This window comes from Triturus cristatus, chromosome 9 (genome assembly GCF_964204655.1).
Source record: "Triturus cristatus chromosome 9, aTriCri1.1, whole genome shotgun sequence".
Taxonomy (NCBI): Eukaryota; Metazoa; Chordata; class Amphibia; order Caudata; family Salamandridae; genus Triturus; species Triturus cristatus.
The window spans coordinates 36,413,098-36,557,276 of NC_140592.1; positions in this window are offsets into that span (position 1 = coordinate 36,413,098).

Below are 144,179 nucleotides of genomic sequence, written 5' to 3' on the forward strand. Positions count from 1 at the left end.
CACCCACACACCACCCATAGAACGCCTCCCTGGGGAAGAGTAACGTAAAACAGCGATTTGCGCTGCATTGCGTTACTCTGGATTTGTCAACCCACTCAGGGCCATGCATAGTGGCCGTGCGTGGCTTGATAAACCACACTTAGGGGTTGCATCGCGCGTGCACCCCGTTGCATGGTGCAAAAGTGACACAACCCTTTGACAAATATGGTCCGAAGTGTTTTGTCCAGCGCTTATTGGTCGCTTTAAAAAGACCATTTCTGCTAATCTTAGACACACAACGGGACCCAGGAGCACGATTCAGTTCATGTCTATATTAAGGGTGACATCTTACAACACATCTTGGTAAACAATATGGAAAAACTTGCTACTATCTGCAGTCAGAGGATGGATTCCATGTGAGAACACCCCCCTCAGAAGGTGCTGTGTACATATACATACCTATAAACAGGGCCACTCGAATTATGCGGCAGGAGAGGGCCAAATTATGTGGCAGGGGTGAGCAAATTATGCAGCAAAAAAGACAAATTATGGCGCGGAATGCCGCACATTTTGTGACAGCATTGCTTCATTATTTTGTCCTTTTTACGCTTGTTAATACTGTCTCGGAATTGGTTGCAGCTCATTAGTACCAGTTTCACACTTAAATATAGCAATTAGCAACTGAAAGATGACAAGTCAAGCTTTGCGAAGGGCCTTCCACTGCATGGCAACACATGTCATTTAGGGGCAGATTTACAAGAACTGACGCATCTCTGCATTCTAGCAGAGATGCGTCAGTTTAATTGTGCCACCATGGGTGCGTCGGATTGACAATGCGGCGCACCATGGCGCAAGGATTGACAGATGCGTCACGCATCCGTTGGTGTAAAGGTAACGCATTGCTGGAGTCGTGTCTCAAGCGCAACGTAACTCCAGCAATGCTCAGGAATATCCATCCCTAATGTGCTGCGTCAGGTTTTGACACAGTGGCGTCATAGAAGTGACGCAGTGAAATCTTGTAGATTTCACTGCGTCACTTTTACGAGGCTTTCTTGCGTCGGAACGCCCACCCTGCATACATTACACCTGACACAGCTATAATGTGACGCAGGGCTTTACAACGTAACACATCTCCCTAGATCCGTCACGTTGTAAATGTGTTGCAACATGGTGCATTGTTTACGCCGCTGCTGCGTCATAAAAGTGACGCAACGGTGACGTGAAAGTGTCGCAAGGGGCTTGTAAATCTGCCCCAGTGTCTTTAGCAACTTTTCCACCGTTTGAGCTCCCAACAACATTTGTTTTTGTTAAAATCTGCACATTGTGCTGCAGATGATGGATTAGGTGGAAAATGTGGCACATCTATAATTATGCAAAAAAAAAACACTGCACTGCACTATCACATAATTCCTTAGGCCCTGCCTATAATGTGTATTATGGCCCAATGATGCCTTTCTGGGGCTCTGACAATCTGATGATAAAGGTCTGCTAATGTCCCCTGAATCCCGAGATGCCACGGGTAACCCCCTATACCTGCTTTACATTCACTGCACTTGTATCAGCAGCAGAGCTTGGCGGCGCTCATTGGCTCCTTCCAAGCCTCCCTCCATTGTTATTCCAGGCCAGGCCCTGCTGCCATGAACACGCCCCCACCTCGGAGGCCTGTGATTGGTTTCCCCGCCTCATTGCCCTTCTCTTGTTAATCACGGCTTCCAGCATTAGTCAATGGCTGTATTAGCAGGATTTAAATGGCTTTGTGCTCCCAGGTGTGTGTGAAGGAGGCGGGGTGGGGGGATGATTGCACGTGTTTGTGCACAGAGATGCCTGGGGCAGGCTGGGAAGGAAATGGTGCTGCACACGCTGCTGTTAAAGGACAGGGGACGGCTGGAGACCGCAGCACAGATTATCCTAGAATTCATGCAACGCACGGCAGCAAGTACCGGTGCTGTGCTGCGTTGCCTGAACAGGAGAGAGCAGCGCAGCAACATATCTACTAACATGTGTCGCTTCCTGCTTTCTCCTAGGGTTTGCCCACTTTGGACTGTCATGCCCAACGCAGACACCCTTACGCAAAAGGGATCCTTTCCTTTCCTGTACAAAAACTATGCTTTAAGGCATTTCCCACTTTGTATGTGTGCGTCAGTAAGTCTGGGCCCGAGCACGTAGCAACAGAGGGGACACTGGAAGGGCCAATAGTCATGGCAAACCACGAGCCTCCTCCTCTAGGATGTGTCTCCTCTGCAAACAGATTTCTAGCACCTTCCGAGCCACCAGAGAGTTGGGGTGACCCTTGTCTGTTGGGACACAGGGTGTTGTTCCAGACTCTTGGTGCCCATATCTAAAACGTTTTCTGCGTAATTGGAAACATTTCACAGCAACTAAGGGCCAGATGTATCAAGCAAAATTGCGATCGCAAATGGTGAAATTTGCAGAATTTCACCGTTTGCGATCGCAGTGCGCAATGTAGGGAAGAAAAAACCCACTTGCAGAATATGGAATCGCAAAGCGATTCCCTATTTTGCACATTCATTTAGAGAATCACAATTTGCGATTCCCTATATAATATTCTAGTAGCCATCGCAAATTGCAATATTGCTTTAAGGAATCGCAAATTACCACCAACTTCAAGTTGGTGGTAATTTACGATTTCCTAGCAAAAAGGCACTTTTTTGTATTTTTCATAGTGCCATGTGGCTCACATACATGCAGACATGCACATTTCAGGGGTGTCCCTTTGGAACCCTTGCATCCTTGAAATTGCATGTGCAATTTGCGAGTACCTATTGGGTACTCGCAAATTGCGCATGGAATTCCCATTCATTCCTATGGGCCTCTTGGCCCGTAGAAATGAATAGGAAGCCATTCCTTATTTGCGACTCGCAAATAAGGAATGCGCAGGAATCGGAAAAAAATAGCAGATTACTACATACATTGCATTTTGCGAGTCTATAATAGCGAATCGGTAAAATTTGCTATTATAGACTCGCAAAATGTAACGTTGATACATCTGGCCCTAAGACCACAACCCACTCAGCTATTTACAAACTGGGAGATTTCCTGATCTGCTGCTGCCTCTGTAAAAAGCAGTGGAGCTGGGGCAGAGTCATTCAACTCTGTCTCTATAGGAAGGACTCAAGGTGCTATAATGTTTCTCCCTCTTCCATCCGATCTGTAGACTACAACAAGCATTGGCGATGGCAATCATGTACTCTTTTGTCATAAGGAAGTTTGCAGGCCTGAGTAATACACAGAGGAGGTAGCCCATGAGTAGCGGTGACAGATTCTTGCCACGTGTCTTACGCAGGAGCCTTGCACTGTTCACGCACATGTATGTGTTCTGTAACTGTTCTTTGTGTTAGGGAAGCATGCACCGCAGCTTCTGATGCTGCACCTATGTTAAATGTTGGCGAGGTATGGACAAAGCCTTTTGGTAAAAGCCAGAACTGGAGCCATCAGATGATGGGGAGTGCAGGGCTCACGTGGGAGCAAAGGGTGTAAAAAGTGTGAACGCGATCATGGGGAGTGCAGAGGACAGGAAAGGTGGGCACAGGGTGCAAGTATAAAGAAGGCAAGGTGCAAAGTAGAGGTGAAGGCTGCAAACTGAGAGCAGGCTTTAAAGGAGAATCACAGGGTACAAAGGGGAGCACCAGACCCAAGGGCGGAGTACCCAGGGCAATCCTTCCTTCCTGACGCAGAACAGGTGCAGCGGCTCGTGCTGCCACTATACACCCACACACTCTCGAGCAAAGAGAGAGAAGAGGGATACATGGCCAGCAGACATGCAGGGTTCACCCACATACACCAAACTACGGCAGTGCATGCACACAGAGAGAAGCGTTACCACATGGACTTCAGATGTGCAAGCTTCCTTCACACACACAGAACAGGTAGCACATGCCCCTGAGCAGTTCAGGTTTCTACTGCACATACAGAATGGGTACCACGTGGGCATCAGCAGTGCAAGTTCCCCTCATACACCAAAGTATAGTCAGAAGTATCAGAGGGAATCCATATGCTCTAACCAGATAATAAAACAATTTTAATTCATTTTTTATCTTCTCTAAAGTGCAAATGTGATAGATATGGCATGATCTATTCCAAGTAGTACCCTGCAATCTTATAAAGTTGAATTACAGCCTTTCCGTCACAATTGTGGTTTTATATATCTCAGATAAACAACCAGTGCATATAAAATCAACAAAAAACCTAAATTGATCCTAATACTACTAAAAATCTTTTTGGGTGTTGATTATAATGAGCCCTTATTTACGGGGTAAAATGTCTGACGTAGTAATGAACAGCATTTCGGTTTTAGCTGAATTGATTTTATAACCCCCCCCCCCCCCCCAACTTGGTATATCTACGAATCACTTCCAGGGCAGTCCCGATATTCTCTCTATCCGGGCATAAATGAAGAGCAATATCAGGAAACACCGTTTACAACGTGGTTCCTTTACAAAGCGGTCGTTATAACGACTGCTTTGTTACCACGTGTACCATTACATCGCAAGTTGTTTCAATGACTTGCTGTAGGAGGCACCCATCACCTTCCCTGCTGTTGCACAAACTAGAGTAGGAATAGTAAATAATACTATTCCTAGGTCCAGCGCGCCCCCTACAGCAAGTTGTTGAAACGACTTGCGATGTAATGGTTTGCGTTGAAACAACGTGTTCGTTGTAACGACCGTGTTGTAATGGAATGCGTGAAAAGTGCATTCATTGTAAAGAGTCCTATTCAGGAATATCATCCGCATATAGGTTTCTCTTGGCGGCAGCTGCCACAGATGGGCCTATTCCCATATGCGAGCAAGTGTATTGGGCTAAGGGACGCTATAAATTGCGCAAATAGTATGGGTGACAGTGGGCAGTCTTGACGAGTGCCTCTGCTAGGAAATATAGCACCCACACACTGGGGGGCCAATTCACAGAACTAACTTAAGACAAAATCCTAAACTTACTACTTTTGGTATTCACAGAAGTTAGGATTTTGTCTTAAGTTTGTCTTAAGACAAACTTAAGACAGACTTAAGACAGACTTAAGACAAACTTAAGACAAACTTAAGACAAACTTAAGACAAACTTAGGACAGACTTAAGACAGACTTAAGACAGACTTAAGACAGACTTAAGACAAACTTAAGACAAAATCATAACTTAAGTCTGTCTTAAGTCTGTCTTAAGTTTGTTTTAAGACAAACTTAAGACAAAATCCTAACTTCTGTGAATACCAAAAGTAGTAAGTTTAGGATTTTGTCTTAAGTTAGTTCTGTGAATCGGGCCCTGACTGTTTATGATAACCTGGGCCGATGTAATTTTATATAATCTGCCAACAGACCTCGAGATCAGCATTGGAAATTTGAATTTCCGTAATATCTTAAATAGGGAATTGCAGCTTACAAGGTCGAATGCTTTCTCAGCGTCTAGCTGTACAGCGGCAGCAGGAATGTGTTCCGCTGTTACAAGGTCGATAAATTAGGCCAAAAAATATGTGTTAGCCTGAAAACTTCATCCTTTAATAAAACCATTTTGGTCAAAATGTATCAGGTTGTTCATAGTAGATCTAAAAGTATTGGGTAATACTTTTGTAAACATCTTGCAATCCATGTTTAAAAGCATTATAGGCCTAGAAAAAGATGGCCCAAACTCATCCCTGCCTTTAAAAAAAAAAGAAAGTTCGAATACTCCTGTTTTTTAAAGTGTGGAAAACTGCCGATTGGTGCCTTCTTATAGATAACCACCGCAGTGCCTCTATGCGCAGCTCTCAGTGATGAAAACAAACTTTGTTTAACCCAGGGGTACTTCAATTTAGTTCACTCACTACCCCTGATAAAAAGCGTCTCTTGCAAAAGAATAATTGATGGATCATATTGTTGCATGCTTAGAAGGACAGCGTCCCTTTCACGTTTATTAATCAAGTCATTTACATTATTTCTTACTATAACTAATTCCATATGAGTTCGCCCGTACTTCCCCTTTTTTTCCTAAATAAGGCACAGCAAAGCACTTTCGGAGTGGTAAGCAAAGCCTTTTGCTTCTCTCTAATTAAAAATTGCTGTATTCTTTGGGCAGCACCCAACCAAGTTTTCACCCATGCAGAGACCCACCCTACCCCAACTCCCCCTTCGCCAACCTCCCTCAACCTTAACGTGCCACCATCCACCTCCCCCCACCTCCCTAACTCCTAACCCGTGGAGGTAAAGAGCAGCAAAGTCTATTTCATGTAGTGCATTCTCCTGGCAAAAGCGGTGACCTGGAGTTATCATTTTCCACCATTAGGGCTTCCCCCCCAGCTGAGACAGTAAACCCTAAACATCAGCTGGATTGGTAAACATATAGAAGCTCCCCCCACACAAAACCGTCTGCTTGGCAGGATGAAACAGATGTGCTTGGACAGTCTTAGCTCTTAAAGTATCTGAAAAATGTTTCAACCCCCATTGTTTCCTTGAGGTTTCATATGCCATGCCCGGAAAAAACTTAAAGGAGAAATCACCTCCTGTTTTTACAGATTTCAGCTGCATAGCTTTTTGAAGAATCTCCTCTCCAATTCTGAAATTTTGGAAACAGACCAGGATAGTTCGAGATTTTACTCCATTCTTTGAGGCCATCGAGGGAACCCTGTGTGCCTTTGCGAATAAGAGATCCGAGCTGGAGTCGGCCAAATATATTTAGATAATAGTTTAGTGACTTATTCAGTTAAGTCCTTGTTTTGGCTGAAAGTTTCTGGGATTCCCACGAGTCTTAGATTAGATCACCTGGATCTATTTTCTAGGTCCTCTACTTTATCCTTCACTTGCTGCATATCCTTAAGAAGTCGAGATACGGTTGCTGAATGGGACTTCTGCGCATCGTCCAAGTTGGATATCCTTTATTTGGCATCTGTACGTCTGATGCTTAGGTTTTGCAAACCTTTATCTGTTGCTTACAGTTTTATCTCTATTTTTTCTACCATTTCCTTGTGCGCCACTTTCATCCCTTGAATCTCCACCAACAGCTGTTTAAGAAGGGCACAAAGAGAAATATTGGATTCTCCTGAGGTTTGCTCTTTCGCACCTTCACTGCTTCTATCTCAATAGGACTCACATGTGGCGGTTCGGAGTTTGCCTCCTTAGCCTGATTCTGAGCTGGTTGCCGACCAGTAGTAAGGACGGCAGATTATGAAGACCGTTCACATTCTTGCTCAATTGGATTGCGGGGATTACTTGTCCAGGTGGCGTCTGTTCGCTATTATCTGCCGCTAAAGCAATCTTCTCAGAAGGGTGAGCAGATCATGTATTCTCATCTTGTAAATCTTGAGGCTGGTGCCTGGTGAAGATTGGATGTTGTGGCAGACATCATACAGCATGTAGAGCTATGATCTGAGAGGACAGCCATCACAGCTGGGTTCCTGTTTGATATTCTACCCCTGGCAGCGCCCTCCTGTGTTCTCTCCATAGCGGAGTCAAGTTGTGGGGATCCTGATCTCAGAGTGCCGTGAGTTGCTGTCGTCCTTCTGGAGCCCTCCCTTGTCCCCTGTGATAATGAGCGTGAGGCATCTTCATAGAGCTGCTGCGGCTCAAACATTCCAGTTGGTGCTTGACGTCCCTTTACTTCCTCTGCTTCCTCCACCTGCACCTTCTGCGCTCTACGGGATATGCCAGACCTGGGAGAATGGTCCAACGACTCTTGCCCTGAGGTCAGCTCCTGTGCCGCAGCCTCCTAAAACCATTGTTCCCTTGATGAATAAAGTATTGGTCTCTTCCTAGATTAGCTCAGTGTGAAGTCTGTGTGAGGTTTCAAGCTGTGCAGCCCTCTGACCTTTCTCCCAAAGTGAGGTTTCATATTTTAGAGGAAAAAAAGTTTGATGCTCTAATTTTTTCAGTCTTTATGAAGCTTCTTTTGGATTAATAATAAAAAGGTCGTCCTGGGGTCCTCGTCTTCCAAGCTATCTACTGCAGCTTGCGGGTTTGATCTAAATTGTATCACCCCCATCAGCGGGCCAGCGAACTTGAGCCCGTTTCCCCCACAAAGCAGGCAGACCGGGGAGATGGGGGCAACATTTTTTAATATTTCATTGCAGAGGAGCACCAAGCGGCTACTCAAAGCTGCACATGGGGGGATTTATTTTCCTGTCTGACTCCCTTTGGGTAACAGCTTTGCTCCTCACTGGCCTCAGGTTTTAGACTAGGGCTTGTGTTAACTTAAAAGTCTATCAATAGATTTGATCCTAGAAGGATTTGTGTGGTAATCTAAAGTGATTATGTTCCAGCAGGTATATCTCATACACAAAGATCAGCCAGAGCCCAAGGACTTAAGGTGCGAGTATGTTCCATAGGGGAGTTCAGGTCTCTCTCGTGTACCTGGATTTAACGTGCAAGGATGAAGCCAGTGCAGTCTGTCGCTTCAGAATCAACCATAGGATCCTTACACCTAACCTACAAACTAGACACTGGTCTCCGTACTGCCCTCCCAACTCCCAGACCACGGTAAGGAAAGCAGATACATTGTTCTACAGCCCACCCCGTGCCAGCATGGCAGGCAAGGGCTATTAATGGCACCAGAGAGTGTAGTGTGAGATTGAGAAACCAGGCAAGAGAAGAGTGAAGTCATGCAAAAGTGAACTCTGAGATGACTGAACAGTACAGTAAAGTAATAACAGGTAATTGCATACTTCCCGTGGTAGGAAAGACCCACCATCCCAAACCGAGCGTGTGCCAGCATCCTACAAGTTTGGAAGTTATAGAATGCCCCCACCTAGATTGCTGGAACCAGTCATCTGACAGGGTCGGGAAACACTTCTGTCTCTCTCAACGAGACGCAGTGGTGCATCGCATGACGTCTTTGTAACTCTGCCCATAGGTTTTATCATTTTTATTCTATGATGTAAGGATGTGAGCCGGAAGTGGAAGCTTGTGGTCTCAGAAAAGGATGCCCCATATGTTCATAATGTTTTGCGGTCTGACTTCCTGATTTTACCGTACACCCTTCTGCATCTGGGAATGGACGTCATTTATGGGTCGCAGCGGTGACCCCCTGGCTTAGCCCCTTGCGACCCCTGGCACTGCCTTTGCGACCTCTAGCCTTAGACGTAACACAATCAGTGCCATGCGCACAAGGGTGCGTCTGCATTCTTTATTTCCGTCCGTTTTTCATTATAATGAATCATTTTGCATTATTTAATTTTTGTGTAATAAAAAACGGAGCACATTGGAATTGGACCTTTGGTGACAGCTAAGGTAAGTAAAAATGCTTTTAAATGTATGTTGTGTGCGTGCCTGTGGGTGAGAGTGTCTTTATGTGAGAAGGTGTGTGTATGTGTGAGCAAGTGTGAATGTGTGTGTAAACTTGTGTGTGAGAGTCAGTGAGAGGTAGTGAGTGAGAATGTCTGAGAATGAGTGTTAGTAAGTATAAGTGAGTCATAATGAGTGACTGCAAGTGAGTGAGTATGAATCAGAATCAGTGCAAGGGAGTGTGAGTGAGCATGAATGAATGCGTGATTGTGAGTTGGTGAATGTGAGTGCGAGTGACAATGTGGTGTTATGCTGGCAAGCCTGTCATTGGCCCTGGCATACTGAAGGTGATGCCTGTCTTACACAGACACCCATGGCTGGCATTCTTTGAGCATTTCTTAGCAGACATCAGTGACAAAATACTGGCACACTGGAGATAATTAGTGACATAAGGGACACCCGAGGTAAAATACAGGTGATGGCATACTAGAGGTCATTCTTGGCAAAATGCACTGTTTGACAACATTCTGTTCAAACATTTCCCAGACGGAAAAATCCCTCAAGGAACAACCTGGCTTTTCACTTTGCTTGCCTTGCTCAGGACAATTCAGAGCAAGTGTTATGTCCCCGACCTTTCAAGGAAACACGTCAGCAGAATAATGCAGACAGTATCTAACATAGACTTTCGATCTTGTGTGTTATTATATTAATCATGCATTTATAGTGGAGCTTCAGCAATGTCCATTATTGTGATGTCATCAGACTTACTGGTCATGACATGACTTCCTGGGGAAAAATCAGGGTCATATGACGTCACTTCCTTTGATGTCATTAAAGTATGTGATGTCACTTCCTTAACCCCTGACATTTTGGTGAATCGAAACCCATGCTTCAGCCCATGCGATTGCTGCATTTGGTAGAAATGTGGGTTTAGCATAACTGCATATTCTAATTGGCAATCTAATCCCAGACATGACCCAATATTTGATTGTTGGGAGTAAAGCAAGTGCTTTCATAACTTTCATAGGGGCATATCAGCAACAACCGGCGATAATTATCACTAAGCGCACTTAGCGGTAGGATAATTATCGCCGGCTAGCGTGGAAATCCTCATGCTAACTGCCTAACGTGAGATTATCACTGGAAACCCAGCGATAATCTCACGCAATGTGGCGTTAGCTTGTTGATAGGGCCCCACAAACTTAGCCATGATATCCACCTTCCATAGGATATCATGGCTAAGTCAGTCCTGAAGCAGGCGTAAGTAAAGTAGCGATAACAAGGGCTATCACTATTATTTTGCCAATCTGCCAACGGCCTTCTTCGCCACACTTACGCGGTCGCTCCGGGATTTTGTTTGGGGTAACTCGCGGCATAGGATGGCTTTGCCCAAGCTCTACTTACCTACCGACCAGGGAGGCCTGGCTGCGCCGTGCTTTGAACATTATTACTTGGCAGCGCAGCTTCAATGGATAGCCCGCTGGTTAGCAGGTAGGGGCCTAGATGACACTGCAACAACAACACCTCCCCTGTCTCTAGCAGACATTGACAAGCTCTTCCATCCTGCCGCAAAAGCCCCAACGCCGACAACACTCCTCATGGTAGTGGCCTACAAATGCTACCGCCGCAGCCTATACCTCACTAGAACCCTGGTTCCTTATGCTCCGACCATTCCGCTGGAGGGCTCCCCTAGCGGGCTGGGGTGCTCACCGCCCCATAGCTGGCGGAGTGGCATACAGCGGACATACAGACCTTGGGTGACCTCTGTCGGGACGGCACCCTGGTCGTGACATTGACTGCTAGATGGGGGGACATGGCGGTGGAACCGAGCCAACACCTCACCATACAGTATCTACATGTGATGGGGCGGGGTAGACACTTGATACAGTGGTTTGCGGCCTCCCGACGCACGCACGCGGCGATCAGCCTGGATCCGCTTCGCCGCAAATGGGAGATAGACCTGGGGAGGCCACTGGACGACAGGGAATGGGGCAAGATACTGCAGAGCCCAATACGCGTACCCCGCAACATGCGGTTCCGCCAGATACAGCTGTTTATACTTCAAAGGGCGTACGTCACACCCAAAATGATTAATAGATACTTCCACCTCATAGATGCGGCTTGCCCCCGCTGTGCGGAGCTGGGAGCTGGGTTGGTGCACATGCTGTGGAGTTGCCGCAAGCTGCGCTCATATTGGGAGTCAATCCACGAGGCGCTGCATATATGCACAGGCCGCACCATACCATTTGAGTGGCCCGTCTACCTGCTACACCTATTCCACAGAACGCCAGCCATGAAAGTCACCTCCCGTTTCCTTGACTTGGGGTTGGTGGTGGCTAAACGACTACTCACCAAACACTGGAAGGCACCTGACCGGCCGCACACACGGGCATGGTGGTTCTCACTCCAGGCATGGGCCAAAGCGGAAGGCATAGCTCTCCTGAGGGAGGAAACACTGGGGCTTTGGAGGACACCTATCACAACACACTGGGAAGATCTCTTACAGGCCTTGACACGGATTGAGGGGAACGCGGCGGAGAGACACACTGCCCAGGAGGGAGGGGTGTCCCCAGAGATGGTTGAGCGAGTGCATGCGGTCAGTTAGTCTGCCAAGTAGTCAGCAGCGTAATGACTGATGCCCAAGGTGGACAATATTGGGTTTCCTATGTGAGACTGCTCGTTTGGGGGGTGCTTGGGGGTGTGGGGGGCGGAGGGGCTGGGGAAATAATGTGAAATATATGTTTGTAGGTCGGACTCTGCTGCTGTTCTTGGTTGCTGGGGGTTCTGGACGTTCTGCCTCCTGTTTGTTACATTTTATTATCTGTACCCGCAAGTATGCTGACGGATTGTGTAGACTCTGTGCACTATACCACTGGACCTATCATACCAAAGCATGACGTTGTGTATCGTACTGGGGTTCGTATTGTTACCACTTGGTCATTGAAACCATTGACTGTTGAGTAAGAGGTCCCCATGTTTCACGGTACGGCTCTTCTACTGCTTTATGATATGGTCAATGTTAATTAAGTCCTGGTACTTATCTGTAAGCTGTAAACTTGCAAAACAATAAACAGATTTTTCAACAAAAAATAACAGGGGTCATCACTACTTTTCTTGCCGCGATGCTTCATAGCGTGGGGCTTGATGATAGGAATAATGTCGCTTAGCGGCATTTTTCCTGTCATGTTAGGTCAGGAACGCCCACTTTGCTGGGCATTAAGAATTAGTGCGCTAATGTAAGGTTTTACGCGTTAGCGTGACCTTGCTAATTAGGCGATAAAATTATCGCCGCTTTTTAGCCGAAAACAGCCGCAAAAGCGGCGATAATTCTATCGCCTCGCCTTGCTGATATGCCCCATAGTTTTCTATATAATGAGCTTGCGGAACAGGAAGCAGGACCCTGCAGGACTTCTTGCACACCAATGACGTTCTAAGGGTAAATTCCTTAGCTCCTCCTACGGTCACTGTGTTCAGACTTCTGAGCACTGAGAGTTAAAAAAATGTAGTTCACCACAAATGCACGTTGTAATCGACAATTTGACCCTATATGATACCCTATAGAATAGTACCAGGAGTAATGCATGTGTCTTTACAGAATTGTAAACATAATTTTTAATGACATAAGCTGCCAAGTGCATCACAACGAGCCTGTCAGATCAGGTAAAGAATGTCAGGCCCCCGGGCCCCACCTACGTAGGAGCTTGATGTAAAGAAGTTGCAGTTTAAACGTATGTTGATGATTTTTATTGGTTAATCCATTGCTATTATTTCAAACCATCCTCGACTGGCTGAATACCTGCAGCCCTGACATCCGGTTTACGATGACACGTAAATGTAAATGTAAATGTACAGATATTTATATAGCGCAAATCACCAACCGGTCTCTAAGCGCTTGCTTAGGGAACCCGTCCTGGTATTCCCCTGTGAGATAACCCAGCAGGGCATCCACAAGGTGAAAGCCAGGCATCCCGCCGCGAGGGGCCATTGTGGAGATTAAGCAAGCTATTGCCCAGAGTCGCAGAGTGTGAACCCATGAATTGAGTATGCACTGGAGCGAGAATTATCGAGTCCATGGACAATTTATGGACTCAAGACCCAGCCGAGCCGGGAATTGAACCCTGGTCCCGGGCTGACCTCTGCTTCCAGGTCTGCCTACTCTAACCAGTGAGCCACACTTCTCCACACGTGACCAAAGAGCCATCAGTTGCCTGGAGCTTACTATTAGTTGGAAACTCTGGGGCAGATTTATCAAGGATTTGTGTCCCCTTGCGCCGTGCAATGGGGTGTGAGAGCGACGCAACGCCGAAGTGAGATTTATCAAGGATTTGCATCGACCTTGCACCACGCACGGGGGTGCAAGAGCGACACAACACTGAAGTGCGATTTATCAAGGATTTGCGTCCCCTTGTGCCGTGCAAGGGGGTGCAAGATCGATGCAACACCGAAGTGAGATTTATCAAGGATTTGCATCGACCTTGCACCACCCACCGGGGTGCAAGAGCGACGCAACACAGAAGTGCAATTTATCAACCACGGAAGGCCACCTTGTCTGGCCCTGCATGGCTTGATATATCTAGAGCAAAAAGCGCGCATCACTGTTTTGTGTTACTCTTTTATCTTGCTAGAGCTTTGTATTTTTGTCTCTTGCTTCACTCTGTGGCAGAGAGGCGTTCCATGGGTGGAGCATGGATATTCCACCACTTCCGCCCATGGATTTTGGTGCATTCCCATATTTACCATTAACGGTAGACCTGGAAATGCATCAAAATGTGACCGCCTTCCCAGGTGAGGAGTAACGAGGAGAACCATCTTTATTTCTCCTCGTTTTTTCCTATTTGTGCATTTATTTCGTATATGAGAAGCAAGGTGTCCCTACCTGCACAAACACATTTCTACCTACAACGCAGGCACCCTTGCAACATGACGCAAGGGTGCCTGGATTGGCGATCGGCAGCCAAAAGTGCACCAGTGCTAGGAAAGGACAGGAATGCGCCATGTAATGTTAAATACGGTCCATTCCTGCCCTTTCACACAGCGCAGCGCTGTGGCTTGCTGCGTTGCGCTGTGTGAAGGATTGATAAATACGCCCCTTAGTTTAAACCGCTTTATACAGAAAACCGACCGAGAGAAACTCCGTTTTGGCATGAACCAGCAACAACCCTCATAGTCTACAATACAAATCTCCCAACGCTGGACTGGAAATCAAAATCACCCCAGTAAAAATGTTCCAACTAGCCCCACATGGCTGTGTCTAGTGTGCCAATGGTTGCGTGGTTGGGCCATGGACGCCAATCCTGCTTTGAAAGAAGCCCCCTAGCCTGCAGGCTTCTGGAAACAGCTCCTGAATGGGCAGCCTTGCCCTGACCCTTCCCTTGAGTCATCATCCGCACTGATTGTTGGATGGGAGCACTGGTGCCCTAGAGACAGACTCCAGTGGTGGCAAACCAGTGCCCACCTTGCTGTGGAGTGGCTGAGCCGAGCACTTCCCCCCTCCTTCCCCTGTGTTTGTTTGTGTTTCCTGCTTCATTGATTATTCATTGTCCCTCTTAACTCTCTTCAGTCATTCCAGGCACATTGGGAGCTCTCAGAAGAGATCTTCCTTTCATTACCCAGCTCTGACCCGGCCCTGCCGCTGTTTTCACGCACTGCTGGTAAAGGAGGGGGAGACCCGCCGACAGAGCCTCTCAGATCAAGCTCAGGCCTCGGGAGCCAGCCTTCAAGCTCACAAGAGGAGGAGCCAGCCTTCCAGAGCTCACAAGAATAGGGAGTCAGCCTTCCAGACCTCACAAGAGGAGGGAGCCAGCATTCCAGCTCACAAAAGGAGGGTGCCAGCCTGCTTCCAGCTCACAAGAGGAGGAAGCCAGCCTTCCAGAGCTCACAAGAGGAGGGAGCCAGCCTTCCAGAGCTCACAAGAAGAGGGAGCCAGCCTGCTTCCAGCTCACAAGAGGAGGAAGCCAGCCTTCCAGAGCTCACAAGAGGAGGAAGTCAGCCTTCCAGAGCTCACAAGAGGAGGGAGTCAAACTGCTTCCAGCTCACGAGAGGAGGGAGCCAGCCTTCCAGAGCTCACAAGAATAGGGAGTCAGCCTTCCAGAGCTCACAAGAGGAAGGAGCCAGCCTTCCAGGGCTCACAGGAAGAGGGAGCCAGCCTGCTTCCGGCTCACAAGAGGAGGAAGCCAGCATTCTAGAGCTTACAAGAGGAGGCAGTCAGACAGCCTTCTAGAGCTCACAAGAGGAGGGAGCCAGCCTTCCAGAGCTCACAAGAAGAGGGAGTCAGACTACCATACCTCACAAGAGGAGGAAGGCAGCCTTCCAGAGCTCACACGAGGCGGGAGCCAGCCTACTACAAGCTTGCCAGAGGAGGAAGCCAGCCTTCCAGAGCTCACAAGAGGAGGGAGCCAGCCTTCCAAAGGTCACAAGACGAGGGAACCAGCCTTTCAGAGCTCACAAGAGGCGGGAGCCAGCCTTTTAGAGCTCACAAGAAGAGGGAGTCAGCCTTCCAGAGCTCACAAGATGAGGGAACCAGCCTTCCAGAGCCCACAAGATTTGAGAGCCAGCCTGCCTCCAGCTTACAAGAGGAGGAAGGCAGCCTTCCAGAGGTCACATGAGGAGGGACCCAGCCTACCACAAGCTTGCCAGAGGAGGAAGCCAGCCTTCCAGACCTCAGAAGAGGAGGGAGCCAGCCTTCCAAAGCTCACAAGACGAGGGAACCAGCCTTTCAGAGCTCACAAGAGGCGGGAGCCAGCCTTTCAGAGCTCACAAGAAGAGGGAGTCAGCCTTCCAGAGCTCACAGGAGGAGGGAGACAGCCTTTCAGAGCTCACAAGAGTCGTGAGCCAGCCTTCCAGAGCTCACAAGAGAAGGGAGCCTGCCTTCCAAAGCTCACAAGACAAGGGAACCAGCCTATCAGAGCTCACAAGAGGCGGGAGCCAGCCTTCTAGAGCACACAAGATGAGGGAGCCAGCCTGCCTCCAGCTCACAAGAGGAGGGAGGCAGCCTTCCAGAGCTCACAAGAAGAGGGGCCCAGCCTGCTTCAAGCTCGCCAGAGGAGGAAGCCAGCCTTCCAGGCCTCACAAGAGGAGGGAGCTAGCCTCCTTCCAGTTCACAAGAGGAGGGAGCCAGCCTTCCAGAGCTCACAAGATGAGGGAGCCAGCCTGCCTCCAGTTCACAAGAGGAGGGAGCCAGCCTTCCAGAGCTCACAAGAGAAGGGAGCTAGCCTGCTTCAAGCTCACCAGAGGAGGAAGCAGCCTTCCAGAGCTCACAAGAGGAGGGAGCCAGCCTTCCATAGCTCACAGGAGGAGGGAGCCAGCCTTTCAGAGCTCACAAGAGGAGGGAACCTGCCTTCCAGAGCTCACAAGAGGAGGGAGCAAGCCTGCTTCCAGAGCTCACAAGAGGAGGGAGCAAGCCTGCTTCCAGATCACAAGAGTCCCTGCTGCCAGTCTGCCTTCAAGTCTTGAGGACTCGGAGACAAGAGCCCCTGTCTGTGGTCAGACTGTCCTCAGTTCGTCAGGCCTCAGGAGCCAGCCTGCTTCCAGCTCACAAGAGGAGGGAGCCAGTCTGCTTTCAGCTCACAAGAGGAGGGAGCCAGCCTGCTTCCAGCTCACAAGAGCCCTGTCTATAGTCAGACTGTCCTCAGTTTGTGAGGCCTCAGGAGCCAGTCTGCTTCCATCTCACAAGATGAGGGAGACAGTCTTCTTCCAGCTCACAAGAGGAGGGAGCCAGCCTGCTTCCAGCTCACAAGAGGAGGGAGCCAGCCTGATTCCAGCGCACAAGAGGAGGGAGCCAGCCTGCTTCCAGCTCACAAGAGGAGGGAACCAGTCTGCTTCCAGCTCACAAGCGGAGGGAGCCAGTCTGCTACCAGCTCACAAGAGGAGGGAGCCAGTCTGCTACCAGCTCACAAGAGGAGGGAGCCAGCCTGCTTTCAGCTCATAAGAGGAGGGAGCCAGCCTGCTTCCAGCTCACAAGAGGAGGGAGCCAGTCTGCTTCCAGCTCACAAGAGGAGGGAGCCAGCCTGCTTCCAGCTCACACGAGCCCTTGTCTGTAGTAAAACTGTCCTCAATTCACGATGTCTCAGGAGCCAGACTGCTTCCAGCTCACCAAACGGCTCTGCTGTCAACCTGACCTCAATTCACAAGGCCTCGGGAGTCAGCCATCCAGAGGTCCCAAGAGGATGGAACCAACCTGCTTTTTTAGGTCTCGCCTGGCGAAAAGCAGCACATGTGCTGCTGTCGTCAGAGAGACCTTTTGGAATCGATTCTCTGCCGTGGGCTCATGCACGCGCCTGCATGGACAAATATGGCTGCTCTCGCCATCTGTCCAATGCAGACAGCATGCGCGTGTCCATGGGACAGTGGACAGTCTCACGCCATTTTGTTCTCGTCGCACACGCGCGCATGGCGGCGTGCTTTTAAATAGCGTCATTATCGCATCAGAGCGTTCACTTTCATGGCGCTCGAGTCTGTTTCTGCCGCTTTCACTTTCACGGCGCTCGAGTCTGTTTCTGACGCTTTCACTTTCACGCATGCTCGAGTCTGTTTCTGCCGTCCCCATAGCACCGTGATTTCCATGTTTACAGCACACTGTATGTAGCACGCTGCCAGCTCTGAGGCCAAACCAATGACAGGTATGAACTACACAAATGCCCATTGCCTGACGTGTTTACAGCTGTCATATGCTATGTGGAAATCACAACCTGTGGAGAAATATTACTGTTGAAATAAGGTTTATCGAGTCCTCGCGCCTGTTGACTGGTGATAATTCCTACTGCAGCATACACGAAAAACAGCAACACAAACCCGCACCTGAAGCACACTGTGCGGCTGGCAACACCACCAGTGCAGCAAGAGAGCCTTGGTGTTGTATGTGAGTCTGTTTCTGCCGCTTTCACTTTCACGGTTTTCATTACCACGTCAGCGCATTCACTTTCACCGGGCTCGTGGACAGTCCGACGCCATCTTGCGATGCTTTCGTTGTCATAGCAACGAAAAAGCTATTGCTTTCACTGCCGCTTGTTATATGTAAGCTGTGCAGACTCACTTTTACTGTGTGATTCATCTGGTTTCTCACCCCAGAGTTTGTAGTGCACTTTGAACCCGCCTCACATGCGAACCGACATGAGCTGGGAGGGCCTGGCAGGGCTACAGCGACACAACAGAGACTGTGCCAGCCTGTGCCAGCATTGCAGATGGCTCCGGCTCACCATCTGTGAACTCGTCAGCAGTCCTCACTCCGTAGGTGACTCAGGCTGGCACCTGGGCTCACAACAGGCTCTAACAGCTCTGCGGGTGGCACTGGACTGCACTGCAGGCGCACCACAGGCAGATGGCACGGTTCTGCACACTGGGTACACGCAGCACAGGCAGAGGGCACAGCCATGCACACTGGGCATGCCAAAGGCCGTGGCATGCGCTCTGAGCCTGCCAGACACTTTACCAGCTCTGCAGGTGCAACTGGCGGGCCCTCTGAGAACACCATGTGCTATGCCAGCTCCCAGAGTGGCAAGGGGCTGCAATATCTGGACACCACAGGCAGTGTCAGCTCCGATGGTGGCAAGGGTCCGCAATCTGGGCACACCACAGGCTCTACCAGCTCTGAGGGTGGCAAGGGCATGCAGTCTGTGGACACCATGGGTTGTGCCAGCTCTGAGGTTGGCAAGGGCCCGCAATCTGTGGTCACCACGTGCAGTGCCAGCTCTGAGGATACCAAGGGCCCGCAGTCTGTGAGCACCACATGCGGTGCCAGCTCTGATGGGCTCGCAATCTGTGGTCTCCACGGGCTGTGCCAGCTCTGAGGTTGGCAAGGGTCCGCATCTGGACACACCTCTGGCTGTAAAGCGCACGGACGTCTCGCCCGCTCCCACTGACTCCATGCAGGGCTCACGGCGTGAAAGCAGCATTGAGATGAAAGCGCCGTGCGCTTCCAGAGATCAGACTCTGCTCGGCTCGGGCAGGGCGCGTCCTGCCCCCTGGAGCGCGCGCTGCGCCCACAGCCCTGGCAGGCAGACCAGCCCCACAGCAAACACGCCAGAAATGTGCGGATTGTTTGTCAAGTTTAGGTCATTTTGTTTCTTTTTCAAAACAGGAAATATATCATTAAAGACTGGATTTAAAAAGAACCAACAAGCGCCTTGAAGCCCCTCTCCAAAGGACTGACTCCCGGCTTCTGTAAAGCGCCACACATGAACGGGCTACTGTGAACTGCTGCATTTGAGCCATTTCATACTGCATAGTGCCTCGAAACCAACAGGTGCCAACGGCACAAAACAATAAATGTATTAGGCGATGGAGGGACGGAGCGTCTTATTGCATCTGTGTTTGGAAAGCACTACCCTCGGCGCTGTACCACAAACCCAGGGGCGCAGCCACTGTGCCACGGACCCTAGTGCAAGGAATGAAATGGGCCCACTGGCTCCTGTTTGAACAGTGAAATACACCAATAATCAGGGTTCAGTGGGCCCTCAGGCCTCTGGGCCCCGGTGCCACTGCACCTGCTGCACCAACAGAAGCTACGTCGCTGAACGTACCAGGAAAGAGAAACGCGCCCGCTGTGGTGCCGTGTGAGCGCTGATGAGGATGGAGGCTCTCTGGGACTCCCTGCTCGTAGGGGGGTCTGTCATCGCGGCAGTATTCTAGCACTTGAAGCACTCTTCCTGTGCTCGGCGCTGTACAGTGCAGAACGATAGGCATCTGGGCAGTACGGAGCCGGGTACAGCTGTGTGCACTGGAATGTTTAAGGGCCCAGGGCGCTGGCCTGTAAGTGGGGCTCCTCTGTACTATGACAACACCACACTCTGCTTGTTTGTGGCGCTGTGTGTGGGTGTGAGTGCAGAGCGCATCACGGCTGTCACACAGCTGCCTCTAACGCAATGCTCCCCACTTTACTGTAGCGGTGCTCAGGGCCCGTGCTGCATGCACTGGGGTCGAGGGGCGTGGCCTTTGTAGTGTGCGCTCTAGTCCTCGCACGCTGCGTGGCTACGCAGCGCGCGAGGGCAGAGCGCGCAATGAGAGAATGCGCATGCGCGAATAGCGGAACGGGACAGAGAGCGGAGCCGCGGCACTGAGCAGGGTGTGCTGGCCCGGCGCTCTTGCGTGTGTAATAGAATAAAGTTGAAATAGAGTTCCTACAACCCCTGGAGTCGTGTGTTCCTTTAGGGGGGATACCTACAACATCACAGTGGCGACGAGCCTGGGACATATTTGCGACTACAGACAGCAGAGGAACCCTGACCCACCGACTGTGAGCACAGGCCAGAGCAGCAGTAGCCAGCCAAGGGGAAGACGGGAAGAAGACCATTCCCAGGAAGAAAACACACGAAGAGCGTGGCAGAGGCAGTGGAAAAAAGGTACAGACCACGTGCAGAGACCAAAAGAAGGCGCGAAACCGCAATAGGCACACGCGAGGCCTAGTCACAGTGAACCTGGCGGAAGCGGCAGCACGCGGCGACGGGGGGTCGGAAGAGGAGCAACAGGAGCAGGTGCAACCAGAGAGGGGAGACACGCCAGATAGTCCGAGAGGCCCAGGAGCGGCGCCAGGAAGAAGGGGGGAGATGAGCACCCAAGGATCTTCACTGATGGCGCTAATACCATTTCTGCCAAGAACAGGAGAACCCCGAATGAAGTGGCAGGATTGGCGGGAATATTTTAAGAACTACCTAGCGGCGCTCGAAGATGAAAACGGAGAAGCGTTCCCCAGCGCGAGAAAGAAAAGAATACTCCTGCACAATTTAGGCCTGGAACGCATAAGGGTCTACCAGAATCTAGTACCGCAACCACGGCAAAACGCAGACGATGACGTATTTAAACACGACATGGAGGACCTCGATGCCCACTACCGCCCAGCGGTGAGTGTTTCGATAGATAGGTACAACTTCCAACAGAGGAAACAAGAGCCGGGAGAAACCATTGATGAATACGTAGCGGCATTGAAGAAACTGGCGGTGACATGCAAATACGGAGCATTACACGATGCGTTCATCAAGGACCAAATACTACGAACAAGAGCGTACAAGACAAGCTGTGGGCGAATAGTGAGGCACCACTAAAAGAAGTGATCGCGATGGTGAAGAAAGCGGAGTTACCAAAAAGGTGCGCGGAAGCGGCAAAAAGGGAGGTGGTCCTGAAGACCATGGTGAACAAAGTTGATGACGCAGAAGCACAGGGAAGAAGCAAACAACCGCCCCAGGAGAGCAAAGGACCCCCGAAATGGAAAGGAAAGACTGGACAAACGTGGAAGCCCACTCGAGACAACAACGGAGCTTGCTACAGATGCGGCAGCCCAGCACATACAGCTCAGGACAAGAGATGCCCAGCGTTCCGTGCGAAGTGCATGTTCTGCGGCATAATGGGCCACTATGAGAAAGTCTGCCGAAGGAAGACGAAGAGGCTCATGGTGAAGTACATGGAACAAGAGCAACGGGGGGAGGAAGAAGAGCAGGAGGAAGACGTGGAGGTACTGTGTGTCGATGACCAGGTGGTGGGGATAGACAGGAAGAGAACCCGCAAACCACAATGCGACATGAAGATAGGAGGGGTGAAAATCCAGATAGTAATAGACTCGGGATCCCCGTACACCATCATCCAGAAAGCAGTATGGAAGGAGCAATTCGAACCCACATTGGGTACAAGGCTGGAACCACCAGACATACACCCAGTATCGTATACAGGGGAACCGATACCCATGGTGGGGTACAGGAAACTAACCTTCGAATTCAGAGGTAGACAAGCCGAATGCAAATTGTACATAGCGGAGAAAGGCCCCTCCGTACTGGGATGGATGGACCAAGGGGATCTAGGGATCAAACTAGACCCGGGAGGCGACACACAAGTCCTTATGACAGCACCAGGGAGCTGGCCGGTATTGGAAGCAATGAAGAATAAATTCCCGAAGGTGTTCGGAGGAAAGGTGGGGAAGCTGGAGAAATTTTCACACAAGATAGTACTCAAAGAAAACTCCAGCCCAGTGTCCCACAAAGTCAGAAATATAACACTACCGTTGAAAGACGCGGAGCAGATGGAGCTACACAGACTGGAAAAGGCGGGGATAATAGAGCCGATCGACAGTGCGGAATGGCTCGCCCCCTTGGTAGTGGCGATGAAACCAAATGGGAAAATCTGTTTGTGTGTGGACCTTCGGGAACTAAACAAGTGTCTCATAGTGGAGAAATTCCCATTACCACGCATCGAAGAAATGCTAGCCAAGACCAAAGGGGTAAAGTGGTTCTCCACCATCGACCTAACGTCCGCCTATCACCAGATAGACCTACACCCGACAAGCCGGAAATTGACATAGTTTATCACACACTTTGGTGCTACCAATTCCGGAGAATGCCATTTGGTCTCGCCTCAGCAGCGGCGCTGTTCCAAAAACTGATGTATCGTTTGTTTCAGGACATCGAGGGCGTCCAGTATTTTCAGGACGATATACTCGTGATGGGAACAGATAGAAGAAACCATGATGAGAGGCTGGAAAAGGTACTCAGAGTACTAGAAGACAAGGGGCTGACTGCGGAATGGGAGAAGTGCCGGCTGGGGATGACATCAGTCACGTATCTAGGTCACGAGATAGGAGGACACGGCATCACCCCTAAAAGAGCAAATGTGGAGGCGATATGCAAGGCGACAGCACCCAACAACAAAGAAGAAGTAAGGTCCTTCTTAGGGATGGCAGAGTATTACAGCAAATTCGTGCCACACTTTGCCACCAAGACACATCACCTCAGACAACTAACGAGGGACAAAACGACTTACAAATGGACGGAGGACACACAGAAGGAATTTGAGGACCTGAAGAAAGACATCAGTCAAGCGGTGCCCTTGCAAGGTTATGATCCACTCGGCCGGTCAATACTGACGACAGATGTCAGCGAAAAAGGAATAGGGGCAGTACTCATGCAGGAAAGAAGTGATGGACTGGTGGAAACACTCAGCTTCGCGTCCAGGACGCTATCACCCACTGAACAGAAATACAGTGTGATTGAGAAAGAGATGTTAGCTGTGGTGTGGGCTATGGGAAAATATCGCCAATTCTTATGGGGCACAAGATTCCTACTTAAGACAAACCACAAGCCCTTGGTCAAGGTGCTCACCTCTAGCGGGCACGCTGGCGCCACACCCCGCATAGCAAAAATGACGCTCAAACTGCTAGAGTACAGATACGACGTGGAGTACATTCCGGGGACGAGGAACAAGGTGGCAGACTATCTTAGCAGAGCAGCAGCCATGGAAGGAGCCCCGGACACGGCCACAGAGGATGACGAGATGGTGGCAGTAATGGACGACCCAGAAAGGGTAATAAGCAAACAAGACTGGATACAGGCGTATGGAGAAGATGAGGAAATTCGCAAAGTCAAAGAACACATAATACGGGGATGGCCGGAGAAGAAACGGCTAGGAGAGGCACTCCGAAAATATTATGAAGTCCGAGAAGAATTATCAGTGGGGAACGAAGGAATATTCCTGTACAGGAGAGGCAAAGTGGTTCCCCCGGCAGCAGTGGTTCCCCGATTAATTGCAATGCTACACGAAGGACACTTAGGAATAGTAAAATCTAAGGCGAGGGCGAAGCACATGTACTGGTGGCCAGGAATGGACGCTCAGGTGGAAAGACAAGTGAGAGAGTGCAACCAGTGCCAAAGGGCAGACAAAACACTGGTTCCCCTACGGCCGGCGCTAGGGAAATTCTCCTTACCTAGTGGGCCGTGGGAAGACGTGGTGGTGGACATCCTGGGACCGGTGCTGGACATCCACGGTACGCCCCAATACCTCTGTGTCCTGGTCGACAAGTATTCCAAATGGCCGGAAATACACATACAGGAAGAAATGGAAGCAGAGACAGTGATACAATTTCTCGCCTCGGTCTTCCTTAGGGAAGGCATTCCTAGAACGATATTGAGTGAAAATGGACCCCAATTTAGATCCGAAAAATGGAACAAGTACGCGGAGCGAAATGGGATCAAATTGCTACACACTGCAGTGTACCACCCGTCGAGCAATGGACAGGTAGAACGTTTCAACAGGGTGCTAATGGGATCCATCCAAGCAGCCATCATGATGGGGAAAGACTGGGAGAAAGAGATACAGAACACGGTGTGGGCCTACCGCATCACCCCCATGGGGACTGGGTACAGCCCCTTCCAAATCCTACGGGGGAGACACCAAGGACAACGTAATGTGGAGGGAAAAGACGATCACAAGCAAATGGTCTCCAGCGGTAGTACAACACAACCTGGAGAAGGCCCAGAGAGTGTACACGGAGTACTACAACCAGAGACGGCAGGTCAAAGATGCCACTCTGGAGAAAGGGGAGTGGGTGAGAGTCAAGTTAGCGGTACAAAGGAAGAAGGGAGACAGCAAGTACAGTCCACCTCTACAAGTGGAGGAGTTGTATGAGAGAGCCGCCTTACTCAGCGATGGGAACGTGTGGTCCCACGAGGGCATGGCGAAATGCAACAAGATCCTAAAATGGCCAGAGGAAGAGAACGAGAAAATATCCCATGAAACATATACTAAAGACAATGAAGGGAGTAAACTCCCTGAAGGAAGAGACATACAAGAGAGAGAGTACAGTGAGGAGCAGGGAGACCAGGGGACGATGGAATTGGAAGAACTACCGACGGAGGAAGGTCGCAGCCCGGACAGAGTGGGGCGAGGTGACCCCCGAGGTATGGAGGGGAGCCCAGCCGTAAGCAGCGATCCTGGAAATTCCGTCACCCCGGTAAGGCGTACCCGAGCCGGCAGAGTGATTGTGAGGCCTAGCCGCTTCAAAGACTTTGAGCTAGGTGGAGGGTGTATACCCTAGAGACTATGAGGACTGCATGTTAATTGGGCCATGGAAAAGGAGGGAGATATGTAGTGTGCGCTCTAGTCCTCGCACGCTGCGTGGCTACGCAGCGCGCGAGGGCAGAGCACGCAATGACAGAATGCGCATGCGCGAATAGCGGAACGGGACAGAGAGCGGAGCCGCGGCACTGAGCAGGGTGTGCTGGCCCGGCGCTCTTGCGTGTGTAATAGAATAAAGTTGAAATAGAGTTCCTGCAACCCCTGGAGTCGTGTGTTCCTTTAGGGGGGATACCTACAACATCACAGCCTTCAGAAATAATACACCTGCCTGAAGCCCGCGTCGCCTGCACTAGCGCTATACACAGCGCCAAGTCGCAAAATCAGAAAGAAATGTAAATGTGACCGGAGGCCTGAAATCCGAGCAGCGCAGCTGCCCCTGTGTGTAATGTGAGCTGACAGGGCCGAGCCGGGGCTCGGGGGTGCAGCTGAGACAGCTATCAGCTGAGAGGCCTCCTGGAGCCTGGGCTCGGGGGTGCCTCAAAGACTGCTCTCGGCTGAGAGGCCTCCTGGTGCCTGGGCTCAGGAGTGCAGCAGTGACTGCTCTCAGCTGAGAGGCCCCCCTGGTGCCGGGGCTCAGGAGTGCAGCAAAGACTACTCTCGGCTGAGAGGCCCCCTGGTATACATACCAGGAGTGCAGCAGAGACTGCTCTCAGCTGAGAGGCCCCCTAGTGCCTGGGCTTGGGAGTGCAGCAGAGACTGCCCCCTGGTACACAGACCAGGAGTGCAGCAGAGACTGCTCTCGGCTGAGAGGCCCCCTGGAGCCTGGGCTCGGTAGTGCAGCAGAGACTGCTCTCAGCTGAGAGGCCTCCTGGAGCCTGGGCTCGGGAGTGCAGCAGAGACAGTCCCAGCTGAGAAGCCCCCTGGTGCCTGGGCTCGGGAGTGCAGCAGAGACTGCTCTCGGCTGAGAGGCCCGCTGGTAAACATACCAGGAGTGCAGCCGAGACTGCTCTCCGCTGAGAGGCCCCCTGGTATACAGAACAGGAGTACAGCAGATACTGCTCTCGGCTGAGAGGCCCCTGGTGCCTGGGCTCAGGAGTGCAGCAGAGATTGCACTCAGCTGAGAGGTCTCATGGTATTGAGACCGAACAGACAGCCAGGCCCAGGAGTGCCGCAGAGACTGCTCTCGGCTGAGAGGCCCCTTGAGCCTGGGCTCGGGAGTGCAGCAGAGACTGCTCTCGGCTACTCACTCTACTACTCTCTACTACTCACTCTCTATTACTCTGTACTACTCACTCTCTACTACTCACACTCTACTACTCACACTCTACTACTCACACTCTACTACTCACACTCTACTACTCACTCTCTGCTACTCACTCTCTACTACTCTCTACTCTCCACTCACTCTCTACTACTCTCTACTACTCACTTTCTACTACTCTCTACTCACTACTCACTCTCTACTACTCACTCTCTACTACTCTCTACTGCTCACTCTATACTACTCGCTCTCTACTCTCTACCTCTCTACCTCTCTCTAGTACTCTCTTCTCTCTACCCCTCTACCTCTCATAAATACAAATATATGCATGCATACATATATGCATACATATGCATTTGATGTACATGAAAGTTTGAAAAACACTAAGAAAAGCGAAGCTAAAAAGCCGCCTAATTACAAACAGAATTGCTTTAACTTAAACGAGGGCGAGACCTATTGCATTTTCAATGCTTGTTGTAATCAGTCTGTCTTCAATTCACAACGCCTTGGGAGCCAGCCTGCTTCCAGCTCACCAGAGGGCTCTGCTGTCAATATGCCCTCAATACCAGATGCCTTGGGAGCCAGCCTGCTTCCAGCTAACCAAAGGGCTCTGCTGTCGACCTGCCCTTGATTCACAAGGTCTCCGGAGACAGCTGTCCCTGAGCTCAATTCACAAGGACTCGAGACCCATCCTTAGAGAGCTCCCAAGAGGCCTCGCAGTCATCCTTCTGTCAATTCACGAGGCCTTGGACCCGGCCTGCTGCCAGCTCACAGGCTTCTGCATTCAACCTGCCCTCAATGCATGAAGTACATTTCCCTTATGCAGCTAAATGAATAGAAATTCAATAAGATGCTGCGCTTTCTGAGCTTATGACGTTCGGTCTAAGCTTTAATATTTTTTCTCTACTTTTTGGTCATACCTCCTAGCCTCCTGAAATCTTGGTATTTGATTTAATATTTACCACGTCGCTTTCGCTTCATCACCTGATAGCGAATAATGGAGTGCTGACGGGGTTGACGTAACTCTTTTGATATATTATTCTCTGGAGCCTTATTCATTGCTGATTTGTCTTTACTAGGCATATGGGCAGATTGAAATCGTTATTAAAAATCACTTCTCGCCCTCCTCACCATTTCAAGATGGCTATCGAAGCTCCAATTTTGGTCAGAGCCTCATCTTCTGGTACCAAACCCAAGAGAGCCAAAAATGATCCTCCTTCACCCATTTTATCCTCTCAAAATCCTGTTCTTGATACGATTTTGGATGAAGTGAGAGGTCTTAAGTCCTTTATGTCCACGACTAACGAGAAACTTCAACAAATAGAGGATAGATGGATCAGTATGGAAGCTAAGGTGTTAGATATGGAGCAACGCATCAGCGATCTACATGATGTTTCTACTAAAATTTCCATTTTGGAACAGGAAATTCAACGTCTAAAGCTTCACACAGAGGACCTTCTTCCAGAAAATCTTCCAGAAAATCTTGAGGGTGCGGATATGCTTCTTTTTCTAAAGAAATTCTTGTCAGAACTTTTGGACCTTCCGCCAGAGCCTTCTTTAAATATTCAACGTGCCCATAGACTTGGTCGAATAAATCCTCATGCTGCCAAGCCTAGAGGAATAATTATGTTGTTTTTGGAATTTACTGAATTAATGCGAGTCCTCTCTGCAGCCAAAGCAAAACATCATCTCAAATGGTCTGGTCATAATATCTTCATATCTCAAGACTTATCTAAGCTACGAATGCTAGAAGAAAATAATTCCTGGCTCTTCGTCATCAACTGAGACAATTGAACATTCGATATGGTATCCTTCATCCTTGCTTGTGTAAAATTACTCATGCTGGCTCCACGCGTTCGTTTGATGATCCGCTTAAATTGAGTGCATTCCTTTAGAGCGTTTCTATAAATTCTGCCGCTGGTTCTTTATAGAGTCTTTAATGTTCTTGTTGTTTTTTCCTTTCACATATCATATTCATTATGGCTGTTCGTAATTCTATTACTTTTAGCTCTCTCTCTGTTGCTTCATCTCTTGTTGGTGCAGTTACGCCGCATGCATCAGTTGTTATCACTTTCTCATAGATCTGGACTTCTTGCCTTGATCTATCTTCTCTTTCTTCTATTTCTATTCCCTTTTTCTGTTTTGTCTTTTTCCTTTTTTCTGTTCATCTTTCTCTTTAACTCGATGATGTTTAATGCGTTGCATATGTCCCTTAATAACGTTTGGGTTTCTTTAATATTTTTCTTCTATTCATTTCATATGTGGTGTTTTTTTCTTTTTAGTTGTATCCCTGAAGTGTATCAACTCTTTACGTGTATTACCCCTCCATCCCTCCGTCATGTGTAATTTTGTCACGTGGAACGTTTGTGGTCTTGGAAATCCCGTCAAAAGACAAAAGGTATTATCTCATTTATCCAAACTAAATTCTCAGGTTTCTTTTCTTCAAGAAACACATTGTAATGAAGCGAAATCGCTTAAGTTAAAAAGACAGTGGTGGGTCAAGTTGTTTACTCTCCTTCCTCTAGTTGGGTAATGGCCAAGGTCAGTACACAAAACAAAATTCTGGTCTTGCTGAACATTTATGGCCCAGTCAAACCTGACCCTAAATTTTGGAATGACATTAAGAGTTTACTCTCCTCCATTGATTGCCCTAATATTATTATTGCTGGAGATTTTAATCAATGGATTGACCACTTTTCTGACAGACAATCTAAATGTAAGTTTAATCCTGATAAATCCCATAAAGCATTCCAATCGGCCATTGCCTCTCGTTCATTATTTTATGTTTGGAAAACTTGTAACCCTGACTCTCTTGAGTTTACTTTTTTTTCCAATGTTCATCAAACACGTTCCAGGATTGATTATATTTTGGTTAGTAGATCCTTACTTCCATCCATTCAATCATCGGAAATTGGGTCTATTTTTATCTCCGACCATGCACCAGTTCATACTGTTTTGGATCTTTCCTTTAGTTCCCCAAAATTTAGCCGTTGGAAGCTTAATAACTTTTTGTTATCTGATACTGTTTTTATCAAAGAAGCCACTACATTTATTAATGAGTTTTTCAGGTTTAATAATTAAGCCTGGGCAAAGCACTACGCTACGCTCGTGTAGTTTGCGAAGTTCGCGCTACTTCGCACTACGCGAATTGCACGTAGCACAGTGCGAACACGCGTAGCGTAGTGTTGCGTAGTGCTGCGGTCATTTTTTGCTTGCTCGTGTTCCTCAACGTCAAGTTGGCGACCGCGAACAAGCAAAATGACATCCCGGCGTAGGCTCGCGACCGCTCGCGATTAGAAACTACCAGTTCGCGTTGAGAAAGCTGCTGTTCGAGTAAAAATCTACTCGAGCAGCAGAAAACTACAGCTCGCATTGTGCAAGATGCCATTTTCAATGATTGCACAGTGCCGGTTGCTTGTCCGCACTGTGCAATCATTGAAAACGACATCTGGCACAGTGCAAACAAGGTACTACGCAGGTCGCGAAGTGCTACGCGTAGCTCGCGTAGTGCGAACTGCACTTTGCGTAGCTTCGCGAAGTGCTACTTCGTGAACTACGCCCAGGGTTATTAGGAATCCATTAGACACTTCTGTTTCCAATAATTGGGATGCCTTTAAGGCATCTTTCCGTGCCTTTACTATTTCATATGTTTCAAGTAAAAAGAAAACTGCTCGGAAAAAGTATACAGATCAATTACAACAGCTTAAAATATTGGAGCATAATTACTTTACTTCCAAATCGTCCTCGACTCTTCATGAGTTGATTAAGGCCAAATTTGAACTTAACAAACTTGCGACAGTCGAAGCATGTAATATTCTTCTTAAAATTAAATTTAAATATCATGGTGGCCAAAATAAAGCGGGTAAGATGTTAGCCAATTATTTGAAAATCAAATCTGAACGTAAAAATATTGGACCCATCTTAAATGAATCCACTAAGAATTTAGCTTCCTCAGATGAAGATATTGCCAATGTTTTTCATGAATATTATCAATCACTTTATTCTGACGATACGAATCCTTCTAATCACAATCTGTATTTTTTTTTAACGGCCTTTCCTCTCCCCCTTCCTTGCCCAATGAATTCAATTCATTAGAGGGAGAGGTTACTGCCCAAGAGATAACTAATGCTATTAAATCCTTAAAAAAATCAAAGGCCCCAGGACCTGATGGTCTCTCTGTTGAATTTTATTCTACTTTTGCCTCCATTTTTGTCCCCAAACTTCTGGCACTTTTTAATTCCTTTATTGATGATGCTAAAGCCTCCGGCTCTTTTATGGATGCCTTAATAATTCTTATCCCTAAACCTGATAAAGATCACTCCCTTCGTAAAAATTACCGCCCTATATCCTTAATCAACTATGATTGTAAAATATTTGCAAAAATTCTTGCGTCTCGTCTTGAAAATATTATTCCATTATTGGTTCAGACTGACCAAGTTGGATTTGTGAAGGGCAGGTTAGCATCAGAGAATGCTCGAATGTTTGCAAATATTATTTCTTATGGAAAAAAATTCAAATCCCCTCTTGCAGCGCTGTCTTTGGACGCCGAAAAGGCTTTTGATCATATTAATTGGCAATTTATGTTTAGAACTCTCCAATGGTTTGGTTTTGGACCTACATTCATTTTATATATTAAACTATTATACTCCTGCCCACGAGCCAGCATTTTTGTAAATAATCACTTTTCCAGATTTTTTCCTTTATCTAGAGGTACACGTCAGGGCTGTCCCCTCTCTCCCCTGTTATTTGTTTTATGTCTTGAACCCTTCCTTCAACGCATCCGTGTTAACACTAATTTTTCTGGCTTCCCATATAATTCAATAGAAACCAAAATATCAGCATATGCTGATGATATATTAATTTACATGTCAAATCCTCTTACTTCCCTCCCTCCATTTCTGGATGAGGATGGGTTGTACTCCAGTATTTCTGGATATACTTTAAATCTCTCTAAAACAAAAGTTTTACCCCTGAACTCTTTGTGTTACCAATATATGTTTAATGACACTAATTGTGCATGGTGCCCAACAAAAATCAAATACCTTGGTATTTGGTTCTCTGCTTCTTTGTCTACCACAATTAGATATACGTTGAATGCATTAATTACTAAAGTTTAATCACTCCTTTTTTCCTGGACTCCCCTCTATCTCTCCTGGTGGGGTAGGTTAGATACTATCAAAATGTTGATAGTACCACATGTCCTTTATAAATTATCTATGTTGCCTATCCAGATTCCTATCTCATATTTTTCTCAAATTAACTCCATTTGTACAATTTTTTTATGGAATAAGCAACACCCACGAATTGCTCTTACAAAACTAACATGCCCTAAATTTGAAGGTGGCGTAAGTTTTCCAAATTTTAAAGCTTAACATTCGGCCTTTTTGATTAAACAATCCTTCGCTTTATCCTATGATTTTGCTGGTACCCCTAGTCCCAGATGGATTGTTTTTGAGCGCTCACTATTAAAAGATTTTTCTTTTCAGAACGTAGTATATATGTCCAATTGTACTCTTACATCTAATAACCCTATTTTAAAATATTCCCAGAATTTATTATACAATACATTTACCAATGGTCTATCTCCATTTCAATGTTTTTATCCTCTACGATCTGGTACAATAAATTTCTCAAATATAAGGGTAAATCATTCTATTACAAATACTGGAAGGAGAAGGGTATTATCTTTGTGCACCAATTAATTCATCAAAACTCTGTTATTCCATTTCTTGAATTACAGTCATGTTTTCATTTACCTAGCTCTTGGATTAATGAGTATACCGTAATTTCAACTGCCTTACAATCACAATTAGCCTGTTTTGACTTTCCTGTTGATACACCCTCTCTTACTTCACCTACTCCATTATACAATTTATTTCAATTGCAAAGACCTAAAGCCGCGCTAGTTTATAAACTATTGTTGTCACATGTTACTGAAAGACCTAAATCCCCTATTGAAATTGTGTGGGAAACAGACTTGTCCTTCTCTTTTTCTGTTACGGATTGGGATAAAGTGTGGTCTAAGTTATTTAAAGTTTCTGCTGCTGCTCGTATAACCCAATCTTTGTATTTTATTTACAATAGAGCTGTTATTACACCTGTTTGTATTTCCAAGTTTTCCCCATCCTCTTCTTCATTATGCTGGTCCTGTTCTACTGCTACCGGTACTTTGAGACATCAACTTTATGATTGTTCAAACGTATTGACATTTTGGAAATCTGTTTGGGCTACTTGCATGAAAATTTTTAATTGTGATCTGCCATTATCATTACTAATCAATCAATCAATCAATCATTTATATAGCGCACTACTCACCCAGAGGGTCTCAAGGCGCTGGGGGAGGGGGGTCTGCTACTGCTCGAACAGCCAGGTCTTGAGTTGCTTCCTGAAGGCGAGGTGGTCCTGGGTCAGGCGGAGGTGGGTCGGGAGGGAGTTCCATGTCTTGGCGGCGAGGTAGGAGAAGGACCGTCCCCCTGTGGTGGCTCTTCAGATGCGGGGGACGACGGCGAGGGCGTGGCCGGTCGATCGAAGCTGGCGTTTGGGAGCGTAGAAGTTGAGGCGGCTGTTGAGGTATCCTGGGCCTTGGTTGTGTAGGGCTTTGTGTGCGTGGGTGAGGAGTCGGAAGGTGATTCTCTTGTTGACCGGGAGCCAGTGCAGGTCTCTCAGGTGTCCGGAGATGTGGCTGCGACGAGGGATGTCCAGGATGAGTCGTGCTGAGGCGTTCTGGATCCGCTGGAGTCTCTTCTGGAGTTTGGCGGTGGTTCCGGCGTAGAGGGAGTTGCCGTAGTCCAGACGGCTGGTGACGAGGGCCTGGGTGACCGTCTTCCTGGTCTCGGTGGGGATCCACCGGAAGATCTTACGTAGCATGCGCAGGATGTTGAAGCACGACGAGGAGACAGCGTTGACTTGTCTGGTCATGGAGAGGGAGGAGTCCAGGATGAAGCCCAGGTTGCGTGCGTGGTCTGTTGGTTTGGGTGCGCTGCCTAAGGCGGGGGGCCACCAGGAGTCGTCCCAGGCGGAGGGTGAGGATCCCAGGATGAGGACGTCCGTCTTGTCCGAGTTCAGTTTCAGGCGGCTGTTCTTCATCCATTCGGCTACCTCTTTCATCCCTTCGTGAAGGTTGGCTAGGTTCTTCCTCACCTGATGTTGATGACTCCTCCTCTATCTCCTTACTATTTGACCTTTTTATTGCATTAGCATTCAAAGTTATTTTATCATCTTGGAAAGATAATTCCAAAATATCTTCATTGACTTGGTGGAATTTTATTTGTGATGAACATAGAATTGCCAATGTCTCTTCTTCCACTCTCTCTCAAAAAATTAAATCTGATCTCCTCTGGCTACCTTTCACAACTTATCCCTCTACACATGCTTCTATGCGCTAACTCTCTTCTCCTTTCTTTTATCATATAAAGTTTTTAGAACATCCTTTCCCTTCTTTTTTCTATTTACGTTTCCCCTTTATCTTTATTTCCTCTTTTTTCCCCTCTTCCTTTCCTTTCTAGTGTTCTTTTTTCTTTTTCTCATATATTGAATTTATATATTATGTGTTCACTTTATAATTTGTAATATGGTTTATAATTTATGAATGCTTTTGCCTTTTGTTTCTTTTTCTTGAAAACTTAATAAAAACTTCTTAAACAAAAAAAAAAGAAACGTACCCTACTGGTTTAAGTAAGCACAACTGTCCCACGAAGTCTATTAATATTGTTGAAATTATTACTAATCCTACAGTTTTACAGCTTTTGCTGTACCCCATCTTCTAGCTGAGATGAAAAAAAAAATATTGCAATACTTCAAAAATTCAAAGGCATCAAAAATGTTCTTTAAAACAATAATACATTCCTTCTTTTCTTCTTATTTCTTTCAAACAATAATCAAAAACAAAAAGTTCAAAAAAATCTTCTCAGGTTCTTTTCAAAAGTTAGTTTCAGTCTAAAGTTAATTTCAATTCTGGGTTTCAGTCGTCTGTCTTTGTTCAACAACTGTCTCTAAAGCTTCTCTATCGCACAAGTCTCACTAATTAAAGGTGGTCCTTCTTCTGTTTCAATTCACTCTCAGACTCCCTCTCACATTTGCACTGACGGGTTCATTGATTTATAACTTTCCAACTCTGTTTCGTCTTTGTCTTCTGAGACTGCAGCTAGATGTTCCCACTCAGGTGAAGCATGTTTTCTACTCTGAACTCTTCTCCCGGTGGATCTTTTAGCAAAAAATGATTCACTCCCACCATTTTCAAACTCGATTGGTCTCGATTATTGTTTTTCCTTTTGCAAGTTCTCCCTTTTGGGATGTCTTCTTTAACTTTTTTTCTTCTCCCACAGTCTGTGCTAGAGTTTCTTTACTCTGTAAAACTTGAAAATGAGTTTGCACTTGACTTGAACTTTGATCAGCATTGTCAGAGCGATTTACTGCAAAATTCTTTCTTCCGCTGAGGGTTCGAGTAACTTGGATTTTCAACTGCAGTTTCTCATGATTTGGATCAGAGACTACTTCGTTCTGCCAGAGAGGATGTGGCATAACAAACAGAGCTGCCGACTTTGGAACTAGGGAACATAGGGGCAGATATACAAGCCCCTTGCGCCACCAGTGCGTCACTTTTCTTGACGCACTGGCGGCGCATTTCACTCCCCCATATTTACAAGAGCAGGAAAAGCCACTCTGCGTGACTTTTCCTGTCCTTGTAAATATGACCCCTTTACACACACACTTTGCGTGAAAGGGGCGTTCCATGGGTGTTGCTGTGGGTGTTCCCACGCAACACCCATGGAACCAGACACATTTCCAGATTGACGAGGAATCGTAAACCTGGAAATGCGTCGGAATGATACTCCACCCTAGGGGTGCCATAGCGATGCGCAACGAGGAGAAATGCTTTCATTTCTCCTCATTTTTTTCCTCATTCAATGCATGACGCATTGAAAGAGGAAAATGCCTGCAGTGATTGTTTTTGTGCAGGAAGGTGCCCCTTCCGGGCACTAAAAAAATCCTACCATGACGCAGGCATTCTTGCAAAACCAAAGGGGATGATGGACGGAGTGTTGAACATTGCAAACACTCACCCCCAGTCAACTGATCTGGGTTTAATCGATCATCATTCTTTTGCTCACCATGCCGCCCCAGTTCAGACATGGCCATATGCAAATCAGTCTGACCCTGTGCCTCATGGGAACAGTCCAGCCCGAACTACCAATCCATGTCTTCCCTGGATCGGAAACAAGCATCCTGGGACCGGTTTCTGGCTAATCAGCCGTCATCAGCCAGGCTAGCTTAAATCCAGTGGCAAAGTGAGCAAGGGACCCACGTCTGGGCATACCCTGCCAACTTAGGGCGAACAAAGCAAAATCAAAGGGGATGATGGACATGGTGCAAAAGTGCCTGCACCGGTGCATGGCAGCTGTTTGTGCACCAGCGCAGGGGAGAGCACAGGAATGCGAAATATTATTGGAAATATGTTGCATTCCTGTGCTTTGAAAGTGGCGCAGCATGGCACAGCCAAAGGGCTTGTGTTGCCGCGCTGCTGCACTTTCTTGTAATTCTGCCCCCAGGTTTGAGTCTTGGTGTCAGCTGAACATCCTTTTATTCCGAGCAAATCTCCCAATGTCCCTGTTCCTATGAAAAAAACTAATTGTGCAATGTAACTGGTGCTCATATAAAGCGCTCCGATACCTTTGGGCCGAGTTTGCGCAATATAAAACTGCAAATATATATATATATATATAAACCTCATGCTTTTGCATGGTAACAGCCCTTAACTCTGACCACTGTTTGGAAACTGGATTTAGGACTTTTCAGGGGGCATATCATCAAGGACTGGCGATAATTATCGCTAAGCAAATTTAGCGCTAGGATAATTATCACCGAGTAACGTGGAATTTTATCAGCAACGCTTATCTCAAAAGCGATAAAATTCCAGGCGCTAACTGCCAAGTGTGAGATTATCGCTGGAAATCACGCCATAATCTCACAAAGTTTGGCGATAGCTTGTTGATAGGGCATGGCAGACTTAGCCATGATATCAAACTAAAAGCAGGCGTAAGGAAAGTAGCGAAAACCAAGGTTAGCGCTACTTTTCTTATCGCTATGTCTGTTAGCGTGCCTATTGATAATTGGAGAAATGTCGGTTAGCGACATTTCTCCAGTTATTTTGGGACGGAACGCCCACTTTGCATCTCAAGGTGGGCATTACGGGAAAGGGAGCTAATGCAAAGATTCACACGATAGCGTGACCTTGCTGATAAGGCGATAAAATTATCGCTGCTTTTCGTCCGAAAACGGACTCAAAAGCGGCGATAATTTTATATCGCCTCCTTGATGATATGCCCCCAGGTTCTTTAAGTTCTTCATCAGAGCTTTCACTGACGTGAAACTTTATGATTCCATGTCTTTATTCATGTCTTTCTTCACGAGTTCCAAATTGTTCACCAGTCTGGATCCGCACTGCGACCTTGAGCTTGACTCTCTGCTTCACTTATTAGTACTTGGCTCTGTGGCATTGTAGCTTCAGTTGATGTCTCTACTACTTCTTCTGCTGCTTGTTTTCTCTTTGTACGAGCAGCGTGGACTCACTGCTGCACTCACCACATTTCACCACATCATTGGTCCTCAAAATCACCTGGAAGGGCCTGCGCCACCTTTCATCCAAACAGTTTTTCCAGTTGGTTTTTCAACCCACTATCCAGTCTCCTGGGCTGAGGTTGTGCCAAGCAATGTCTTTTACTTCTTCTGTTGCCGCATTATCTGGTGAGAGACACGTTTCACCATACCAGCCACATCTTTGCGGTAATCTTGTACAATTATTGAAACTAGGGCAGCTGAAGGAGTGTTTTCAAGCCTCATTGCCCTACCTATGACCCCCTCATGGGGCAATAAACAAGTATTTTTTCCAGGAGTACTTTTCGTGCTCAGCAGGACGTGAATCAGGCAATTTCAAACCAGTTGAAGCACAAATTTTTGCCAGTTTGTTCTTGAGAGTATCAATAACCCTCTCAAATACTACTGAAAATTGAGGTCGATAACTACAATGGAATTTTAGCTTCATCGGGAATGCTGTAGAGATGATTTCTAAAACTTTGGCCCCCATTTACGATGGAGAATTACAATGCAGCCGGCCGGACCTGAGAGGTTGGGGATAGGACGGTCGCCTGCGACAGGATCAAAGATCCTGTCAGGACGTAGGCCGAGTTCCTAATCCCTACAATGGAGGCGTTGCCTGCGCAGGCACCGCCGTAGGGATTAGGATATCCCTTTCCAACTGCCTGTTCACAGTGGTCTCACCGCCATGAACAGGCAGACGGAAAGGGACTTTGGGGGCCCCAAGCAGAGCCCCTGTCTCCTGTGGGCCACAGCTTAGTGGCCTGAGGGGCACATGTAGTGCCCCCCCACACATTCATGCACTGTGTGCCAGGCACCGCATGGTGCCTGGCACACGGTTGCATAGATGTGCACAAAATGCATTTTTCTAGTGCTGCTTGTGCTGTGGTCTTTTTCCTGGGCCGCATCACAAGCAGCACTAGAAAAATGCATTTTACGATAGGCTGCATGGCGGTCATATCCTAATAGGGTACATTGAACCACCGACTCTGCCCAAGGGTATTCACAATCCCTGAAAGAACGGCAAGGCCACGTCAGGTCGTTAGAACACAGATGGCGTTAAAACTACGATGAGAAAGAGCTAAATAATTTCAAAACAGCCCTCAGAAAATATCATGCCCTGATCAAAACCACTAAAAAAGCATATTATACGGAGGCTATTAAAACCACCAATAACAACCAGAAAGAGATTTTTAAAATAGTTAATCTGTTTACGAATCCCAAAAGTCTACAACAAGAGATTCCCCCCTCTCAGAGTCTCTGTAATAATATAGCAGAATTGTTTGAAGAGAAAGTTTAGATATTATTAAAAGATTTCCCCCCTCCTACTCTCTCTTTCACAAACAAGGAAGTCTCTGCAGACATGGACAGACAGACCCTGTATGCAAATTTTTAAGCCAATTACTATGTAAGAAGCGCGCCAGGCGATCATGTCCATTAAATTGGGCTCTCCCTTTGATCCCTACCCCCCCCCCTCTAGTACACACTCTCTTCGACATCGTGAACCCTAATATATCATAAACTCCGCGCTCTCAACAGCCATGATTCCATCAGAGTGGAAACTTGCTGCGGTAAAACCACTCCAAAAGAAACAACTTGCGGATCCTACAACTCTTTCCAACCTACGCCCTATCTCGCTCCTACCTAGTCTGTGTAAGTTGACAGAACAAATTGTTAATAGTCAACTTAGAACATTTTCGGAGAAAACAAATTTGCTCCACTCTAATCAATCAAGTTTCAGAGCTCAACACTCCACAGAATCTGCCCTATTGTATACGACTGAAACCCTAAGAGCAGCCTTGGATCAGGGAAAGAGAGCAGTCTTGGTGTTATTAGACCTGTCGGCTGCTTTCGACACGGTCTCACACGTCATTCTTTTAGTCCGTCTCGCATCCTCTGGTATCTCTGGCACTTCCTGCAAGATCGCCGTCAAGTGATCACACTAGGCCAATATAACTCTCAAGAAAAGGCAATTCTTTCAGGGGCACCCCAGGGTTCGAGTCTCAGTCCGACCCTCTTTAATGCCTATATGGCTCCATTGATCAATCTAGTATTGTCCTTTAACATAGACACCATCTCATATGCGGACGATACGCAGCTAATTCTGGTCTTGGACAATGACACTACCCAGGCGGAAGAAAATCTCCTCAAATGCCTCACAGCGACTTTCAGTTGGATGAATAATAACCACCTGAGGTGTAATTCCAAAAAAAATGAAATTCTACCTTTAGGCCAACAAAACTTTTTCTCGCCTAAACCCTGGTGGCCAGCAAATACCACCCCCCCAACACAGTAAACGTGGTTAGGAATACAATTTGATACCACCCTATTGTTTAAACAGCAATCTTTGGCAGTTGCCGGTACCTGCTTTCACATCATAAAAAGCCTAAACAAATTCTTCGACTTGATTCCCATCTCAGCAAGGCAAACCGTTGCCCTTATTACATCTAGGCTACATTATTGTAACAGCCTCTATGCAGGAACTAATAGATCAGTCTTGCACAGGCTCCAGATGGTCCAGCATGCGGCTGCACGGCTGGTACTGAATGGCCCAGACGATCGTCCACAACAGCGGCGCTAGATATACTCCACTGGCTGCCAATTCACAAACGCGTCCTGCTCAAGGTCCTTATCATCACTTTTAGGGCCTTTCGTTCCTCGGGCCCCCAATATCTTCGAACAGGTTTCAAGCGCTATGTTCCTTCCCGAATCTTGAGATCAGCAAACGCCAATCTGTTGAAAATACCAGCCTTCAGATTGGTTCCGAAGGGAGGAAAATCGCTCACAGCTATAGGCTCTAAGGCAAGGAACAAACTTCCTCCACAACTTCGCCAGATGACATCCGAAACCCTGTTTAGGAAGGCACTAAAAACCTGGATTTTCAGTGCACGGGATACTATCTGCAAAACTCTGATCTGATCTCCTGTTCTTACCGTTAGCAGTCAACCAGGCTCTTTTGCTTCCATCTCTGGTTTCCGTTTCAGCGCCAAGATGTTCCTCGGAGTGACAGTTGCGCTCTATAGATATACCATTACATTACTCATTGTCGGGTGGTTCCTGCCCAATACGATGGTAGTCGGAGTCTCGTCCGACCGCCATCGTAGTTAGGCCCTTGGGCCTTTTGTGCACATCCATGCATTGTGTGCCAGGCACCACACGGTGCCTGGCACATGGTGCATGGATGTGTGGGGGGCCACTACATGTGCTTCCAGGTCACTAAGCAGTGATCCATGAGGGACAGGGGCCTGCTTGGGACCCCTAAGTCCCTTTCTGACTGCCTCTTCATGGCAGTGGGACTGCCATGAACAGGCAGTCAGAAAGGGATACCCTAATCCCTACGGCACCATCTCCATTGTAGGGATTAGGAATCCGACCACCGTTCCGACGGTATCTTTGATCCTGTCGGAGGCGGTGGTCCTAACCCCGACCTCTGCGGTCCGACTGGCTGCATTGTGATGCAGCGGTCGGACCAATGTTCTAGATGGGGGGTGGGAGGCTACCGACGGCCGCTCAGTGGTGGTCTGCCCGCTATCGTAATGTGGGCCTTAGTTTTTAAAATGAGTACCAGGACCTGTTTCAGCTGAAGGTGGAAGGTTATGTCTTGGAATCAACTCCCTCAACAAAATATAGCAACTGTAAGACTATCTGATCTCTGAGTGTCGTAAGCTTCTATCCATTTTAGGAACAAGCAGACAATGACTACAACATACTTTAAACCATTGTATTGTGACATCTCTACAAAGTCTGCTTGGAACCTCGTAAATTTGCTAATATGTTGCATCAATGTGAAAGGTTGTCCTCCTTGGTTATTTCTCTGGCACACCAAACACATGTGTATGTCTTCAGCTACATTTCTAAACCCCGTATTCTCCCAATATTTTCTAATTGTGCGCAATATACTATCCGCACCTGCACGGCTTTGATTATGGAAATATTTACCCTTTGAATGCAGCGTTTCATCAGGGAGGATGTACTTGTTTTCAGCAGTAACATACAAACCCTAGTAATTTTTCTCATAACCCACTTTTTCCCTTTTCCTTTTCTCCTCCTGCAAATCTCTCGGCTCATTCAAAGAAGTCTGAATTGAGTTCATCAAGAAATAATTTACATTTTCTGTATTATGTATGGTAGTTATTCTTGAGTCATCGCCCTCACTTTCATTATACAGCTGCCTTCTCTTGCAGTGCACAGTATTTTATCACCTGATCTGCACATCGGTTACCAAGCGTAGCTAGATCCTTTTCACCCATATGGGCAATTCTCTTGACCACCGAAATTTCCTCCGGCTGTTGTATGGCTTCTAACAAATCCAGTATGTGAGCATTATTTTAATAGGAGCTCCAGAAGATGTCATAAAGCCCCTCTGTGACCACAGTTGACCGTAATCATACACCACTACGAAACCAGATTAGCTGTCTGTACATTTATATAGAATTGTCATTTCAAATCTTCTAACAAGAAACAAGCTCTTGTCAATGCCACCAACTCTGCCACCTGTGCTGAGGTTATATGTGGTAGATAAGATGCTTCAAGGATCTCAGTAATGGAAATTACTGTCTAGGCAGCTCTCTGGGTACCATATTGGTCTAGTAAACAAGAACCATCACAAATAATGTCCAATCAGCCACTTCCAAGGGAGTTTCTTTGAGGACTAGTCTTGGGTGAGTGCATAACTCAGTAACTGCTACACATTCATGTTCATGTTCGTCATCAGTTTCACGGCCCCCCCTGCCTTCCCAGGGCCTGTCTCAAAAAGGAAGCAGTGTTGCTGGATTCAATGCCATGCACCTTCTGATTGAAATATTCTCAGCTGCAGGAAAGACTTGCTCATAGCAAGTCCGTCTGCTATTTGTCCAATGCAGGGTTCTTGTTCTCGTCAATAAGATCTCAACTGAGTAAGGGATTTGATTTGAAAGGGCACTTGTATAGCGCATGGCTACCCGGAGGCCTCCCAGCGCTGAACATGACTAATCACTGGGACTGAGGTGGATTAGGGGAACCGAATAGTTTTTAATTGTCTTCGAAAGACGAGGTGGTTGGGTTCCCTCCGGAGCTGGAGTGGCAATGCATTCCATAGTTTGGCAGCATTAAGAGAAAAAAGACGACCACCACTTCTGGCCCTCTTGACTCTAGGGACCGCCACCAAGTGGAGGTCATCCGACCGGAGTTTCCTATTAGCTTTATATGGACGAATCATAGGTAGAAGTAATGGAAGTCCTTTCCCTTGAAGGGACTTATGAACAATACAGAGGGCTTTAAAATTTACCCTTTCCTTCACCGGCAGCCAGTGCAGTGAGCGGATAGATGGTTTAGCTGAGGTGCGGTTGGATACACCCAGCAGCAGTCTGGCTGCACAGTTTTGGATCTTTTGTAATTTAGTTGTGACTGCCGTCGGGGCTCCTAAGTAAAGTGCATTGCCATAGTCCATCCTTGAAAGTATCAAAGATTGAACTAGGACTTTCTTGGCTAATGGAGGAAGAAGGGGAAGCACTTTCCTAGCCATTCTGAGCAGGCCGAAACAGGTGGCAACTGTCTTTCTTGCCTGCACCTTGAATGACAGGTTCTGGTCAAGCCAGATGCCCAGGCTCTTTATTTCAGTTTTAAGAACTGGAAGTGGGCCCATGCATGCTGGCCACAGGGACTCCAATATCGCTGGGGCGGGGTCACCCAAAATCATTGGGTGTTGTCGGCGTAGGTTGCCATTTGGATTCCAAATGGGGCAATGATTGCTGCCAAGGGGGCCATATATATATTAAAAAGAGTCGGACTTAATGACGAACCCTGGGGGACGCCACATAGCAGAGGCTGGGGTAGTGAGCTCACATCTCCTTCAAAGACCTGAAAGAGACGACCCTCTAGGAAGGAGCAAAGCCATTTCAGAGCCGTAGCAGCTATTCCTATTTTTTTGAGACGGTGGATAAGGATACGATGGTTTACCGTATCAAATGCTGCGCTCAGGTCGAGAAGGATGATGGCTACCGACCCTCCGGAGTCCACAATCTTTCTACTTTCCTCTACTACGGCTACCAGAGCGGTTTCCGTGCTCTGTCGTGGGCGGAATCCAGTCTGAGAGGGGTGCAGAAGGCTATGAGATTCCAAAAAGTTGGAGAGTGTATAGTTAACATGTTTTTCTGCCACTTTGGCGATCCCAGGAAGGAGGGAGATAGGGCGATAATTACCCAACTCCACCGCGTCCAGATTGGGTTTTTTCAACAATGTCTTTACCACTGCCCTTTTCCAATTAGGGGGTACTACTCCTGTGTTAAGGGAAGTATTAATCACATTTGCAACAGTAGGGGCGACTGTGAGGGCTACCTTTGCCAAAATGTTCATGGGTGCCGGGTCCCTGGGTGAGCCACTTTTCACCCGAGAGAGCAGGGTCAAAAGGGTTTTTTGGGGAAGAGAGGGAAAGTACTCCAACAGGTGGCTAGGGAGAGTGGCGCATTGATCGTCGCGTTCGTCCTCGACATGAGACAGCGAGTTCAGGATGTTATGAATTTTAGTGCCAAAAACTCTGCCTGTTTATTGCATCGTTTACCTGATATATCAGGGGTGATAGGAGGAGCTGGGATTTTAATGAGTTTCTTAATTATGAGAAAGGTCTCTCTAGGAGAGTTTGATGCCAAAAGGATTTTTTTCTCATAGAAAGATGCCTGGGCCTTTTTAATTTCTGCTCTGTATTTGCAGCCGGCTCTTCTATAATCGTTCTTCTTGCTGGCAGAGAACTTCTCTCATGCACTTTGCAACATTGCTTAAGAGCCCGCAATTCTGCGGAGTACCAAGGAGATTTATAGGAGCTATTTTTTTTTCTTAATCAAGGTTTTAGGCAAGACCTGATTTAGTGAGTCTTCAATCCAGCTGCAGAAGCCCTTATCAGCTGCAACTGGACAGGAATCAAGTACGGGTCTGGTCTTATCCAATTCTTGAATCCATTTGTCTAGATTGAGCTTAGACCAAGCCAGACTCAAGGTCAGTAAAGGTTGGACATGAGAGTTAGGCTCCTGGGGCGCCATGAAATGGGAATAAGGAAGTGATCGGACCAAGGGATGGGAATGGGATCATCTCCTATAAGGTTCTCTCCAGATTGGAAACCAAAGAGTCAAGGCAGTGTCCTTTGATGTGGGTGGCGTGGAAGCCCTTTTGCGATAGTGTGGTAAATAAAATAAATATTACCGGACTGAATTTCATGCGGAATCTTAAATTAAAGTAAAATAGCTCAAAATAACGAGAGGCAGAATCCGTGGTATAAGAGGTTTCTAATGGGCTTTATTCCATTCAAAATGGCCGACTCGAGTCGCGGCCCTCAGGTTCCGTCACCACGAAGGTTCAGGAAGTGAAGTACAATAATTCATTAACAGACATGTATTTTTATAATAAGTACATTACAATGAAACGAATGTAGAAGGCGTAACATTTGATAAGAAAAATGACGTGACAGTGACATAATCGAAACTAGGCGTAATAAGGAATAAAAGAAACATGATTGGTTAGAATTATCAGACATAGGTGGATCTATAAGATAATACTTGGCATAGATGCGCGCGCGGCAGCATGACGTGTAATTGACGTGCAACTAGGGGGTGAAGGGGACTTGACATTTAGCTCTACATGTGGAGACGAGAAGTCTGGGGTCAAGTCATCCTAATCCCAAATCATATCTAACATCCTATGTTTAAAGAACTATGTTATCCACAAGGAAGGACTCTCGGACAGAATCTATTCTATACTGACTGTGTGCGTGTACAAGCGTCTAAGTGTCTATATGAGATGCGAGGGATAGAAAACTTTCCATGGCAACAGGGCTATGAATCACTTGCAGGAGGACGGAAAGGCTGAGTCCTCTGCTTGTGAGCTAAAGGAAATGTTTACCTAAATCACTGGACAGGAATGCATCGGCTGGAGAGCAGAATAGATAATTCGAAGGTGAAATACAACTTCTTGGCAGACAGGCGAAAACTGGCCGAGGCAGGCACCGTTCGCTGCACAGGGAGTAGGACAAAGTTCATGGATACAGATGCGAGCTCAAGCTGAAGCTGTCAGAGACAGAGAGCAGGGAAAGGCTTTGAGGGCAGAATCGGGCCTACTCGCCTGAACTGTAAAAATGGAGTAACTTAGCCATATAAAGTCGGTGGCCTTTCATACTAAGGAATCGAATATCCAGCCCATTAATGGCGGATCTGACAGAGAACATGTTGACGGTAGACACACATATGTTTGCGTCTTAGAAACTGGAACTGGAGGGAACATACATGTACTTGTAACATGCATATAGAACCGTTGGGGTCCAAGATAGGGGACATAACTGATCAGGAAAATCCACATTTCCACATTCCCTCCTTGTCCCCTTCTTGCCCTTCACGAGACATCAATCTTCATTATTCCATCGATTTGCTCATGGAGCATCATTTCTTCTTCTTTCTTCTTCCGGGATCTTGAACGGAAACCTTGATGTGGAATACACGATGTGGCACACATACCACAAATCGCTGGTCCACATTGCAGGCATAGACAACAACTGAAGAGCATAAGAAGGCCAATACCTAGGAAGGATAGAACTCTCCATCCCCAGGCTGATATCACACTCCAAAACCACCCGGACCACGTCCAAGTGCCTGGATTCTCGTGTATCTGGCTTACAATCTTATGAAGGCGTGTTATAGCTTTATATACAGATGGCGAATTTTCTGGTATGAATATACAGCAGCTGGATCCGATGACCCTACAAGCTCCGCCCCTATCGGCCAGGATGACGTCAAGGACAAGACGATTCTGGAGAACAACAATTCTCATCACTGATTGTTCCTCTGTCAGATTGCCTAGGGCGGCTATAGTCTCGTTTACTACAGCTTCAAGAGTCTTGGTGAGTCTGCGTATCAGCTTACTATTTGATATTGTACCTATATAGGGAAAGATACCTTTATTGAAATCTACATACTTGTCCCATGCTGTCTCAGTATAATCGACAACTGGGAGATCTCTTTTCTCTCTATTGTGTACTAAATGAACATTTCGATAATAATCAGGGGGAGCTAGGAAAACAGGTGGCAAAAGGAATGCGATGTAACTGGTACCATCCCAATCTAGAGGCAGACGCATATATGCCGTCTGACCACATATGAAGTAAGAATGGCGAGAAGCTCTAAATGAAGATTTACCTTGATCACTATATTCTACTGTAGTAACGCATTGGCTATGGCCCATATGTATGGAACCAACTTTTCTTACACATAATTCACCCTTAACTGGAAATACTGACATAGTGGGCAGAATTAGTTCAACTTCGGATTTGACATTCAGAATCATAAGATTAGGCGTAAAATTACCTAATTTATACACTTCATTTTCTAAATCAGTTCCTGTTCTACTGAGGTGACCCTCCTTATTAGGGTGACAGACTTTGAATAAAACTAGATTCAGATTTCCCCATATCCAATGTTGTTGATAAACTGCTGTGTCTGGGTCTATGGAATTTAATAAACTAAACCATGCTCCACAGGAGCCATTGTGTGTGAATGGATGTGGAAAGAAAGGCAGAACTCCTTTGTTATTCTGATAGGGAGGGAGTCGGCCACACACCCAACAATTGGTCGCATTACTAGTCTGATGAGAATGATGTAACATACTAATGAATGTGTTATTGCGCAGCGCAAGTCTATAGGATAATTCATGTGGCGGTAGGTCACTAAAAGAATGTTCATCAGTTATATTGAAAACACGTTTAGAAACAGGATAATACATATGCAACAATATACTTGCAGTAACTATTAAAAAACTCAAGGAAAACAAAATTAATAAAGTCACAATACAGTGGTTACGCAGTAATTTACAATAAGCATGTCGTTTCATTATGATTCTGGACTCTACATGATTCAGACCTAAGGGGTACATGTCGGGACAGATTCAACCGCTTCACCTTGGAGAGGACTTAAACAATCAAATCGTCCGACAGTTTAGATCTGGACCTGAGTTTCTGTTTATAGCACTGAGAGTCATTCTGTTCAACAAAAGGAAGTTTTGAATCAGTCTGTGAGGGAGTGCAGGGCACAGTGTCTATATCTGAAGGTAGTCCATGAAATTTTTTTACGTGACTGGAATGAATCCACCCTTTTCGTCCCTCGATCTTCACGGCTGTTCTTGTGGTCAACAGGACCAACTTGGGTGCTTTCCACCTGGGCTCCAATTGACTCTTCCTGTCGAAATTTCTCACAAAGACAAGATTACCCGGAACAACGTCATGGGGTTTCGCCTCAGTGTTGTCGGGAAAGGCTGCAGCTACCTGTGAACGAGAAGATTGTAGTGCAGACATCAAGGAAGCCAGGTAATCTGTCAGCATATTACAGTCGACATCAGTTATTTTACGTGGTATAGGCGTCCCCCACATATTCGGTGGTCTACCAAAGATCACCTCATACGGGGATAGCCCTGTTCTAGAGTGTGCTACCATTCTCATGTAAAAGAGTGCAACTGGTAATGCTACTATCCAGTCGACACCTTTCTCTCTACATATTTTGGACAATCTGATTTTCAGTGTCTGGTTATGTCTTTCTACGAGACCTGCTGCCTCGGGATGTCGGACACAGTGGAACTTCCACTGATATCCCAACAAGAGTGAGACATGTTTCATTAATTCGGATGAGAAAGGCTGACCGTTATCTGAATATACAACACGTGGTAAACCGTACCGTGGGAAGAATTCTCGAACTAGCTGCTTGGCAGTAGTCGGGGCAGTGTAATCTGATACGGGATACGCCTCTGTCCAACGGGAGAGAGCGCAGACAACTACGAGGACATATTTGAATCCTCGACAACGTTCCATCTGAATATAATCCATCTGGAGGACTTCAAAAGGATGGTCAGGAGGCTGAAATCCACCCTGCTCTACGGGAACACTCTTTCCTGGATTAAACTGACAACATATCATACAGGTACGAACTTTTTGTTTAGCTGCTGCTCGTAAATGTTTGTTGAACCAAATGTGCTGAATGCTGTCTAGCATAGCCTTCTCTCCTAAATGTGCTGGACTGTGAACTGTAGCTATAATGGCTTGAACCATGGAATCAGGGAGAAACCATACAGATGTCTCCTTCGTCATCCATCCTTGATCTGTCTGGATCCCTCCTAGTTCAGTCCACTTCTTTATTTCTTCTGCTGTGGCATGTGTCTGTATGTCAATTACGTCAAGTGTGGGATCCTTAATCGTCATACACTGTGTTGGTGTCTGAACTATTGGCTTTGTCATGTCTAATGTGCGATTCTGAGCAGTCTGTTTAGCTGTTCTGTCAGCTAAATCATTGCCTTGAGAAATGGTATCCGTAACCTTCGTGTGTGCTTTACATTTCATAATCGATATAGCAGTGGGTAGATGTATTGCGTCTAATAAAGCATGAATGAGGGGCCCGTGCTGAATGTGGGCACCATGGGACGTTAGATAACCTCTCTCTCGCCACAGCACGCCGAAGTCGTGTACAACTCCGAATGCATAACGTGAGTCAGTGTATATATTAACTTTCTTATTTGTGGCTTGAATACAGGCTTGCGTTAGAGCAATAAGTTCTGCTGCTTGGGCTGACAGAGTATCTATACAATGTGTCTCAATAACTTCAGTGTCTGTTGTGACTGCATACGCGGCCACTAAATCTCCTTTACTTGTTCTCATGCATGATCCGTCTACATACAACGTCAGGTCTGGATCTAACAATGGAACGTCTGTCAAGTCTTGTCTAGGTTTCGTCTTTATTTCGATGATTTCAACACAATCATGAGCTAGTGGGTCTGTTCCAATTACAGGTAATAGTGTAGCAGGATTCAATGTATTACACCGTCGGATCTCTATGTGTGGTTGAAACAATGTCAGTTCATAACCGGTAAGTCTTGCTATGGTCAAGTGTTGCGTTTGTGTTCGGTTCACAAGAACCTCTACTGCATGTGGTACTTGAACTGTCAATGGGTGTCCTAATACTATGGCATCGCTTTGTCTGATTGCTAAAGCTGTCGCTGCCACTGATTTCAGGCATGCAGGCAAAGCCTGAGCTACGGGATCTAATGTACTGGAAAAATAAGCACATGGCTTACGTGATCCTGCTTGATCCTGAGTGAGTACTGACAAGGCAGTACCTTCGCGTTCTGTAACAAAGAGTGTAAAAGGTTTGCTATAACATGGTGTTGCTAAAACAGGTGCTTGACATAAAGCTTCCTTTAGGCTTTCAAAAGCTTGTGTATGTTCCTGAGTCCAAGGGAGAACAGTCGATGTGGCTGCCTCCTGTGTGGTTAACTGAATGAGTGGTTTTGCTAGAAATGCGTACTGAGGGATCCACTGCCTACAATATGAAGTGAGGCCTATGAAAGCCCGCACCTCCTTTTGTGTCTGGGGTATTGACATGTTAGCAATTAACTGGATGCGATCTGGTGTAAGCTGCCTTCCCTCCTTGGACAGCGAGTGACCAAGATAAATAACTCGCTGAACACAGAATTGCAGCTTAGAAGGGGACACCTTGTGCCCCTTGTCGGCTAGGAAATGTAAAACTGTCAGGGAAGCTTTTTTCACATTCTGGCTCGCTTCTCGCGGTGATCAGCAGATCATCGACATATTGAAGCAGTGCAGTATTGACTGGCATGTGTATACTGTCAAGTTCTCGTTTCAGTGCTTGGCTGTAGATGCTGGGGCTTTCTGTAAATCCTTGGGGAGCGCGTGAGAATTTAAAGCTGCGCCCATTTAAACTGAATCCGAACAAGTATTGGCTTTCCGGATCTATTGGGACGCTGAAAAAGGCATTCTTGAGATCAATTACAGTAAAAAATGTTGCTTCGGAATCAATTGCTGTCAACAATGATGATATATCAGGGACCACAGGGAATTGTGGTACAATACACTTGTTTAGTTCACGCAAATCAATAACCAATCGGTACACTGGTGGAGCAGTAGGATCAGTTCGTTTAAGAATCGGAATTATCGGTGAATTACATACATTGGAGTCTGTTTCTACAACTACTCCCTGGGCAATTAGCTCATCAATGATTTTCAACAAAGCCACTACAGCATCATGCGGTAACTTGTATTGTCGCATTCGTGGTAGTACCACTCCTGCTTTCAATGTAACTCGATAGGGTGTAATGTTCATGCAGCCAACATCCGTAGGGCCTTGTGCCCATAGATGTACTGGTAAAGTCTGTAGTCGGGGATCCATGTCTCTAGACACATAGTGACCTTTAAAATCACGCAAAAACATCCTTACTCCTTCCGGAGAACAACATATTATGGCTCCTAGTGCTTTCAGAGTCTTAATTCCTAACAAATTTTCTGGGCATGATTTAGTAAGCAATAAATCTGTAGTTCGTGTCAAAGGTCCTATCGTAAGTGGTAGAGGCTGTGATACTTCATTAACAATAGGTTTTCCTGAAAAACCAAGGGAAACATTTTGAGAGCCTGAGAGGGGTGCCCCTGGAACTTCACTACGTTTTATGGTTGTTCGACTTGCCCCTGTATCGAGTAAGAATTTTCTATCTTGACCTAATAATTCACTATGTACATAAGGTCCTTCTTGATCTACCGGAATCTCGATAAGCGGTAAGTCAACTTCCCTCTCTAGGCTTGTTCATGCGTAACGCTGATACTCAGGGTATTCATACTGTGCAGTCTGATACATTTGTTGTGTTGTGGTTTGTGTGGCAGTAGCAGGCAACGGTGGTGCAGCTGGCACAAACTGTATGGGTTGCTGTGAGGCTGGCATAGACTGTTGCTGAACTGGCATGGACTGTCCATGCTGCATAGCTCCTTTTTCATTCTGATCTTGTCTAACTAATCGTGGTCTCTCTTTTGCAATACCTGTAGCTATATTTCGTTTCAGGACTTGACAATCATGTACATAATGGCCTAGTTGTTTACAGTAATTGCAGGTTCCTTTTACAGGAACTGCAGAATCACCAGAATGTGTCACACCCTTTTTGTGACCATCTGCTGGTACTGTCTGAGAAACTAGCATTTTCATTTTTGTATCCTTCATGCGTCTATGCTCGTGTTCTTGTTCATCCCTAATTCTATTGTGATGATACTGTAACATTTGTAGCATTTGCGACGGAGTGTTACTTTGCCAGGTACTCTCGAATTTCAATATTCTATTCTTCACTGGAGGCAATGCATTTTCCACTAATTTTGTCACAAATAGATGTGGATATGAGTCACTACTTGCTTTTATACCACTATTTATACCAAAACATTTTTCAAATCGAGCATAATAATCGCTTGTGTCTTCATCTTGCTTTTGTTTACAGGCTGTGATTGCACCCCAATCTTCCTTTTTTGTAGTTAATAAACGTGGCAGTACCTGTACTAATAAACCTGGTAATAGTTTAACTTTATCCCCGAGCCCTGAACCTGCAGCTCGGCTCCTTTCTTCCTCTGCTAATGCTGTCCAGTCTATCTTTTGGTCTCCCACTTCCCACTCTTTTTCTTTCAGTTTTTCATATATGCCAGCAGGCAAAAGCACCTTTAATATCGTCATAATATCAGGAAAGGTGTACTCTCCCATCAGTAACATGTCTTTAATTTCTCGGTGGAAACCCGCTGGGTCTTTGTCATGACTAGGTACTACTTTTTTCATTTCTAATAATTCCATTTTTGATATGGGTGTGTAAACAAATACACGGTGAAACTCATTGTCTTCGCCTTTTATTGGGTGCACTTCCCTTAAAGGATTTTGTCTATCCATATAGTACGGTGCTCTTTCTCTGGGGGGCAGGGAGAGAGAATCTGGACTTACAAAAAGGACGTACTGCTTACGTGACACTAATATCTCTTTAATTAGCTTGTTACTAGAACCTTTCCACCTGTACGTGAGTAGTTCCGTTAATATATCAGGTAAAGGACCAGGGTCAGCATGTTGGCTCTTATATAATATGAGGAGTTGCTGAATCATATAGATTCCAGCTAAACGTTGTTCATCTGTACTGAGGTTGAGAAACGTGTGTGCTACGGTCTCATCACCGTATTTTTCAGGACTAACAATCCAGTGAACGGCTGATCTGGCTAATTCTTGCTCATCCATGGAATCGAGGAGGTGGTAACCTCTTCGTTCTCGTAGTATTTTATCTGCGGCTTGAAACGAATGTTCAGGAGATTTCAGATTTATTACAGGCGTCGGATACGTTCTGCTATTATTTGGACATACAGAGTGTATGGGATCAGAAAAACATCTAGTATTTTCACAAGACCTTCCTCTGCCTACATAGGCTATGGTCTCTGACTGTCTTGCGGAATTCCCTGATTCGGACACTTCATCTTGCTCAAACTCGTCTGTTCCCAATCTCTCTTCATGAATACGCTCTATTTCTTTACGTATTTTTCGGCACATGGCTATTATACAATTTTGCTTATCGTGTCTCCCTTCTGATATATTCTGACTCCATCTTGTAAGAATAAGCATTGCATTCCGGTCTACCCCCGGACGATCTTGATTTCTGATCACACAGTTTATGAGGAAACGTAACAGTTCCCCCTGTATCTCTACTTTCTGGAATTCCATAGCTCTGTTAATACATCCTGGATCTCGTCCTGTTTGAACAAAATGATATATGTTATCTAGATGCGTAGTCATCCCTGGTAACCTTGCTAAATACTCTGCGGCTCGCCTGATACGTAATGATGCCAGGACCATTTCGTCCTCTTTACCAACCACTGGGTCATATCTACAATTTACAAGGAGTTCCTTAAGCGTACGTTCATTTACGAATTTAGGTGTACGTGAATGCGCTGACTCTTGAAAAACAAGTTTATTTATTCTAGGTGGTGTGAAAGTACTGCTAGCACCTCCCGTGGCCCCATCTGGGGCGTCGGGTGTGAATGGGTTCGTTGAACGTGACACAGCAACTATGGGTGTCGATACCCCTGTAGAGTCGACTGCGGAGACAGATGCGGAAACAGATGTGCTTGCCGAAGCTTGTATCGGAACTTGCTGTTGCACGGGGACAGATACCTGATCCTGACGTTGAACCCCTCCGCCAGACGGTCTATGTGGTGTGGCGTTAGCATACTCGGGGGCTGCATCGTCTAGATATGAGGAAAGAAAAACATCTTCTGCGGTTCTGGGATGCCCCTTTGGATGTACCTTAATTGGAAATAATGGGGGTGGCAAGTCTTTTGGCACCTCCGTAACAGCCTTAGGTAGTCCTTCGGCTAGAAGGGGATACATACCATTCATAAGAGCATTTCTTTGTCTATTCACTTGTTCTGATTTCACTCGGATACCTTCCTCAATTAATAGATTTTCTTGAACTTTATTTGAACTTTCTTTACTCCTCTCTTCTTGTCTACGTGCTTTTTCTGTTCGTCTATGAGATTCTTTACGCCATAACTCAACAGCGTCTTTCTGTGACTGTCTGACCTTTCTTTTCCATAACTCTTCCTCCACTTTCATGATGCACTCTGCATCCCAGGTTCCCGCTATGGGCCACCTTTGACTTTCCGGTAATCCTTTGGTATAATCTACCCATAGATCAAGAAACAATATGGCATCTAAGCCATGTTTATGGTACATGAAATGTCCTGGAGTGTCTCTAGGAGGAATAGGAACTGCTTCTTCAAGCACCCCTTTTCTGGTAGTAATCTGTCTTAACTTCGAGAAGAGCGGCATATTGACAACTGATCTGATACTTACTCTTGAACTTGCTTAATACGAGAAACACAATAATGAACAGTGAACAATGAACAGTCATTCATACCACAATATGCAAGACATTTTCTGAATACTTTAAACATTAAACATTAAACATTATAACAATGATCGACAATGATGACAGTCTGCCTAACTAATCACCACGCTGAATTCTTGACAATAACTGAATACTTCGGAATACTTGATATACTGCTAAACAGTACATATACACTGCTAAACAGTGCAGACCGGATTTGTGTACCCAAATCCGTCTTGACCGGCACAACCTATGTGCGCGTCAACACGCCTCCTCGGCGATGGTACTCACCGAGTAGCTCCTTGAAACGGAAGGCCTCAGAGAATGGACAGGACTCGATAACTGCGGACATCGGACCCTCTGGACGTCGGAATTTCGGAAAACCTGGTGGGCCTCTGTATACCTCGGATCTTGCTCTCTCAGCTAGGCTCTGGTCGGGATACTTCGCACTTCTCACCGCTTCGTCTGGGTTGATCGCAGCCTCAGTCGCCCCCGCTTGACCGGAGGGAGCTTACAGGAAATCCTGCTGGTACGCGTTTATGGTCCGTCCAGCTGTGGCAGGAGACCGGGCCTGCAACGCACCGCCGGCGCGTGAGATGAGAAAGTGTCCCTATTCGGGCGCCATTATGTGGTAAATAAAATAAATATTACCGGACTGAATTTCATGCGGAATCTTAAATTAAAGTAAAATAGCTCAAAATAACGAGAGGCAGAATCCGTGGTATAAGAGGTTTCTAATGGGCTTTATTCCATTCAAAATGGCCGACTCGAGTCGCGGCCCTCAGGTTCCGTCACCACGAAGGTTCAGGAAGTGAAGTACAATAATTCATTAACAGACATGTATTTTTATAATAAGTACATTACAATGAAACGAATGTAGAAGGCGTAACATTTGATAAGAAAAATGACGTGACAGTGACATAATCGAAACTAGGCGTAATAAGGAATAAAAGAAACATGATTGGTTAGAATTATCAGACATAGGTGGATCTATAAGATAATACTTGGCATAGATGCGCGCGCGGCAGCATGACGTGTAATTGACGTGCAACTAGGGGGTGAAGGGGACTTGACATTTAGCTCTACATGTGGAGACGAGAAGTCTGGGGTCAAGTCATCCTAATCCCAAATCATATCTAACATCCTATGTTTAAAGAACTATGTTATCCACAAGGAAGGACTCTCGGACAGAATCTATTCTATACTGACTGTGTGCGTGTACAAGCGTCTAAGTGTCTATATGAGATGCGAGGGATAGAAAACTTTCCATGGCAACAGGGCTATGAATCACTTGCAGGAGGACGGAAAGGCTGAGTCCTCTGCTTGTGAGCTAAAGGAAATGTTTACCTAAATCACTGGACAGGAATGCATCGGCTGGAGAGCAGAATAGATAATTCGAAGGTGAAATACAACTTCTTGGCAGACAGGCGAAAACTGGCCGAGGCAGGCACCGTTCGCTGCACAGGGAGTAGGACAAAGTTCATGGATACAGATGCGAGCTCAAGCTGAAGCTGTCAGAGACAGAGAGCAGGGAAAGGCTTTGAGGGCAGAATCGGGCCTACTCGCCTGAACTGTAAAAATGGAGTAACTTAGCCATATAAAGTCGGTGGCCTTTCATACTAAGGAATCGAATATCCAGCCCATTAATGGCGGATCTGACAGAGAACATGTTGACGGTAGACACACATATGTTTGCGTCTTAGAAACTGGAACTGGAGGGAACATACATGTACTTGTAACATGCATATAGAACCGTTGGGGTCCAAGATAGGGGACATAACTGATCAGGAAAATCCACATTTCCACAATAGCTGCAGGGTCTCAAGGTCTTCTACTAATTCGACAGCTGTTACAGCTTTTGGCTCGTCGAAGTGAAAGTTAAAATCGCAGAGGAGGGTAAAGTTTGCGGACATACTGGCTAGATTAATAGCAGCCTCTACCAATGCTTTGCAAAAGGAGCCTTCCGCTCCTGGGGGACGATAGATCAGGATGCCAGAAACCGAGAGAAGAAGGGAAGAGAAGGGAGCATATAAAATTAATGTATGTCTCATCACTGTTCCTTAATTTTGTTCAATGGCAACCAATTCTGAAATCCTGAAAGACTTACCGTTATTGAATTCAATACAGCTGAATGGAACGCAATTAGACACAGTAACCCGCCACGTCTCTGGGTCAGGATTGATAATGAGCATACACTTTTTTCATGACAATACAGGAAAAATGCTAGATTATAGTTTCCCATTCCTGGTGCCGGTGCACAGCACAGACTCTCTTTCAAAAATGTAAATGCTACAGTGCATTCTTTGCCATATGGTATCAGATCTTGCAATCAAGAAAAAGTTTAGAACACACTGACGACAGCAGTCAACAATCCCTTTAAACACCCTTACATCCCTCTGGTGGTCGGTGGGCTCATTTTCAGAATTGGAAACTTTCCTCACACCTTTTTCAATTTGGTATCCAAGGTAGATCACCTCTTTATTACAGTGCTGCTTTTTTGTCAAGAGAGACCTTGGGCCCTCAGGCACCGTCATTGTAAGTGGCTCCATGCCGAGTCAAGAATGAATGGATTCTGTGTTGGTACCTTGCACTGTATGAAATAGTGTTTCTGATAGTTTGCATTATCACTGGAGCTGAAGGCATTGCCATGCAAAATTATTTCCGATTCTGCATATCCTGCTCAGAATTTGAAGCAGTTGAGACCATCATTTGCATCTGGGGGACACCCACACCCTTAATTCTATTTGGATTCTGGCAATACTCCTGTTTCCGGTGCCTGATTTTCCAGCACAAATGGCAGGCATTGTTTCTTTTCATCATTTCAACATGCACTATCACACCATTACTGCTCCTCACTACTCTCCCACCTCCTTGCATTTGCATCATTCCATTTTCCATAACTGCACCCTGCGTGTGATTCATCCCATTCTTTCCAGACTGAACAAAATTTACATTTGAACCCATCTGGTTCCAAGATCATTTTCCAAGCTGCCTTGTCTGAGCAATCGTCAGCTTCTCTGTGATCTTTTTCTGCTTTGCATTAAAGTAACCACCACTATAATTAGCCAGCTTCAAAATCTCATCAATACTCTTTGGCGGCCAGCACAGGTCACTCTGTGATTCCTGAGCTCTTGTGACAAAACCATGACAAAAGCAGAAACAAACCCGCTGACGCCATCCTTCTCGGGGTCTTCAAATCCACTGTGGTGCCTGAAAATGTGGGTATCCCTCACACAAAATGCATGTGCTGACTCTTTCAGCTCTTGTGAGGTTCTCAAAATCTTTCCAAAATCCAATTCATATCCTTTTCAGGTACTCTAATCTTCAAGTACTCAATCACCTGTCGATATTTGTTAGCCACTCATCAGAAGGAGCGTTATCGGGAGCGACTCAAGCTGGTTCTCCAGTTGGCCAAACCACTGCTGCTTTACACTCTGCCCATGAGTCACTAGGGACACAATTTCAAAAAATGAATTCCAATCCTTCCACAGCAACTGTGATAGGTTTGACAGTCTATGAAACTCTTTATAGCCTCTCTCTGGTTCCTCTCACACTTTAGGAAAGTTTATAGTAAAAGCATAAAGATCAGCCCGTGCGCATGGCACGGGCACCAGATTCCCTGTCGTCTCTCTCTCAAAGGAAACTGCAAAACCATTCCTATCCCAACCTGTGACTCACTCACTATTCCCCTTGCTTTACCTTCCGCTCCCATGGCTTTCTTTTTATTCTGCGTCCCTTTCTTCCATCTTTCCTTGTATTACTTCCAGTCTCTTCAGTCCCTTGTTTTCTCCCTTAAATCTTTAATACGAGCTCTCGAACTAATCAAGCCCAGTTCTTTAATTTCATCATGAGTCAAATCCATTTTAAAATTTTGTTTAACAGTTTTCATTTTGCTGATGTAAACTTCACATTCATCTGCTAACTCTTGTCATTTCTTGTGCGCTTCATTTGCACATCTTGCTGCTTCTTTAATTAAATATCTCATTTCATCAGCATTGTATGTTAACAGCCTGGTCAAATCAATGATTTCTTGTAACATGGCATTCCTACTGGTACACAGTTGGTGCCCTCTGTTCCACAGCTGCAGGAGCTTGCACGGAAGGGCCCTTTCTTCCCGCTCCCATGTCTGGCTCTGAACTAGAACCAGAACAATCCGTCCCTGCATTTCTAGCAGTATACGGAGGAGGTCTAGAATTCAAAAGATCATTCAAGAAATCCTCCTCCTCATCAGAATCATCATTCTGTTTCCCTCCCTTTTTAGTTTTCCTTTGATCATTTGTTTCTTTAACGATAGCAGGACAAACTCTCACCTAATCCACCGCATCCCCCTCTAGCATTTGTTTTGTCAATCCCCCTTTTTCTCCCACCTCTGTTTGAGTGATCCCTTCAGCTGCTCCACATTTCCTGTCTATCATTCTCTGTTGCATTTGATCCCATTTATTTAGTGCCTCAAAGTTTGTAGGTCTGGAAATCTGCTTGACGTAGGTCTCATAATCTATCTAAGGGTATCTAGCTTTTTTATGTCAACGATACCCTCTAAGGGAAACTGCAAATCCTTATTAGAAGCGGTATAACCATGCCTTTCAGAAATCCAGGTCCAAGTACAGAACCCAATGTCCATCATCATTTCATGCTCAGGCATTCCCTCGTCCGGTATTTTCTTACCCTCTGGGGCAGGTAATGCAGAGATTTAGGCTTTCTCAAAACAATCCCCATTGTTCTTGCTTAAAACAAACTCATACTCACAATAAACAAACTGGCGAACATCCAATCACAGCACAGCTCTGTCAAAGGTCAAATTATCACACCGCTACTCTGTCAGCAACCAAACAATGACAGCACAGCTTTGTGGTGACGTCTCATCAATCCCAGGGTGGCTCCCCAGCTGACTAACCAATCACAGCGTGACTTCTCTATGATCATTGAAAACAATTGCAGAACCTTACAAATTAACTTTAACTGTTTAAACTCTTGTCTAGTTAACCCAAAGAGGAAGAAAGTCAACAGGATATGGTAAAGCAAGACAAATCTCACAATTCATGGCCAAGAGACGAACAGAAACCGCACCTTTCATGGAACCAAACTAAAACCACAATTCACATAAGGAAGCCCCTCGTTTTGCGGCAATCCACATTGTTAATGCTCTTACTCCCATGCACTTAAAGATACACTAACCTAGATTAGGCATACAATCCTAGAAAAGAAAAATCGTTCATTGCAGAACCCCACAAATGTGTGCATGCGGCACTACACACTACATTATGCAGACAAGTCAAACCACAATATCTTGAGATTTCGAGAAATCCAATAATCAAACCACTCAATAATCGACCCAATGATTTCACAAATATGAATAATACATCAGCAGTACAATTTCAATCCTCTAATTGAACCAACAAGTATCATTACGTATCCAAATATTTTACATAGCCCAGAACAATCCATCTCGCAAACTCATACTTCAACATTCCTCTGAAATATACACCATACATCACTCAATTCCCCCTACTCATACTTACACTCTAAATTGTTCAGAAACGCACTGAAAGTCAGATTTCCGAGGAAACTCCAGTCTCTGGAAATATCAGTTGAGGTTCGAAAAAGTTCACTATTCTTCCGGGGGTGGGTATTAAGGACAAAGACATTTTTGGGGACCCCTTACTAAGAGGAGGTGCTCTTTTTATGCAACTATCCTATGCTACCAATTTGTGTAAGTGGAACCTCGTACCTCAATAATTAGAATTTTATACATTAATCATGACACTCCAAAATGTTCAGATCTTTATATTTCACCTCAGGAGGTTCCACTCCAAGTTGATTATGTGTAGTAACGCACCCCACCCAACATCAGTTTTTTTGGTCAGCAGAGTATCAAGAATAAGTAACGAAGAAAACGTAATAACTTAGTTCTACCTAGATCAGGGAAAAGCTAAAGGGTTTTTGTTAGACCTGTCAGCCCTTTGGGTGGTCCCTCCTCTCCATTATTTATTTTGTCCCACTTTTGCCTCAAGCCCTGTTAGTATTTTTCCTTTTTGGGAACCACCAGACTTTTTAGTATTGATGCAGATTCAGGGAGCCATTTTATCTACCCCTGGAACTTCTGTCTGAGGGCCTGGAGCACAAAATGGTGGCCACCTGTGACATCATCAGAACCCACTGGAACCTACTAGAACCTTCTGCAACATTCTGGAGCCCTGTGACAGTTGGAGGCGGTTTAGAATGTTGGGAAGCTAAGACAGAGAGTTGGCAGTGGGAGCTGGCAGTTGGCACCTGACTGGTGAAGAGAGAGCAGCAAAAACCTGAAGGAGGAAGGAGTGAGGCAGCAGGGGTGGAAACTTGTGCCTGGAGTGGGGTCCATAAACCCACCCTTGATACTAGTCCCTACTGACTGAGCCCAGCCTGGAGCCCTGTGTGGGAAGAAGCAAGAAAAACCATCTTAAGGACCTGGACAGCAGGAACAGGCCTTAGAAGCAAAGAACAGCAAAGTCCTGACCTGATTATTGGTTTTCCTGGAGTCCGACGTCGAGAAGCCTAGAGACCCGGAGCCCGAGGTGGAGAAGCGGCGCTGACTGGAAAAGCAGACGTCGTACCCGGAGCCACCAGAGGTCGAGAGAGGACGCCGACGGAGGTCGTAGAGAGTACCAGAGGTCGAGGAGGAAGTCACCCGAGGTCGAGTGAGCGGCGTCGACGGGGGAGTGAAGTCCGCCCTCCGGAGTCGCCGGAGACCGAGGTGAAGCGTGCCGGAGGTCGGGAGTGGAGATCGCACTCCGGAGTCGCCGGAACCTGAGGAGAGGAGCACCGGAGGTCGGGAGTGGAGGTCACACTCCGGAGTCGCCGGAACCTGAGGAGAGGAACACTGGAGGTCGGGAGTGGGGATCGCACTCCGGAGCCGCCGGAAGTCGACATCGAGTCAAGGCCGGCCGACGTCATCGAACCTGAGGTCGCCATCGGACCGGAGCCGCCTGAAGTCGACATCGAGCCAAGACTGCCCGACGTCATCGAACCGGAGGTCGAGATCGAGCCGAGACCGCCGACATCGAACCGGAACCGCCTATCGGCGTCGTCAAGAACTGACATTGTGCCGAGGCCGCCGACATCGAACCGGAACCGCCTCACGGCGTCGACACGACTCCAGCGGCGTCGGAGCTTCAGAAAAAGGGCAGTAAGTGGAATAAAGGGCGCCTAAGGCCCTGTGGAATCCTGAGAGACTATCCTAGGGGCTAGAGAGGTGCTGGAACCAGCTTGATTGTGCCAGGAGTGAGCTGAGACTAATTCAGAGGGGTTGTGTAGAGTGAGGGAGCTAGGTCTCTAGAATTCCCCCCCTTGATCTACCTCAGTTTAGGCCTCAGCCTTGTCCAAGCCAGGGAGTAGACACCCTCAAGCCATCCATCTAACCACAAGCTGTGACTGGGCCAAATCAGCCCATAGAAATCTAAATGTGATCTGATTCTATGAGTGTCACTGTCAGCTTTTAATTATTTATTGAGAGCACTGTATTTATTGTATTTAACCTATTTATTGCTTCACTGTATTTATTGTTCCACAGTATTTATTGTCGCACAATATTTATTGGCTTGCAGTATTTATTGCCTCATAATATTTAATTGCCTGTATGTAATGCACTTATATTTATGCCTTAATTATTTATGATCTCCCCTATTTATTGAATCATTAAGACAGTATTTATTTGACGTACCCTTCCACAGAAAAAGCCTTGTATATGGTGATTGTGTTATTATTTATTTAATCAGCAACTAAGAGAAAAAGAAGATAAACAGAGATATTTTCATAATTTTTACGGTGTAGAGTCGTTTTTGGAACGGATGCACGCATGGTTATTGTATGGGTATGACGTATCCTTAGCACGGTGCCTGATTCCTGACCACTCGAGCCAAGCTACCACTGCGTATGTCTGGAGAGACCCCGTTACCACCAACCCTTTCCGGTGTGGGAGTGGGGTATTTCCAACAGTTTTATTACAAAAATCTCAAAATCAAGCGGCACAGAAGAAATGCCATGAAGGCTCAAAATGTAAAGTTAATGCACAGTAATAAAGAAAGATAAATATTCTAAGTCTCAAATGAGCAGCAAAATCAAAGAAGGTTGAACAGCATTCCTAACGCTGGGCGTAGTTCGCGTAGTCGCGCTACGCGTAGCTACGCGAAGTGCACTTTGCACTACGCAAGCTACGCGTAGCTATGCGAACTGCGTAGTGCCGTAGGGAAATGCTGTTTGCAATGATTGCACAGTGCCGGATGCTTGTCCGCACTGTGCACTCATTGCGAACGGCATCATGCACTGTGCAAGCTGTCGTTTTCTGCCGCTCGAGAAGATTTGTACTCGAGCTGCAGCTTTCTCAACGCGGACTGGTAGTTTCTCATCGCGAGCGGTCGTGGACATACGCGACCACTCTCAATGAGAAACCTGACCTCCCCGCGTTGAGAATCTCACTGGGAGGTTTATTTGCCACGCTAGCGATCGGTAACTTGATGTTGCCGATCGCGAATGAGGAAAATGTTTCGCCGGGACGTTGATTTTGCTCGCTCGCGGTCGCCAACTTGATGTTCAGGACCGCGAGCAAGCAAAAAATGCACGCTACGCATTTTTGCACTGTGCTATGTGTAATTCACATAGCGTGTAGTTGCATAAACTACGCACACTCCGCAAGCGTAGCGTAGTTTTCTGTCCAGGCCTAATCCCTATTAGCATCTAGGAGAAGCTCAAGCCCCAAAACAAGGGGTTCTTATATATAATTCTTGGATAGAAAATAAGCTAAAGCACAGATTCAGCACGGCATGAACATATGTAACACATATTTGACAAATCAGAGTAATTCTGTGTTATTATATGTTAACATGATCCCATTTCTAAGAAAGCTTCCAGCTTTTCCATGTCACTGTCCTCCACAGATGGTCTGAACAAAATATGCAACATGAAAGAAAGAAAACCCATGAACGTACAAAACTGAACTGAATTATGGAAACACAGAGGAAGATACGTTGAATGTTGCAACCTGTCTAGTACACTAAAAGTTGTATTATTATGCCTTTGTATTTACCACTGTTAGAAAAACGTTCACTTCTGCAAAGCCTGTGGGGAGAGAAGATGCGCAGGGGAAGGCAGGAGTGGATGCAGGAGTGGAAAATGAAGACACAAACAGCATCCATTTTACATGGTGTTTTCAGCAAAATGTGGCATAAATAAATCACGTTAATAAACTCACCTCTAAAGCTCATGTTAGACTTCTTTTAACAGCATTCACACCAATTGATTATTTGCATATTGGTTCCAACATAAAAATCATTAATACTCAATATTACTTCTCACACAAAAAAAATGAGCTTTGAAAAAAAACACTAAGGGGCATATCACCAAGGCGGTGCTATGAAATTATTGCCGCATTTGCGTCCGTTGTCGGACGAAAAGCGGCGATAATTTCATCGCCTTATCAGCAAAGACACGCTATCTAATGAGATGCAAAGTGGGCGTTCCTTCCCAAAATAACTGGAGAAATGTCGCTAACCGATATTTCTCCAATTATCAATGGGCACGCTAACAAGCATAGCGATAAGAAAAGTAGCGCTATCCGCGGTTATCGCTACTTTCCTTACGCCTGCTTTTAGTTTGACTTAGCCATGATATCCAATGGAAGGTGGATATCATGGCTGAGTATCCCCTGCCCTATCAGCAAGCTATCACCTAACGTTGTGCGATTATCGCTGGATTTCCAGTGATAATCGCACATTTGGCAGCTTGCGCCTGGAATTTTATCGCTTTTGAGATAAGCGTTGCTAATAGCACGCTATCTGAGCGATAAAATTCAGCGTTAGCCGGAGATAATTATCCTTGCGCTGAGCGATAATTATCGCTGGCCCTTGCTGATATGCCCCCAACATCTTTGTAAGGTTCTGTGTGCACTGTGGTAAAAAGGAACAGAAACAGTATTTGTCCAGACTGTGAGAGCCAGACAAGTATACATGACTCTCACCAAGACCTCTTCGGAGCTGAAGAAGAAAACAGGCAAATTTCAGGACAAACCTACAAACAACGGTCCGGCAGCCAATAAGCAGCCCTCTCGAGATCATGTATAAGACCTCCGTCACACACCCTCACTCAATCCACGAACTGGCAGCTGTCTCAACCAATCACACATGAGAAAACTTCATGCAGTCACAAAATCAACATCTATTCGGCAGACAGGGAGGGTCTAACACAGCCTTAGCCAGTCTGCATCCTTCATACATTCTCAAGAAACCAGGAAGTTTATCTGTCACCAGGTGCCATAGTAAAACCAGAGAGGGGCCCTGCAGCACGTTTGTGACCAGGGTTCTTGGAAAGCTTCTCACAAGCCTGACACTGGCCCTCGGCGCGTGAGCTGGCTTCCAACCTGATTACTCCAAGGGCACAGAAATTAGAAAACGCTACACCGACCAACTCCGCAGACACCGAAGAAAATTCTGTTTAGGTGACTGATATCCTGGTGAATGTTTGTCATAAAAGTAATCTGCCCATACTTGGAACCAGCACTGTACTGCGCAGCACTTTAAATGCAGATGTAAAAGTGCAGGTATCAGTACCGGACAGTGCCTGCACATTTAAAGCACTGCCCTGTGCATCTTACAGGTAACTCCCCTGATGCAGTCTGTACATCACAGTCACCAGTGCTTCTGTTCCAAGTAAAAATTTATTTTACCGTTTGTGAACTCACCATATCTTTTGGAAAAACTGAAATAATGCAAAAATAAAAAACTGGGAAGGGTGCACAGAAGTGGCAGGGGTTAAAAGTTATTGCAATTGAAAAGGTAATATATAACGTAGGAGGACTTTTCTAAACAAAAAAGAACACTACAGTGGAGGGAACTTTAACCAGAAACTATAGGAAGGACAGGACCGTTTCTAGGTGTTGTGCCACCCTAGATGAGAATTGAAAAAAGCCGCCCCCTCCCTTTTACTACCATCACTCTCTTCCTCTGTCATCCATGCTAGAAAAATTAATGCATTAGATATAAAAGAACTTGGGGCAGATTTACAAGCCCCATGTGACACTTTTACGCCGCCGTTGCGTCACTTTTGTGAAGCAGCGGCGGCGTAAACCATTAGATATAAAAGAACTTGTATTCAACATAGAAGAACCTCAAACAGGTGAGGTAATATGTGAGATCATAATAGGTAATGGTTGAAAATCTGTAAAAATAAATTCAGCATCAATATTAGAAACACATTTAACCACTACCTCTTTCACCGTTGCAGCCGATAAGTACAGAGTTTGCCCCTTGTAGAATGTGAGGTAGATGGAAATTCATCATTCTACAGAGGCGTTAGTATGAATGCGGTATTGAACCGTAGTATGGGATTTGACGATTGTTCATATTGCAAACCGATTCTACAGACACAAATACAACACGGGTCAGGTTCAGAGTTTGAGCCGCAGAAGCATCGTCCTTCCGCTGCAGATTTTGCAACTCCGCGTGCCGGCAGAGGGAATGTTGACATATTTTGACACGCCCCCTAGGAAGGGGTAAATCACACGGATGCCTTCCTGCTAAAATGAGCAAACCTACCTGCCTGCGGAATTTCTAGCAATGGCTGAAAGTCTGTGGCAGAATATCCACCAGTGTGTGGAGTCGCTACAAATGCACCCCTAATGATAAGTCACATTATTTGCACCCATATTCCCCATACCATGGTCTCGCTATGAGGCTCCCATGAGATGAGTGCCTACGCAAACTTTATCGTCCCCTTCCTGCCAGGTATACATGGTGGATAATATGGAAGAGAGAACAGCAGGGCGTGCTTACTGTTGGGGCGTGGGGAGAGCTAGTGAATAGGGCGCTGCCGGTCCAGGGGAGCAGGGTGGAAAGGACTGTGGAAGTTTCAACTGAGGTGTAGATGCTTAGAGTCTGGGGCGGTGAGGCAGGAAGGTTACCATACGTAGGCGCCTCAGCACTTGCTTTGGAACTAGCACCCACGGATGGTATAGTAGTGTTTCACTGTGTTGCTGTGGTGCCAAATACACGTATCGAGGATTTACTGTCGGATCGGTGCAAGCAGTGTAGTTCTTCCACTTGCTGATCCTTCGGATGAAGCAGACATCGACACCGAGTCGTAAATAGCCAGTGCTGTCACGCCCCTGCCCTGTGCCCTCCCCACCAGCCCCTTAAAAGGCAGCGGATAAATGAAACCGGTGACGCGCAGAGGGACCAGTGCGACTCCTGCCGGGACCCGCGGAGCACCATTGCGTCATGCTCAGTTCTTGACATAGCCAAGTGATCTTAAAATGTAGGTACTCGGTATCTCAGAGTACCCGTTTGCTTCTGAGAAGTGCAGGTACTCTCGTGCTAAAAGCATTGCAGGTGCTCTCCGCTTCGAATAAATGAAGTGAGGGTACTCGGTGCCTCCAAGTAACTGCCCATTTGAAGCACTGGATGGTGAACAGTGCTCTACGCCTAGCAAGTGTCTTGCGAATTTAAACGTCTTTTACTTTATTCCCGGACAAACACACGAGGGTAGATCTGATTTCAAATAAGGTGGCAATTTTACTTCTCAGAAGAATTAAATAAAATTTCGAGACGGGTCACTTCCAAGCTAGTTTTAACCTTCACTGCACTTTTCTTCAGTGATTCCAACTTTTATGTTTGTATTGTTTTCCCCTCCCCTTCCTCCATCCCAGGCGGTGGTCTGCGCAGGGGTGTATTGAAGCAAGCCCGATGATGAAGCATGTCACATTTCTGTGAGGGAGGGCAGTATTTTTTCTTGAATCACGTGCCACCGCTGTATTGCATTTCCCCACCCCTCCGTGTGTGTGAGAGTCATTTAACATCGGTGTAAACACAATTGGCGTATTTAGTTTACTTACAAGTCCCTTGCAAAGTGGTCAACCATATACCCAGGACCTGCAAATTAAAAGCTACTAGTGTATTGTTTTGCAGCTAAAATTATCGAAATTGCTTAAGTTGGGGTTAGTGGGGGTCCCTGAACTCCAATAATGACTCAGTAGGGGGTCCCTGTATTCCTGTAATGAGTTAGTGGGGGGTTGTCCCTGGATTCCAATAATGACTCAGTGGGAGTCCCTGTATTCCTTTAATCAGTTAGTGGGGGGTGGTCCCTGCATTCCAATAATGACATGGCATGGCTGTGCCCATCCAGTAGGGTGCAATGTGCCACAGGCAGTGCCCTGGCATCCGCTCATCTGCATACTGCCCTCTTCCTCCAATCCATCCCCGGGTTTGCATGACGTTTGGTCTCCGCAGTGCTTTTTGGGTGGATCCTCTGGGAACAGGGGCAGCATCACTCTTCTGCGCCCCCTGGGGGAGGGTTCGATTCCCCAACACATCGGCATGGTATGGCGCCTGCTCTGTAGTTTCAACTGGAAGAGCCCCCCTCGCAAGGGAGAGGGTAATTATTTAAAATAATGCTAAACCCAATTTAGCAAAGCGTTTCCTGCTTAATATGGATAATGCATGTAAGGGTTTCTTATGAGTAAATTAACCACTAACCTTTCGGTTCCGGAGCAGTTCGCTTCAGCACCTCATCAGGGCTAAAGCGCCATATAAATGCAATTTCTATACATTTTTGGTACATGATAAAGCCCATTTGTGCTCAGTTTATTTTCAATCCTTTATTTATGTGAAAATACATATTTATTGATTTAAAATAAAACATGAAATCTCCAAAAGCACAGTAGAATGCTGGCTGTTGGCGCGTTAATGCCCTCTGAGGCGGCAGGCGACAGGGTGCGCACGTGACCAGCGCCTTCTCAGCGGCTCTCAAGGCGCTTCCGCTCTGCCGCTTCTATTCCACGCACGCCCTCAGAAGAAGCGCGCTTTGAGGAAGGTACGCCTCATTCTTAGAGCCGATGATGTTCGAAAGCGTGAATAATAAAGCGTGAAATAGACAGAGAGAACTAGGAAATGAACACGGGCCCTAAACCGCCGACAGCACCGGCCCCCCTGATTAATAGGTTCACCGACACGTGGAGACGGCGCCGCTTCATTATTGCGGAGTGTATTAATCTCTTTATTTGTATAAATGTAACTTCCATTTATTAACTGCAGACCATTGTAATAAAACACATTATTTGGAGCTATTTCAGCAGCTCTCGGCTTTAGGTTGGACCGTAAACCTGCTTTTAATTAACTCAGTTGATACCAAAACCAGGCCTCCAGGTCAGTAATTTAGCCTCATGCCTCTGTTTTTAAAGCATTTCTCAGTTACTTTTATTATTTTAACTATTGTTCCGTTTAAAGGTTTACTAAGTACGCAGGAGCTCTAACCGAACACTCCCTTTTTGCTTGGACCCCTCTCTCTTGAAACCTCCCAGGACATTTCCTTTAAGGGTTTGTGAGGTGTTATTTCCAAAGAGAGCTGATGGCCGGTCTTTAGGACACTGTACCGGCGCGGAAGTGACATCACACACTCTTTAAATCACATTACCAGGAAGTTACAGCACGCACAAGGCGCTGCACAATGGCGGAAGTGACATCACACACTCTTTAAATCACAATCACATTACCAGGAAGTTACAGCACGCATAAGGCATTGCACCGGCGCGGAAGTGACATCACACACACTCTTTAAATCACAATCACATTACCAGGAAGTTACAGCACGCACAAGGCGCTGCACAATGGCAGAAGTGACATCACACACTCTTTAAATCACAATCACATTACCAGGAAGTGCCACTGCCCGCGTCCCACGCAGGGGGACATCAGCAGGGCAGCCCTCTAGTGGCCACCCGTCGGAGCCTCCCCCCCCCCCGTTCCGCCTCTCTCGAGAGGCTGCGCCCTGGGGAGGGGAGGCCCCAATGGGTATTGCTTGGGGAGGCGTGCCGCGGGGCTGGGCGAGGCCAGACCCCATTTAAGCGTCTCGCACCCGTAGATCGCCCTCTGCTTCCTGCGCTCCTCCTGGCCGCGCGAATTCCCACCCTTTCCGCTTACCCTGCGCGGCGGAGGCAGCGCGCTATTGGAATGTTGTAATGTTTTTCTTGTGTTGCAGGCGGAGTTACAGGGCGATCTGGAGGCAGAAGGGTACAGTAAGGGTACCTCTGCGACAGTCAGTACAGTAAGGGTACCCCTGTCCGGCACAGTAAGGGTGCCCGAGCCAAGGTCCGGGAGCCGAAGGAGGTTCTGGGAAGACCGCGACGGCGCCCCGTTAGTCCTTCGGGCGGTTGGGGGGCCTGACCAACCGGGGGTGTGCCATAACATGCTCCGCCCCCGTTAAAAGGGACGGGAGTATTAGACAGATCACGTGATCCAAAGGAGGATCTGAAAAGAAGGTGCCGCACTGCCGGGCATCGACTCACCGTGCGTGCTGGCTCGCAAGCCGGGCGGAGCAGCGAGGGGCTGCTTGCCCTGGATCGCCCGTAAGATAACCCACTCTATGGTCATACTTATGTTGTATGAAATAAACCTGCAGCAGTTCTTCACCCATAACGAATGTGTCAGTGTAATCTTTGGGTGACGTCTGGGCATGCGTGTTGAGTGGAGCAGATGACGGTGTGGTCACTATTACAGCACGCATAAAGCACTGCAGTGGTGGAGGTGACATCACACACTCTTTAGACCACAATGAAATTACCAGGAAGTTACAGCATGCACAAGGCGCTGCACAATGGCGGAAGTGGCATCACCCTCTCTTTAAACCACAATCACATTACCAGGAAGTTACAGCACACATAAAACACTGCACCAGTGGTGGAGGTGACATCACACACTCTTTAAACCACAATGACATTACCAGAAGTTACAGCACGCACCTGGATTACTTGCTGATAATCATCATAACTCCTCGTCCGCATCTTAAGAAAGCGGAATGGACCCAACGTCCATGACAGGAGTTCCAGAGCCGAGTGCAGATGATGCCCAGCGACAATATTCCAGGACAAGGCTGGCATTCCCAGCATCCTCCGGAGCCTACCAAGCCAACGATGGCTGGTCAGTCCTGGCATGATGTGTGGTGTGTCTGACTGGGACGAGGAAGTGTACGACGTGTAGAAATGAAAATTATAGATCCAGACAATACCTTCACATTCATCCTCCTCATCCCTATTGTAACAACGTGAGGAGTAGTAAATCGAGGATCCCGCCCTCCGAGAATATAATATTAGAGTACAAATAATTCAACAATACCTTGATATGGCAACACCCTGGGGCATATGTACAAGAACTTAACGTCGCTGTAGAGTCAATTTTTTGACATTACAGCTGCTTTTTTTTCCGCCTTATTTACAAAGTGCCGCTAACTGCACCTCGCATCACTTTTCCGTCGTGAATCTGAATTTTTAAGATCGCCACTTCTGTTAGCTGGACATAACGAAAATGAGATGCAAGGTGAGCATTCCCGTGCAAAAACTGCCGCTAACCCCACGTTTCGATATTTACAATGAAATCCCCATACAGCGATAACTCCCCAAAACGGCTGCTAAGTTCAGTTGGAGGCAGTTTTTTAAGACCAGAAAATAGCTGGTCTTAAAATTGGTGCAAACACTTGGGTCCACATATTTGATGTTTAGGTTGTGGTAAATAAAATATCACGCTCTCATAATTTCATAATATCAATAAGATCATGCATAAAGCAAGAGGCTGAGTCTGTGGTATCAGGTTCATAAAGGGATTTATTCCAATAACTCGAGTCAAAGGGAGAATATTTCCATCACCAAAATTGGATCTGGAAAGGGGCTCAAAAGTATTCTCAATATTCTCAAAACATTATTCACAGAGTACAGTATATATACATTTCTCAATTGTACGTAAGCAAGAGAGCAAGAGAGAATGAGATAAGAGCATGTGGGCGTGTAAGTAGGCGTGAAGGTGGGCGTCCATGTGGGCGTCCACTTGATGATAATGGGTAATTTGTCATGTGTGGGTGGATACCTGGAGAATCCTGCAATGTCAGCAGAAATATTTGGCAGAGATGCGTGCGCAGTCGCATGACGTGTGATAGACGTGCAACTAGAGGGAGAAAGGGACTTGACATTTAGCTCTACATGTGGAGACAAAAGTCTGGGGTTATGTCAACCTAATCCCAAATCATATCTAACATCCTATGTTTAAAGAACTGTGTTATCCAAAAAGAGAGGTCTCTTAGGATAGAATCTTATTCTATACTGACTATACTGACTAGTGCGTGTACAAGCGTCTAAGTGTCTACACTAAATGCGAGGGGGTAGGAATATTCCATGGTAACAGGGCTATGAATTACTTGCATAAAGACAGAGAAGCCGGGCCCTTTGCTCGGTAGCTGGCAGGATGTTTACTTAAACTACTAGACAGGAATGCATTGGGCAGGGACGGAGGAGATAATCTTGAAGGTGAAATACAGTTCTTGGCAGGCGACGGGCTGGATCAGGCACTGTTAGCTGCGCAGAGAATGAGGACAAAGTTCATGGATACAGATGCAGGCTCAGACTGGAGCTCTCAGAGGCAGAAGGCAGGAAAAGGCTTGATGACAGAATCAGGGCCTACTCGCCTGGACTGAAAAATGGGATAAATGAACCATATAAAGCCGGTGGCCTTTCATACTTAGAAATAGAATATCCGGCCCATTCATGGCGGATCTGAAAGAGGACATGTTGACGGTGGACGCACAAGTGTTTGCGTCTTCATAACTGGAACTGGAGGGAACATACATGTACTTGTGATTTATACATGAAACCGTTGGGGTCCAAGATAGGGGACATAACTGATCATAAAAATCCATATTTCCACATTCCCTCCTTGTCCCCTACTTGCCCGTTAAGAGATATCAATCTTCATCAATCCGTTGATCTGTTCATATAGCATCATTTGCTCTTCTTTTTTCTTCTGGGATGAACGAAATCTTGGTGGTGGAATACACGATGTGGCACACAGACCACAAATCGCTGGTCCACATTGTAGGCATAAGCAGCAACTGAATAGTATGAGAAAGCCAATACCTAGGAAGGATAGGACCCTCCATCCAAAGGTAGATAATACACTCCAAAACCAACCGGACCAAGTCCAGGTGCCTGGATTCTGGTGTATCTGGCTTACAATCTTATGAAGGCGAGTTATGGCTTTATATACAGATGGCGAATTTTCTGGTATGAAAAATGCAACAGCTTGATTTGATGACCCTACAAGCTCCGCCCCTATCGGCCAGGATAACGTCAAGGACAAGACTATTTTGAAGCACAACAATCCGCATAGCAGACTGCTCTTCTGTTAAATTGCCTAAGGCGGAAATAGTTTCGTTCACTACTGCTTCAAGGGTTCTGGTTAATCTACGTATCAGCTTACTATTGGTAACTGTACCTATATAGGGAAAGAAACCTTTATTGAAATCTGTGTATTTTTCCCATGCTGTTTTAGTGTAATCGACAATTGGGAGATCTCTCTGCTGTCTATTGTGTACTAAATGAGTATTTCTATGATAATCAGGAGGAGCTAGGAAAACAGGTGGTAGGAGGAATGCTATGTAACAGGTACCATCCCAATCTAGAGGTAGGCGTATATATGCGGTCTGGCCACATATAAAGTAGGAATGACGAGAAGCTCTAAATGTAGACTTGCCTTGATCACTGAATTTTATTACAGTGGTGCATTTACTATGGCCCATGTGTATGGAGCCATTCTTTCTTATACATAATTCCCCTTTTACTGGGAATACGGACATGGCGGGCAATATTGGTGTAGCTTCAGATTCAACGTTCAGGATCATGAGGTTAAGTGTAAAATTACCTAATCCATATACTTCATTTTCTAGATCAGTTCCTGTTCTTTTGGGAAGTCCCTCCTTGTTAGGGTAGCAGACTTTAAGCAAAACTAAGTTCAGGTTTCCCCATACCCAGTTGTCTTGATAAACTGCGGAATTCGAATCTAGGGAATTAATCAAACTAAACCATGCTCCACAGGAGCCATTGTGTGTGAACGGATAGAGAAAGAGGGGCAAAACTCCCTTATAGTTCTGATAGGGGGGGAGTCGGCCACAGACCCAGCAGTCTGTAGCATTGCTAGTCTGATGTGAATGGTGCAGCATCTGAATAAAGGTATTGTTGCGTAAGGCAAGTCGATATGATAGCTCATAGGATGGCAGATCACTAAATGTGTGCTTTATGGTATCATTAGTGGAGGAGTATAAGAGTGAGGCAATAGGAGGAAAAATAGCATGTAGTATTAAGCTGATACATATTATCGTGATGCACATCTTGCTCTTTGTTTTTAATATTATAGTCCAAGATCTTATGCAAGCCAGAATACATGTTCAACCGCTTCACCACCTAGTGGACTTAATTGATCAAACGGGTTCTGACTTCTTAGATCAAAGTTTAGCTTTGTGGAAACTTCTGGGGAGTCTCCTCTAGAAAATGGTGTTCAAAATCCAAAATCCAAGTTTAAAGTCTTTTTCCTTTGTAAAAGAGTGGTGAAGGTGCACTTTGACTTTAACGGCCGTCCCCGTGGTCCAGAGCACTGATTTTGGCGCCTTTCATCCAGGAGCGATGGAGTATTCTTTGACCTGGGTGTTGTCAGGGAAGGCGGCAGCAACCTGCGAACAACAAGAGAGTAGTGCAGACATCAAGGAAGCCAGGTAATCTGTCAGCATCAGTAATCTTTTAGGCATTGGAGTGCCCACATATTTGGTGGTCTACCAAAGACCACTTCATAGGGAGATAAGCCTGTTCTAGAATGAGCTACCATTCGCATGTAAAAGAGGGCAACCGGCAGGGCTACCATCCAATCTACACCTTTGTCTGCGCAAATTTTTAATGTCTGATTATGTCTTTCTACAAGGCCTGCTGCTTCAGGATGTCGCACACAATGGAATTTCCAGGTATACCCTAACAGAAGGGACACCTGCTTCATTAGTACCAGGACATATTTGTAACCTCTACATCTGTTTATTTGGATATAATCCATTTGGAGCACTTCAAAAGGGTGGTCAGGTGGATGGAATCCACCTTGTTCCATCGGAATGCCTTTACCTGGATTGAATTGGCAACAGATCATACATGTTCTGACCTTTTGTTTCGCTGCTGCACGCAGGTGCTTGTTGAACCATATATTCTGTAAGCTATCTATCATTGCTTTCTCTCCTAAGTGTGCAGGACTATGTGCGGTATTTATAATCACTTGTACCATTGAATCAGGAAGAAACCCTGATCAGTCAGTACCCCTCCTTGTTCCGACCATTTCTTTAATTCGTCTAGAGTAGCATGTGTCTGTATGTCTTGTACATCCTTGGAAGGATCCCTAACTGTCATGGCTTTGGACACTTATTGAACCTGTAACTTTGTCATGTCTAGTGGGGTCTGAGCTGTCTGTTTAGCTGTTCGGTCTGCCAGATCATTGCCTTGGGAAATGGTATCTGTGGCTCTAGTATGTGCTTTACATTTTAGGATAGCTATGGCTGTTGGTAAATGTATTGCTTCCAGTAGGGCTTGAATATGGGGGCCATGCTGTATCTTGGCCCCATGAGAGGTCAAGAAACCTCTTTCTCGCCAGAGAATCGGTGTAAATGTTTACTCTCAGGTGCTTAGCTCTTATGCACGCTTGTGTCAGGGCGATGAGCTCTGCTGCTTGTGCTGACAATATGTCTATTCTTTTAGTCTCTATTATTACAGTATCAGTAGTCACTGCATATGCTGCCACTAATTCTCCCGCCCCTGTCCTCATGCATGAGCCGTCAACTTATAGTGTTAGGTCGGGGTCTGGGAGTGCAACGTCTGTCAAGTCTTGTCTTGGTTTAGTCACGGTATGTATTACTTCAACACAGTCGTGTGATGAAACGCTTTCTGTACTGGAGGGCAAAAGGGTAGCAGGATTCAGTATGTTGCATCGTCTGATCTCTATGTGTGGTTGAAATAACGTTAGCTCATAGCCTGTCAGTCTAGCTACAGTCAGGTGTTGTGTTTGTGTCCGGTTCAAGAGAACCTCTACTGCGTGTGGTACTTGTACTGTCAGAGGGTGGCCCAGCACTATCGAGTCACTTTGTCTTATGGCTAAGGCCGTTGCTGCAACTGATTTTTGGCACGCAGGCAAAGCCTGTGCTACTGGGTCTAATGTACTAGAAAAATAAGCACAGGGCTCGTGTTTTCCTGCATGATCTTGTGTTAGGACAGATAGTGCTGTTCCATCCCGCTCTGTCACAAAAAGCATAAACGATTTGTTGTAATCAGGGTTTGCTAAAACTGGTGCTTGACATAAAGCTCTCTTTAATTCTTCAAATGCCACAGTGTGTTCTTGAGGACTTTAGTCTTTTTGTGTCTTGGGCTGGGAAAAAACCAGAAATCAATTGAATACGTTCCGGTGCCCACAACTAATTCCCCTGAAAGATCACAATAAAACATGAGAAAAAAGGGGAAAGCACCATACCTATTTCCTCGACTTAATTTCTAAGGGGGGCTAATTTCTAAGGGGCTTAATTTCTTAAGGGGCTAGCGGGAAGCGAACCTCCTCAGGGGCCAGCAGAAAGCCAATATTCTCCTCCTTCCCCCCCTTTTTGACAGGAGGAAATCTGAAACAGATTTCACTGCTGTCAAACACTATCAAACCCTGTGTCTTGTCAACACTATTAATCCCTGTGTGTAGCTACTGGGCGTAAGCAAAATTATAGGAGATACACAGCGTATTTGAAACGGCGAGAAATCCTTCAAATTAATGTACAAACCTCATTGTGTTAGCTCATAAGCTAGCCAAATGACATCTCATATGCAAATGTCCCTATTACATGAACCTACACCAACCTGAAGTCAATATTAATGCTAGTAGGCCCTAATAGGAATGCTAAATTACCTAAATATTCGGAAAACCAAGTTTAAGAACAGTTGTTAATGTTGATAATTAATAATTTATCTGCTAAAGAAATCAGTCATTTTGCAATAATTTCCACCTATACAATAAATAGCCTAATTTAAAAACAAGTCAACTTTTGGGGCCACCACTTACAAGAATGAGCTTACTAAAGCAAACTTTAAAAAGGAAATCCTGTCAGATATTTTCTCATTACCCTAAATACCGAGCCTCATTTGTCACTCTGTGGTGGCAGTCCTTATTTAAAACAGGCCTTTCAAGAGTTAAGATGCGAGTGCACAGATCATAATGGTTCCTTAATGTCCAATCTGGAAACATATGACCGAGGCTGCCTGTCTATAAGAGAAAGGCAGTCATGTGAAAAATATTTTAGTCTTGCATAATTTTTCCTTTTATTTCATTCATCTCCAACACCAATTAGACATACACTGATAACGTGTTGTCTGCTATTTTGACAGCATGATAAAGGTAATATCACGTCTGTGAAATTTAGTAATTGTGAACAAGTTCCAGCCAAGCGCTGTGCAAAGATCGCCGTCGTCACGACTATCTCTGTACTTGCACAGGAGAACTTGGTATTAAACGCTAAACAGACTGGTCAATACAACACAAAAACAAAACATATATAAAATACATATGCCAAGCCATCAGTATACCAAGCACAGAAAGCATAGACAATTGCACTAACATATATAAATGAGCAGCGATGCGCAATTACAGTACCTACAGCTCAGAGGCGAACATTCTGGCCTGCTTAATTTGTCAGGCTTATAATCAATAATTCATTTACCTGCCCTATACACCCCCATCTGAAATCACCGTGTCAAGTCTGACACACAGAATCAGCAATAATAATCAAAAACGAAGAACACACGAACCTGTTTGTTTTCTTTTATAAAAACAGAATCAGCAATAATAATCAAAAACGAAGAACACACGAACCTGTTTGTTTTCTTTTATAAAAATGAGCTATGCATCTTCGTCAACACAATGTACCCTAATGTCCCAGACGAAGACGCACCTCTCATCTCTCCTCACAGACTTTTAACCACTGGATCATTTATCCAATGCAACTGGTGGCAGCTTGTGGCCACAATTCAAAAATGTCTGAATTTGAAAATCGTTTTTATATAGGCACATAGCCCTTAAAATTCCAAGCAAGAGCAACATTTTACTTTCTGGCCAGAAGCAATATAGCATTTGCTAAAAAATAAAACAAATCTTCTCCATAGACATTTCCTCGGGGCACTCGTTTTGCACAGAATAGAACAAGGGAATCTTTCTCGACTTACATTTCTCAGCTGCCCTGTCTTATCAGAGAAGTTAAAAATAGCCCCTCAGCGCGGCCTGAGCCTGGGCTGCCAGCCAACTTTTTTTCGTTGTTCCGGCTGCAGGCATTACACAGATGCGATGTCAGAGAAGCTTTCTAAGCAGTGCCTCTGTTCTGCTCCTCTCACCGGCCCCCACCTACACTGGCTACAAGGTCAGAATCTGTCTCCGATTTCTGTATCACATACTGCTCTACACAGCCCCCACCTTCTCCTCACTCTGAAGCTGTCAAAGACAAAAAGACTACTCAATTCCATAAAAACTGCAATAATTCGCTCAATTGAAAAATTATTTTTATATACAATTTGCTCTCAGGGGGTCATAATCTCACCGACTTGACCCAGCACATTGGCTCACTGGACCACCAAGAACACAACCCTGTATTCTTGAACAATTTGCAAATTCGAAATACCCACAATTCTTTTTTTTTTTTTTTTTTTTTTTTTCAAGCTAAACTTTTCAAAAATTACTTTTTCGTTAGCACTTTGTACATTAGGGGTGTCATCAAATCACAGGTGTTGCTCCTTCTCTAGCTACTGCTTTTACTCGGATACCTTCCTCAACTAACACATTTTCTCGAACTTTATTTGAATTCTCCTTACTCTTCTCTTCCTGTCTACGTGCTTTTTCCGTACGTCTATACGATTCTTTTCGCCATAATTCAATGGCGTCTTTCTGTTAATTGTCTAGCTTTCCTTTTCCATAATTCTTCCTCTACTTTCACGATGCAATCTGCATCCCAGGTCCCAGCTGCGGGCCACCTCTGACTTTCTGGTAATTCCTTAGTGTAGTCTACCCATAGATCAAGAAATAATATGGCGTCTAGGCCATGTTTATGATACATGAAGTACCCTGGAGTGTCCCTAGGAGGAATGGGAACAGCTTCTTCGAGTACCCCTTTTCTAGTTGTGATCTGTCTTAGTTTCTAAAAGAGCGGCATATTGAGAACTGATCTGATACTTGGTTTTGAACAAACTTAATACAATAAAACACAATAATGAACAGTCATTCATACCACAATATGCAGGACGTATTAACACATTTAACATTTAACATTTAATGAGCAACAATGATGATGATGATCTAAGAAACTAGTCACTAAACATAATACTCGGTATTAACTGCATTATTCTGAATTTATATACTTGACATACTAGATATACTGCTAAACAGTACAGATACACTGCTGAAACAGTGCAGACCGGATTTGTGTACCCAAACCCGTCTTGACCGGCACAACCTATGTGCACGTCAGAACGCCTCCCCGGCAATGGTACTCACCGGGTAGCTCGGAACGGAAGGCCTCGGAACTGAACTGGACTGAACTGGACTGGACCGGACTGGACTGGACTGGACTCGTGACCTGGATACTTCGGAACTTCGGAATCTGGTGGGCCTCTGTATACCTCGGACACAGCTCTCTCGCAGGTGGGCTCTGGGTAGGACAATCTGCGTTCCTCACCGCCTCGTATGGATGCCTGGTCGCAGTCTGTCCCCTTCGTTGGCCTGAGGGAGTTGGCGGGAAGACCCGCGACGTGCGCGCTTGAAGTCCATCACGGCTATGGAAGGGGGCAAAACTGGACCTTCATCTCCGGCGTGTGGGGAAAGAGATTAAACTGTTCGGGCGCCATTATGTGGTAAATAAAATATCACGCTCTCATAATTTCATAATATCAATAAGATCATGCATAAAGCAAGAGGCTGAGTCTGTGGTATCAGGTTCATAAAGGGATTTATTCCAATAACTCGAGTCAAAGGGAGAATATTTCCATCACCAAAATTGGATCTGGAAAGGGGCTCAAAAGTATTCTCAATATTCTCAAAACATTATTCACAGAGTACAGTATATATACATTTCTCAATTGTACGTAAGCAAGAGAGCAAGAGAGAATGAGATAAGAGCATGTGGGCGTGTAAGTAGGCGTGAAGGTGGGCGTCCATGTGGGCGTCCACTTGATGATAATGGGTAATTTGTCATGTGTGGGTGGATACCTGGAGAATCCTGCAATGTCAGCAGAAATATTTGGCAGAGATGCGTGCGCAGTCGCATGACGTGTGATAGACGTGCAACTAGAGGGAGAAAGGGACTTGACATTTAGCTCTACATGTGGAGACAAAAGTCTGGGGTTATGTCAACCTAATCCCAAATCATATCTAACATCCTATGTTTAAAGAACTGTGTTATCCAAAAAGAGAGGTCTCTTAGGATAGAATCTTATTCTATACTGACTATACTGACTAGTGCGTGTACAAGCGTCTAAGTGTCTACACTAAATGCGAGGGGGTAGGAATATTCCATGGTAACAGGGCTATGAATTACTTGCATAAAGACAGAGAAGCCGGGCCCTTTGCTCGGTAGCTGGCAGGATGTTTACTTAAACTACTAGACAGGAATGCATTGGGCAGGGACGGAGGAGATAATCTTGAAGGTGAAATACAGTTCTTGGCAGGCGACGGGCTGGATCAGGCACTGTTAGCTGCGCAGAGAATGAGGACAAAGTTCATGGATACAGATGCAGGCTCAGACTGGAGCTCTCAGAGGCAGAAGGCAGGAAAAGGCTTGATGACAGAATCAGGGCCTACTCGCCTGGACTGAAAAATGGGATAAATGAACCATATAAAGCCGGTGGCCTTTCATACTTAGAAATAGAATATCCGGCCCATTCATGGCGGATCTGAAAGAGGACATGTTGACGGTGGACGCACAAGTGTTTGCGTCTTCATAACTGGAACTGGAGGGAACATACATGTACTTGTGATTTATACATGAAACCGTTGGGGTCCAAGATAGGGGACATAACTGATCATAAAAATCCATATTTCCACAAGGTGCTGGACAGCGCTGCAGGGAACATTGCTGCGCTGCCCTGCGCCAAACAAAAGGACAGGATGCGCCCTATCAATAAGATAGGGCGCATTCCTGGGCCCGATTCATGAAAAGTGTTGCATTGTTGTGACAATTTTCACTGTGCCCTCCTTGCAACACCATGGATGCGCCATATTCAATGTACGGCGCTCCATGTCGCAATCACTGACAGATACGCCTGGAATCCTGAAGTATCTGGCAGCGCTAAGGTCACACATTGCTACAGTTGTGTTGCAAGCAAGACGCAACTCCAGCAATACATGGGGCCAGCCTATCCCTATGGCACTGCAACATCCTTAGCCCAGCCATGAGGCATGCGTATGGTTTTGACGCAGTGGCGTCCTAGAATGGTTGCAGTGAAACCTCAGTGATTTCACTGTGCCAATCCTGCAAGGCTTTGTTGTGTGGGAACGCCCACCCTGCATACATCATACCTGAAGCAGGTATAATGTGGCACAGGGCTTCACAAGGTCACGCATATGCCTAGATGCGTTACTTAGTAAATATGGCGCAACGTGGTGCAAGATTCACATTGCAAGTACGTCAAGAAAATAACGCACCAGCAGCGTTATCTTCCGGAAGTGGCTCAGGATTAAGCCCCCCTGACTTTTTCCCCTATGATGGCGCACAATGACTGCCATGCACCACCGCAGGCACCTTTGCACCATGGTGCAAGGGAGACTGTGTTGCGGAGTTGATTGATGTTGTGGCTCCCTCTCCACTCGTGATGTCTGCAGGTGCGCTTGGACTAGTGGAGGGCGTGAGTGAACCCGCTGGCCTTCTTAGAGTGTTGTTTGCCTGGTCTTTTCTTGAAGGGTGCCAGGGAGTCAGTGCGGTTGGAGATCCATCGGTGGAGGTTGCGCGCTGCGGTGTTGGCGTCTGTAAGCATTCATGGAGTGGTGTTGCTGAGGGAGTTGACAAGAAGTTCTTCGGTGGCCTTGATCCAGCTGTGAGGGGGGGGATGATTGAAGTGGTGTACGGTGGGTGTGGTGAAGGCGTGATGTATACAGTCATGGTTGGTCCAGGAGAGTTCTGTGGTGTGGCTGTAGTTGAAGTTCCTGCTGGCGGACAAGACGGGCTTGAGCGTACGTCCGGCTATGTGGGTTGGTGCGGTGACTAGCTGCTTGAGTCCGATGTTGGCGAGGTTCCCCAGGAGGGGGTTTGGAGTTCTGGTTACTGGGGTTGTCCAGGTGGAACTTGAGGTCTCCGAGTAGGATGTAGTGAGTGGATGGGAGAGCCTGGGGTGCGATGAGGTCTACAATGGCATCAGTGAATGGGGGTTCATGGCTCGGGGGGCCTGTAGACGAGTGTGCTGCGGAGGGTGGTGTTGGAGTAGGTCCGGTTCTGGAAGTGGAGGTGTTCCATGGTCGCCGTTGGGTCATTAGAGGGCGTGGTCAGTCGGGGGCACTTTTGTAGATGATGGAAATGCCTCCTCCTGGATGGTCGGGATGGTCCTTGCGGGTGATTTTGTAGCCATCAGGGATGGCTATGTCGATGTCCAGTCCGGAGCAGAGGCTGGTCCAGGCTTCCATGATGAAGGCGATGTCTGAAAAGGTGGCATCAAGGAGGTCCCAGATTTCTGTGGCATATTCGTGGAGGGACCGCACGTTGAGGAGGATGTGGTTGAGACAGTCAGGTGCGCAGTTGGTCAGCTGGGCGGCAAGAGGCGCTGGTGTGCTTATGTGGCAGGAGGTGCGTTTGCAGTTTTGGCAGGCGCAGGGTGCAAGGGTAGTTTTCGGTGATGGTAGATGGCAGGCAGCATGGCGTCCAGGGTTGAGGGCAAGGTGGGTGCTGGCTTTTTAGCGGTGGAATGTCCAAAAGGCAGGGTCCCTGGTGCTGGGCGTGGTACAGGGGCGGACTGACGCAGACGGGCTTATATTTGGCTTGTCTTCGGCGCACCAGTGGCATGCCCTATGTGCATGGCCACACAGCATCTGCCATTAAGTAGTGCTCCAGGGTGGCTGGACAACTGGGAGGAGGGAAACGTGGAAAGGACACTGGAGGGGGTGGGCACGCGGGGGATTGCAGCGGCAATGAGGGAGAGGACAGGGAAAAAGGAACTGCAAAAAAGCACAGGAAAAACAAAGCCAAAGACAGCAAAGCTAAAAAAGACAACGGTAGGAAAGCAACAGAGAAGAGCAGAAAGATGAACAGGAACAGCAGAAAAGAGGGACAGGAGGGCAGTCAAGCTGTAGAGCAGTGACGCGCTACCACTGTACCACCAGGGATGAGGCGCAGGCAGGAGCCAGCGGTCGGAGGAGGGACTCGAACACCTGACCTCCGGGTTAGAGGAACCAGCAGCAGCAGATGGGGACAGCAGCAGCAGCAGCAGCAACCAGACGGCGCAGCGCATGGGAAGAGGAAGTCCATTAAGGGTTAGTCCCCCGTACACTCAAAAGCAGACTAACAGGGGGCAAGGAAAGGCAGCACCACCCAGTTGCCTCTTCCGATCTAACAGTAATGACCAGATTTCATGTTCCCATGTGAGTAACGTCAGATCAAGCTGCATACCCAAGGGCCTGGGCTAGAACTGGCCCGTGCCCCTGGCACCCACTGTCACCAATGGCCGATCTCAGCGACTTAAGCCAGTTAGTGAAGTTCCCGACCAGTCTTGTGCGGTGCCCTCGGTGATGTAGCTGCAGCGCAGGGATTGCTCAGGGCATGGTGTGCGTCACCCACTGGCGCTAGACCCGGGCCCGACTCGCCCCGAGCCTCCTCCGCTTCATGTCCCACCTTGTCCTCACCTGGACATTGACACATGGGTTCAATGCGCTGCACACTCTTCAAATCTGTGACTCAACCAGCAGGAGCTTCGGCCAGGTGGGATTTCACAAGCCTGGGTACAACAGCTGTCGCCAAGTCCGCTGGGGAACCTCCCGATGCAGGTGATGCAACAGTGCTACCTTAGGCATGAAGTTGCAGCGCTCCCACCACACAAGATTGGTGCAGCTCAGGGGCCTCACCCTCCACAGTGTCCGGCCTGGGCATCATCCTCCGGCCTGTGATACAGAGAGGCTCGGCCCACCATTGGTAATCTCCGTGCACCCCAGTGTAGTGGTGGCGCCTGGTATGCGACGCAGACCTCCCTACATTGGTGCACAGGAGCGCCTCTACCGATCACAGCTCCAAGGGGCGCCAGGGGGTCTTCTCACACAGGTTAGCAACGTGTCTCCATGCGACCTACCAGACTTCACCACCAGGTAAGGGCGATCACCGGCGCCTCAATGTCTACTGACACGACCCGGCAACTCGACAGCACCTCTGCCTCCCCCTTCGGGTCACAGACGCAGGCCCAGGGAGGCCTCTCGGCCCGCTCGGCCCCGGGGACTGTCTTGGCTTTCAAGGTCTTGGTTGCCATGTTGTTGCAAAGAGCGCGCAATGATAAGTGATGCGTCACTGGTTTTCCCAGCGATGCATCTCGTTTCATAACTTTAGCCCTGAATCTGCATTTCCTCTTCCCTGGGACTCTGGCTGGTCATCCTGGCTGTTAGGGGGCTTGGTGGGGGGGGTAGTTGATCTGTTCTGCACTTGGCCCTGGCTGATCCATTCTGCATTCCATTGGATTTATTTCCTATTTTTCATTGGCGGTGGACTCATAGTCTATTTTTGCCTCTAGAGGCAAAAAAAGTAATGTTGGCCTGACTAAAGTGAGTTTTTTGCCGCTAATGAGCCTTTCATCGCTTTTCTCTTGCTAACGTCAACGTTTTATCGCCGTGACGCTAGTGTTAGCAGCAGTTTTCACTGCGGCTAGCTGTTACTATTGCCAGGTAGCATTGTATTGTAAATACATCTCTAACAGGGTGATTGTTTTTGGTGAAAGGCCGCATTAAGAAAACTGCCGCTAACTAACGCTAATGCTAGTTGGTGGCAGTTCTTGTACATATGCCCTAAATGTTAATAGAAAAGGAGTTCAATCAGAAGATGAGCACATGATCTGTGTTACTACATCTACCATTATCCTTAAAAGTAGGGAGAAATGGCAATTCAGAAGATCTGTAATCACTACCAACAACCAGATCCCTGCCCAATGTAATATTGTTTCAGGCCTCTCTATAGGGCACGTGCTTACAATGCGTCAAAGCTCTCCCCTCAAAGTCTTCGAGAGCACATGTTTTATACACATGAGGATTACACAAACCTGTTTTAAAATCCCCAACCCATAATAATAATAAAAAGCTCTTTCTTATGATTGTCCTTCTTCTAAGTCTTCTATCACATAGGTCAAATTAGCGTGAAATATATTACGATAAAAGTTAACCAGCGACAAATCGAATGATGCCGGGGTGAACCATAGTAGCATTTGAAAACGACAAGTGGAAAATATATCCTTAATTAGCAAATAAGTTATGTTTACAGATGTCAGTATAGACAACCCTCCTTTCACCCTCCCCGTCTTCCCAGAAATAGCTGTGAAACACCAGGATTAAAAGCCATTTACGTATAAAGAGTCAGTGACCCATGTTTCTTCAACACACACACTATCTTATTCATGAACCAAAGAAGTCCAATCTGGATTGTTCAGCTTTGACCGGATACCTGCCCGTTCCAGGAGAGCAACATCAAACTCTTTCTGGGTTCGGGCTTATTTGACTTTGGCATTCAGGTAGACCCTTAGCAGGAAGTTAATCAAGTTGCTCAAGGGACGAGAGTACTTCATATCTGTTCTTAGGTCATTGGAATGTTGAGCGCTCCATTGAAGACAATGGAGTGCTCTGGGCTTCTAATGGCTGATAGAAGCCCGGAGCATCAACATTCCAATGTTTGTTCACAGATGTTGCAGTGAAGAAAGGCCTCACGGAGCCCGAGGGGCTTTCAAACCCCTCAGGCTCCGTGAGGCTGTTATTTTACAAATTAGAACATTCTGCCCTCTAGCGGCAGAATGTTCTAAAAGCCTTAAAGTCCTCCGTAGTGGCCTATGTCAGCCATTAAAGACCCGCTCCCTTGCTAAAGGCCCGAGCTGAACGCTGGAGCGGGCCTTTAATGTAGGTATAAACCGCTACTGCGGGCTATAAGGCTATATTAGTCGTTAAGCCCTGCACATGCCGTCTAGGCACGCCCTGACCGTCCTTTACCACTCAAAGTGACGGAGAGGCATGACAATACGGTTTAAAAAAATAACCAAGATGCAAAACTTGAATATACCTAGGTGACAAAGACCTGGTTTGCAGGCATTGAAGGAGAGCTTTCACAAGAAAGGGTCTTCTGAAATTTGTAATTATACAGTCACCTTGGAAATCCTTTACCCCACCTCGGCGGTTCTTCTACAAGCGAGCATTTCTGCCGAGAAATCATGGCCTGACCCTTTCTTTCCAAGCCAGAATGCTGTTTTAATTTTAAGGGCAAGAACATCTTCCTTCTGTGAAGAGGATAGCAACGGTGGCACATCTATCAAAACTAGAACGCAGGAAGTGCCTTCTGGAGGGAGCTGCTGATATTTATGTTCCGGCTTAGCTGGCCTTACATTTCTTATTTGCTTGGCCAACCCCAGTACATTAGTATTATCAGATTTATGCCCAGCAAATTAAGTGTTCTGGGTTTCGGTATCTTTTTTTTTTTTTGTAGAGTTTTATATAGCGCGAACTTGACCCGAATCCAATCAGGTATCAGAGCGCTTTACATAGCACCAGTTAGTTATTTGAGGACACACATTTTTTTTTAATTTTTTGTTAGGCACGGGGAGATTAAGTGATTTGCCCAGAATCACAGGATGTTCAGCGTCATTACCGAGACTCAAACCCAGTTACCCAGGTCCGAGGTCGAGCGCCCTAGCTGTTAGGCCAACTCCTCTCCCCAATCTTGTTGTGAATCGAGCAGAGATTGGCCACCACCAGGACATTAGTATTATCAGGGTTTTGCCCTGCAAGTAAAGCGTTCCAGGTTTCTGTATCTTGTTGTAAATCGTGCAGGGCTTGTGCCACTTGAGTCCGTGCGTGCTGTCGCGACGCACAATTTACAATTCTCAAGTTCAAATTATTATTTCCTTTAGTTGGTAATTTTGGTGTAAGATCCATCTTAGCACCCAGTTCTTTAAGCCTCCCCAATACTGAGGCATTAGACAGGTTTCCCAGCTTGTTAAAGCGACTTGTAACTAGATGTGTCATCCCAGCTTCAATTTCTGCCCATTATTGGGGATTCATAACACTAGGGGCCATATTATCAAGAACGGGCGTAACATTATCGCCGCTTTAGCGGCAGGAAACTGCCGCTAAAGCAGTGATAAGGGGCTTGATAATATGCCCTAGAGAATTCCAATAGAAGCCCAGGTTTCATGTCCTTCCCACCAGAACCTGGGCTTCTATTGGAATTCTCTAGGGCATATTATCAAGCCCCTTATCGCTGCTTTAGCGGCAGCGGGGATAATGTTATCGCCGGTTCTTGATAATATGGCCCTAGGGCTGTTATGGTGAGACCGGTTTCTGCGACTATTTAAGCAAGCCCCCTGTGACTGACCTTCGGTTTATTCTGAATATAGCTCTCATTTGAGTTTGCCACTAGGGGAACACTTAAACTTAACTCCTTCCTTTTTCTTTTTTTATTTAGTTGATGTTGGTACAGATGTAATCGTAGCCACTGCCATGTCATCTGAAGGGGGCTGAGCCTCACAAGAGTTCCCTGTGGAGATAGGGCAGGGCCATAATACATGACCCTCTTCAATCTGCTTGCAAGGCTCCATAGAAGGGGCTTGAGGTCTATCCGTACCCAGGGACGGACTGGGAACCGAAACCGGCCCTGGCAAAGTGCTCAGCTGGCCCCCGGGGGGGGGGGGGGGGGGGGAAGGGTGGTGGTTGCTGCTGAGCTGTTTGCTAGGGCCGGTTTCGGACGATTTTGTTACAGGGGGCCAATACTGCTGCCCCCTGGTAACAAGAACGGTATGCCAGGGGCCCAAAACTGGCACCCACCCTGACGGCCCACCAGGGAAATGCCCGGTGCCCGCTACGGCCAGTCCGGCCATGTCCGTACTCAAACATATCAGGTACATATATGAGGAGGCTCATGATTGGTTACAGTTATAGGGAGGACTGTCTCTTGGCAGGAACAATCTTATCCTCCACTAGGACTAATTAATTATTTATAGCCCCCATAACTGATCAAAAAAAATGGGTAATTGTTTCCTTCACTGGCATTGGGTTTCATTAGCTGCCACAAAGAGAACTGACTTTCCTCTTCCGCATAGTTAGTCACACAGAGCCAAAAAGAGGGGAGAATGAGTATAAACAAATATGAGCACGATACCTCAAAGTCTGTGAAGTCATGTGACCAAACAGCAAGCCAAGAGGGTGACCAAACCAGCCTCTTCTAGGCTCTGACAGGCACAGACAGGCCTAATCTTGGCCCGGTCTTGGCCTGGGGCATTCCTGGGTGCATCCCACATGCATCCCGTGCTGGAGGCAAATAAGACTGATTTAATGCCCCATGCCCAGTGCCGCCTTCATGATCCCCACCTCCAGGCAGGAAAAGACTTCTGGGCTTTGTAGCACAGCACACCAGCCCTCCACTCGCTAGCCAAAAAAGTGTCCCCACTCTTTTGGCCAGCGAGTGGAGGGCGGGACTGTATTACTGGACAGTTGTGGTGCAACGCAGTTATGCAAGCAAAGTTGCTGCTCTGCATTGCGTCACCTGGAGAGAGAGCAGAACTACATCATTTCTTCAACGAAATGGTGCAGTTCAGCTCTCCCCATGCAGTGGCGCACTTTGAGCTGCCTAGCACCAACCAGACACACTTGTGTCACAGTCCAAGTGTGTCCGCATTCTGGTCAGGATAGTTTTTGTGCAGGAAGTGGTACCTCCCTGTACAAACAATACCCTTTGAGGTTTTTTCCTCTTTGTCACCCTACGAGCCTTTTGTTGTCTATTTTTCTGTTTAGTGTGATGGGTGCAATAAAGCTCATGACTTCTTTACTTGTCTCACAGCAAAGGGTTGTAAGGGGGTGCTCCCTCACTTGCTGTATGTGGTGAGTCAATCTAGCTTCTATACGTACCTCCAGACGCCTAACACTGATATTTAAAAGTCATGGATTTTGTTGGTATTACAGAGTGATCGTCTACTCCTGCTCAGAGGGTTCTGCGCTTGCACCTTCTGGTTCTTGCTTGTAACGTGAAGGGGATTTCTATTTTGTGAGGGGCGGCAGCAGTGTCCAGTACGGGCCCTGCTCTTGAAGCACTAGGTGGAGGTGCAGCTGGGACGGCTGTGTTGTTACCATACTCAAGGTGAGGCCTCCTACTGACAAATGAAGAGGGTAGAACATTGAGTGGTCAGTGGTTCAACCACACATTATACTCATTGTGGCCTGTCTAGGTGGGCAATGGTCAACGATGATGTTCCTAGAACTGGATGGTGAGGTTTGAAGGACCACCAATACACTTCGTGGTGAGGCCAGAGCATGTGGTCTGGTAGGAGGAGATGGTCCACGAGTGACTGAAACTGAGCGACTGAGTGAGTGAAATACCTTTGCATCGTGCTTTACAGATTTAGCTGTCCCTCTAGGCGCGCATTATCTGCAGACGTAAGGGCTCATCTGATTACAGTAGGGCACTTTTCATCTCTTTACAGTAGGTGGACATGGACTGCCAGGGGGTCAGAGGGGCAGTGAATGGGAGGTCCTAGAAGTACTTAATAATTAATGACGCCTGCCTTTCGAGAGCAGCCTCTGGACTGCTTCTGGCACAGCACATATGTAGGAGGCTGCACAATCCTTGCTGCAGCTATTGGCTGAGATTTCACTATCCAGTAGCCATGACTTGAGTGTCACAGATCCCTAAATGCCATCTTAAATGCCAAACTGCCCCCTGAACTTCACTGGCAGCCACAGAAGGAACCCCACCTCATTAATAGCAGCCAGGGGCGTATCTTGGTCAATGAGATTGGGGGAGGGGAGCAGGGGGACGTCATATTTATCAACAATTGCACTGGGACATCTTGTTAAAACACATTATATGAGAAGCAGGACTTGAGGGGGGCTGAAGGGGCAGTGGAAAGAGAGAGGAGTGCGGATTGTTAGGGGTACACAATATACTCAGAACATAGAAGACAGAGAGCGTGTGATTTTGTCAGTGTGAGCAAGTAAAAAGTTCCAGGTGAAATCCGAGAGACAGCTCACATTACCTGACTGAAAGCACTTGTCCTACTATTTACCACAGAATACATTTTTTAGGGGGGTGTAACACCACAAACCCCCACACCCCCGGATCTATGCCCCAAGTGACAGCTTAACACTCAAATACAGAAATACGTAATTGAAAGGTGATCAGTCAAGTTTTGAGAATCGCCTCCCACTGGGTGGGAACATAGCTATGCGGAAAATGCAGCAGCCACAGAATTCCAGCAACCCTCGTTATAATCCATCATGGCTTGCTGTGATGGCCCACAAAGTTCAGATCGTACCACATTTTCAGGATAACCAATAGGGCAAGATTATGTAGAATTACGCAAGGAGCATAACCTTGCATTTAGCGCTATTTGCAACGCAGCAGGAACGGCAGATGCCAGCAGCCACTGCACTCTGGTACTGTGCTCTTGGGTAGGCATATTTTCCCCAAATTACTCCAAATCACAGAAACAGACCTTGGGACAGATTTACAATTCCTGGCGCATCCCTGCAAATCAGCAGGGATACGCCAGGAAACTTGCGACACACATTACAATCCTTGCGCCATCACGGATGCGCTGCATTTACAGTTTGTAATTTCACATCACAATAGTAATGTGAAATTGACAAAATGACTCTGATTACTCCGGCATAATTAAATTTCACCCAGGCCTAATAACTAACAGCTATGAAAATGTTTCCCATTCATATTCATTACATGTAAATTTATCCCAGGTGAGTATGCTGGACACCGCTGCCCTCGCGTGACTTTAAAACGTGTGACCCACAGCGCAGCATGGTGTAAAACTGGATGAGTGCAGGAGACGCGCCCGCTTTGGGGGTCATGGTGTGCCTGTAATTAGAATCGTTGCCTCTGAAGCGTGCAGAGAAAGTACAATTTGGAGGCATACTTAACTTTCTTTCCCCTGACTTGCTTTAGAAGTGCTGGGATTCAGAGAGCTTGAAGGAGCCGATGTTTAATTCAAAGGCACGTCAGGTGGGTTAGCTTTCGCCTATTACTGTCTCTATAATTATAATTTTCCTGTCACCGTCTTATCTAGGGGCCTATCATAGCCCGCTGGGGGTTTTGAATAATGGACATTTACAACAAGACTAATTAAAGTAAGTTGTACTTGGGTTGAGGGAGACCGATCTCACATTAATATTTCAAAACTCGTAACTGTTGTCTCTTTGAATTGTTGCAGAATCTAATTCTTCATTGACAAATCGTCTCAATGACATAATGAGTTCAAAATAGGGGTAATATTTCTTTTGAACTTGTGGAACAGACTTTGGAGATATCGTTAGACCTTATACCAAATATATGCAGTAAGTTTATGATTGTGGACTATCACCATATAAACAATCATGGGACAGTACTTCTGATTTGTATGGTACTTTCCGTTTTCGCGTTCATCAGGGCATTCTGATAAACATTTTCGGAATCACTTGTTAGGTGATTATCTGCATTTCGAACTCGTGGAACAGGCGGATCTTGCCTTTCCAAATCAAGAAGTGAGTAAATCCTAAATAAATAATAAAAAAAAAATCAAAAATTAATACTAAACTTTGATACTGGGATAATCAGGACTGCCCATTAAAATCTTTTTGTATTCTGATTATTTGCTTCTCAAAACATCGTCTCATACTTCGGCCACGTTAGGCATCATTATTTCCAACAAACAGAGAGTTATCACTTCGCAAAAAATATTAAGTTTCCAAAAAAAAGGTCAGTGATCTAGGGCTCGTATTATCAGGTACCTTGAGCCCAACACTTGCTCTGTCAACTCACTTTGGATTTCTTGTGAATCACTTGTTAGTGGGTCTTTATCTTATTCTCCTTTTTTCTTGACTTTTCTCTCCAGATATCACAAGCACAATTGCGGTTCTCTCACTTCTCATTGGAAATCTCACTTTATGATTATACTGTAGAACTCTTCTTCTTGTTCTCATCTTATATATTTAGATTCTTAAAGATTTTCTAACAAATTCTTATGATGAAAATGAACACCCTGAATTGGGCAATTTTACATTTGAATATGTACAAAATATGAGATCCTGTCATTATTTTCACAGCCTTGAGGAAGTCACCGATGTGACGAAACACGTGTCATCCGGATTTCGAACTCGTGGAACAGGCGGATCTTGCCTTTCCAAATCTAGAAAACATCGTCTCGTACTTCGGCCACGTTAGGCATCATAATTTCCAACAAACAGAAAGTTATCACTTCGCAAAAAATATTACGTTTCCAAAAAACAGCCTTGAGGAAGTCACCGATGTGACGAGACACGTGTCGGCTGTTGCGTCCTTTGGATCAAGACTATAGAACCTCTAATATCCTCTACAATTAATCCTTGAATTGTCTAGTTTCTTGAAAAATCAGGGGTCTCTATGGTCTTTGTTCGAAAATGATGATGTTTTAATGTTTCACCTGAATTTAATGTTTTGATAAAATTAAAAAATACATTTTTTGTAAGAATCCACCTGTGCCTGTAATCAGTGATATATTGAAAAAATGAAATGTGGTTGTGCCAATTAAGGCTTGATACAAAAGGAAAAAGGATATTACTTTTGAGTTCCGGGGTACCTGTATTGTTTCAGGCACTTTTCCGAGGCGTTCCTGCACCGGAACGCCCCCCCCCCCCTGCGACGGTACGCCCACATGAAACCTGACGCAGGTTTCATGTGGTGCAGGGCTTTGCAACGTGACGCATCGCCCTAGATGCATCACGTTGTAAATCCCCCGCAGCATGGTGCTAGCTTTACGCTGCCGTTGCGTCACAGAGGTGATGCAACGACGGCGCAAAAGTGGCGTGCGGGGCTTGAAAATCTGCCCCCTAGTTTTTTGGTAATTTCACATCACAATAGTAATGTGAAATTGACAAAATGACTCTGATTACTCCGGCATAATTAAAATTTCACCCAGGCCTAATAACCTAAAGCTATGCAAATGTTTCCCATTCATATTCATTACATGTAAATTTATCCCAGGTGAGTAAGCTGAAACGGTGCCAGGGCGCGAGCCCTCGTGACACACGTTGGACACCGCTGCCCTCGCGTGACTTTAAAACGCGTGACTCACCGCGCAGCATGGTGTAAAACTGGATGAGTGCAGGAGACGCGCCCGCTTTGGGGGTCATGGTGTGCCTGTAATTAGAATCGTTGCCTCTGAAGCGTGCAGGGAAAGTACAATTTGGAGGCAAACTCAACTTTCTTTCCCCTGACCTGCTTTAGAAGCGCTGGGATTCAGAGAGCTTGAAGGAGCCGATGTTTAATTCAAAGGCACGTCGGGTGGGTTGGTTTTCGCCTATTACTGTCTCTATAATTAGGGAACCGTCTGCCAATTATTTCACACAGACGTGAGATTCCTAATGAACCCGCGCCAGCGCGCGGCGTCTCTGCCTTCGCCGCCTCCTTCCCTCCACTCTCTGCCCCCCTTCTGTCCATTCTTTTCCTCTGTTGTGCCTCTCCATCATGCTGGTGCGTTTTCATCTGTTCTCATTAATGCTGGCCCCTCCCCTTCTAATTATCATCTCAATGGGTTCTGCGCCTCCCTGTCGCTCCCTACACAGCCCTGCAGGATGTTTGTGTTCACGATAAATTGCTTTTGATTATTGGGTTTTCAGAAGATGTTGTTAAGAAGACAATAGAGGGAAATAGAGGTATGGAATTTAGATAGTGAGGTGATGCTATGGAATTATGGGCAACGTATACAGGCACGGGTGAACTGGCGCCAGGGTAATGCGCGTCATGGTGCAAGAATTTTCACCCATGCGGGAAAAGTAGAATTTTGCTCCTGGAGAACTCCCTCTTCATTGCAAAATATCAATTCTTCTGGGCTTAGGGAGTAACAACATGCCAACAGGATGGCCCAGGTTTTACAAATACTTTGCGTGGGGCTTGCATTCGTTTTTAAACACAAACCAGATGCAAAGTGTGGTGGTGGGATTTTTTATCCATTTTAAATCACGATTTCCATTTCTATCGGAACATAACCCAAATCTGCACAGTATGCTGCCTTGCGTTAATTTGCGTGAAAGGGGCATTCCATGGGTGGTGGGTGGGCATTCTCAAGCATCCACCGGCAGGTTTTTACACAGATCACGACCTGCAAAGAATTGTAGACAGTTTTGTGCCAATATCCTGCGGCTCCTTGAGGTAGGAGTAACAAGGAGAATTGTTTTCATACTTCCTCGTTTTTCCTCTCTTTGCACGCGTGTTGTAGTCTACAGTGCAAAGGGCAGAGCTTGCTTGCACAAAGAAAGATAAGTGCCAGGGTCCAGGAGGCTACTGCAGCTTGCACCACCCCTTGCTCCTCCCAGCGCTGCCAATGGCAATACCAACACAACTACTAACCACCAGACTCTTACAAGTGCGACAACTCAGACTATTCCGGGCCCCTAAAGCTATCAGAACGGCTTGGGCGGCATGTATTAGTCATTTTTAATGCATGTTGAATTAATAAACAACTGTTGTTGTGCTCATCTCTTAGATTAGACAAACAGCGCCACCATGTGGCAGACTGCCATATGGGTCAGTATTGAAAATTAAGTGCTGGAGTCGAGCACCAGAAACCAGCGGCTCAAATTAAGCACTGGCAGTCATAGAGGATAACAGCGCCACACCTTAGCAGACAGAGTGCTGTTCTGCTGTCACCTTTCATGCAACGCAGCACAGCGCAGCAACTTTACCTGCTTCGCTTCATGACTTCTACGTAAATCTGGTTCTAGGAGCGCGTACAAAGGCTTCTGCTTGGGGTAGCTTTATGGGAATGTAAAATGGTAAAATGTGTGGTTTTCTGACAGGTCATTGCTTGCCAAAGGCCAGCAGGGCTGAGGCAGGGTCCATCACATACCAGGCTTCACTAAAATAGGACTATATAGTGCTCATTAGCGGGAAGAGATCACCGGGTGGGACGTTTCTGCATATCCTTATCTGAAGGTCCTAAGGGCAGGATCAGAGTCAGTCGCTGGGTGACGTAGGACTGAGCCCGGCTCGGCTTTGGAGCCCTTTCACAGGCCTCCCCAGTTTTCAACGCTGAAGCCTCTGGTTTTGACTTCCGGTTCAAGTACGACCTGAGCCAGGCTTCATAGAGTTTAAGAGGGCCACAGACACACCTGCTCTGCTGGGAGCCAGCCCTCAAATGCATGAGTTGTGGAGGCAGAAGAAATACGTCAAACATGAGGGAAACGTGCAGTTTCGGCATGGCCTTTTCTTTGCCCCCTCCAGGTGGGCCAGAGCTGGCATCAGGGGGGCACAAAACCCAAATAAACACATCTTGCTCTCGCTGCCTCTACCTTGAGTCGCCCTACTGACAGTGAGACCCTGTCAGGCCAGGCGGACTCTCCTCCGGGCCGTATCCTTCCGGCCCAGGCACAGGGCGGGAAACCACCGCCGGGCCACGTGGTGGCGCCTGACTAAGATTGGGGCCGACGGGGCTGCTAATTGGATCCATCCTTCCAGAAAGGTCACTCGGAGCCGGCCTCTGCTCGAACAATGCGCGGGCCTCGTGATGGAGGCCGTCGCCATGCGACACACGCTTCTTGTCCCTGGTCTATGTTCTCACGATTTGTTAATTGATGCTCCGGGGGAGATTGGCAGGGCTGGGGGGAGGGCGGGGGGAGAGGGGTGCAGCAGGTTTCCATGGATTGCAGGGGCTCGAGGCAGCTAGAGTGGTCCCGGCACCCTCGGCCACTCCTGCTTCATCTTGTTGGATAGTATCTGGTAGAAGCTTTACTACATTTGTGTTAGGACAGCGACTCTGTGAATACTTAGCAGACCCCCTCTATCACAGTGCTTCAAAAACACATCTGGATCATAGGCAGGGCCTGCGGAAGTATGCGACTGCGAGGATGCGGCTATTTTTGCATAACTGTAGATATGCTGCATTTGCCGCATAATCCATCATCTGCCGCATAGTATGCAGATTTTAGCCCCCAAAATTGTTTCTAGCTGTAAAGGTTGAAAAGTTACTAAAAGCACAGCAACACATATTTCCGAGCAGTGGAAGGCCCTTTGCAAAGGATGACGTGCCACCTTTCTGTAGTTTACTGCTATATTTGGCTGTTAAACGGAGCTAATGAGGGGCAACGAATGCCCAGGCAGTATTAACACGTTTAAAAATGCAAAAAAATAATACTATCACAAAATGTGCTGCATAATGCTGCATAACTTGACTCTTTTTGCTGCATAATTTACTCCACCCTGCTGCATAATTTGCCCCCCCAGCCACATAATTTCAGTGGTCCAAATCATAAATCATGTGAGAACAGCATGATATCACATCTTACATGTATTAAAACAGTGTGTTCCCAACAGGAGATGTCTTTGGGAGCCAAGATGCAAAGGGTTGAAATCTCAAGGAGGTGATATCTAAGGGGCGGAGTAAGTATCTGATGTGGAGGAAGTGGAGGTGCAAGAGGGGAGCTACCTGTAGCAGGAGCCTGGGTACTTGCTGACTAACCTCGTTGAATGCATGAATATTGCATTTATGGAGCGCCTGGTCACTCTGAACGGACTGTCCCCGTGCTGAGCAGTAGCATCATGTCCAGGTCAGGAAAAAATCAGGGCCAGGTGGGCTCTAGCTCTGTCTAAAGAGCCACGTCCTCAGATTTCTGCGGAAGCTTGCTTCCGACTGTTCAAGTCTTAGGTTGAGTGGTACCGAGTTCCACAGCTGGGCGGCAAGAAGACCACAGGAGCAGCCCCCCAAGTCGTGCCCGGCGTACTCCGGGACTCACTGCCTGCGCTGCACCTCCCGATCTCAGGCTCTAGCGGGAGTGTTTGCCTGGATCAGGGGACAGAGGGAGCTGGGACCGCTCCGGTGCATCATCCTGTGCGTGAAACACAGGGCTTTGAACGATGAGGGATGGACAACCGGAGGAGTTCGGGGTATATGGGGTTGGAGTAGTTAGTAAAAGTTCTTCGCGGGGAGGCAACACGGGATTGCTTCCCTCCCTCACGATGTGTGGGTGGGCACATACCACGAGGCAGGTCATAGGCTTTAGATGCCACATCGAGTACACCCACAAGGGCAGGGTATCAAGGGTGGTCTCTCCGTCTCACCATGCGGGTACACCCACCTCCTGTATGAGACTCCAGGATAGTGAATGGGCCGTGGGTTCAAATGGAGTAACACAACTTGGGGGGTCCCCCTTCAAAGTACATCTCCCCCAGCATCCTCTGACCTAGTCAAGAGCTCTCAGGCCAGGGCCTTCCACTTGTACATATTGCCAGAGGGGGCCCCTGGAGCTCGAGAGGCTCCCCCGCACTGCGGGGGCTGCGGGTGCTAATGTTCCGCCACTGGTGGGTGTGAGATTAATGGGGTTGGGGAAAGAGAGAGGTAGTGAAACACTTGTTCCAGGAGGCAGTTGTTTGGAAGACCCTGGCTTAAAGAGCAGGACCAATGATAACGGTTCAGAGTCTTGCTCAGTAGTTGAGGAGCTGTGACTTCACAAACACATCTAGATTAGACGTATCTGGAGCAGAGCGCAGGTGATGCAGGTGAACTGTCACTAGCCTTCGACATATCAGGATCTTGCTCAAGAACAAATTGGAATTAGAGGCTACAGCAGCACCATTGCAGAGAAGTTTGAAAGAAGGTAAACAGCTGCAAAACCAAATCAGGGCCTGATTCACAAGGGAGAAGTCTAAGTTTAGACCTAAAGTCTAACTTTACACCTGAAGTCTAAATTCGGACTTCAGGTGTAAAATTAGTCTTTAGTGCTAAAGAAAGATTTTTGGTTTAAACTTAGACTTCAGGTCCAAACTTAAACCTCAGGCCTAAAGTTAGACTTCAGGTCTACAGTTGGACTTCGGGTTTAAACTTAAACTTCAGGTCTAAAGTTAGACTTCAGATTTAAAGTTAAACTTCAGGTCTAAATTTAGAGTTCAGGTCTAAAGTTAGACTTCAGGTCTAAAGTTAGACTTCCGGTCTAAGCTTAGACTTCAGGTCTAAAGTTAGACTTCCGGTCTAAGCTTAGACTTCAGGTGTAAAGTTAGACTTTAGGTCTAAAGTCAAACTTCAGGTCTAAAGTTAGACTTCAGGTCTCAAGTTAGACTTCCGGTCTAAGCTTAGACTTCAGGTCTAAAGTTAGACTTCCGGTCTAAGCTTAGACTTCAGGTGTAAAGTTAGACTTTAGGTCTAAAGTCAAACTTCAGGTCTAAAGTTAGACTTCAGGTCTCAAGTTAGACTTCAGGTCTAAACTTAGGGCCTGATTCACAAAAGTAAACTTAGAACAAAAGTCTTAGTTTAGACCTGAAGTCTAAGGTTAGAACTGAAATCTAACTTTACTACTACTAAAGTTAGACTTTAGATCTAAACTTAGACTTGAAGTCTAAGTTTACCTTTGTGAATTGTGCCCTCAGAGTCCAAGGGGATAGTGTTTGAGGGATCCAAAGACAAAGACAACAGGATAGAAGGCCAGGAGCAAACTACAAGCGTAACAACCGCTGTTGCCAGACACCGGCTTAAGCAAGTGGCAGATCTGTTTAGAGATGCCTGGATTGACCTGGAAGGGTTCCTGTCAATGGCTGGGCCTGTAGCTGCTGGTGTGGCAGAGTGTCCTGGAAGGACTTGTCCTGCATGTTTGTGGATTCACTGTCCAGTTCTCCATCTCCTTCATGCATGATGGGATTTAGGTCTCTCCTGAGTTACTGTATCTGGTGACCTGACAATAGGCCTGGCACCTGCAACACAAGGAAATGGAATATTCCTGGCCACACACAATATATAAAACATGAAGTTGCGTCATACTGAAGAGTTAGTGCAAGAGCGCCCAGTTTCCATAGCCATGTGCCGGGGAGCCCAGCGGCACATGTCAGAGCTTCGGGGGTCAAATACAATCGACCCTCTTGGAAGAGACTGACATGTTCATGGAAAAGGAGGTGGGAGAAGCCCCTGTGGACATCTTAGGTGCTCCTATCTCACATGAGATGGGTCACAGAAGTAAGTATAAGGGGATTCAGTTACAACATAAATGGTTACTGGGATAGAGCATGTAAGGCCTGCCCTCCCTGCAACATGCACGCTGAACTGATCTGGAGCATGCATACATGATACAAAATGTACATGGTACATAGACTGCAACATGTACAGGGTACCCCAGTTCTAGCAAATCCACGGTAGCTGAGCTGCAACGTGCACATGGTACCCACATAACAACAGGTATTCTCTACTCAAGCCGCACTGTGTAACAATCCCTGAGCTGTAGCATGTAAACGGCACCAGAGCTGCAGCACGCAAACAGAATACAGAGTGTTGCATGTAGACTGTACCCAAAACCCAGCATGTACACAATACTTGAGGTGTAGAATATGCTCAGAGCCCAGGCTGTAGCGTACACACCAAACCCAAACTACAGCATATAAAAGGTATTTGAGGTCTAGCATGTACTAAGTGCCAGGCTGTAGCATGTACACTGTACCCGAGCTGCAGCTTCTAAACGATACTCAAGGTGTAGCATGTGCTCAGGGCCAGGTTGTAAGATATACATGGTACCCAGGCTGCAGCATGTAAATGTTACTCAATGTATAGCATGTCCTTGGTGCCGAGGTTGCAGCATGTAGACGGTTCCCAAGCTGCAGCATGTAAATGTTACTCAATGTAAAGCATGCGCTTGGTGCCGCGGATGCAGCATGTAGACGGATCCCAAGCTGCAGCATGTAAATGTTACTCAATGCAAAGCATACCCTTGGTGCCGCGGTTGCAGCATGTAGACAGTTCCCAAGCTGCAGCATGTAAATGTTACTCAATGTAAAGCATACCCTTGGTGCCGCGGTTGCAGCATGTACATTGTTCCCAAGCTGCAGCATGTAAATGTTACTCAATGTATAGCATGTCCTTGGCACCAAGGTTGCAGCATGTAGACGGTTCCCAAGCTGCAGCATGTAAATGTTACTCAATGTATAGCATGTCCTTGGTGCCAAGGTTGCAGCATGTAGATTGTTCCCAAGCTGCAGCATGTAAATGTTACTCAATGTATAGCATGTCCTTGGTGCCAAGGTTGCAGCATGTAGAAGGTTCCCAAGCTGCAGCATGTAAATGTTACTCAATGTATAGCATGCCCTTGGTGCCGCGGTTGCAGCATGTAGACGGTTCCCAAGCTGCAGCATGTAAAAGTTACTCAATGTATAGCATGTCCTTGGTACCGAGGTTGCAGCATGTAGACGGTTCCCAAGCTGCAGCATGTAAATGTTACTCAATGTAAAGCATGCCCTTGGTGCCGAGGTTGCTGCATGTAGACGGTTCCCAAGCTGCAGCATGTAAATGTTACTCAATGCATAGCATGCGCTTGGTGCCGCGGTTGCAGCATGTAGACGGTTCCCAAGCTGCAGCATGTAAGTGTTACTCGAGGTCTAGCATGCCCTTGGTGCCGAGGTTGCAGCATGTAGACGGTTCCCAAGCTGCAGCATGTAAATGTTACTCGAGGTCTAGCATGTCCTTGGTGCCGAGGTTGCAGCATGTAGACGGTTCCCAAGCTGTAGCATGTAAATGTTACTCAATGTATAGCATGTCCTTGGTGCCGAGGTTGCAGCATGTAGACGGTTCCCAAGCTGCAGCATGTAAATGTTACTCAATGTAAAGCATGTGCTTGGTGCCGAGGTTGCAGCATGTAGACGGTTGCCAAGCTGCAGCATGTAAATGTTACTCAATGTAAAGCATGCGCTTGGTGCCGAGGTTGCAGCATGTAGACGGTTCCCAAGCTGCAACATGTAACTGTAACTCAATGTAAAGCATGCGCTTGGTGCCGAGGTTGCAGCATGTAGACGGTTCCCAAGCTGCAGGATGTAAATGTTACTCAATGTAAAGCATGTCCTTGTGTAGTGTAGTTCCTATATCCCTGATAGGCTCTGCGCATTGGAATAATATACACTATAGTTTTGACATAGGACTGAGGTCAGTATGTCTCTATCGAGTACATTAAACCTAATTACTTGTGTGTGCCAGCTAACTCAGAGGTCACTAGAAACTTCTCGAATATACAAGAAGGGATTAGTTTCTGACAACTGCATAAACATGACAACTTTGTTTACATAACAGTTTCACTCAGTCAATCGTGCATGCTTCGTTTCTATAGAGTTGCATAGAAACAGAGAGACGGGCGTTTCAATAAAAAGGGTTTATTGAACAGCCTTATTTCTCGTGCAAGAGATATGAACTGCTACAATCGTAAGACAGGCTGCGAAGTACAATACGTACAGAGTTAGCAGTACGATAAAATAATACTGCATTAGCATGGTTTGTAGCTATGACATATATTCATAAAATACATACATAAATAACATAGGCTAAAATGTGAATACTCATCTGATGCTTCTAAATAGTTCTACCCCAGTGTACCTCACCTAAGTGTAGTACGAGGTAAGAAGTAGGTGCTGTTTTCTAAAGTATAGATAGCTATAGATTTAGTTTTGCCAAGAGTTGCCAAAAGTTTCTCTAAGTTCTAGTCTGCGCCATACCTTAGAATGTGCGAGGTTGGAATCTCTTTCTGGGACTTGATATCTAACACCCCGGAAGGCGGAGTCAGAAACACTTGAGCTGGATTCTCTGTGAGGAGGATGACAGCGTCTGGTCAGTGCATCAGGCTGGAACTCGATCTCCTTCCGAACTTGCCGTGGCGAACTGCAAGTAGGCAGTCAAACCGGACCGTACCGGAACCGTGGTTTGCCAGGGCAAATGCAGGTATATTTATACCTTGAAGGTGTTTAGGAATGCCTGTATTGACGTAAAAGTCGGGCATCGGAACGCCATGAATGAACCCCTAAGGAATAGATGTTCATGCATAATAATGAGTTCTTTGAGAAATCAATATCCAAGCAAGGGAAATTCCTTAAGGCTTAAGAGTCTGGTTTTCCAAGAACTCGTTGTGACGTGGATTGACAGATGTAGGAGACCATGCCTGTATTTGGTGGATGTATGACGTTACAACGCATACTATTACAACGCATGCCTTTACAACGCATTTTTTACAACGCAAATACCGTTACAACGCATGTTTTTACAACGAATACTGTTACAACGCGATATAGTGTTATTAGTTGTAAAGTGCTATTACAACGACTTCAAATATAACGCATACCTTTACAACGCATAAATATTATTTATTTTTGTAAAATAAAACCTGGCACGGGATGCAGGGAAATTAGGGGTTTTAGGGTGGGGAAGTGTTTTAAAATGTAGAGAAAAACAGAACATTCATTTAATGAAATGCAAAGCAATTATTAAAATTAATACTCGAGTATTAAAAGTAATACTCAAGTATTAAAAACTACTCAATTATTTTTCAGTTTTGAAAATTTTACACAGGCAACGAATTATTAAATATAATCAACTTACAATATATTACTAATTCACTAAATAAATATTCGTAAAAACAAACATTTGACATACACATAGTGTCAGGACTGGCCCGTTTCAGCCCACTAAACATGTAAGGTCACTTCTCCATTTGGGCAAAATCCATAAAGTACGCCAATTTAAATCATGTAAAGACTTGTTTCACAATGATTCTCTTATTTCCTTTGTTAGACGACTGATTGGTACATCGCGGAACCTTAAGATGGCCGCTGGTGATAACCGATCGAGTTTGGCAGTCTAGTGTTCCTCTTTCCCCCGCACGCAGCTGTGCTCGCGATTGTCCGCGCGGCAATCTGCGCACTTCAACTGCCTTTCTGAGGGATTCGGTCGCAGTATTTTCAGCGGCGTATTTTCAGTCAGTCAAGTTCTGGATTTGTGAGTATAGAAGCATTTCCTGAGTATTCGGCTTCCGCGGCTGCGGAAGGTAAGACAGTTATTTCCTTCTAATTCATGAACTTGAGAATTGAATTGAGAGAAGTTACAGAATCAGACTTCAGACTGGAGACAATTTAAGAGTAGCAGTCTCATTTCCAGGAAGCGCACAGAGCCTTGAATCTCAGTCAACTTACCGTAGCGCTTAGTCAAAGTTGTTTTTCTAGTTAAAGCTACATCTTTTCAGTGTTGCCAAATCTTCAAGGATTGGAGAGAACATTTGCCCTAAGAGACAGTGAAGAAATAAAGAATGAAAATTAGTCCAATTAATATCTACAAGTAGGTGTAGTTATGTATATTATCTACTGGCGGTCGCCAGTAGATAGTTATAGTTAGGACCGTGTTTCCATAGGAAATCCGCAACATTCTATTTAGAATAACTTTGGCGCCGGTCGACGAATCCTCGCGAAATTTTCAAAACTAATGGGGCGCTCCGCTCCGCTCCTACCCTGAAAGTCTCGGGGGGATTCGTCAAGCGGGGGCTGAGAAAAAAGGGGGGTCCCAAAACGCGTTTTCCCCATGCATTTTTCCATAGGACCTTTAGACACAGCTACAGCCCGAACGGCTGAACAGAATTACTTGTAATTTGGCAGAGAGGTAGTCCGCAGGTCAAGGAAGTGCCTTTTGTAGGTCTGGTGTAAATCTGTTCAGTAGTTCCTGAGAAAATAGCATTTAAATCAATATATATATCTGTAAGCGCGCTCCGTGCGCTTACCGTAAGCTTACCGTACGCGTACGGTGCCGTGCGCGAGCTCAAATCTGATTGGTTGTCACATGACTGTAAACATTCGAATCGGACGAAATCAGGAAGAGTCAGCCGCCATTTCGTGTGTTTCACACAGAAAAAAAAAGGGAGATAACGTGAAAAGGGTGCAAGGAAGAGAGTTACAGACCCCCTAACATTTGAAAGGGGGTCAAAGAAGGACACAAAAGTACGAAAAAAACATTTATTAATTTAAAAAAAAAAATCGCGGAGTACGCGTATGGTAAGCTTACCGTACGCGTACGGTAGAAAAAAAAAACTAAAAAAGAAATAAAATTCAGATTTAAGTGTTTAGATATTAGGGGGCTCTAAAAAGAGCCGTTGTGTTAATGAAGTGATTTTTTAGTGGTACCTACAAGTAAGTACCGATGCAGAGTCTAAGGTTCAAGAGGAAGACTCTGTTCCCTTCATCAGTGAAGTGTACACCATCTCCTCTATAAATGTCTTGCATGTCGTAACGCAAGTTGTTGTGGTAAATGGAACCCATACCATAGTCTCGGAGGAAAGCAGAAACAGATTTGTTGACGTGTTTCCTAGCTTTCTATATCTGTGGACAAAAATGATTGGACCAGTTCCATTTTTGCCTTTGGCATATGTTAGAATACGCAAAGGCAGTTTTAGGGAAAAGTGAAAACAGTTGTGCAAAGGTGTCCTTCATAAGCATTTCCAGACCTACCCCAGTCAAAGTGCCTAGGTCATTGCCACCACAGTGCACTATTATGAGGTCAGGGTGTTGGATTTGCATGAAGGATTTCACCAATGGCATCAATTGGTGCCACTTTAACCCTCTCTGACCAATCCATTTAATGTCTACATTTGGCAAAGCAAGGTCTCTCACCATACCTGTTTTCTCTGCATACTTTTCACTCCAGAAGACATAGCTGTGCCCTACAATCCACACTGTGAACATCTTCCAAGGAGATCTAGATGCACTCAGGAGGTGTATTTCAGTAGAATGGGAAAAAGAAATGAAAGACAGTTTGGAAATGGAGGCATACATATTTTTTTTAAATAAAAAGAACTCATTGGCTGTTTCATACTATTCTACACTAAAAACTAGGCTGTATGTGTCAATTTATAGAAGCATGTTTTGTATTGGTACAGAAAAATGTGTTACCAAAGAACAGTACTATGGATTTGCTGTTAGGTTAGAAAAGTCAAGCACTCTTGCTGTTTGGAAATGAAACATTGTGTGGTGAACTTCTGACCTAACTCCACACAGCAGTGTTCCATGAGCTGTTGCTATGGTAGCAGGCAGAAGTCAAGTTGGGGGAAGGGTACTTTTGGAAAAGGGTTGGTTTTCATCCAGTAGAAATGTGTGATTACATTTGAAAAAAAGGGGGAAGCACTGAGATTTGAAATTAACATGTATATGTGTGGAAAAAGAGAGGGAAACATTGCTATTATCTGGTTCTGCTGAGAGGAGAGAGGTGTACAGAACAGAGATCCTGGCTCTGATAATCTGCTGTTTGAGTGCCACATTTCTTTCACAACTAACTAATTTTAAAGGTGAGTTATGAGTTTGAGAGGGGATGTATGTGGTAAATTAAGAAATGAATAATAGAATTGGAATTCCTTTTGTTGAAGTGGTGTTTATAATTTTTTATTTTGGGAGAAATTTAAATGTAAGGAACATGTAAAATATTATGGACTATGTTTTCACCATAAATTAAGGTGTACTGGTATAAATGAGGAATACTGTTTTCTAATTAAATTTTTGGGTGGGTCAGGTAAGTCAGAAATTTGATGATCCCTTTTTTCCACTTCTCCTCAAACAGATTTTCAGTATTTCGTTATTAATCCCTCAAGGACCTTGTGATGTGGTAATTGTTTTTTAGTGTTATAAAAAAAAAAAAAAAAAATATGCTTACCGTACGCGTACGGTAAAAAAAAAAAAAAAAGTTTTCAAGAAAAAATTAAAAAAAGTTGAGAGGTAAGGTTGGCTCTTAAAAGAGCCGTTGTGTTCATGCAGGGACAGAGGAAAGGAAGAATGGGAATATTAGCTGGTAGGACAAATGTGCTGGTCTATTCTGTTGTTAATTAGGGGAAGACTGGTCTCCCCACGAACAATTAGACCATGGCAATTTGAGCACCGCATTGTAACCCTCGCAAATCGATGGTTAGTTTCCAGAGGACCAGAAAAAGGTGAATCTGCCCCCACAGATGAAGGGCTCAGCTGAGCTGCCGAAGATGGACTCGGCTGAGCTGCTGTGGATGTGCTTGCTCGACTTACTGAAGGGTTTCCTCTAGTATGTCGAGCATGTGTCCTAGGGTGTACATCCTCAAGGTGTCTTAACATAGTGTGATTCCCGAAGGAGTACTTCTTGTTAGGATTACCTCTAGAAAGTACACGCTGGCACAGCTTGCAAGTCACTAAAGCAGCATTTACTTTTTTCTCGCCCTCAGGAAAAGTAAAATACTCCCATATAAAAGAGCTCTTCTGTTTCCTCCTTCTCTGCCTGATGGTGGTGCTGCTAGCCTCACTCTCAGAAGAGGAGTGCTGGTTTGCCATCGTATCCCAAAGACAACTCAGCTCCTTCTCCTAAGGGATCACAAGCAGAAATGAGGGGAATGGGTGTGGTGTAGGAGAGTTCTAGAACTGAAAGTACTTTAAACCAATCAAAAGTTTTGTTTCTTGATCACATGACCCACCGTACGCGTACGTTATGCTTACGGAGCGCTTACGGAGCGCTTACGGCAAAAGTAGGCATGCGCGTATAAAAGACACGTGCACGCGCGCATGCGCATAACAGGCACGCCCCAACACTTCCGCGTAACGTGCGCGTGTAGTGTATGCGCTTACGCGCCGCGTACGCAGTACGCACGACTACGTAAATTGCGTAACCATACGCAAAAGAATAGAAATATTACGTACATTACGTAAACAGTACGCTTACCGTAAGCTTACCGTACGCGCACGTAAAAAAAAAAAAAAAAAATTGGAAAAAAAGAATCACTATGTTATACTAATATATCTTACCTGTTTGGTAAAAAAAAAATTTGAAAAAATAATATATTGCAGAATTTTTAACATTTAAGCATAGTGTTTAAAGAGAATATAAAGTAAGAAAAAAAATGTAAAAAACATTGCAAATTAAAAAAAAAAATCACACGTTTAATATAAGAATTTGTATTTAAAAAACCATACAAAATCACTGAAAAAAACATGGGTTTCACACACGTTATAGGTAAGAATTAGCATTTAAAAAACCATACAAATTCAGTGAAAAAACCATGGGTTTCACACACGTTATAGTTAGGAATTAGCATTTAAAAAACCTTGCATATTCAGTGAAAAAACCATAGGTTTCACACACGTTATAGTTAGCTGGACATTTCACTCGTAAAAAACCAATGAAATTCCCCCGTTATAGTTAGTTAAGCTAACTATAACTCGCGCACCCGCAATCCACTGCTGATGACGTCACATATTACATCACTCATGACATGGTCAGTGACATCACTCATGACATCACTGATGACATCTCAAATGACATCACTGATGACATTATCCTTGTGACAGAGTGGCAGACCTCCTCTCACCCTAATATAACCTTTGAAACACACATTCAAAAATTGAGACTAAAATTTTCAAAAAAATGGACATACCAATACCAGTTACAACAACCTCTTCAGTAATTCTAAGATCCACATACACATCCACACATTCACGAACAGTCCTGTACAGTCACTCATACATGTACTCATTCATCATATGTACTCATACACCTATACATCCTGCTACACAATGCCACTCATCCACAGACTTACTGACACACATACTCACTCATCAAAATAAAAAATCAAACATAGATTTATTTGCATATACAGTTATGCACACACCACCACACTTACTTCTACGGAAACTTACACATACTTAGTCTTTTAAACAATCACTTATAGAAACACATACTTATTCATACAGGAACTCTTTCAATCTCTCACTCTCACATAAACTCACTTATATACACCAATAGTCACATATATTAGTTTAAAACATATGTAGTTACTCATAAAGACACTATTGAGACAGTCATTCACTCACTAACACACCCATGCACACACTCATCCACCCATACAGTCCTGCACACATGCTGTCTTCAACACATACAACCAGTGAGTCACTCATTCATGCACCTATGCACTACGTAATACCCCCCACCGAACCATGCAGACACTCAGACTGATACTCAAAAAACCACCTAATATCCTATATAAACACCCATGTAGCTGCTCACCAACCCATGCAGCCACTTATACACAAAGTGAGAGACTGATACAGATAATTACATATTTAAACATTACTCAGTAAGCCATATATTCACTAAGATACACTTAATCAGTCAGTTATACAATCAATTTTTCAAAAACAAATCATCCATTTAGACACTTATATACCCATTTATTCTTCCATCGTCCGTGAGATATACATATATAAAACATATTTAATTTTCAGAAAAATACACATTCACTGGATGATGTCATCAGTGATGTCATTTGAGATGTCATCAGTGATGTCATGAGTGATGTCACTGACCATGTCATGAGTGATGTAATATGTGACGTCATCAGCAGTGGATTGCGGGTGCGCGAGTTATAGTTAGCTTAACTAACTATAACGGGGGAATTTCATTGGTTTTTTACGAGTGAAATGTCCAGCTAACTATAACGTGTGTGAAACCTATGGTTTTTTCACTGAATTTGCAAGGTTTTTTAAATGCTAATTCCTAACTATAACGTGTGTGAAACCCATGGTTTTTTCACTGAATATATATATATGTATAAAGATACTTACCAACTTGATGAAGTCCTCTTCCTCTTCTGGAAAACACCTGAAGCTCGCCGGAACTGGAACTACAACTGTAAATAAAAGATAAAAGACTTAAATACATCTTTTTCCACAGAAGGTTGCAAGGTAACACAAAGAATGATCATTAAGTAATGGTAAAGAGTATTGGAGAAAACACGATAGCATTATTGAGTAATCAAGTGTCTTACCTTAACAGAGTCATTGAAAATCAGAAACCGTTAGGAGGCAACCTTCAAGAGAATAGACAGACACGTAGTTGAGATAGGTAATTGCAGTGGGGTTCAGTTAAGACTAGAATGTAGGAAAAGACTGTATGAGAAATATTAATGTAGATCTGTCTTGCAGGAAGGATCCTACCGAATTGAAGCAGTCCTGTCTGGTGAAGCAAGACGTGGCGTATCTCTTTTCTTCCAACTCCCCTTTCCCCCCTTGGGTTGTCCGAGTATACATATAAATATCATGTGTGTGCTGTGCTCGGATAACTAAGCTGGGAATTGTGGAATTGCCATCGGCTCCTGTGGAAGTCTAGCCATTTTGGGACAGGTACTTGACAGATTGAAGTGCCATTTTCAAAATACTTCCGCCTGGGCAGGATGGCTGAGGGATTCGATGTCAAGGCCCTAGCTACGGTGTTAGAGGGTATTCAAGTACAACTTAGTGAGGCAATGTTAGAGAATAAATCTTTAAGAGAGGAAGTCAGAAAGTCCAGTCAGGAAACTCTATTTTTACGTCAAAGGGTGGAAGATTTATCAGTTAGTGCAGTCTCAGAATCTAAAGAAAATAAATCGCAGTCTTTTGCTCCTGCTCCCTCGGCGGCAGAACTCACCACACAGGTTATACATGCCATATCACCCACCATTCCACTAGCAGCTCCAGAAAGATTTAGTGGGGATCCACATAAGGCGCAAATATTCCTTACACAGTGCTCTTTACATTACCTCTGTAGACCCATCATATTTAAGGAGGATTAGTCAAAGGTGGCGTTCATGTTGTCCTACCTGAGTGGTGACGCAGCTGCTTGGTCGATGCCATTGGTAAATAACAATGAGCCAATTCTGTATAATTTTGATGAGTTCAAACGAGAATTTTTGCGGATCTTCGATAGAAGAGCAGTTTCACAAACCACGGATAATGAATTTTTGGATTTGAAACAAGGAAATAGAGATTTAGTGGCATATTTGGCGCAATTTAATAAGTTAATAGTAGAGACTAACTGGCCCGAAACAAAGAGAGCTTCAATTTTCTATCGGGTCCTCAAGGATGAGATTAAGGATGGTCTGGCGCAAATTCCTAAGCGACCCACCGAGCTAATTGATTTAGTATTGCAAATTGACCAACGACAATGCGAAAGAAAGAGTGAGCGTAAGAAGGATGTCAAGTATTTTCCTCCTTGATTTGACCGAGTCAAATTTGAAGGCTCCAAGACCAAGGAAATTTCTTCTGAAGAAGAACCCATGCAAATTAGATCCGTGCGAGGTCCTTTATCTAAAGAAGAAAGGGAAAGAAGACGGTCGGGCAAGCTATGTATGTACTGGGGGGATGCTGGACATTTTGTAAAAGAATGCTCAAAGAAGCCAAAGAACAATGCCTTAGTAAAAGACAGGCTCCACCAGTAAGAGGAGTTGCCCTGGTGGGAGCTGAAGAAAAGTCAACTCCTCATTCTCAGTTGGTAGCAAATACGTTACAGTCTTCAACACCGCATTTAATTGTTGCAAGCACCATTGAATTTGGAGGAGCCAGGGTGAAGGATATTTCAGTGAGGATTGACTCTGGTGCTACGGGCAATTTCCGTGACATCGGTTTCGCTAAGAGGCTGGGAATTGCCTTTGTAAAGCAAGAAAGACCAGAAGCAGTGCGTGCAGTAGATGGTACCAATTTGTCATCTGGCCCCATCGTACATGATACGGAGGTGATTAGATTAACTGGGCCTGGAAACCATGTGAGCATTTTGAGATTCAGTCTCATTGACGCACCCCAGTTCCAGCTCATTTTGGGGCTTCCGTGGCTTACAGAACACAATCCAAGGATAGATTGGTCCAAAAGAACGATTGAAATGGACTCTGAATACTGCCAGGGGCATTGTCACCATTTGAGTGTAGAATCTACTGAAGAGTTCCCTTCTCGAAATTTGGTTAGCCAAGCTAAGCTGATTTGTGTTATGGAGACACAAGAAATTCCTGACGAATATTTGGATTTGGCCGCAGTGTTTGATGAAAAGGAAGCCAACAAATTGCCTCCACATCGAGAATACGACTGCCGAATAGAGTTGGAACCGGGGACCTCTTTGCCATGCAGTCGCATATATGCTCTCTCTGAAAAAGAGAATCAACATCTCAAGGAGTATCTCGAACTGTATTTAGCAAATGGATTCATTCGCCCTTCTCAGTCCCCAGTCTCTTCCCCGCTTTTTTTTATTCCCAAGAAGGATGGTAATTTGAGAATGTGCATCGACTATCGAGCTTTAAATTCAGTAACAAGAAAGAACAGATATCCTCTACCATTGATTTCTGAATTGCTGGATCAGGTCAAGGGAGCACGTGTGTATAACAAGCTCGACTTGAGGGGGGCCTATCATTTGGTCCGAATGGCGGAAGGTGATGAGTGGAAGACCGCTTTTCGGACTAGATTGGGACTCTTTGAATATCAGGTCATGCCATTTGGTTTATGTAACGCTCCGGCGGCCTTCCAGCATTTCGTAAATGATGTTTTGAGAGAATATTTAGATCGTTTTGCTGTCGTCTATATCGATGACATTCTCATTTTTTCTGAAAATATGAGTGAACATGTTCAGCATGTGCGAACCGTTTTGAAGACTCTATTGGAACACAAACTTTTTGTGAAATTGGAGAAATGTGTGTTCAATGCCAGCCAGGTGGAATTTTTGGGTTTTGTACTTTCTCCAAAAGGTGTATCAATAGATGAAGCTAAGGTAAAGACCATTGATGAGTGGCCATCACCTCGAAATGTGAAACAAGTGCAGAGTTTCATTGGTTTTGCCAATTTTTATCGACGTTTCATTGAAAAATGTTCTGAGAAGGTTTCTCCGTTAACCCGTCTGCTCAAGAAAGGAGTGAGGTTTGATTGGACCGATGAAACGGAGGAAGCCTTCAGGAGATTAAAGAAAATTTTTAAGACAGCGCCGGTGCTTCGGCATCCCAATCCTGAGGAGCCGTTCTTTGTTGAGGCTGATGCTTCCAATTTGGCGGTTGGTGGAATTTTATCTCAGAGGGATAAGACCACCGGTCAGCTTCATCCAGTTGCTTACCGGTCCAGAAAGTTAACTCCCGCTGAGTTGAATTACTCCATTGCCGACAAGGAGTTGTTGGCAGTCAAAGATGCTTTTCAGGAATGGAGGCATTATTTGTTGGGTACTCAACATGAGGTTACCGTGTTCACGGACCATCGGGATCTTCAGTTTTTAAAGTCTGCTCGAACTTTAACTCCCAGGCAGTTGCGTTGGTCCTTATTTTTTGCAGACTATAATTTTGTATTAACTTACAAGCCTGGCTCCACCAATGGAAAGGCAGATGCCTTATCCCGCCTGGATGCCGGAGAAGATGTTCCGATTTTGGAAAAAGAACTGATAATCCCACCGGAGAAGATAATAGGGGTGATTCTGTTTCCGGAATTTGAAGAACAATTAAATCAAGCTCTCGTTACCTTAAATCTTGCAGATTGGGTCAATGAAGATGGAAATCGAGAGATAAGAAATGGTAGACCCTATTTCAAAGGAAAACCTTTTATTCCAAGTGAAGAACTACAAAGTATGATAGTCCAACATTTTCATGATGATTTGTTGGCTGGCCACAAGGGAGTGAAGAAAACCTTGGAATTGGTTCAGCGTAAATTTTGGTGGCCGTCCATGGAAACTCAGGTGGGACAACATGTTGCCTCTTGTGAGCAGTGTTTGAAGGGAAAATCAGTTAGAATGGCTCCACAAGGTTTACTTCTACCTGTGCCCCCAGCTCCTTATCCATGGCACACTGTTTCCATGGATTTCATCGTAGAGTTACCTTCTAACCAGGGCTTTTCAGTCATTTGGGTAGTGGTGGATCATTTCACTAAAATGAGTCATATTTTCCCACTCAAGTCAATTCCAAATGCTTTGCAGCTAGCCTCCTTGTTCACTCAGCATGTAGTTAAAACTCATGGGATTCCTAGGGTGGTAATTTCTGACCGGGGTCCCCAGTTTATCTCTCATTTCTGGAGGTCATTTTTGAAGAGATTAAACATAGACTCTCGTTTGTCTTCCAGTTTCCATCCCGAGACTGACGGTCAAACGGAAAGGGTTAACCAGGAGTTGGAGCAATATTTGCGTCTGTTCCTCATGGATCACGAAGGGGAATGGCCAGATATAATTTGGGCAGCAGAGTTTGCTTATAATAATGCTGAACATTCCTCTACAGGTTATACTCCTTTCTATTTAAATTCAGGTAGACATCCAAACACTTTTGTAGGGCGACAAGAGAGTGAAGTTCCTGCAGTGGAGGAAGTAATTCAGAATCTTAGTAAAGCTTATCAACGAGCTACAGATAATTTGATCAAGGCTAAGGCCTCTTACACGAAACAAGCAGATAAGAAGAGGCGTCCAAGTCCTATATTTGAGTCAGGGGAGGAGGTCTGGGTATCTACACGAAATCTGCGATTAAAAGGGAATCAAAAGTTTCAGCCTAGGTACATTGGTCCTTTTCAAGTAGAAAAGATGTTGAACCCAGTTAGTGTCAAGGTTCGACTTCCTCCGAGACTCAAGATTCATTCCGTTTTTCATGTCTCCTTACTTAGGAAGAGCCCACTGAATTTGAGAAGGAAGGGTCCTCCCAAGCCTCTTCAAATCCAGTCTGGAGAGGAGTTTGAAGTTAAGCGAATACTAGACTCTAGAGTTAGGAGAGGAAGATTGTTCTATCTGGTGGACTGGAAAGGTTTCGGTCCAGAAGAAAGAAGTTGGGAACCTAAGAACAATTTGCAGGCTCAACGATTGATCGAAGAATTTCACAGGAAGTACCCAACGAAGCCCAAAGGAGATGAGGGAGGAGTTTTGGTGGGGGGTACTGTCAGGACTGGCCCGTTTCAGCCCACTAAACATGTAAGGTCACTTCTCCATTTGGGCAAAATCCATAAAGTACGCCAATTTAAATCATGTAAAGACTTGTTTCACAATGATTCTCTTATTTCCTTTGTTAGACGACTGATTGGTACACCGCGGAACCTTAAGATGGCCGACGGTGATAACCGATCAAGTTTGGCAGTCTAGTGTTCCTCTTTCCCCCGCACGCAGCTGTGCTCGCGATTGTCCGCGCGGCAATCTGCGCACTTCAACTGCCTTTCTGAGGGATTCGGTCGCAGTATTTTCAGCGGCGTATTTTCAGTCAGTCAAGTTCTGGATTTGTGAGTATAGAAGCATTTCCTGAGTATTCGGCTTCCACAGCTGCGGAAGGTAAGACAGTTATCTCCTTCTAATTCATGAACTTGAGAATTGAATTGAGAGAAGTTACAGAATCAGACTTCAGACTGGAGACAATTTAAGAGTAGCAGTCTCATTTCCAGGAAGCGCACAGAGCCTTGAATCTCAGTCAACTTACCTTAGCGCTTAGTCAAAGTTGTTTTTCTAGTTAAAGCTACATCTTTTCAGTGTTGCCAAATCTTCAAGGATTGGAGAGAACATTTGCCCTAAGAGACAATGAAGAAATAAAGAATGAAAATTAGTCCAATTAATATCTACAAGTAGGTGTAGTTATGTATATATATATATATGTATAAATATACTTACCAACTTGATGAAGTCCTATTCCTCTTCTGGAAAACACCTGAAGCTCGCCGGAACTGGAACTACAACTGTAAATAAAAGATAAAAGACTTAAATACATCTTTTTCCACAGAAGGTTGCAAGGTAACACAAAGAATGATCACTAAGTAATGGTAAAGAGTATTGGAGAAAACACATGATAGCATTATTAAGTAATCAAGTGTCTTACCTTAACAGAGTCATTGAAAATCAGAAACCTTTAGGAGGCAACCTTCAAGAGAATAGACAGCCACGTAGTTGAGACTGGTAATTGCAGTGGGGTTCAGTTAAGACTAGAATGTAGGAAAAGACTGTATGAGAAATATTAATGTAGATCTGTCTTGCAGGAAGGATCCTACCGAAATGAAGCAGTCCTGTCTGGTGTTAGCAAGACGTGGCGTATCTCTTTTCTTCCAACTCCCCTTTCCCCCCTTGGGTTGTCCAGGTATACATATAAATATCATGTGTGTGCTGTGCTCGGATAACTAAGCTGGGAATTGTGGAATTGCCATCGGCTCCTGCGGAAGTCTAGCCATTTTGGGACAGGTACTTGACACATAGTCGCCATTTTAAACATTGTAGTTCCAAAAATTGTCCTACAACACTTTCCATGAAAGTAATACCACAACACTCCTTTCAAAATGGATGCCAAAACGGAACTAAAAAGTGAAAAGAACAAATCTTAACACGCTTTTTAAAATTATAAGTTTCCACAGTAATTAAACGACTTTTTTAAAAATATAACCAATGATGTATTTCTTAAAATTAACAATGACACTACCTTATAAATAGGAGCAACACACCATTTTAAAATCAGTTGATTATCAACTCCCAGAGTGACCAGACGCCAAAAGCTGACCCTCTGACCTCTTCACCGAGATAAGACCCGAATCCATTTAAGAAGCATTATTTGTCGAAATACAAGTACGTTTCTAAAACGAATAACAGAAATGTTTACTTGAAATTTTTTAAAACGCTGCACCTAATAAGTTTGAGGTTGCATTTGTAATTAAAAAAATAGCACCAAGTTATTACTATAGATATGGATACATATCACATTAAAAAAAAGCCACCAAATATTTTAAGCTGACTAAGATCTAAAGTAAATTGTTTATTTAAGAAAAGGATTGTCAAATAAATTAAAAGATATATTATTTTTCAAACATCTCAAAATGATTCATTTTTTTATAAAATAGAACTTCCATAAAGTGTGACGAAAAAGACAACTTTAAAAAAATAGCGTTTTGCAAAATGAACCACACTCCTCATCAAGAACAATTAGAAGGTATTTTTCTAAATTTTTGTAAACACAATTCTAAATTAGTAAAACGAAAAAACATTTTCTAATCCACACATATTTAATCTGTTTTTCACTCAGAAATTCAATAAGGAAAAATAAATAAATACTTTCATCTTTGAAAATTCAAACGTCGAGTTTTAAATAAGGTAAATATTTTAAACATAAAATAACTGCATTTTTTTCAGTCTTCATTAATAAAAAAAAAATTGGGAAACTGTAAGAAAGTGTAGAGGTTAAAATAATTCAGGTAACTCCAGGAAGGTGCAGCAGTAGGGAAATTGTAACATGATGTAAGGGTAACAATTACTATTCTTACTCCAGGAAGGTGCAGCAGCATGGAAAGTGTAGGATACTCTAGGGGTAACAATTACTATTCTAACTCCAGGAAGGTGCATCAGTAGAGAAAGTGTGGGATGTTGTAGGGGTATCAATTACTAATCTAACTCCAGGAAAGTGCAGCAGCAGGGAAAGTGTGGGATACTGTAGAGGTAACAATTACTATTCTAACTCCAGGAAGGTGTAGCAGTAGGGAAAGTATAGGATAGTGTAGGGGTACCAAATACTATTGTAACTCCAGGAAGGTGTAGCAGTAGGGAAAGTATGGGATAGTGTAGGGGTACCAAATACTATTCTAACTCCATAAAGGGGCAGCAGTAAGTAAAGTGTGGGATAGTGTAGGGGTAACAATTACTATTGTAACTCCTGAAAGGTGCAGCAGTAGGTAAAGTGTAGTATAGTATATAAGGAAAATAAAGTAAATGTCACTTATGCACAGAAATGTTTAAATTTTTGACTGTATCACAAACATTGCATTAAAAAAATACATTTCCATTACTTTCTCATTTTCTCAGATAGTCACATAAATCTTCTCAACACCAAATCAAAAGTTGAATCTCTCAAGACCAGACAACAAAAAAAACCAGCAAAAAACGAAAAACCAAACCAGAAACCAGAACAAGAAGAAAACACCTAAATCAAAAGGTATTTAAAATGAACACTCCAAACTAGAAAACCATTCAATTGTCAAAACTTTAAAAAAACATATTCAAGAAAGCTGCAACAATACAGAAAGTGTGGGATAGTGTAGGGGTAACAATTACTATTCTAACTCCAGGTTGGTGCAGCAGTAGGAAAAGTGTAGGATGATTTAGAGGTATCAATTACTATTCTAACTCCAGAAAGGTGCAGCAGCAGGGAAAGTGTGGGATGGTGTAGAGGGAACCAATTACTATTCTAACTCCAGTAAGGTGTAACAGTAGGGAAAGTATGGGATAGTGTAGGGGTACCAAATACTATTCTAACTCCAGGAAGGTGTAGCAGTAGGGAAATTACAGGATAGTGTAGGGGTACCAGATACTATTCTAACTCCAGGAAGGTGCAGCAGTAAGGAAATTGTGGGATACTGTAGGGGTAACAATTTCTATTCTAGCTCCTGGAAGGTGCAGCAGTAAGTAAAGTGTGGGATAGTGTAGGGGTAACAATTACTATTCTAACTCCAGATTGGTGCAGCAGTAGGTAAAGTGTAGTATAGTATGTAGGTACAATAAAGTAAAATATCACTTATGCACAGAAATGTTTACATTTTTGACTATATCACAAACATTGCATTAAAAAAATACATTTCCATTACTTTCTCATTTTCTCAGATACTCACATAAATCTTCTCAACACCAAATCAAAAGTTGAATCCCACAAGACCAGACAACAAAAAAACCCAGCAAGAAACGAGAAACCAAACCAGAAACCAGAACAAGTAGAAAACACCTAAATCAAAAGGTATTTTAAATGAACACTCCAAACTAGATAACCATTCAATTGGCAAAACTTGAAAAAACATATTCAAGAAAGCTGCAACAATACAGAAAGTGTGGGATAGTGTAGGGGTAACAATTACTATTATAACTCCAGGTTGGTGCAGCAGTAGAAAAAGTGTAGGATGCTATAGAGTTATCAATTACTATTCTAACTCCAGAAAGGTGCAACAGCAGGGAAAGTGGGGGATGTTGTAGAGGGAACCAATTACTATTGTAACTCCAGTAAGGTGCAGCAGTAGGGAATGTGTGGGATAGTGTCGGGGTAACAATTACTATTCAAACTCCAGGAAGGTAAAGCAATAGAGAAAGTGTGGGATAGTGTATGTGCAGGATTTAGTATTCTAGCTCAAAGGAGGTGGAACAATATGGAAAGTGGAGGATAGTGTAAGGGCATGATTTACTATTCTAACTCCTGGAAAGTGCAGCATTAGGGAGAATGTAGGATATTGTTCTCTCTTATTTGTCATTTTAATCCACATAGTAAAATTAAACATTTTTTCTTCACAGATCATGTCTACTCAACAAACAGCTTCCTACATAAAATCCAGAAAAGGAAACAGATTACTTAAGCATGCAGGATACATATATTGTAAAGAAAGGATACGTTTTCCAAGAAATCATTGGAGGTGTGTGCAATACTACTCATCCCATTGCAGCGGGAGAGCGGATACCCTTGATGATATCATTATTAAAACAACAGATCATAACCACTCTGCCTCTGCAATGGAGATTGATGTAAGGGAAACCTTAAACGAGATGAAAGAACTTGCAAGCACCTCCAATGATTCTACTGGATCCATTTTAAGAGAGGTTGCACAGCATCTCCCCAGTCATTTTGCTAGTAATATGCCTATAATTCCTAATTTGAGGCAAATTATACAAAGACAAAAGCAGGCAAGTAACACACAAACCACAACACCTCATACCTTTTCTGAAATTGTTATTCCACATGAACTTACTATTTCTTTTGCTAATGAACCCTTCCTTCTCCTTGACAACAATAACCCTCAAAAACGTATTCTAATTTTTAGTACACCCCGCAACCTTGTTAAGTTAGAAAATAGTGACATTTGGATGATGGATGGTACGTTTAAAAGTACACCCCATCCTTTCACTCAAATTTACACTATACGCGCTAAAATTAACCATAATGTGATCCCCTTAGTATATAGTTTGCTACCTGATAAAACTTCTGCAACCTACACTGAACTTTTATCAGTTATTAAAAATAAAACATCCAAAAGTCCTAGGAAAATAATTGTCGATTTTGAATTGAGCATGATCAATGTGATCAGTAAAATGTACACGGATACCCAAATTCAGAGCTGTTTTTTCCATTTTTTCCAGGCATTCTGGCGTAAGTTACAGAAAACATCCCTGGTTGCAGAATACTCAACAGATAGCAAACTACAATTTGAATTAAAAAAATTAACATCTCTTTGTTTTGTTCCTCCCGTAAGTGTAGACGAGTACTACACTGCCATTACAGAATCAGATTATTACAATGCAAATGAAGACAAATTGGCACCCACCCTAAATTACTTTGAAGACACATGGATTGGGCATCTAAGCAGATCGGGTCGCAGGAGGAAGCCACGTTTCCTTGTGGAGTGGTGGAACTGTTACACGAGCTATTTAGAGGGAGAAGCAAAAACAAATAATGCCATTGAGGGATGGCAGAACTCCTTCAACCATACAATTGGCAAACCACACCCTAATTTCTACTCTTTTTTGGATACTTTGAAGAAGGAGCAAAGTTTTCAGGAAATGAGACTTTCACAAACATTAACTGGTAGTCTAAACCCACGAGTTACATAAAAAACAAAGGAAATGTCTGAGAGACTATTGGGTATTATACAACAGTTTTCGTTGTGTGTGGCTCTAGACTACCTTGAAAATCTTGCTAACATTCTAAACTTCTAAATAACTTTTTCACCTTACTTTCCTGCTTTGCCCTAAATTTAATCAAACACTAATTACAATTGGCAATAACATTTTTCCAAAACATTTTTCCAAAATAGACGTCGGGTCTGCCTACCTTTTGTTGCCTTCTTTCTTTTTCTTCTACTTTTTCCACCATAATAAATCAATTTTTTGCAACATGCAAAAACCCCAAGCAATCCAAAGTATAAAGGAGATCAAAATTGTTTCTATTTTTCTAAAAGTGAATATCCATTCCAATTTTGCTACCGAATTTTGGTTATAAGCACAATTTCTTTTTCAAAAGGTAAACTTCTTTAAATTGCTAAAATATCTAAACAGATATTTTCTAAAAACATTATTAGTATATTTGTTAAAATCAAATATACCATATCTTTTTTCTATCCTTTTTTGACTCAGTCCTTAAAGATTTTCTTCTCCTTACGGAGTTTTTAAATACATTTTCTAATAGGAAATATGTTCCTAATTTTTATTTTATGTCCCAAAAATCTTCTTTTTAAAAAAAACCATAGTTCGAAAACGAAGAATTCCACAATTTCCATAAATCTTCTGTTTTTGTAAAATCCTAAAAAATTCTTGTCCACAAGCATCCAGGTGAAGACCACGATAACGAAAAATCAAACTCTTTTGCACTCCTTGTTGATTGAATATGTAGATCCATCTTCTTAATTTTTTAAAAACATAGTACAAAAATATGACAGTACTATAATAACATCCTTATAAAATTACTAACTCCTAGCAAAACATTTTCTCACTATGTCACCCTTGCTATTTACCATTTTGATGCAGAAATGTGCTTCTATTATTTAAAAATAGATACAAATCTACCTCCTAAGAAAGCATATCCTCCCTATGTCAACCTCTGCTAGTTTCTTTTTTCCACATGAAAAAATTTCGTATTTCTTCTGACCAACCAATTCAAAATTAAATAATTACTACCTCCTACCAAACCATACTCTCACTATGTCTGCCATAATACTTTTACAAAACAACGCAAACAATGTCAAATTGTTATCTTTAAAGTTTTTCTATCCAAAGTATCACTAATAAATCAAATAAGCTTTTTTCCATAGTAGATTAACCACATTTCTTTTTTTTTTTTTTTAGAGCAAAAACAGCATGACAATTTCTTTAAAAAACATTTTTAAATTCATCTTTTCATAAACAAATACGTTGTTGAAAACATTTATATTACAAATATTTTACTTTTTTTTTGCAACAAATTCTAAACACAAATAACCTTTCACTTTAACTTTTTGCGACCCGACATAGGCATACTCTAATAACACGATCGGCGACATGCTTTTTTACCAGTTTTACATTACATTCTTAAATCGCAACCTCTCCTTATCCTTTCTTTACAATATATGTATCCTTTTTTAACTTAACATATATAAATAAAGTTTAAATTGTTTCCTACCTGGACGTAGATCAGCTTCCTGCTGCTTCCTCCATCGATGCTCTTCAAAATGGCCGCTTACATTCACGTTTACTTGCTTACGTCATCTGAAGCTGCAAAGATTGTAAACGGACTATTTATTTATATTATTTTTAGAATTCCTTTTGTTATTTAATTAAATAATATATTACTTTAAAAAATATGTGAAAATATGTGAAAATTGCAAAATAAAAAATGCTTTCTTTCTATATTTTTGAAATAAAAAAACAAATTAACAAAACTATGTGAACTTTATTTTTATTAATCTATTTATTTAATCTATACATCTTATATGTATGTTATTACTTGTAAAATATCGTAATTTTATCCTTACCTGGATGCTTATTCCATTTCCTTTCAAAAGATACCCTTTCTTCGTTTTTAACACCTTCCTTTTAAGTTCCGCGGGAGAAACAGCTTCATATATGGAAATAAATGAAGGACAATTTTTCCCATTGAAAACAATCCAAAAGCGTGGGACCTCTTTTTATAATCATAGTTTAAAATAATTTAACAACTAATTATTTTATGAAAAAAAAATATATTTTTAACATTTCTCTTTTAATGCATATTAATAATTATTTTACAATTGTATTTTTTTTTAAATAATAATTTTAATACCTAAGTATTAAAATATTACCTTTACACTTCTTTTATTATCTTAACATAAAATAAATTATCATTCCCACATGAAAAATAAATTTCCAAATTTACTCTGTATATTTTTTTTCAAAAAATACTAGAGTATTAATTCCCAAATTTTTTAGTTTCTTCTGGTTTTTTTATTTAAAAAAATCTATTTAATTATATTTATTTCCTGAGTTTTAAAACATTATTTTTTATATATTTCCTCACTTTTAATACTATTTGTTTCAATTAATAACACTTTCTATTTACTTGTCAATATTAATATTAAAAATATTAATACTATTTTTAAAATGTTTAATACTATATTATTATTTCTCAATACTGTAGTATTTTTACCATTTAATAATTTTAAATATTTATAAAACAACTTCACTAAATTAAAATATTTTTTAATACAATTAGGTGCCGATTCCGATCCTGGAGAAATTTTCCCCGTACGAATCGTATCCGGATTTTTTTCCGTACGAATCGTACAAGTACCGTACAAACTGGCAAGTACGATTCGTATGGGAAAAAATACATACGAATCGCATTGGGAAAATTCCCCGACACGTCCTCGGGTCGGGAAAAGTGTCTGACACGTCCCCGGACGATTTTCCGTACGAATCGTAAAACTGACGTCCGAGCGCGCAAGTACGATCCTTCCCGTGCGTCCGATTGTACAACCGTATGGAAAAAACACCGTACGAAGCGAACTTCTATAGCAACCATGGAGACATGTGCCCACGTACGCGCTGTCCCCCCCAGCCCCCGTATGTATGCGCCGTCCCCCCACCCGTGTATGTACACCCATGTATGTACGAGACGTACCCCCACCTGTGAATGTACACCCGTGTATGTACACCCGTGTATGTACGAGACGTATCCCCACTCGTGAATGTACACCTGTGTATGTACATCCGTGTATGTACACCCGTGTATGTACGAGACGTACCCCCATCCGTGAATGTACACCCGTGTATGTACGAGACGTACCCCCACCCGTGAATGTACACCCGTGTATGTACACCCGTGTATGTACGAGACGTACCCCCACCCATGAATGTACACCCGTGTATGTACACCCGTGTATGTACGAGATGTACCCCCACCCGTGAATGTACACCCGTGTATGTACACCCGTGTATGTACACCCATGTATGTACGAGACGTACCCCCATCCGTGAATGTACACTCGTGTATGTACGAGACGTACCCCCACCTGTGAATGTACACCCGTGTATGTACACCCGTGTATGTACACCCGTGTATGTACGAGACGTACCCCCACCCATGAATGTACACCCGTGTATGTACACCCGTGTATGTACGAGATGTACCCCCACCCGTGAATGTACACCCGTGTATGTACACCCGTGTATGTACACCCGTGTATGTACGAGACGTACCCCCACCCGTGTATGTACGGGTGGGGGTACATCTCGTACATACACGGGTGTACATACACGGGTGTACATTCACAGGTGGGGGTACGTCTCATACATACACGGGTGTACATACACGGGTGTACATTCACGGGTGGGGGTACGTCTCGTACATACATGGGGGTGGGGGTACGTCTCGTACATACACGGGGGCCTGGGGGGGACGGCGCGTACATACGGGGGCTGGGGGGGGCGGCATGTACCGGGCCCCCTATACTGCTCGCATCGCGGCGTACTTACCTTTTCCGGCACTTTTTGGGTGCCGTAAAAATATTGCCGTCCGGACTGCTGTCGGTACGAATCGTACTTGCTGGTACGTAAAAACATGCCTAACTCCGTCCGGACGTCACGTCCGCGGTGTCCCGGATCACATTCGTATGTATTTTACTGTCGGTCGGTGTTTTGTCCGACTCGTACAGAAATGGTGTTTCCGTACGAATCGTACTTGCAAGTTTGTAGGGTTTTTTTCCCCGGGTACGAGTCGGACGGAGAAAACGCTCCGACCGACGGTTCGTACCCGGTTTTTCCAGGATCGGAATCGGCACCAAAATATCATAAATCAGAAATATGATTTAATATTATATATAATAATTTTAATAAAAATTACATAGAAAACATAATACTTACGTTGTAAAGGTATTTGCGTTGTAAATGTACTTGCATTGTAAAAGCAGGCATTGTAAAAGCATGCGTTGTAAATCCACTTGCGTTGTTAAAGTTCCGTTGTAATGGTAGTGCGTTGTAAAAGTTGCGTTGTAAAAGTTGTTTACCGTATTTGGTTAGCATGGATAATGCTTAAATAAGGGCTGGATTTTCTATGCCCAAATAAGGGTAATATGAATTGTACCTATATAAGGGCATAAATCGGGAAACCTATATACGGAATCTAAATCCACACAACACCCACTCCAGTTTCGTATGAACGACATTACTAAATCCCAAACATACTAAACATGTCTAAAAGAGAGTATCACATGATAATCGAAAACATGCTAAAACATATCTAAACACATATGTCCTAAAAATGCATTACAAACCCATTGCTATGCATAAGGTGCTGTACATATTAAAAGCAATATTTCATTCTAAGCATATGTGTGTATTGGAAATGCCAAAAAGAATGAACCAGAAATATATACACATGATGAAATGGCTCGTTGATACAGAAGAAAAAGGGCTGAAACCATTTCATATCAGGTTACACAAATCAATTGTTGATGTGACAAGGTGGCATAATGTCCCTGGAAGATTTTCAAAGAATTCTGTTCTCTATGAATAGTTCTACTATAAGCAGATTACTGTGCCAAAAAATGAGAAAAAAAATACAAATTTGGAGAAAAAAAAATTAAACATAGGAAAAAAGTTCCAAAGTTAGTCCCTTGTCTGAAAAGAATTGAGGAAATATGAATTTTGTGATCAGTTATGTCCCCTATCGTAGACCCCAACGGCTCCATGTACATGCTATAAGTACATGTATGTTCCCTCCTGCTCCAGTTTTGAAGACGCAAATATATGTGCGTCCACCGTCAACATGTCCTCTTTCAGATCCGCCATGAATGGGTCAGATATTCCATTCCTAAGTATGAAAGGCCACCGACTTTATGTGGTTCACTTTCCACATTTTACAGATTCAGGCGAGTAGGCCCGAATTCTGTCATCAAGCCTTTTCCTGCCTTCTGCCTCTGAAAGCTCCAGTCTGAGCCTGCATCTGTATCCATGAACTTTGTCCTACTCCCTGCGCGGCTAACGGTGCCTGATCCAGCCTGTCGCCTGCCAAAAACTGTATTTCACCTTCGAGATTATCTCCTCCGCTCCTCATCCGATGCATTCCTGTCTAGTAGTTTAGGTAAACATTCCTCCAGCTACCGTGCAAAGGGGCCAGGCCTCGCTGTCCTCATGCAAGTAATTCATAGCCCCGTTACCATGGAATATTCCTACCCCCTCGCATCTAGTGTAGACACTTAGACGCTTGTACACGCACTAACAGTCAGTATAGAATAGATTCTATCCTAGAGACCTCTCCTTTTGGATAACACAGTTCTTTAAACATAGGATATTAGATATGATTTGGGATTAGGTTGACACGACCCCCAGACTTCTGTCTCCACATGTAGAGCTAAATGTCAAGTCCCCTTCACCCTCTAGTTGCACGTCAATCACACGTCATGCGGCTGCGCGCGCATCTCTGCCAACTATTTCTGCTGACATTGCAGGATTCTCTTATGGATCCACCCACTTGTGACATCATGTATGATGACGTTTATTAAATTACGCCCATGTACCGCCTCTATTAGCTACGTATGCACCTTTTATCTATACTATCAGCTGTTACGCCTCTTGCATCTGTTTCACTGTAATGTATTTTCTATAAAACTACCTATCTGTCAATAATGTATGCCCTTCCTTCCTGAACTTTCGTGGTGATGGAATAGAATGCCTACAATTCGAATTGTATTCCTTTGTATAGGAATAAAGCCTTTTAAAACCTCTAATACCACGGATTCTGCCTCTTATATTTACTGAGTTATTCTTAATAGATTTTACCGCATAAAAAATAGTACCGGTAACGAAATATTTACCACATAAATTGGCGCCCGAACAGGGACACTTTCTCATCTCACGCGCCGGCGGTGCGTTGCAGGCCCGGTCTCCTGCCACAACTGAACGGACAAAAACGCGTACCTGCAGGATTTCCTGTATCTCCCTCCGGCCAAGCGGGGACGACTGAGGCTGCGATCAACACCCAGACGAGGCGGTGAGACGTGCGAAGTATCCCGACCAGAGCCTAGCTGAGAGAGCAAGATCCGAGGTATACAGAGTCCCACCAAGTTCCGAAGTTCCGAGTCCAGTCGAGTCGAGTCCAGTCCGGTCCAGTTTCAGTTCCGTTCCGAGGCCTTCCGTTCCGAGCTACCCGGTGAGTACCATTACCGGGGAGGCATTTAACGTGCACATAGTCTGTGCCGGTCAAGACGGGTTTGGGTACACAAATCCGGTCTGCACTGTTTTAGCAGTGTATCTGTACTGTTTAGCAGTATATATAGTATGTCTTGCATATAAATAAGTACTATCTAGTGTCAGTATTATGTCAATAACTAGTTTTCTATTAGTTATCATTGTTCGTAAAACTGTTAAGCGTTAAAGCGTTAAATGTTTTAAATACGTTCTATATATTGTGGATTGAATGACTGTTCATTATTGTGTTTTCTTGTATAAAGTGTGTTCTAGTAATAAGGTCTAAAAATGCCGCTCTTTTCGAAACTAAGACAGATCAAAACTAGAAAAGGTGTACTCGAAGAAGCTGTTCCCATCCCACCTAGGGACACTCCAGGATACTTTATGTATCATAAGCATGGCCTAGATGCCGTATTATTTCTTGATTTATGGGTGGACTACACCAAAGAATTACCAGAGAGTCAGAGATGGCCCGCAGCGGGGACCTGGGATGCAGATTGCATCATGAGAGTAGAAGAAGAATTATGGAAAAAGAAAGCCAGACAGTCACAGAAAGATGCCATTGAATTATGGCGTAAAGAATCATATAGACGTACAGAAAAAGCACTCAGACAGGAAGAGAAAGGTAGAGAGAATTCAAATAAAACCCGAGAAAATCTATTACTTGAGGAAGGTACCCGAGTAAAATCAGAACAAGTAGATAGACAAAGAAACGCTCTTATGAATGGTATGTATCCTCTCCTGGCCGAAGGGTTACCTAAGGCCACTCCGGAAATACCAAAAGACTTAACTCCTCCATTGCTCCCGATAAAAGCACATCCCAAATCACATCCCAAAACAGCAAAGGACGTTTTCCTTTCCTCCTATTTAGATGACGCAGCTCCCGAGTATGCTAATGCCATACCACCCACACCGCTTGCCGATGGTGTTCTACACCAAGAGCATTCGTCTGTATCCCCGCAACTACAAACTCCTACACAAGTTCCAACAGGCCCGTCCGTTTCTACAGTTTTTCCCGCATCTACAATCTCTATCTTACGCCCAACGAATCCTTTCGTGCCTAGCACCTCAGATGGTGCTACAGGAGGTACGACAGACATGTATACCACACCGCCGCGAAATAAACAGACCCTTAGAGATTTAGCACTCCAACGTACACCCCAACTAGCGACATCCGACATGTTTAAAGAACAGCTTGTGGATTGTAGATACGACCCAGTACCAGGTAGACAGGATAAATTGCTCATATCATCACTACGTATAAGACGAGCTACATTATATTTAATGACAATACCAGGAATGGGTGAACACCTAGACGAAATATATCGCTTTGTCCAAACAGGGCAAGGTCCAGAAAGTATTAACGAAGCTATGGAATACCAGAAAGTGGATGTCCAAAGACAACTACTACGTTTTTTTATAAATTGTGTAATTAGGAATCAAGACAGGCCAGGGGCAGATCACGATACCATGCAAAGGCTTGCCAAATGGGGTCAGAACATATCAGAAGAGAAACATGATAGACAGGCGTGTATAATCGCCATGTGTCGAAAGATCCGCAAGGAAGTAGAACGAATACATAAAGAAAGACGAGAAACAGACAGAGTAGAATCAGAAGAAGAGGAGGAGCAAGAGTCAGAGCAAGTAGAAACGATAGCTTATGTAGGTAGAGGAAGACCCCATAATAATACCAGAGGTTTTAACGATCCGATACGTCCAATACGTCCAGAATATGATAGACATTTTCCAAACCCTATGTTAAATACAAAATCCCCTGAACACCTATTCCAAGCCGCTGATAAATTACTCCGAGATCGAAGGGGGTACCACATGCTCGATTCCATGGACGAACAAGAATTAGCCAGGTCAGCAGTACAATGGGCTGACGGTCCCGGCGAATACAATGATGATGTACTTGCACACACGTTTCTGAATCTAGACCCAAATGAACAGCGTTTAGCTAGTATATACATGATTCAACACCTCCTTATATTATATAAAAGCCAACACTCCGATCCAGGACCCTTACCTGACATATTGACAGAACTGCTCACGAATACATGGAGAGGGTCAGGTACTGATTTGATTAAAGAAATACTAGAATCCCGAAGCCAATATTTAAATTTCGTATGCCCAGAACACGTTCCAGTTCCCATTATGGGAAGAAAAATGTATCACATAGATAGACAGAACCCGTTACGCGAAGTGCACCCAATCAGAGGTGCCGGTGAAAATTTTACACGCGTGTTTGTGTACACGCCTATAACTAAATTAGAATTATTAGAAATGAAGAAAGTAGTACCCAGCCATGACAAGGACCCAGCAGGTTTCCACCGTGAGATAAAGGACATGTTACTCATGGGAGAGTATACCTACCCCGACATTATGAAAATATTAAAAGTCCTATTACCCGCCGGTGTTTATGAGAAACTCAAAGAAAAGGAATGGGAGGTGGGAGACCAAAAGATAGATTGGACAGCGTTGGAAAACGAAGAAAAGGCCCGAGCTGCAGGAGCAGGGCTTGGGGAAAAGACTACAGCACTAGCTGGATTACTAATACAGGTATTGCCACGTTTATTAACTACGAAAAAGGAAGACTGGGGTGCAATCTCAGCCTGCAAACAAAAGCCAGATGAAGACACTAGTGATTTCTATTCCCGATTTGAAAAATGTTTTGGTATAAATAGTGGCATAAAAGCGAGTAGTGAGTCATATCCACATCTGTTTGTGACAAAATTAGTTGAGAATTCTCTGCTACAAGTCAAGAATAGAGTATTGAAATTCGAAAGTACCTGGCAAGGTAATACCCCATCCCAGATGTTACAGATGTTACAATATCACCACAATAGAATTAGAGAAGAACAAGAACACGAACAAAGACGTATGAAAGATACAAAAATGAAAATGCTTGTTGCACAGTCAGTTCCAGCCGATGGTCATCAAAAGGGTGATTCCGCAGGTCCAACGAAAGGGACATGCAACTATTGTAAACAACAAGGTCATTATATACACGATTGTCCAGTCCTTAAACATAATATTGCCACAGGTAGAACCCAGGAGAGACCACGTCCACCTAGACAGGATCAGAATCAACAACAAATCCCTCAACATGCACAACCTAGGTTGGCTCCGCAACAACTAGCTCCGCAACAGGCAGCTCCACAACAGATCGTAGCACCACCACAAGCGCAGCCTATTGCTGCAACACAAGCGACAACACAACAGATGTATCAGTATGCACAAGCAGATTATCCCGATTATCAGCGATACTCATGAGATAGCCTAGAGAGGGAAGTTGGCTTACTCCTTATTGAGGTTCCTGTAGACCAAGAGGGACCTTATGTACATAGTGAACTATTAGGGGAAGACAGAAAGTTTTTACTTGATACAGGGGCAAGCAGAACAACTATAAGACGCAGTGAAGTTCCAGGGGCACCCCTCTCAGGCTCACAGAATATTTCCCTTGGATTCTCAGGAAAACCTATAATCAATGACGTAACACAACCTCTTCCACTTACGGTCGGTCCATTGACATGTACTACAGATGTATTGCTTACTAAATCATGTCCAGAAAACTTGTTAGGTATAAAAACATTGAAAGCTCTAGGAGCTATAATATGTTGTTCTCCGGAAGGAGTACGACTATTTTTACGTGACTTTAAAGGTCACTACGTGTCCAGAGACATGGATCACCGACTGCAGAATTTACCTACACATTTATGGGCACAAGGCCCCACTGATGTTGGTTGCATGAACATTACACCATATCGAGTTACACTGAAAACAGGAATAGTACTACCACGAATGCGACAATACAAGTTACCACCAGATGCTGTAGTGGCTTTACTGCAAATCATTGACGAGCTCATTGCACAAGGAGTGGTTGTCGAAACAGACTCCAATGTATGTAATTCTCCGATAATTCCGATTCTTAAAAGAACGGATCCAAAAGCACCACCAGTATATCGATTAGTTATTGATCTGCGCGAATTAAATAAATGTATTGTACCACAATACCCTGTGGTCCCAGATATCTCTTCATTACTCACAGCTATTGACTCAGAAGCAACGTTCTTCACTGTAATTGATCTCAAGAATGCTTTCTTTAGTGTCCCAATCGATCCGAAAAGTCAATATTTGTTCGGATTCAGTTTAAATGGACGAAGTTTTAAATTCACACGCGCACCTCAAGGATTTACAGAAAGCCCCAGCATCTATAGCCAAGCACTGAAACGAGAACTTGACAGTATCCACATGCCAGTTAACACTGCCTTGCTTCAATATGTCGATGATCTGCTGATCACCGCTCGAAGCGAACCTGAATGTGAAAAAGCGTCACTGACGGTTTTGAAATTTCTGGCCGACAAGGGGCACAAGGTGTCCTCTTCTAAGCTGCAATTCTGTGTCCAGCGAGTTGTTTACCTTGGGCACTCGCTGTCCAAGGAGGGAAGGCAGCTTACACCCGACCGCATCCAGTTAATTGCTAACATGTCAGTACCCAAAACACAAAAGGAGGTGCGGGCTTTTATAGGCCTCACTTCATACTGTAGGCAGTGGATCCCTCAATATGCATTTCTAGCAAAACCACTCATCCAGTTGACAACACAGGAGGCAGCCACATCGACTGTCCTCCCTTGGACTCCAGAACATACACACGCCTTTGAAAGCTTAAAGAAAGCTTTATGCCAAGCACCTGTCCTAGCAACACCATGTTACAGTAAACAGTTTACACTCTTTGTTACAGAACGCGAAGGTACTGCCTTGTCAGTACTCACTCAGGAACAAGCAGGATCACACAAACCATGTGCTTATTTCTCTAGTACATTAGATCCAGTAGCTCAGGCTCTTCCTGCGTGCCTGAAATTGGTGGCAGCAACAGCTTTAGCTATCAGACAAAGCGATGCCATAGTGTTAGGACACCAATTGACAGTACAAGTACCACACGCAGTAGAGGTTCTCTTGAACCGCACACAAACACAACACTTGACTATAGCGAGACTCACCGGTTACGAATTGACATTGTTCCAGCCACATATAGAAATCAGACGTTGTAATACGTTAAATCCTGCCACACTGTTACCAATAGGCGGAACAGATCCATTGGCACATGATTGTGTCGAAGTCATTACTATCACGACGAAACCCAGACAAGACTTGACAGATATCCCTTTGTCAGATCCAGACTTGACATTATATGTAGATGGTTCATGTATGAGAACAAGTACAGGAGAGTTAGTGGCCGCTTACGCAGTCACAACAGACACTGAAGTCATTGAAACAAATTGTATTAACACTTTGTCAGCTCAAGCAGCAGAGCTCATCGCTCTGACACAAGCCTGTATTCAAGCTAAAAATAAGAAAGTCAACATATACACGGATTCACGTTATGCATTCGGAGTCGTCCATGACTTCGGCGTACTGTGGCAAGAGAGAGGTTATTTAACTTCTCACGGTGCCCACATCCAACACGGACCCCTCATTCAAGCCCTATTAGACGCGATTCATCTACCTACTGCAATATCGATTATGAAATGCAAAGCCCACACAAAGGTTACCGATATCATTTCTCAGGGTAATGACCTAGCTGACAGAACAGCTAAACAGACTGCTCAGAATCAGACTCACACAACTGACATGACAAAGACAATAGTTCCGACGCCAACACATTGCATGACAGTTAAGGATCCCGCCCTTGATGTAATTGACATACAGACACATGCTACACCAGAAGAAATAAAGAAATGGACTGAATTAGGAGGGATCCAAACAGATCAAGGATGGATGACGAAGGAAAAATCTATATGGTTTCTTCCCGACTCAATGGTCCAAGTCATCATTAACACTATACATAGTCCAGCGCACCTAGGAGAAAAAGCTATGCTAGACAGCATTCAAAACATTTGGTTCAACAAACACTTGCGAGCAGCAGCTAAACAAAAAGTTCGTACCTGTATGATATGTTGTCAGTTTAATCCAGGTAAAAGCATCCCCGTAGAACAGGGTGGATTTCAAACTCCCGATCATGCTTTTGAAGTCCTCCAGATGGATTATATCCAGATGGAACGATGTCGAGGATTCAAATATGTTCTCGTAGTTGTCTGTGCTCTTTCCCGTTGGACAGAAGCATACCCGGTTTCAGATTACACTGCCCCGACTACTGCCAAACAGTTAGTTCGAGAATTCTTCCCACGGTACGGTTTACCACGTGTTGTCTACTCAGATAACGGCCAGCCGTTCTCATCCGAACTAATGAAACACGTTTCCCTTCTATTAGGCTACCAATGGAAATTCCACTGTGTCCGACATCCCGAGGCGGCAGGTCTCGTGGAACGCCATAATCAAACTCTGAAAATTAGATTGTCCAAAATATGTAGAGAAAAAGGAGTTGATTGGATAGTAGCCTTACCAGTTGCGCTCTTTTACATGAGAATGGTAGCACATTCTCGAACAGGGCTATCCCCGTACGAGGTGATCTTCGGTAGACCACCAAATATGTGGGGGACGCCTATACCTCGCAAAATCACTGATGTTGACTGTAATATGCTGACAGATTACCTGGCTTCCTTGATGTCTGCACTACAATCTTGTCGTTCACAGGTATCCGCAGCTTTTCCCGACAATACTGAGGTGAAGCCCCATGACGTGGTTCCTGGGGACCTGGTGCTGGTCAGGAATTTTGACCGGAAGACCCAACTGGATCCTAGGTGGAAGTCACCGAAGTTGGTTCTACTCACCACAAGGACCGCCGTGAAAATCGAGGGACGGAAAGGGTGGTTGCACTCGAGTCATATCAAGAAATGTTATGGACTACCATCCAGTGTAGATACTCAACCCTGTATTCCCTCACAGACAGACTCAAAGCTCCCCTTGGTTGAATTAACAAAACCAGAACTTTACAAACTAAAATTGAGGTCTAGTAAGTCAGACAATTTGATTGTTTAAGTCCTCTCCAAGGTGAATCGGTTGAATTTGTCTCTGACATGTATCCTCTAGACCGAAATAGAGAAAGAAATCATCAGATGCAGCTCAAGAAGCATGCGTATTGTAAATCATTTCGTAGTCACTGCACAGTAACATTATTAATTTTGTTTTTTCTAAGTCTTCTGATCATCATTGTCAGCATACTATTGCACATGTATTACCCTATTCTTAAGCGTGCTTACAATGTAACTGCAGAACATTCTTTTAGCGAATTTCCTCCGCATGAGTTGTCCTATAGATTTGCGCTGCGAAACAACACATTCATTAGTATGTTACATCATTCCCATCAAACCAGCAATGCCACAAATTGTTGGATATGTGGCCGACTCCCTCCCTATCAGAACTATAAGGGAGTTTTGCCCCTCTTTCCCTATCCGTTCACACACAATGGCTCCTGTGGAGCATGGTTTAGTTTGATTAATTCCCTAGATTCAAATTCCGCAGTTTATCAAGACAACTGGGTATGGGGAGACCTGAACCTAGTTTTGCTTAAAGTCTGCTACCCTAACAAGGAGGGACTTCCCAGAAGAACAGGAACTGATCTAGAAAATGAAGTATATGGGTTAGGTAATTTTACACTTAACCTCATGATCCTGAACGTTGAATCTGAAGCTACACCAATCTTGCCCGCCATGTCAGTATTCCCAGTAAAAGGGGAATTATGTATAAGAAAGAATGGTTCCATACACATGGGCCATAGTAAATGCACCACTGTAATAAAATTCAGTGATCAAGGCAAGTCTACATTTAGAGCTTCCCATCATTCCTACTTCATATGTGGCCAGACCGCATATATATGTCTACCTCTAGATTGGGATGGTACCTGTTACATAGCATTCCTTCTACCACCTGTTTTCCTAGCTCCTCCTGATTATCATAGAAATAACCATTTAGTACACAATAGACAGCAGAGAGATCTCCCAATTGTCGATTACACTGAAACAGCATGGGAAAAATACACAGATTTCAATAAAGGTTTCTTTCCCTATATAGGTACAGTCACTAATAGTAAGCTGATACGTAGATTAACCAGAACCCTTGAAGCAGTAGTGAACGAAACTATTTCCGCCTTAGGCAATTTAACAGAAGAGCAGTCTGCTATGCGGATTGTTGTGCTTCAAAATCGTCTTGTCCTTGACGTCATCCTGGCCGATAGGGGCGGAGCTTGTAGGGTCATCGGATCAAGTTGCTGCATTTTCATACCAGAAAATTCGCCGTCGGTATATAAAGCCATAACTCGCCTTCATAAGATTGTAAGCCAGATACACCAGAGTCCAGGCACCTGGACTTGGTCCGGTTGGTTCTGGGGCGTGTTGTCAGCCTGGGGATGGAGAATACTATCCTTCCTAGGTATTGGCTTCCTCATACTATTCAGTTGCTGCTTATGTCTACAATGTGGGACAGCGATTTGTGGTCTGTGTGCCACCTCGTGTATCCCACATCCAAGTTTTCGCTCAAGATCCCGGAAGAAGAAAGAAGAACAAATGATGCTATATGAACAGATCGATGGATTGATGAAGATCGATATCTCCTGAGGGTTCGTAGGGGACAAGGAGGGAATGAGGAAATATGAATTTTGTGATCAGTTATGTCCGCTATCGTAGACCCCAACGGCTCCATGTACATGCTATAAGTACATGTATGTTCCCTCCTGCTCCAGTTTTGAAGACGCAAATATATGTGCGTCCACCGTCAACATGTCCTCTTTCAGATCCGCCATGAATGGGTCAGATATTCCATTCCTAAGTATGAAAGGCCACCGACTTTATGTGGTTCACTTTCCACATTTTACAGATTCAGGCGAGTAGGCCCGAATTCTGTCATCAAGCCTTTTCCTGCCTTCTGCCTCTGAAAGCTCCAGTCTGAGCCTGCATCTGTATCCATGAACTTTGTCCTACTCCCTGCGCGGCTAACGGTGCCTGATCCAGCCTGTCGCCTGCCAAAAACTGTATTTCACCTTCGAGATTATCTCCTCCGCTCCTCATCCGATGCATTCCTGTCTAGTAGTTTAGGTAAACATTCCTCCAGCTACCGTGCAAAGGGGCCAGGCCTCGCTGTCCTCATGCAAGTAATTCATAGCCCCGTTACCATGGAATATTCCTACCCCCTCGCATCTAGTGTAGACACTTAGACGCTTGTACACGCACTAACAGTCAGTATAGAATAGATTCTATCCTAGAGACCTCTCCTTTTGGATAACACAGTTCTTTAAACATAGGATATTAGATATGATTTGGGATTAGGTTGACACGACCCCCAGACTTCTGTCTCCACATGTAGAGCTAAATGTCAAGTCCCCTTCACCCTCTAGTTGCACGTCAATCACACGTCATGCGGCTGCGCGCGCATCTCTGCCAACTATTTCTGCTGACATTGCAGGATTCTCTTATGGATCCACCCACTTGTGACATCATGTATGATGACGTTTATTAAATTACGCCCATGTACCGCCTCTATTAGCTACGTATGCACCTTTTATCTATACTATCAGCTGTTACGCCTCTTGCATCTGTTTCACTGTAATGTATTTTCTATAAAACTACCTATCTGTCAATAATGTATGCCCTTCCTTCCTGAACTTTCGTGGTGATGGAATAGAATGCCTACAATTCGAATTGTATTCCTTTGTATAGGAATAAAGCCTTTTAAAACCTCTAATACCACGGATTCTGCCTCTTATATTTACTGAGTTATTCTTAATAGATTTTACCGCATAAAAAATAGTACCGGTAACGAAATATTTACCACAGAATGAAGGCCAAATTCAGATTCTTATCGGAACACTGTGTGCCTGAATCAAAAGTCAGTGTGTGGGCCTGGAGAAAACATGAAATCTTCTAATCCTGCAGACAAAAAGTCGTCTACCGTTGTAGGTGAAAGTTGGAATACCTCGTTTAAAAGATTAACTGCACATAGATGTGAACTATCGCCTCCAGCATTGGTTGCATCAGCAATGTTCCAATCAGATGTTACCTGCATGCCTGATGTTTCCTCTCGTACCTCAGCAGTAGCACTTTGCGTCTGTGAGATCTCAATGAATGCCTTCATCAGGATTGGTAGCCACTGGGGACAACACAGAGCATGGGCCGTAACTGGGTCCAGCAGAGTATCGATATCCGTAGGCATGACTGATGGGAGTGTTAGACAGATGTCTAGCACGCATTCTTCACCGCAGAGCAGGCAGCGTAGAACAGGTAAGATACAATCTTGCCAGATTGGTCTGAATGACAGAAACCATGTGGTATTTAATTCTCGTAGACGAGGTACACCCAAAATTTGGACGATGCGCTCACGACACTTCATCTCCAATAGAGCTCTCTCCATCGTGAATTGGGTATCGATGGTGAGTTGGCTTGCCATATCGTAGCAGTAGGAGCAAAAATAGGATCCCTGCAATGAGTGCTAAAAGGAGTGGCAGTCCGCCAAACACAGAGTGCACAAAGTTTGGAAAAATTTCCAGGACTGCTTGAAAAGGTGCTAAAAGTCCTGCACACACATTCTTAAATACATGTATAATACCGCTCATATCAGACATGTTTAAGATATGACCTAACATTTCTGAGAAATGTACAGGGCAGTTTGTATACATAAGGGTATGTATCTCCGCAGAAGTCCTTGCGACTTGGAGATGATAGGTTTCTCTGGCCGAGGTCAGTGGCACTGTTTTTTGTAAAAGAATGGCTTTCATTCTGCTTAGAGTATCAATTCATATAGAAGAGATGTTCAGTAAAGGCCACAAAGGCAACTCCCTGACTGTGTCTATTTGTGGAAACAAGACTTGCATAGAGCAAGTGACCCTGGATGTAACCGTAACTAGATATGGAATATCTGGCAACATGCCACAGCAGCTGTGATCATTCAACATAATGTAACTCCCATTAGAAAGGTGGCCAAAAATTGGATTAATCACTGCAGCCTGTGAACCTTTCAGGTGACAGGATAAGTTTGTAGTGGAACTATCACAGGTTAATAACCTGACAAAGGAGAGAACCGCTTAGTGTGTGTTCACAGTTTTCACCGCTAAGAAACACTTCACGTTCCCCACTCCAACATCTATGTGTGTAAGGTAATCCCAGGATGTCTTGATGTATCCTTTACCCAACCTTTCATATTTGCCAACTGGTATATGTTTTAGGCACTCTTGAAAATGGAAAGTTGTAACAGGCAGAGTAATTTTACCATGTATGATCCACTCAGTAGCTGGTTTTTCTGCCACCGTGAATGGTAATTTCTTCAGTTTTTCAATGCTCAGCACAGTGTAGTCTGCTCCCCTTTGTGCCAGTTTGATCTGTTTATCAGTGAGATTGAATTCTGAAAACAGTGACGTAGCATTGATTAAACGCCATGGCACATAGCCTACGCGCAAGTTTTGTAGCGTCCAGCCCAATAGCATGATAGAACGGTGCTGAGACTGACCATGTTGCAACATGACAAAGTCTTGTTCCATGATGTCTATGACTGAAGACACAATGCTGTCCAATGAATATATCCTGGACGACAGAGTCGTTAACCCATTGTCTACTACAGAGAGAGTTTTCTCTAAATTAATACGATCAATTTCTCGTATTCGTTCTGCAGTATCTGCTTGGGTAACCTTCCATGCTTCATTATAAGCAGCATAGAGACCAGCATATATGAAACGTTTTTGACGTGGTTTTCTTGGTCCTAGCAAGAATTCCCTAAGGTCTGCGCCTTCTTGAAGTAAAGTTAAGTGTTGTTTTACATCCCTCAGTGTAGCTTTCTGTAGCCAATCAAGGCAAAGTTTCCCTACACTGTATGTTGTTACTACCCCTGGATGCTGTCTTTGAACATAGCATGGGTCAGGCTTATTGATTGTGAAACCCTGTGTTTTGTTCAGGAATCGATCTTGACAGTTATTCATGTCTGTGGGCCAGAGCAACCATTTTTTCCATTCTGATCTGTTGTGATGCAATATATTATGTACGTCGACCTCCCCCCGTGTAGTGCTATTACTTGCAGGTATAGGTATGGTCGGTGTGTTCATGTCTTTGATCTTGGCTAACCCAAGGCAAGACGTTTGTTAGACAGTGTCATTTAAAAACGTAATTTGCTCAGGGATGATACAGGCTCTAAACAAACCTTCTACCCCCTGTACTTGCCAATCTTTTGTACCCCAGACAGACTTCGTCTCAATGTTGTCTTTCCAAAAGTCGAAACCCTATCTAGACAGTTGGGCAATAAAGACTGCAGAATAAATATGTTTCGTATTGGTTAACATATTTTTAGTTCCTGTCTTGTTCATATTTTTAAAGTAAAACGATTCTGTATTATACAAATTGTAGCCTGAAAAATATGGAAATTTCATTGCAAAAGGTTTTGAGCTACCCTTTGGAGGTGTGGGACAATGTTCCCATTGGTTATACATAAATACATTTCTAGGTGTTGCAGATTTATGCAAGAAATGGTGACCATAATGGTTATAACAATACATTTGTTCATAGTCTGATGAACCCTCTAAATATTCATGATTTGTGAATACTGTAGATATCCCTAGATCAGACATCATGTTATTAACAATCTCGAAGTCCCAATCATCAGAAAAGGTACTAGAGGTGATAAAGTCACTTAATGAAATCTTAAATAAATGTGGAATCTTCAAAAGTTCCAACGGGCCAAAAATGTCATAATGAGTTTGGTCCCAAACTATACTATCATGTATAGGAACGGCTGAGATGTTCACTGCTGACAAGTCTCTTGCTTCACGATGGGATGATTTGTGTGGCTGGAGTAGTAAGTTCACTCTTTTACTTGCTGTGTCCATTTGAATATATCTTCCATTTATCAGCATACCCAGAGTTAATGCCAGAGCTAACCAAAGTAGAAAGAAGAATATTCCCAAAACAATCCATAGTTCAATCCATGCCGAAACCAGATAAGTCTTTTTCAGGAAATGAAAACAGTCTGTTGCTTGTTCTTTGAAAGTTCTTTGTGCTGGTGTCGTTTCAGGTTCGCTGGGATCCTGAGAAAACGTATCAAAGTTCATGAAATAGCCAGAGGCAGTTCTGTCAATGGTTGGAATTGCATCCGGATTTGTTGAAATCGCTGGAAGCAGTTGATCACTTGTTACTTCGTTGTAGACAGGTGTATCAGGACAAACTGTTATTTGGGTCTCAAGAGGTATAAGTTCCATGGCATTGTTGCTTAGTCCTTTATTTCTCACTGTAGAATCTTCAAAAGTGATGAGTCTTTCAGTTTGAACCTCTTGGATTGTAGCTAGAGGAGTGCGTCTGCTACATTGGCGGAGTCCACTTGGCCTACTGCTTAGTATCGGCCACATAGTGTGGTTTGATCAGGTCGATGGACACAAATCTTTTCTCCTTTTTGCCAGCAAGAGGCGGCAAAAGTACTGTTCTTGATCCGTGGATTGCTAGGACAGGTACTGGTTGTCTGTAAGAAGGCCCAAATTCCTTTTTGTCCGCGATCTTTTCTCTGACTAGATCACCAAGCTTTGGGATCCAGACAGGCCTTGCTGGGACGGACGTTTTTTTCCAAGTGATGGTTGGCTTCAGGAGCACGTTGCTTTGTTTCGTTCTTAGTTCATTTAAGTCCTGTAAAACAGCCAAACGATCTTTGATATAAAATTTCTTATTTTCCATCACTGTAACTTGCATATCAAGGTCTGGTACCAACATTCTAGTTCCAAATAGGACCTCATATGGAGTGACACCCCCTCGAGAACTTCTTGGCAAGTTGTTAAGTGTGCGCTGGACCCCATAAAGGTGTTTGACCCACCCATCACCCGAACCTAATACCCTAGCTGTTATAGACTGCTTTATGTCCCATTTTGTTCTTTCCACAACAGAATTTCCCTCAGGATGGAATGGAGAAGAATACCGCAATGCTACGCCCAAACTGGCCATGGCTTCTTTGTAAGCTCGAGAGCTAAACGCAGGACCCTGGTCAGAATGTAGTGTGCCAATTGCATATGTGCCAATAAAGACTCGTAAATCTTTTATAACAGTTCGAGCGTCAGCCGAGCGCTGAGGCCACATCCATAGGAACCTAGAAGACGAATCCACAGCGACCATGATATATTTATAGTTAACATCCCTTTGTAAGGGACCGCAGTGGTCCAGATAAACACATGCTAATGGTTTATCTGAAATTGACAGGGGCGTCTGCGCAGGACGTTTCACAGTAGAGACTTTCATCTTCTGGCATATTTCACATTCCAAAACATAATTCCTGGTCTGTTTCCTAATGCCTGGCCACCAGTATCTCTATTTTAATAACAATACTGTGGTGTAAACACCTGCATGGGCAGAGGCAATCCCTTCATGTGCTGCTAGGATTAGTCCTAATCAATGTTCCATGTTTGGTATTACCCTATCCCTCACTCCAGGGATTCGAGCAAACGGAACATTGTTCGCATCAATTATATATGAGTATTTGAGTGGAAATTGTTTAGGTAACGCTGCACTGCTGCCTTTGCTTGAAGCATTGACAGCCAGCATTATTTCACTGTCTATTTTCGTTTTTGAACGAGTGATTGCAGCTACGGAAGCCGTTTGCACAGCCCCCTTCGCAGCTTCATCAGCCAATGAATTCCCTTCAACGTGAACGCCATCACGTTGATGACTCTGCATGTGTATCACATGAGTGTTTTGTAGTCCATTTCGCAACTGAACTACTTGTTCCCAAAGCATTTTATGCTTGATGGTGCCACCTTTTGCATCTTTGAATCCATTTTGAAGCCAATTCTGTAAATATTCATTGTATGATTGAACACAATAAAAAGAATCGCACACTATTAGTGTAGGGAATTTACGATCCGTGTTTTCAAGTGCCATCTTGAATGCTTGTAGTTCAGCTCGCTGAGCTGTACAATCTCCTAGAGACTGCGTTTTTGTGACCATTGGTCTGAATTTTCCATCGCGCATACGACCTTTAACGATAGCGCATGCTGCACTGTAAGCTTGTTTACTCCCCGTAGCGGGCTGTGCAGATCCGTCAGTATAAATTATAAATTCGTACTGATCAAGAGGGAGAATTTCAGTAGGCAGAGGACATTCGTGTTCATATTGCAGGAATGCTTGTGTTTTTAAATAAGGATCAAAAACATATTCAACATAAGTTGCAGCAAGAGAATTAACCCATTGTATCCATTTTGGATGTAAAGCTTTTGCATTCGGAATGCTCCCTTTAGTAACTGCCTCTAAGGCTGGTACAGGAGTCATGACCATAATGCGTTTCCCCTGTGCTGGGGCTCTTTCTTTTGCTACAGCGGTTTGAACTGCTGTCAGAATTTATTCAGTAGAAGTGAATTTCATTTCTTCTTGTGTATACAAGTGTGATTTGTATGCAATTGGTACTTTTTCACCTTCGTTAAAAGTTAAGTAGGTGAATCCGCATTGACCTGGAATGATTCGGATCACTAAGTTGCGTACATTTACGCGTGTTTGCAAGTGTTTTGTTGCTAACATGTCTGTTTGAAGTGAATGCAGAATTTCTGTGTGTTCTTGTGTCCAAGTTGTGGCTTTGAAATCAGGTTTGATTAATTCGTAGAGAGGTTTAACCCTCTCTGCGTAGTTTAGAATGTATGTTCTTCCAAAATTCAGGAAACCTCAGCATTTCTGGAGCTTGGAGCAGCGCACACTTTTCTAAAAAGTTGGATGCCAGGCTTTTGCCTTCACTTGAAAGTTCATATCCAAGGAAAAGGACGTTGATATGGGCAATTCTGGACTTTTTAAAGTTGAATTTATAACCCTCAGAGGTGAAGCCCAATATAATGGTGTTCACCCTGTTCAAGTGTCTGTCCAGGTCATCGTCTGTCAGATATATATCATCGACATATGACAATGCCTCATCATTATAAATTTGTAGTAACTCTGTTACTCTTGCTGAGAATAACCCCGGGCTGTTTTTGAACTCCTGTGAAAGTCGACAAAATTGACGCTGGGTCCCCATTTTTGAGAAAGCAGTCAAATATCTACTTTCAGGTGCAATGTTTTGGCAAAATAAACCATTTGAAATGTCTAATGTTTTGGACTTTTTAAGCGCAATTTTATTCATTAATGCTGTACTGTGTGCATTTTGTACAGCAAATGTTTTACAACAAGAGTTTAGGTGTCTGTAATCCAAAACTAGACGATGTGTATTGTCTGGTTTGGGACAGGAAACAAAGGATTGAAACATGCTCCTCATCAATGAACAATCAACCCCTGGTATTCAAGTTGATCTAAGATCTCCCTGACTTGTTTTTTAGCTTCTTTCTTAACCGGGTACTGCCTTTGTGCAGTTATTTGATTTTTTAACTGTTTTTTGTGGTGAGGTGAGTCCGCATCCCATCCTACATGATTCTTATATAATGCTGGGGCTTGGGCCACTGCCCATTTCCTGGCATAAGCATATTTTAAATGTACTGGAACATGGTTAGAGAAGGCTGGCAGAATGATGTCCTCGCCATGTGGGCACTCCCTGACAAATTCTGGTGGCCAGTCTTGTTCTGCTAGAAGTATATCGAATACCTTTTGAAAGTCACTCCCAAAAGAGTGCTTTCACTTTTCTTGGTATGTCTCCCTCCATCTGGAGTGTTATTTCATATAACCTATGTGGAGAACTAACCCTGGTGTCTGCAGTTTCAACTTGAATGTCCTCATTCAAGTCCACTGTCTGCAGAAGCCCCTTCAGGTTCTGGCGAGCTACTGTAACTTCTGCTGCGCTGTCCAACATTGTCTGAGCCCATTCTCCGTTCTTGAGTTGTGTTCTCAGTATCCTCAGCATGTCTGATCTTCAGACCTGCTACCTTCTTTTTGGAGAATTGAGGTTTTTGTTTGTTTTTCTGAACGTGTTGTTCGTCTTTGGACTTCACGCGTTCTTCTTTGTTCTCTGATCGTCCTCTTCTTTCGGATGTCTGTGATGATATCTGAAAGGTACAAGAGGAACGTGTATCAGTATCTTGATACCTGTCAGGTTTTCTCAAATTATCCCTATTCCTGAGGTTATACCTCCTTTCAGAGGGCTCCTTTTGAGGAGACCTACCTCGGGATTGAGAATCTTTCTCTTTTGAATGTTGTTTGTTATTTTCCCACTTCTTTTTAGAAGAGGTAGGAGTGTTTTTAGGAAAGAACTTATCAGGACTTTCAGACAGTTGTGGTTTAACTGGTTTTCCTCCCAAACTGTCTCTGCCTAATTCTTCATAGGATCTTTCAATTATTCTGGCTAGTTCTTGTGGTTGTTCTGTTACATCAAATTCCCTTAGTTTCTGGCGGATTGCCACTGATGCTGCTTCTCCTTTAATATTAGATAATATTATTGTTGAGACCTGGTCAAAATCTTTCAGTAACTTCATACCTAAATTCAGAGCAGGCTCTGCCCCGTATTCGTTTTGAATCTGTTTCAGGACATCAGGTATTACCGCCATAGACGGAACACCATGTGTTTTTGTGTAGATAGCAGCAAAGACTGTGCCCCAAGTGGTGCAGTCTTCCAGATGTGGTGTGATCTCCATTGGTAAACAGATTGTTAGAATTCTGTGTTTCTCATAAGGGCTAGTATTAGGAAATACCGCTTCGATTTGAGTAATTTTTTGAGCTATCCAGAACGGAATTTGTTCACGTTTTGTGGGTATTTTACCCATGACTGCGTGTAAAGTCTAAGGAGTGATTTTTAGTGTATTCCCCTGATGAGGGGCTGGATTTTGAATGGTTAACGGTGGTTGGACTGTGAAAGTCCGCATGGCATATTGAACTAATTGTCTGTAGATTTTGATTAACTCCTTGAGTTGAGCAAGTAATTCTACGTCTGACATTTCTTCAATGTCAGGATGAGGTGTGTAGCCGGCTAAAATCGGCCATGTTGCTCCTGGTCTACCTAGTGGACAGAGCTTGGCAATGTGATTGTAATGTTTTAGGGTGCCTTTAAACCAGAGATCATGCTCCTGGTATGTGAGTGGAATTTCAATATCCTCGAAAGGAATATATTCCTCAGGTGGTTCATCTTCTTTGCAGAAGTGAAACGTTTTAGTTACTGGATTTGATTCTGGGAATACTATCCATGAATAGAATACCTCTGTCTGGTGAGATTCATGTGCCTCTATCACAAAAACTGCTCTACCACCTCTTGGTGTTAGGCCATGTTTTATACGTTTTAGAGTGATGGCTCTTCTTAAATTTGGAGGGATGATTATAGCATCCTCGTCGGTTTCTTGAAACCCTGTACGATTAAAAAGAACCGCGACATTGTTGGGTACAGCTCCACCAGTATCGGTGTTTGTGCTGTTTTCGGTCATTGTTTAATGAAAGTTTCAGCGTAAGTTTCAAGGGAACAAAGATAAGGTGCACAATATTTTGGAACACTGTATCCTTCAATGTTGAACAAAACAAACAGCTAATACATAGGATTTTGTCCTACTCAGCTATGGCGGATATTATCCCTACCCAGTCCAGACGTCTTATGGAGTATTATGAGTAGGGGTCTCTGAGAAAAGCACAACTGAGTTACTTCAGTATCTAGTGTTATATTAGTGCCTTACCAAACCGTTGGGCGACATGCAGTGTAGTTCCTTTATCCCTGATAGGCTCTGCGCATTGGACTAATATACACTATAGTTTTGACATAGAACTGAGGTCAGTATGTCTCTATCGAGTACATTAAACTTAATTACTTGTGTGTGCCAGCTAACTCAGAGGTCACTAGAAACTTCTCGAATAAACAGGAAGGAATTAGTTTCTGACAACCGCATAAACATGACAACTTTGTTTCCCTTAGAGTCGGAACAATCTCAGAACCGTGGAAACAATAGATAACAGTTTCACTCAGTCAATCGTGCATGCTTCATTTCTGCAGAGTTGCATAGAAATAGAGAGACGGGCATTTCAATAAAAAGGGTTTATTGAACAGTCTTATTTCTCCTGCAAGAGATATGAACTTCTAAAATCGTAAGACAGGCTGCAAAGTACAATACGTACAGAGTTAGCAGTAAGATAAAATAATACTGCAATAGAATGGTTTGTAGCTATGACATATATTCATTAAAATACATACATAAATAACATAGGCCAAAATGTGAATACTCATCTGATGCTTCTAAATTGTACTACCCCAGTGTACCTAACCTAAGTGTAGTACGAGGTAAGAAGTAGGTGCTGTTTTCTAAAGTATAGCTAGCTATAGTTTTAGTTTTGCCAAAAGTTGCCAAAAGTTTCTCTAAGTTCTAGTCTGCTCCATACCTTAGAATGTGCGAGGTTGGAATCTATTTGCGGGACTCGATATCTAACACCTCGCAAGGGGAGTCAGAAACACTGGAGCTGGATTCTCTGCGAGGAGGATGACAGTGTCTGGTCAGTGTATCAGGCTGGAACTCGATCTCCTTCCGAACTTGCCGTGGCGAACCGCAAATAGGCAGTCGAACTGGACCGTACCGGAACCGTGGTTTGCCAGGGCAAGTGCAGGTATATTTATACCTTGAAGGTGTGTTTTGACGTAAAAGTCAGGCATCGGAACGTCATGAATGAACCCCTAAGGAAAAGATGTTCATGCATAATAATGAGTTCTTGGAGAAATCAATATCCAAGCAAGGGAAATTCCTAAAGGCTTAAGAGTCTGGTTTTCCAAGAACTCATTGTGATGTGGATTGAGGGATGTAGGAGACCATGCCTGCATTTGGGTAGCATGGACAATGCCTAAATAAGGGCTGGATTCTCTATGCCTAAATAAGGGCAATATGAATTGTACCTTTATAAGAGCATAAATCGGGAAACCGATATACGGAATCTAAATCTACACATGCTGGACTGTTCTGGAGCATGCATACATGATACAAAATGTACGTGGTACATAGACTGCAACATGTACAGGGTACCCCAGTTCTAGCAAGTCCATGGTAGCTGAGCTGCAACGTGCACATGGTACCCACACCACAACATGTATTCTCTACTCAAGCCGCACTGTGTAACAATCCCTGAGCTGTAGCATGTAAATGGCGCCAGAGCTGCAGGACGCAAACAGAATGCAGAGTATTGCATGTAGACTGT